This window comes from Colius striatus, chromosome 6, assembly GCF_028858725.1.
Source record: "Colius striatus isolate bColStr4 chromosome 6, bColStr4.1.hap1, whole genome shotgun sequence".
NCBI lineage: Eukaryota > Metazoa > Chordata > Aves > Coliiformes > Coliidae > Colius > Colius striatus.
In genome coordinates, this window is record NC_084764.1 from 45,662,563 (window position 1) to 45,790,000 (window position 127,438).

At 44.3% G+C, this 127,438-nt stretch overlaps 1 protein-coding gene across 2 annotated transcripts; it reads left to right on the forward strand.

Moving 5' to 3' along the window:
- Positions 1-858: 858 nt before the first annotated feature.
- Positions 859-91,977, forward strand: BCL11B (BCL11 transcription factor B). 2 transcript variants are annotated; one of them, XM_061997997.1, is made up of 3 exons: positions 859-1,000; positions 14,592-14,960; positions 89,638-91,977. In XM_061997997.1, the coding sequence occupies exons 1-3, from the start codon at positions 943-945 to the stop codon at positions 91,647-91,649; spliced, it is 2,439 nt and encodes an 812-aa protein (XP_061853981.1). In that variant the 5' UTR covers positions 859-942; the 3' UTR covers positions 91,650-91,977. The 2 variants fall into 2 exon arrangements, with proteins under 2 accessions (XP_061853981.1, XP_061853982.1); XM_061997998.1 differs by having other exon boundaries at positions 14,595-14,960.
- Positions 91,978-127,438: the final 35,461 nt, after the last annotated feature.

Below are 127,438 nucleotides of genomic sequence, written 5' to 3' on the forward strand. Positions count from 1 at the left end.
TCCTACTCTCTGGGTCTTTTTGTCTCTAGTGCAGATTAAACGTCACGTCCGCACTTGAACTTGAATTTTATCCCATTGTACAGAGGCAGCCCCAGCCATAGAGAGACAGAGCGCTCCCAGAGAACCAGGACTCCGCCATCTTCACATTGCAATATATAATAGTAATAGCCAGCACCAGCCCAGCTGCACTGGGGGCTTCCTTCCTTCCAGTCCCGGTGCCAGGCGAGGGGGGAAGAGTGCAAAGTGGTGCAGGAGCACTGGCAATCCAAAAGCACCAGGGCAGAGCAGTGCCACTTGAACTGGGAAAGAGGAGACACAGTTTTGGCTACCCCTTTTCAAAAAATTTCTCTCTATAGAGCTACCCAGCAAGGGTCAATCTCTGAAAACCTTTTTTTTTGGCTTTTTTTTTTTTGGCGTGTGTGGGCAATCCCAATTCTAATACCTTTTTTTTAATATATATTCCTGCATTTTTTCCTTTTTTTTTTTTTCCTTTTTTGCCTTTTTTTTACCCTCCTGGTGGAAAAGCGCACTTGCCAATTTGCCAAGCACTCTGGAAAGAGGGAAAGAGAAAAGTGTCACTGGTGGTGCATATCCTCCTAAGTTCAAGAAGAGCTCTGGAAGTCCAAGTGGCTGAAGCAGTGGAGAAAAGACAGAGTGTGTGAAAGAGAGAGGAAAAAAAAAGAGCGAGAAAGAGCTTCTCCCGATGATGATGATGATGATTTTTAATTGAGAGGGGATCCCATCCAGTGCACCACAGCAGCAACAGAAAGGAGGCTTTTTTCTTTTCTTTTTTTTTCCCTTTTTTTTGAAAGAAGAAGAACTCGATAAAGAAGAAGAAGAAGAAAGAGGGGGAAAAAAAAAAGAGGAGGAGGATCGTCCCCCCAACTCATCCCCCCAAACCAGTGCAGCTCTCCAGGCGATGCCAGTGTAAATGCCAGGGCAATGTCCCGTCGCAAGCAGGGAAACCCGCAGCACTTGTCACAAAGAGAGATTATCACACGTAAGTTTGAACTTGGAACCAGACCGAGCCGAAATCGAGGAGCGAAATTAGGGAAGGGGAGGAAGCGGTTGGGGTGTACGTTGGGGGGTGAGACTCCAGGAGCAACCAAAGCTGGTAAATGACTTCAGAGAGAGGGAGAGGAGAAGGGAATTAAAGAGGGGAGGGGGGTGTGTGGCTAGGGGGGATGGGCTGGGGGTGGAGGGGGGGAGAAGCCCGAAGTTTGCCGTGCGTTTTTGCAGCGGTGCGGAGGTGAGGCGGGCGGGCAGGCAGCGCGGCGCGGGGAAGGCGCTGCCGGCGGGGACAGCGCGGCGCGGAGCTCCCCGGGGAGCGGGTGCGTGTGCGGGGGGCGGCGGAGCGGGCCGCGCCGCTCCGGGCCGGGCAGCCCCGGGGCTCCGCCGCTCGCCCCCGGCCCTGCTCTTCCTTCCCCGGAGCGATGCGAAAAGTTGGCCGAGCGCCTTTACCTCGGCGTGACAGCCGGGCCGGAGCGGGGTGAGGGAGGTGGACCAAGGTGGGCGGCGAGGGAGGAAGAAGCGGAGCGGCCGGGGGGACACTGAACGGGAAGCACATGGAGGCGATGGGCCGGCCGGGGCAGCGCGGGCCGAGCCTCCCGGCAAGGGGACGCGGGGCAGGTAGATGGGCAGGCTGCACCCTGCCCGCCCCAGGTGCATCGCCGCCGGGGGGGGAGAGAACTCTCCTCCAAAGTGGGGAGGGAAGGCGGGATCAGCTCGGTCGGGGCTGGAGGCAGAGCAGCAGCTGCAGAGGGGCCGGGGGCGGGCGGAGGTGTCCGTCGGTGGCGTGGGGCGCGGGGAGAGCCGAGGCGGGGGACGGGGCTGGAGGGCACGACATGCGGGCCGGGCAGAGCGGCACCGGCTCGAGGGACAGGGCGGGAGAGGAGGCTGCACTTTACCGAGCTTCCATTGTGAAATGAAAACACATATAGATCCTCTCACCCCCCACCCCCCAAAAAAAAAGGAAGGAAAAGATAAAGCGGGAGGAGGGAAGGAGGCGGCCCCCCCGCCCTCCCAGCTTCATCATCCCCCCTCCTCCCCGTTCCCACCCCCAAAGCCCCGGGAGAGGGGCGAGAGCCTGCAGGCAGAGTCGGGGGCAGATCCCCGCGCCGGGAGCCCCGCTCCGCCGCTCCCGTCCCCGCCGGGCTTGTACCGCGGGGGAGGAGGTGGGGGGCTCGTCCCGAGGCGCGGGGCCCCCGCTGCTCCTCCGCCACCGGGCCGCGGCGGGGAAGGGGGGGTGAGGGGGTCAGAGGGGTCCCTATTTCCCTCTTATAGCATCAGAACCGTTTGGGGGGGGGTTGGACTGGTAGAAAATGTCCGGCGCGCCGTGGGGAGGTTTTGGGGGGCGGAGGCCGGGGTGAGGTTCTGTACCCCGCCGGAGACGGCCGGCCAGACCCCCCCCCGCACTCCTCCCCGCAGGAGTCCGCAAGTTGCTGTGCTGCGGGGGGCGGCGGCGCGCTCGGAGCCAGCCCGGAGCTGAGCCCGAGCCGCGGCGGATCCGAATATTTATGTTGAGATTTTAAAGAATTTAAATAAATAAATAAAATATTCCCCCGGCTTCTCTCCCCTCCCCTGAAAGCCAAGAATAGGAGCCATCTGCCAGGAGCATTTGGTGCTTGCGAGCTCCTCTCTTTGTTACCGGTGATAAATTTCTGTTTGTAAGATTTCCTCGGGAATCGATAGATATATGTACATGGAATTTTTCCACCTCTCGTGAGATTTTTTTTCTCTTCTGCTAGCGGAGGGTTGTGGGGGTTTGAGTCCCGAAATTACAATTTCTTTCGCTCCGTCTTTCTCCCTTTTTAAATTTTTTGAGGCTTTTTTTTTTGTGTGTGTGCCTTTATTTTTTAACCCGTTCCTTCCCCCCTTCCCCCCCCCCCCCCCCAAGCCCCATCAGCTGGTGGAACACAAATGAAGATGCATCTGGTGTTCAGCTCTTTCTGAGGGGTTTGTTTTTAATTCATTGTTATTTTGGAGTCAGATTGGCATCACCATAAAAGGTGGATTGCCCCCCTCCTCAGCTCCCTCCCTTCCCTAATTGCATTTTTGTTTTTAACCATCCGGTTTGGGAAATGCATTTTCCTTTCTTGCTTGTGGCTTCTCTATTGCCCCTCTTTTATTTATTTTGGGTTTTTTTTTTTTCTTTTTAAAGAAAATACATCAACCTACCCCCTCTAAATCTCCCTGTGCAATTTCTCCCACTTCTGTCTCAGTTGCGAGGAGATGCGGAGTATTGAAAGGGGGTGTGTGGAAAATCTGGTTTGTTGCGCACGTCTGAATTTGTTTAAAGGGGCGAAACATTTCTTTTCCCGCTGCTGTTGGTGCTGGGAGGGGAGGGGGAGGTGGGGTGGAGAGAAGAGCCAGGTAGATTTGTTCTTCCAATTTGATCTCCCTTTTCTGATCGCTTTGCTTGAAAGTAAATAATGAGGCAGGAGAGCATTAAAAGGTGCCGAGGAGCTGCGTGTACAATGGGTTTAGCGGAGAGGCTTAGGAGAAATGGAGAGCAGAGAGGTCCGCAGCTTCCCTCCCTCTCCTCTTGTATTTATCTGTCTCTCCATCCTGAGGAAGCTGGCGGAGAAGTCAGGCTGCATACTGAACAGTGGCAGAAAAAAATGAAGGTATCCAGGGGAGGAGGGGGTGGGAGCCAGAGGGGCTGGGGGTGCAGAAAGCACAGGCATCTCAGCACAGAGACGCTGAGCCTCAACTGCAGGCTGGCAAGAGGGGTGTTTGCAATCCCCACACTCCTCGGGAAGGTGTCATTCATCAGGGGAAAAGCAGCCAGGGAGACTGTCCTCTAAGGGGGAGTTTGAAAAGTAGTGGGCAATGGAATGAGAAACCAAAACACTTACGACAGAATAAAGCCAACCCCAAAGCTGGGATGAATTGATACTGTTTTGAGAAATCTTGCTTTTATATCATGTTTAACTTGGGCTTTTTTTTTTTGCCCCCTCTCTGCATCCTTTTTGGCACGTGTCAGGAGAGTTGCATTTCAGGATGGGCTGCAGGTCTGTGCCAGGCATGGGAAGAGAGATTGGGAGAGGGGTGGGGGAAAGAGAGAGAGAGAGAGAAGGGATTTCTGACACTGCTCAGCTGGAGTTTATTTGGTTTCATGCTCTTCGCGTTCAGAGAAAGGTTTAGATCCTGATTGTAAGACAAACAAACAAACACAAAACGCAGAGAGGCTACAATGTAGTTGTGCTCCAGAGCTGCAGCGTCTCATTAGCCCGGTGGTCTTTAAGACTGCAAAGTGAAGTGGCCTGTTGGTCCTTGCCAGGCTCGTGCAGGATGCATCTTACTGTGGATGCATCTGCAGGGCAAAACAGGGGGAAACACATGGAGAGAAAAAAGCGGCTCTGCACCTTTCTTCAGTGGTGTTGGTCAGAACAAACTTGGTAGCCGAGCTCACTTCAATGGGTGGACAAAGCAAGAGAGGCTATTATGCAGAGAGGAGAAGGCTGAGCTGTTGAGCTGCTCCGTGCAAAGAAATGTTCTTTTGCTTCGATTAAAATTGCTGATTTCCCAGCTTAAGATCATCTTCTTTTTTTAACTTGAGAAATCTGTTTTCAAACTGGCCCTGCATTTTGCATTTGAAGGAAATGTGAAAGGCAAAAAGCATGTGAAAAGCTCGCTGGTAGCAGTTTCGCAGAAGGCGGCAAAGCAAGAACATTTCTGTAGATAGAGCAGCAGCAAAGATTATGAGGGGAAGGCACAGCAGAGTCTTACAATTCCAGGTAGAGAACCAGGTTTCCCAAGGAGACTCTTCAGTACCTGGTCAACAGGTTCTCTAGGAAGAGTAATAATTTCCTTTATCGTTTTGTATTTGTATGCAGTCATTAAGAATAAGAATCAAAACCCCTCTATGATTTTTTGCATGTCAAACTTTTGCAAATTGCTTCCAGGAGCTTCTCTAAAAATGCATTTAGATTTAGTGAAATTAGTGTGCTTTTACAACAGAAAAAAAAAAGACCAAGCCCCACACCAATGTAATTAACGCTAAAGAGGATGTAAGCTGTGACTGAAGAATTACAGAGGAAATTATTATTGTTAGTATTTTGGAGATGCCTTGACTTTTTCATAATGCCTGCATAGCTGTGCACAGAAAAGATGGATGTGCTGTTAAAACATGTTACATGTGTTGGCTTTAAATAGGACAGTGTGCTGCCGACTTCCACATTGCCTTTAATTTGAATATATCTGTATTGGACTTACAAGGTGAAAATAAAACCCCATTCTCATAGTTTCTGATCTTTTCAAATATTATACTCCCCCCCCCCCCCCCCCCTCCAAAATTGGTGCAGAGCTACTAGGTTGTGGATCTAGGTTGTTCCGTCCTTTGTGGTTGATGTGCTCAGTGGCCTTAATAGACGTACAGTGGGTGAGAAATCATTTTGCATTCCTTTGCTGGCCGGCAGATGCAGAGCATATTTTGTCAGGCATGTTTAAATATTGAGAAATAAAAGTCTTCAAGATTTTACAACCTGGCTGCCTTTAATAGGAATGGTTGGAGCCCTTGTCTTGCGCAAACGTATGCTTTTTCTGCAGAACAAAGGGTTGTCTTGTGGCATATTTGACAATAATTACGACTTAGAGGAGTGTGTGCTCGTAGAAGTAGTGCAAATTATTGATATCGGTTACCGGCTGCAGCTGACGCCTCTGCAGTGGCTCTTCCCAGGGCTCACCGCTCGCATCTCTCCGCGCTTCAAAACTGCCTCGCACAAGACGCTCGCTTCTCCTCCTCACTTCCTACCTGCGCGGCTTTGCGCTCTGCCTTCTTCGCTGGTGAAAAAAATACTTTCCAAAAGAAACTTCACTGGCTTTCTTTCAGTCGCCCAGCCAGCCTGCCTTGTGGCCCCGGCTGCCAGTGGCGGCTCACGGCGACTAGGGGGAGCTCATAGCCTGCATCATGGCCCGCCGGGCTCCCGGCAGCCTGGGAATCGCAGCCCCAGCTCCGGCACTTCACCTTCCTGCGAAATGTTTTCAGTGTAAAGTTGTAGTATCGATTTTCATCCCCATAGCGCTAGCTGAGAGGGACTGCGAGCCACGCAAATCTATTTTTAGCTAAATCGCGGCTGATTAATTGACTCGGGAGGACGGGCGTCTTGAATTAAAATTCAGTTTTAAACGGCGCCTTTTATTGTGGACGGACAGTGTTTAAATCCCCGATTTTGTTGTTGTCTGATAGGGATCAGGGCAACGATACCTGTACATGAGCGAGTCTCCGTGCGCGGGGGTTGGAAAAAAACTCCACGGAGATCCGTTTGTTTGTTCCCGTGGCTGTAAAACCACAGGGGGAGGAAGCCGGGCTTCTAGGAGAAGGTGTGTACGGCAGTAAGGCAGACATACATGTGCGTAATTTGGCCTTGATTACATGTCAGAAAGCCACATGTACCCCCGCTGAGAGGATCTGATATTAGATACTTGACTGTATTTTGATTCTCAGGTCCCTACAGCAAAAAATCGGCACTTCCTGCAAAGGAAAATAAGCTTTTTTTTTTTTTTTTTAAGAGAAATAAACACCAAATCACATCTGTCATGGAGAAGTTGCTGCTGAGCAGCTCACAGGCTGCTTGTGCTGTTCTCTGCTGCAGTCGGTTAGTGCATCGTGGATGGACTTTAGCGGGACGCTTTCTTGCCCAAACGTGTAATTCCGTGGCATACACAAGGGAAGCTTTGATCGGTGTGTGTTTATTTCGCCCAACCTGAGAAATTCATCAGGTTATGGTATTGTTCACATAGCAGAAGCATCTTTATTTTTCGGGTGCAATGTGTGGATGGAGGTTATCCCGTGACAGGAAAGCAGGCTTGATTCTAACCTGAGAGACAAGTAAATTAGGTCAGACAAAAGATCAGCGCTGTCATCAGCTGTACAAAAAGCCTTCACTCTTGGGTAGAGAGGGCCAGCAATTTATCTGATGATTTCTCTACTTCATTTAATGTTTGAATCGAGCTAGTTGGAAGCATATAGACAGCAGCCAGCTCATTTGACAGACTGGTAAGCTGAAGAGCTGGGCCGCTGCTGAGGCTGGTGTTCCCCACCCATGGGGAAAACCTTCCCTTCTTTCCTCCTGAAACCGAGTGTGGCTTTCGCTCCATTCCAGGACTGCTATTTTTTAGCAGGAGAAACAACAATCCCCTTCTCCTCCTCATCCTCACCTCTGCCCACCCAGTGCAAGCACACACACACTCGCTCCCCTTCCTTCCTCTTCCTCCTCTGCTTCCCACCCGTTCCACTCCCTGAGGTCGAAACCTGGTGGAAAAGTCTCCCTGCAGAGACCTGCTATCCCAAAATATGTCTCTGCCTCCTTGATGGAACATTTCCTTCTTTTTGGTTGCAGTTTGGTTTCTCCATGGTTGCGTTGCAGTTGTCGGTTGCATTTGGTCTCCCCTCGGTAGTGTCCAGAGAAAGCACGCAGGGAAATAGCCAGGAGCTGGGGGATTCCTGCCTGCTTCCAAGTTAGTGATACCCTAAAAGTGCCTGCTGAGGCACCAGCATTGGCTGTAGATGGATTTATATATACGTATCTTTTTAACGAGGGAGGGAAAAAGGCATCAATAACTTCATGCATTCATAAACGTGTGATTCATTCAGCTGCTCTTACTACAGCACCTTCCTCTTTCGTGTTTATTTACTTTCTTAAAATGTATCTGGGCAGGCTGCACACCGTTCCTCAGCACCCACGGTTACAGCCTCAGAGGCAACTGTGTGTTCAGCTCCCGAACATCAGTTAAATTTGCTCGCTGCCTGCTCTCCCTCCTGAAAAGCTGTTGCTTGCTCGGTACTGTAGACCCTTGCTGGAGCTTTAAGTAGCAGCACTTTCCTTTTTTTTTTCCCCTTCCCTTTTTTTTTTTTTTCCAAAGGATATATAAAAAATGCCTAAAGCAGGCTATTCGAAAACAAATTAAAGCAGAGGGACACACTTCATGCGTTGCAGGCACGCGCCAGTAGAAGGGGGTTAGAAGAATATCATCATTTTACTGGCAAAAGTGACACCAGATCGGGGATTTGATTAATGGTGCAGCATTCACAGGGACTTAGTTCTGTATTTTTGACATATGCAAGTCTTTTGTGTAGTTGCCTCAGTGCAAGAAATTCCCCTCTTTTTTTTTTCCTTTCCCTTTCTTTTTAATTTTTTTTCCTGGAGCAGCTGATAATTCGTGTGTGTTTGTGTGTGTGTGTGTGTGTCTGTGTGTGTGTGTGTGTGCGCTGGTTATGCCCAAGGTACTTTCCAAAGACTAAGCACTAGACAGCACAGCATAAAAAAGGAATCCAAAGTTAAGGGAGAGGAAAAAAAAAACACATTGGTTTACTTAACTTTTTTATGACCCCTTTTACTAAGCCACTGGAAGAAGCCATAAATTCACTGAATGTTATAATGAATATGCTTCAATGAAAGTAAAAGAAAAGTCTTGAGAAAATTGTATATGAGCAACAGCGTGCCATACACAATTGAGAAACAGTCTCCTTTCAGCCTGATATTTAAGAAAAGAACAGAGCTGTTGTGTTTAATACATGCTCAAAACTAATGACTTAATTTTGATCGAGCCTTTTAAATCCTTGGGTAAGAATCTGTGCTTCCAACACCCTTTTCTACGCCGGTTAAAAGCCTGCACCCAAATACTGCTCCTTCTCCCTTTGTGGCACCGAGCGCTCCTCTCTCGCCTTGCTTGTCGTTTAGTTTTAAATAAAACAAATGTATTCACTGGGGAACAAAGAATGCTTTTCTATCACATCATCGCATCCCATTTTATCTGCGGAGATTTACAGCTTCTGCAGTCTATAGAAGAGCCTATGCATTTGCCGCTCTCAAAAGCAGTAAATATTTTTTTTATGAAGGTATAGTTTACTTAGGAGGAGACACGCCACTCCCTGCTCTAACACTGTGCATAGTTGCTGAGGAAATAACATCTGACAAGTGCTGGGGATTCGCATGGATCCCAGGGTATTCTTGTCTTTTGTTCCATTTGGGTCCGGCACGGTTACCGTGTTATTTTTCTTCCTCCTTTTCCATGAACCCCGCCGTGTCACCCAGTTCTTTGTGGCGGCGCTCGGGCTTGCTCCGTCTCAGATGCGTATAGGGGGTTAAACTGCTTTCTGAGACATTCGGGCAACTTTTGCAAAGGTCGGGCTTGCAGGAGAGTCCTTTAACTCGCGGCTGCGTGCGCGGCTTGTGAAGGCGTTAAGAGTGAAGGATTATTTCCCCGACCCTCCCTGCACCGCTGGGTGCCGATCTCCTCGGTGCCGGTCCCCTGGCTGCCGGTGCCCAGCTGCGCCGGGGCGGTGGGCTCCGTCCCGTCACCCTGGCCAGCCCCGCTCCTCGCCGCGCCGCGCCGTGCCGTGCCGTGCCGCGCCGTGCCGTGCGGCTGTCCGGTCCGTCAGGACGCGGGCACGGTGGGCTGGCGCGGGTGGTGCAGCAGCTGCAGGCTCCCGCTGCCTTTGTGCACTTTGCACATGCCCGAGAGTCGCTGGGAAGGTGAGGCAGAGGTACGGGCCCTTGTTTTTCTAGGGCTTCCCCATCAAGGCACCTCTTTTGGCCAACTCAGTCTCAGACTTTTATTTGGGGAAAAAACCGAAAATATTGCAAACAAGTGGTTTTTTGGTCCTCAGAAAAATGAAAACCTGGTGGCTGGTAAGTGGTGCCCAGTAGTGCTGATGCAATACGTGGGCATATGCTCAGCTCTGCACCTCGCAGCTGCAGGGAGCTGTGGGGAGACTCTGGAAACAGGTTATTGATAAAGTTGGCCGTGGAGGAGCCGTGTTGCCCGCTTTGAACAGCGTTAGTCTTTGTGCAGCGAGGATCCTGACACCGATCTCGGCGATAACCCAGCCAGAGAGCGTGTGATCCGAGCTGTTTCCGTTAAGCATGTTGATGTTACAGTAAATGTGACATGTGGGTGTTGATTGAAGGGACATCATTTTCAGGCCTGCTTTGGGCCAACACCCTGAAGAGCGAGTCACTTCTTTGTGCTTGCTTCCCAAGCAGGATGAACTCTTTCTGCATGTGCCTTCAAGACAGCAGCGACTGTGTGCACAGAACAGCACTCTGCGGCACACTTGTGTGCCAGGGTGCCAGGAGCTGTGCCACAGTGACAGACCCTGGGCAGCGCCAGCTTGTCCCAGAAATGGGTGGCCTCTGGGATACCCCATGCTTTGTCCTTCGGGTGGGCACAAGGGCAGAGGGTGGCTCTGGTGGGGTGCTGGGGCAGACAAGGCACCCAGCAGCACCTCTGTGGTGAAGGCAGTGTCAGCACTTGCCTTAACCACCCCACGATCGATTTGTGCAGAAATCAACCGCGGAGGGGAGGTTTCACACGCAAGGCTTTGGCCCGACACCAAGTGGTTCACTCTTCCCCCTTTCTCTGCCTCCTTTCCATTCTGCGGGGCAGGAAAAAGAAGGAACAGGGTGGCAACTTTTAGATCAGTTCTTACCTTGGCTCTGTAGTGCAATAAAAAGGCAAGAAAAGGAATTACTGCTGCCTGGACCCAGTCTGCCCCAAACCCCGAGAACAAGCGTCCACGGTTCCTTCCTTTGAGGCTTTGGAAATGGTTTTTAGTAACACACTGTTTTCTCGCTGTTAATGGGTACGATTTTGAGCCATCTGACAGGCAGAAAGTAGTTAGCATGTGCATTCGCTTTAATACTGGGCATAAGAGTATTGTTTGCATGGGGCACATATGCTGTAATGATGTCACCACACTGGAGTAGGAGCACTGGTGGTTTTGAGACAGTGCCTTTATGGAATTAAGGAGGTTGTCCACCGTATTTTGGCGTGGTCGGCAGCCACAGAGCTTGGAGATGCTGCTTAGAGTCCAGCCAGCAAGTGCAATGCTTTTCAAAGTAAAGCAAATGATTTCGATTATCCAGTTGCATTAACTTCACGAAGCCATTGGGTAACAACAGCGTCGCTCGCATCCCCGTAGGTCGCCCGTGCCTGTCTCACTGCGCTCCCTAGGCAGGCACTGCCAAGGCAATGCTCTCTGGAGGAATCTCTGGGTGCAGGGAAAATGCCGGGCACACCTTAACGCACCTGGGAGAACCAGGGCACGAGTCCCGGCTGGAAATAGCTTGTTTGCATTTTTTCCCTTTTCCCACGTAAGGGAGAAGAGATGTTTTCCATTCTACTTTTTTCTTTTTTTTTTGTGTGTGTGTGTTGCTTGATTTCTCCTGCTTAAAAAAAAAAAAAACAGAATAAACAACTGCTGAGGAAACACCCTCCTCCCCTCAAACCCAGCTACCAACAAACAGCAATAAAACCACAGAGTTAAAATCAAATAACGTGAAGCGACTCATTGGAAACCCACAGACACAAGTGGAGTCAGAACTTTAGATTGAGACTGGCCTAAATTGCCCCATTGGTATTAAAGGACTCCTTAAACAGCCTAAGATCTTGGCTGTTGCATTAACCAGGCCTGACCCGATGCGCTATGGGCTGGACTTGCAGGCTTTTTTCTCTTTTCCTTTGTGGGTTTTAAATCTCTCCTGTAATGTTACTTGAACGTAGGTTTTTAATAGCTTAATTGAGTTGTCAATAGGAAGCTTTTTCTTTTGCTTTTTTTTTTTTCCCTCCATTCTGAGTTAAGAAAAAAAGGCAAATTGACGTGGATAAAGTGCATGTGAAGGTCTATTCAGGATTTTGCTTTTCATTCTTCTGTGTTTTCCGTATCCCAAATAAGGGGACGTAATATAGGTTCTGCATTGTTGGGTGTGCGGCTCGCCTCGTGCTCGATGATTTATTAAGCTCAAATCAGAAATAGAGTGGAGTAAAAAAAAAAATCTTTTTGATAGCTTGAAACCCAATTACTAGTGATCACGAGGGCTTGGTGTACCAAGAAAACGAAGAGCTGGTTTTCGGCGACGTGACAACTGCCAAAATGTGAAGGAATACCAGATGTTAGTTTAAAAAAGTGCCATTGCAGAGTCCTTGGAAAGAGAGAGTGAGCAAGTGTAAGTGAATAGGCATATGTGGATCTAGCTAATATCCGAATGAAGTGTAGAACTGAAAAGAAAGAATTCACAACAGTTTGGCTGCTCTGTCGTGTTTCCAGAAACGCCTGGTCAGGACCCTCATCGACTGGAGCAGTTTTGCTATGTTATCTAAAGAGCACAATTCAAATTGCAGGCAAAAAACCCCACCCCAATAACCCTCACATCAGAAAGCTAATGAAGTCGGGAGCCACACTTTGTTTTTATGGGTTCCATACATAGAAATGCCCGTATTCAGCCTTTGCAAAGTAGGAGACAGACTTCAGGCTGAAGGCTTTACAGCAGCCTTAGGTGAAACTGGTAACGAGCATCTCCCCCCTCTGCCACCTTTTCTCCTTACGGCCTTTGGTTCAGTCCCTGTTTTTGTGTTGTCTTTTCCAGCTCTTTGTCCCATCTCCCGTGTGTGTCTCTGCCTGCCTGTGTGTGCCTCTCTGGATGGATTGGTCGGGGCTTTTTTTGCTATTTTGACACAGTGCTCCCCGTGAATGGGGATCCTTCCTCGAAACGGTGCGCACGTTTCCAAAGGGCCCTTTTCACACTCCTTTTCTTTTGGCTGTAAAATGATGTATATGTAATTGGTAATTAAAGGTGCAAGCTCTCTTCAATATAAACAATATTGCTCAATGTTAGATCATTAAAGGGAACTGCAGCACTAAATAATTACCTTTTGCATCGTGACACACTGTTCTCGGGCATCCGCTCCCTTCCCAGCAGTCCTCCTTCAGCACAGGGTTATGGTTACGTTTTCACTAAGGCAAGGAGGTATTTTCCTGACATAAATTGGTGAATTAATTACCTAGTATTGTCTTCAAACTCCTTTTAGACTTAGATTAAGGAGAAAAGGGTAATTAACGGTTTTGAGAGTGAGCGTTGTGCTGTGTATTTGGTAAGCTTGGTGGGAGTCAGGAAACCGAAGCGCTCCCGTGCCCATCGTCTGCTCCAGCAGGATGGTCCGTGCTCGGGCACTTCTCTGGGGTCCCTCTCCTTTTCCTGCTGCTGCTGCCGCTCTCTGCTTTGCTGCTGGTGAGCTCTGATGCAACTTGTCATACAGCTGGTAGATACACTGACCAAGTATTTATTCTGGAAGGTGAAAATGGGGGTGATTCTTTTTCTGAACGGCCTTTTTCAAGGCTCAAATGTTTTTGTTGCCAGGTAATCACCTTCTACCTCTGGTCCTTTTCCTATGGGGCTTGTTTTGTTGTTTCTGTTTTTTGTTCAATTTGGTGAAGAGTGAGATAAAACTCCTTTTGTTTTTGGCCACGGGGAGAATCCAGACCTGGATTATAACATCTGTTTGTTTCAGTGTCACTTTGGTGAGGTATTTGTGTGACCCGCCTTCCCCAGGAAGCCCATAAGCAAACCGCTCGGGCTCATAGACAGCGTTATTCCTCCTGTTCCTTTAATTCTGATTCGATTAAAGGTCTCACTCGCTGATTTACATACTGCTCCTTCCTCTGTTTTGTTCAGTCCAAATCCTATAGCCCTTGCAGAGGCAAAACAGCCTTAGGCAAAAGTCAGTGGAAATTTTGCCCGAATAAAGACCAAGGTTTGTATGATTTGGCAGTTACACGGCAGAACAAGAGAAAACAAACCCAAAACCACGTTTTGCCCCAGAAATTGATTGTGATCCTTAATTATTTTATAATGTAAGAATTATCTTCTAAATACTTATTAAAAATGCACTGTATTTTATTAATTGCAAAATGAGAAGTTACTCCTTTCTTAGAAACTAATGCAGGTCGTTCAGAAATGCTTTCCAAGTCTTCAGGGTAATGGTATGAAATCCATCAGATCTGTGGGCAGGATTTAAACAAAAAAGCTTTTATTAACCTATATAGCAACTGCAGGGTTCCTTGACATCAGGAAAGTAGAGTGGAAGATTCCAGGCTCAGGCAATATTCCCATATGTTCAGTGCGTGCTTCACTCTCTTTCCCACTGTACACACTACTGAAACCCCTCAGCTTCTCATGAGGCCTCATCCTGCTTACTTTGCTCTCGCCAATAGTTTGCTGTAATTCATGCTAAACGAGTGGTCATTTAACCTTGCCGGTATCTTTGTAATGAGACAAGGTGGTACTAATTTTGTATGCCACAGGGAGCCTGATCCTGCTTGCTTGGAGCACACAAGCTTTCCTCCTCTCTCTCTGAAATAGGAGGAGAGGTCTGGGTGCAGGAGCTTTGCTGGATGGGGCCTTGGCCAGATGGCTGGGAGATGTGGTGGGAATGAGAGGGTGGGCTAAAAAGAGAGGAACTATTTTGGAAAGTGACTTGGGGTTTGAACGTCTGCAAAATGGCTCTTTGCTGATATCCTTGCAGCGCTGGCAGCAGTGGGAAGGAGCTGTCAGGAAAGCTATGCCAGGTCAGCCTTCCCATTCTGTTTCAGGCAGGCTGGGTTGCAAAATACATTGAAATCGTCCTGTGAGAGAGGAAAAGATGAAAAAAAAGAGAGAAAAGTCTAACCAGGCTCGGCTCCTTTGGTGGGGTAGCGGGAAGGCTGGGCCTCTTGTGATGAATCCTTCAGAGTCTGTGAACATTCAAAGCAATCTCTTTCTCTTCTCCCCTCATCCCTTTCCTCCCTCTTTCTCCTTGTCCATGTAAAGCAGAGGCTGACCATGTGGAACCGGCACTCGCCGACGAGGATGAGAGCCTGGCAATAGCAGAGCCAGGCGGCATCAGCATCGCCGCAGGCGGGACAGACCCCGACTTGTTAACCTGTGGACAGTGTCAGATGAACTTCCCGCTGGGAGACATCTTGGTTTTTATAGAGCACAAGAGAAAACAGTGCAATGGCACTGGTGGTGTCTGCTATGAAAAGAGCATGGATAAGAGCAGCCCTCCCCCCTCCTCACGTGCCGAGCTCAGGAAAGTGTCAGAGCCAGTGGAAATCGGGATCCAAGTCACACCCGATGAAGAAGACCGTCTTCTCACGCCTACAAAAGGAATTTGCCCCAAGCAGGAGAACATTGCAGGTACAGCATGTTTTACACTCAATCAACTGCCTAGGTAATCTTTTAACGAGAGCCCTCTAGAAAGTGCCATGAAACAGAGGCTTCGGTAACAGGTCTTTATAGGACCCATCGGTCTGGAGTGTCCCCAGGGGTCAGCAGGGCTGGCCACCCCGTGTTCCATTCAGTGTACCTATCTGTGCAAGGCCAGCTCCCGGAGAGAGAGGATGCTTGGTCCCCCGGGAGAGCCCAGGGACAGCCTGTACACATAGGAAAAAGCAAAAGGTCCGTGTCAGAAACCATTTCAGGAGCATCTTTAAGCAGGTAACAGTAGTGGAGGGATAGGAGATGTTGGTGAGATGCACAGCTTGGATACCCTCTGTCACATGCAGACCTACCGGGAAGGACCAAATCCTGACTCCACTCAAGTCAGTGAAAAAAAATCTTCTTCCCACTGACTGCAGCAGGAAGAAGGTTTGGTTGTGATGGCTAAAGCAGGGGTTCATTAAGTCCTTCCTTGTTCCTCCTGCTGGGGTGGTGTCAGCTCTGCATTGCTGCCTGTGCAATGCCTCTCTGCAGGTGCCTGGAGTCAGGTGGGCAATATCTCCGTTCATATGCGCACCTCAAATGGGGTTTTTCAATGACAGGCTGTCCCAGGTTGAGCAAATTGCAGACATTTCTTCTTCTCAAACTCTCATATGCGGTGCAGTTACTATCTACTCAGCAGACCTTCCCTGCTCAGAGGTGGGCAGGTGGGTGATGACATCCACCTGGGCAGAGCTGGCGAGCTGGAATGTTCCTGCAGAGCACACAGCTTGAGGCTGCTTCTGTCATGCAGGACTTTTCTCTCCTCTGCAGCAATGTGTTCCTCTGCAGTGGTGAAAGGAAGGCTCTGCTCCCTGTGAGTGAGTGGGGGTTTTTATGTTACGCAGCAGGATCTCCTCTCCAAAGGGCCTTTTCTGCTCAAATCAACTGTATCCTATGCACAAGACCAGTGGCAATTTGTCTTTGCTGCCTCTATCTTGATTTCCCTAGGAATTGTCCTACGGGATTAGCTCTGGTGGTGCAGGATCCTGCCTGCAGTTGAGATGTTCCCATGGGGGGGATGCCCAGAAGACTTGTGAGAGGCTCCTATCTTTATGATTGAAGCTTAAGAGCTTCCTGTCCTTAGCATCGGAGGTGTCTGAGGCAGTCCCCAGCGTCTCTGACAGACTTGGACATTGTATTAGATGAGGATGTGGGCTTTGAACTGCTGCAGTCTTCAGATCTCCAGATACTTTGCCTCTTAGGGGAGGGCATGTGCCACCCATTGACTACCTTTTTGTCTTCTAGGAATCTTTTTTTGGGTGCTGTCACCATCTGGGCATGGGGCAGTTGGTAGCTTTGGGGGCATCGGTGGTGGCAGCCTGTGCTGTAGCATTGTAAGCCAACCCTACTGTAAGACCTGATCCCGTCCTTTCTTCATCCTTTTTCAGCTTTCCCAGTCGTTTTTCACCTTTTCACATCCTTTTGCGGTTGTGAATTCATCTCTTGGCAGAGATGATTGCTTCACAGTATAGCAGCTTTGAGGGCTGCATTTCCTTCCCATTTGATGGGGGCAGAAGTTTTCAAGACCTTCTCCTCCAGTCTGCTGAAGGTCTCCCAAATGGTGCTGAGCACTCTCAATAGCTATTGCTCTCTGTGTGAGCTGATGGCACTCAGCTCTTTGCAAAAGATGCCCAGTGTTTAGTTAGGTTGGTCCAGGACACTTGTAGTTGCCATCCAGATCTCATCTCTTACTAATTTTTGCCCAAGTTCAGTTCATCACGAAGTACTTAAATGTCTGTGTCCAGCCAGGGGTTGCCATCCCACCCCCCCCCCATGCCATCCCATCCCATCCCATGCCATCCCATCCCATGCCATCCCATCCCATCCCATCCCATCCCATCCCATCCCATCCCATCCCATCCCATCCCATCCCATCCCATCCCACCTTCTGGGAGTCAGCACCAGCAGAACTTAACGCTTTTGCCATGCAGAAAATCTGCCAGAGGAGGGGGTGAAGGGGATGTTCACATGTGGAAAAGGCACAGAAAAAATTGTAAAAAGTCAATCTGGAGCAGCTAATCTGTTTCGGACTAAACTGAATATCAAATGAAAATATGTAGGAAAGATTTTGAACTGAGAAAAATAAAAGGGTTTATCATTTGATGGGCATTTTCTCAGCGGTGCACAGAGATAGGGACATCCACTAAACAGAGCAGTAATAATGCTTTCTCAATTAGGAGCCCGGCTCCGAGATAAAAAGGTGCAGTGTCCTTCCATATTTTTTTTAATAGCAGCGGATAGTTTTCAATAGTAGGATAAAAGCCTCACATTACAGCCATGGAGGGTAGCCATGAAAAACCCACAGAAGTCATTCACTGGAAAGGCTTTAGTGGGATATACCAAACCCCTTATTTATATTTCAATAGAAAGGCTTTCTGCATTAGCCAAGAAAATCAGAATCTGCATTTAACATTAAAGGTATTTCCCAGTGAGCGGCTGTAGAGCATTGTTGTTAGATTTGTTAAAAAAAGAGACTAAATACGATTTCATAAAAGGGAAACTTAATCTCTAAGGCAGCTTTCTCCCACCCCACCACCCCCTCCCTTTACTTTTTTATTTTTTTGGTAATAATGCAACAGCCCACAGTATTTTTACTTTCTATGTGACGAAAGATATTCTTAGCCTTTCTGTACTGCGACAGGAAGAATGAATTTCTTTATTCCACCAAGAAATATGTAAAATAATCCCTTAGAAGTATGGGGAGATATGTTTGTTCAAAGCATTTAAAATGTTATTTTAATCAAAGGCACAAAACACTCTACATGCTGTGTCAGCTAAAGGAGACCATTACATTTTAACAGCAAATCGTGCTCCTTTCCCCCCTCCCAGCCAGGCCCCCCCCCTTTGAAAATAACTTTTTTTTTATTAAATAAAAAGGCGAAAAAGATTAAAGAATGAAAAAAAAAAACCTTCAGTAGCTCAAATGTATAAAGTAATTTAATATGGTGGAAGCATTAATTATTTTAGCTTAATTGAATTCTGAGGACTGCAGTAGTTGCAGTTTTGTAGACAAGCTCTGTTTATTATTTCTTTGTGTAGATTAACAGTAAAGGAAACATAGATAACTTTCAGTTATTTATTGTAAAATAAATGTGTCAATTCAAGTGTAAAGCAAGCTGTTCAAAGATAATTGAGTCTTTATATTTGAAGAGGGAAACCAGAAATCACCCACTCGCCACTCCGACTCCCTGAAACACGCTGCCACCGCTGCTGCCCTCGAATAGGTTTCAGCTCCTCTCCTTGATCTTGCGTTATTTTTTTGTAGACCTTCTTATTTGGTCAAAAGGATTTGTGTGGCCTTCTGTGGTGTGACTGAGCAGCCAAACCTTGCAGCTTCCAGTGGCTGAGCCCAGCGAAGGTACGCCAGGAGCTGTGCTGCCGTTGCACCTCTCTTCCCTCTGGGCCTGAGGGTGTTGGGATACAGCCCCGCGCCGAGCGTTCACCCTGGCACAGGGCACGCAGCAGTCTCGAGGTCTTTCCTCTGCTCGCTCTTTTTTTGCCTTTCTTTCCTTCTTTCTGCCTCGGTAACTGTGCTTGCTCTAGCCACCGAATGCCTCTTGACTACACAACGGACCCTGTGCCGCTTTGGGGGAGGCAGGTAGATCTCGGGAGCCTGCAAGAATCTGCATGCACACAAGGCAAATCTCCAACTGACATTTCTAGATATGAGGAGAGACAAAGGCGACTTTATCTCTGCAATCAGCTTTTAAAGACCTTCGGATAATGAAGTCTGTCGTCTTTTCCTGGCTTGTGGCTTGCGAATCCAAGCTTTTCAAAGCACTTTCATTGTTACCACTGTCTGTACGGTGTGTGGTGGCGTGTTAGCTGGCACTGTGAGGACGTGACTTGCTTAGGAGCAACTCTGTCCTGTAGAGTTGTTGGTTTTTTTTTACAGATGGGCTGACCTGTTTGAAAATCAGTTCTGCCTCTGGTACAGAGGGTGTGATAGTATCGAGCAGATGTACTAGATTGTGGTGCAGCAAAACACGGGCAGGCCAATGAGTTGGCTGGGAGTTATCAGTCACTGCTTCTTTCACTTCACCCCTGGCAGGTATTTTGGAAAAAAATTAGGCCGCTGCTATATTTGATATCTCTTTTTATCTTTCATATTTATCCAATCTTGGGCATAACCAGGTGACCAGTCCTGGCTGAAGAAGGCCCCAGGGAGGTGGCTTCCGCTATTCTTTAACTGATGGTATCTCCTGTCCTCGTCATAGCATTGCTGGGCTCGTGGGCCGCCAGGCTGTTTGTTACAGGGCTCTCTGAAACGATCCAGATTAAAGAAAGAGGACCATCCATCTTGTTTTTACTGCTGGATTATTTCAGAGAACCCCAGCAGAGAGGAAGGAACCACCATAGGACAGCCAGCACTTGGACCAGACCTTCTGCGGCTTCACTGGCCGGTCTGCATGGCTGGGGCAGGGTACTCTGGCAGATAGATAACACACCAGCAGCAGAGATTCGTCAAGACAGCGTAGTTAATTTCTGCAAAGATGGTACTGGGAAAGGGGAGGAGGTTGATTGGAATTCCTCATTCATCCCATCCCGGCCACCCGTGCTGCGCTCCATACATTGTGTACTTGAACTAGATGTGCATCGTGAAAAAAGGCTCCCTGTCAGAAGCAGGATTTAACTGCAACTCCTGCTCCATGAATGTTCATTTCAGGCTTTTGAATGGTAAAACTGCCAGTGAGAGAAACTAAATAACTCGCATGTGCTGGAAGCCAGAGATAAACACCGCTGCAGGTTGCCATGAAATAGGCTATTTGATATATTTAGAATTGTTATTTTTCTCCAAATTAAGATTAGTTAAATCCATGTGTGTTGTGTGAGTGATTGTTAACTCAATGGCATGGATTATCCTTTTTTCAAATCATGACAGCTAATTATTATTGCTGTCTACCCTGAGACATTCGCTTACAATGTACCATTATGGACCCGCGCACCCACATTAACTGTAGGACTCAGACAGCCATCGTGATGCCTCCACACGTGAGGGGAGGAAAGCACGAGCTGGAACGACGGGCAGCAATGTCAGGCAGGTTGCAAAGAGGCATCGAAACTGTTCTGAACAGCACCGAGCCAGCATGGGGCCTGGGGACTGCACCCTTCCTGAGGCTGCCATGGCACCGGCCCCTGCTGTCAGCACCTCCCCAGGGCAGTGGGTCTTGCAGGAGAGACTTGTGAAAGCCAGGCCAGGGAAAACATTATGTGAAGAAGAAGAGGCTTCCAGAAGTGTGTGGTAACAGTGACTGAGCAACTCGGGTTGTAGCTGCAATCTTTGTCGTGAGGCTTTTCCAAACTTGTTTCTTCCCCCGTGTCTGCCAGGCTTTCCCTGAACACAGAGGAGTTACCCGGCCTCCTCCTCTGCTGCTTCACCAGGTATTTAGCAACATGTTTTGCTAATCAGTGTTGCTGGGACAACACAGGGAAGGTATCAGCTCCTCTGAGAGTGGGGTTAACGAGCCAGCCTTCTGCCCTGGGGACCTGGGGACCTTGGCTGAGGTCCTGACTTGGGTCGAAGGGAGAAAAACAAGCTGAGTGATCTCACCCAGAGCCCTGCTTGCGCCTGGGGCAGGGCAGGGGGCACGTTGTCAGGGCAGCCTGACTCTCCTCTGCAGCTCACTGTGGCTTCAAGCATGATGAGAGGCTGCTGAAATATCGATGGCTTTAAGTTTTAAGGCTGCCGGTGAGGCCAGGACGAGATCAGCATGGGGCTCCTCAAGGGATGTGATTTTGCCTGTGGGGGATTTTAAGGGGCTGATGTGAAGGGTGCCTAGGAGTGCCTTCGCAGCCCGCTGTCACCAGCGTGCCTCCCGCAGGCTGGCAGGGAGGGATGGCAGGGCCACGGCCGCTGTGTGCCCTGCCAAGGCAGCCATAAGCACTCTGCTAATGCCTGCAAGAGCTAAAGGTGGCAAACGTGCACATTACAAAACCTTTTCTTCCCCTTGCTTGAGCTCCACTGCACTCATGTGGCCAGGCTGCAGCACCCTCTGCTCAGCCTTGGCCCAGGGGATGACCGGCCACTGTCTCCCCACTGCCAACTCAACCTGCCCCAGCCGTGCCCTGCCTGGGGTTCAGCCCCACCAGGTACCGATGCTTTCCCAGCATCTGCGACAGTCAAGTGTGAAATTAATTGCATCAAGTTTTAAAAGCACACTAAAAAATCCTGCTGAGGAATATTATGCCCTTCATCCTCCCTGTTGGTTTTAGCTTTCTGTTTTGCCCCTCTCACCATCCTGTTTTTCAGAGTGGCTTTGTGTGCCCCGCGTGCGGTTAGCAGGACCAGCGGGTGCTGCTGCTGGAGGAGCGGAGGGGCTCGCCCCAGTCTGCCCTGCTTTCACCTGGGGTCACTCCCCTGAAACCGGTGGTGCTGAGGCACAGGCTGCCGAACTGCCAAACCAGAGCCGGCTGCTGTTATTTTCTCTCTCTTTAATCTTCTGTTTTACATGTGACAATACTAGGTGAGACCTCTTCGACACAAGTGCCGTTTCGCAGGCTGGGGAGAGGGAGTTTGAGAAGGTCACTCAGTACATGTGGCCAGAGTGTTCTCACTCTCGGGGGAAAGCCTGTCAGGAGTCACTCTGTAAGAGCAAAACTTCCTAGTTTACACCAGCTTGGTACTGATGTTACCCTCTTTAAATTCAGTGGAAGGACTCTGGACTTACTCAGAGGTAGAGCCCAGTCAAAATATGGCCCAACAAAGTGGTTTTTGTCTTTATTTGGGCCCTTTTGTGCAATTACTAGGGCCATGTGTGGGAAGACCAGAAACCATGTGTATGTCTCTATTATTAGCATGGAAAGACTGGTAAATTTTTTAGACTAATGGAAAATGATGAAAAGCAACTGGTCATCCAGTCATTACTCATTTTTCTTGACATCTTTGTGAGCAACTGTTAGGAGCAAAGTAAAAGTAGTGCCAAACCATCCTATAGAATGCTTCGACATCTGTGTGGCTGTGACTAATATCAATAGGCTCGTGCTCAGTGACTTCAGGAAAGGAGTTTGTGTCCCTTTGCAGGACAATTTTGCACTGGGATGTAGTCGGAGGAAAGTCAGTTGCATGGAAGCGCTATAAACCAGAAAAGCTCCCACATAGGTAGAAAAAGTTGCTCCTCTCCGACACTGAAAAAATATATAAAGGCACAGAAAGAGTTCCTTTGCTTCAGCAGGACAGAAGTGCCGCTGTAGCAGGAGGCTGCCTCCCTCCCTTCATGTCTTTTCTGTAGATTGTTATTCTTTCTCAGCCCATGTTTGAACTGTGCTGCCTATACACACAGTGACCAAATCGTCTGTGACATAAAGGTTGAACTTTTCTAGGGTTTTTTTCGAGATTGGAACATTTTTCTATCCTAACTGGAGAAAAAAAAGAACCCCAACCCTGTGAAGTAATCATGCTTTTTGTACAAGAAAGGCTTGGATTTCTATGTCATGTCACATAACTTCAAAGGGCATAGATTTAGGGCTGAGTTTCAGTGCTGGCTTCGGTGGCCGAGTGGGAAGATGGGAGCCTGGAGGGTGAGAAATAGAGGAGGAAAGCCAGGTATAGAAATAAAACCATGTTTCTCAGTGCACAGCCCTAGAAACCCGGAAAAACTGGGTAGCTCTTGGTTTGGGAGGTGCATGTGCTCCTTCCGACAAGAGCATCCTTTTCAGCACCGTTCCTTCTCCCTGTTCCCTCCCACCTTCCAAATGGTAATTGGTGGGCTGTGCAGGAGAAATGTTATTAAAAAAAAAAGAAAGAAAGAAAGGGAAAAGAAGAGAAGAAAAAGTGGGTGGGTGGGGTATCTAGGGATTTGGTGTCTAAGCTCAGGAGTTAAGCCGGAAATCCCAGAGATGTAATGAAAACAAAACGGACTTTTCACTCGCGCTGTGGCATTCTGGCAGTGAGAACGCTTTCGTGAGCCAATGTTTTCATTGTAGGTTTTCTCGAGAGAAGTAGTGGAAACGAGTCGTTAACCCCTTAACAGGAACGAGCGGTTGCTGCAGCAGGGAGAGGAGAGCCGCCTTGGCAGCTGGTGTCCGTGTTGCAGAGCTCGGGGGTGTGTGTGTGTTTGTGTGCAGTGGGGAAGGTGGGGTAGATACCGTTTGTAAGGAGTTTAATAATCTTAATGGCAGACGTGAAGTGGTTACTTAGCGGTTGTTGTTTTTTCCTCTTTGCACGTATGCCTTTGCAGAAGGGTTCGAGTGCCATCAGCACAAACCGCCGTTAAGCCCGACAGCTCTTAAACTTGCTCTAGCTTGAGGCGTTTGGTAGCGTAGTTCTTGAGTGAGAAAAGGGGGACGTTGCTCGCCGGTCCCTTGGCAGGGTCATAAAAGCTGCAGATGGAAAAGACCTACCAAATAGCAGATCCCAGTTTTCCTGGAAAGTGGAAGCACAGGATGCGTGTGTGTTGCAGGCACGTTACATATGTAGCTTTAAATGTCCGGCGCCCTTGGAAGGTGTTCAGCCTTACAGCAGTAACCCCCATCATTAAAAACAAGGGAGTTTGGGAAGGAAGGGAGGTGGGAGTGATTACTCTAATTTACCTTAACAGCCACTTTTGGTGAAGAGATTGTGTATCCCTGTACTCCATGCTCTGATTAGGCTGCATTTTATTTCGATATCTTATTTCACCTTTTGATCACAGCTGGCACTTACCGGATTTCTCTCTCCACTCTCTCATTAGGATATTTTATCTGCATGTATTCTTGCAAGCAGTATAGAGCATCAGTCCCCTGTTCTAGCTAAAGAGCATCTCATCTACCCTTTAGCATCTCGGAAGAGCAATTAAAATCATTATACACCTTCTCCCAGCTGCCCTAGGTCCTCTGGTCTAGCCCTTGCATGCAGGTTGCGGGACTCTCGGTGCTGTGCAGGCTTTGGACGTAATTGCATAGCTGCTGCAAGGGGCTGTGTCTCTGCAGCTGACCTTGCTCAGCACGTCTGGCCCCTGAATAGATGTTTGCCTTCTTTCTTCCCACTTTGACAGCTCCCCCCTCTCCGCACTCCAGCCCCTCATTCTGCCCCAGCCCACTCCTTGCCTGCTCGTGCTGGGAAAGCACCGCAAGCAGCAAGGTATCTTGTGGCTGAAACTGCCTTGGCAATGAGCAGAGGCTGAGGAGAGCATCGGTTCTCCCGCACGCTCCCATTTGAAGAGGGGAAAAATAAGAACAGAAGGAGATATTGCTGAATAAATGATGGTTCTACATGTTTTTTGTCCCATGCTGCTTTCGTAATGGTCATTTAAGCAAGGTGGAGTGGTGGGGGAGGAAAGCACAAGAGACTGCAGACAGGGATTAAACAGATCTCTTCTTCTGTTAAGATATTTATTATTTTCAGAGTCAAACCTGTAGCCAGCTAATGCAACTGTAAAAGTCTCCTTTGAATTATTGGCGAGGCGCTCTGAAGTCGTCTATTATAGCTGATGTTCTTGCCCTCAGACAAAATCCACAGCAGAATTTAGCACCTACTTGTTTTATTTTCTTTATCAAACCAACTCCCGGATCATTTCTTTTCACTTCCAATGCTGGCTTTTCCTTTCCCATTTTCTAGAGCGCCCTATTACTAGCTCATAAAACAAGAGTTAGGAACTGAAGGGAAGTTTCCTGAGCAAGAGGGAATTTTTTTTAATTCCCCTTCTTACCCCTATGTCTTGGCCTGGAGCCAACCTGTCTTTCAACAAGTAGAGAGCCATTCCAAGTTGAAATTTATAGAGCATAGTCCAGGTTCAAGGGCTGAAGCCCGCCAACAGCTCCAGCCCTCTTTGTTACTGATTAATTCTGCAAGCAGTTCAGCTGGTTTGCTCACTTCTGCCTGCTCTTCACAGCACTGCAGTGCTTCCCAGCCGCCTGCCCTGCTTCCCCCTCCCCTGCTTTTCAGCGGCGCTTTGCCCCTTCTCTGTAGAGCAGACTCCCAAATCCACGTTAACTCCATGCAGCCCAAGCTGCACCACAGCGGCTCTATGGCAAAAACAACAAAAAAATCCTTTCCCTCCACCTTTTTTTTTTTCCCCTTTTCCTTTTCTCTACAGCTAATTTTAAACATCTGGAGCTTCCCCTTTCGCTTCAGCTCATATTAACGATTGCTTCTTGGCATCCTTTGGAACCCAAGTTCCCAGGTTTTAATTAGTTTACTTAAATGCATGCAGTGGGGCAAAATAGTTTCTTTGAGCTTTACCTGCAAAGGATGTTTCCTGTCTTGGTGAGGGGGTTTCCCTCGCTCAGGGATTCGGAAGGCAGGAGTTTTCAAAGTGGTCTCAATGTGGGGCCTCACAAGAGTGAATGTGGGAGGTGAGGAGGAGAGGCAGCAGGGAGAATGAAAAGGGAGCAAAAACCACCCCGAACCAAAACCCACAAAGAGTTTGGGAAAGTACCTTGAAACGAGGATGGTCCCAATCCTGCGACAAACTGGGTGTGAAAGCATAACCTGATGGAGGTCAGCGAGGGCTTTGGCAAAGGCGGGATTGGAGCCGTGGCCTTTGCCGAGCCGCAGGGATGCCAGCGGCCCCTCGCAGGCAGCGGCACTGCTGATGTGCAGAAAGTTCAGCACGCCTGTAAGCGTTGGCAGGATTCAGATCCGTGCTGGTATTTTCAGACCAAGTGAAATGCATGTGGGAGGTTTCTCGAGAGGAAAGTGCATGGGAGTTTTTAAAAAAGGAGAGTATAGCCGAGCCTGCCATTTCTAAGCGCCTTGGGGAAAAACCTGCCTCACTATTAAAAATATTGGAGGACTAATGTGTTGCTAATTGTGACACAATTAACTCCTTAAAAGTATTTGATTGTGAGTCCTGAGAAGAAGATGGGGATGAATAGCTGGAAATTCAGGCCTGCGTTTCAGTTGAAACGTTTCCTTTTTATTAACTAGAAATAACAGCCAGCCTAGAGGTCCACTTTACTGTTCACCTTGGTTACTCCAGTAACTCCTAGAAGCCTACTTTTGAGCAGGTTATTTAAAGAATTGAAAAAGGACAACAACAAAGAAGCTGAGCTCAAACCCAGTAGCTGCCTGAGACCCCTATATGTGGCTTTACTACAAAGCTCTTAAAGTCTTGTTTAAACATTTCTCTAGAGCTGTTACTCAGGAAATAAAACTGTGTGCTGTTTGACTGTAGCAGATTGAGAGTTTACCTTTAATGTGACAGCTTCTCAAATCTAGTGTCGGAAACATGCCTCTTTTTTTATGGTATTATGAAACAGGTCTGGTGCAGAAACAATGTATTTAACTAAGAGAGAACTAGGTAGAAATTGTGGGTTTCTTTCTTTCATGGTTTAGAACCAGAGAAGCTTTCCGTGTCTCTCTCTCAAACTGTTGTGCATCCAAGTGGGCAGCATAAATAAACGACACTGAAATTTAACACTTAACCTTAAAAGAATCTTAAGATCAGCAAAAAATAATGTTTTTTGTAATGATCTGTCAGAGGAATCTGAAGTTGTTCCTTTTCTCCAAAACATTCCTAATTTCAGCAGTAGAAAACTGAAACCCACCCGAGCTCTGAGAAGGCTCTCTCACATCTGCCTCCGCCTGTGTGCCGATTCCCTGGGGTCCCATTTATAACAATCTAACAAGCTCGAATCTGCCTTTGAGTATCAGTAAATATGGCTAAAGATCACAAAACTGTGCTCATAATTGTTCAAGACTAAAAAGCAGAATATAGTGTTTGATTAACGTTTATGGTGCAGGGCCCTTTCGGGGAAGGAAGCGAAGACAGTAACCCCTCAATACCCCCAAAAAAGCCCCATAGCCCCTACACTGGCCGGCTCAGGCTCCACTGAAGGATGCTACCCTCACTCTGCAAGGTTCATCACTTCAGATGATGCACTTTATTTTTTTATTCTGAAACTGATTGAGAATACCTGACTGGACTTGTTCCTTGAAAAGGATGTAGAAGGGAAGTTCTCTGTTAGAAGCACTTACACAAGAGAAAAGAACGTCTTTGCTGTCACCAGAAGCACCCATCCCTCTGGTCAGGGTGCTTTTGACTGTGTATTGTCTTGGACTGGTCTCATCCTTACCACACCTGCTCTGTGGGTGAGGAGAAACACCCTCAATCCTCAACCCTCTCCAATTGACAATTAACATTCATTAGTACTTAAGCAGGAGGAGGTTGTGGATGCAGCAGTGGCTGTCAGAGACCCCTAGCAAAGGCACCTGCTTGTTTTGGAAGGACTGATGAGCTGGATTGATAAGATCTCTGTTAGTGTTGGAGCCTTTGGGCTACCTGGGGCTGTGATTTGTTCTGGGCAGCTTGCAGCAAGCATTACTTAGGTGAGGGGATGCACTGGCTGTCCTCCCTGTCCTTCTGTGGGAAGCCTGGGAACTCCTGTTGTCTTTGCTGCTGGGAGATTTCCCTGCTGTCTGGAAAGGTTTATTTTTTCGAGAGATAGTGGGTTGAGCATACAATACAGATGGATCTATTTCTCTTTCATTAGCTCTTTCAAGACGGTTGTTTAAATGTTAATGTCAGTGTTTCAAATATGTCTGTTAGAAAAACAAACCAAACCAAAAGAGAGTGTTTTAAAAAGCCCAGGCCAGGGCTTTGTTATAGAGCTGGCCTAGGAATGACAAAGGTGACTTGGACGTGCACAAAGGGGGAAAGATGAGGGAAGAGTCAGTTCTAATTTACATTCAGCAGGTCCCTCCCGTAGGCTCCTGCCAGGGCAGAGCCCAGAGCTCTGGTGAGAGGGAAGAGCTGTGGCCAGCAAGTGGGGCTGGGTGCTGGTGAGGGTGCCCAGGGGATGTGCTGAGCAATGACTGTGACTTTTGCAGTTATACTCCTCTGTTTTGGGGAACAGGGTAAGGGTCCAGAGAGAAAACATGGAAGAGCTGATGTGCATATGCATCAGCAGAGGGGTGAGATGCTAAATGGGGTTAGGGAGCACTGTGCTAGCAGAAATACCAGCCCAGCAACCCATCACAGAGGAGCCTTGGCACTGCAAAAGTCCTACTTTAATACTTCTGTTTCTCACTCTCCTGTCCCTGCAGTTCACCCAGCCCTGGCTGTGTGACAGCAGAGCTGAGCAGAGCCTAAACTCTGTCCCCAGCAACCCTTCTCTAGGACAGGTCTATATGGCTTGATGGGTAAAGCGCAGGATGCCATCGTCCCTTTCTCCAACCCTGCAATCCCACCTTTGTTCCAGACAGCAGAGCAGGTCTGGGAATTTTTAGTGCTGCTGGTTTTCACCCTCCCATGTCTTTGCCAGTACCAGCTTTAAACCGCCCACAGGAGATACACAGCTAAGCACTCTCATTTCTCAGACGAGGCAGCAAAGATGTGAATGGCTTGATTTTGCAGAGTGCCTGGCTGTGTCCGGCGGGGGCTCGGGGCAGCCTGCCGTGCTCAGCACCCCTCTGGATGAGGCTGCAAGCGCTGCTGTCCAAAACGACAGCGGGTGAGCGCAGTGGCGCCGTGGCCAAGGGAGCCAGCCCTGGTTCACTGCTCTCAGCTCTACCCTTTTGTGCGTGCACTGATGTTTTTGAACAAGCTCGAATCCCTCCAGGTCTCTGTGCTGTTAGCATATTCCCCTGCTCCCCAAACTCTTTGGCAAAAGTGTTGGATTAAACAAATGCAACAGGAGAGGCAGTGTAGCCGGGAGGGTGATGCTCTCACCCACTGCCGTGTGCCGCCGGGGAGGATGGATGGACGGAGGATGGGAGGCTTCGTGCCACTTCCCAGAGCCTCGGCCACCGTGGGCATGGTGCCAGAAGATGGCTTCTGCCTCATAATTGGATAAGGATCTAAGGAAATCTCACTTGTGAGCATGTGATAGGACCCTTCCCTGTGTGGGGAGATAGGAGTCCCAGGGCTGGGTACGTTGGGTGAAATCCTGTCTGAGTTTGGCCGGGTTGGGATGGGGCTGAGTGCCCTCACTTCCACTGTGGCTGCCAGTCCCAAGAGGGGCTGGCACTCCTTCACGCTGCATCCCTATAACTGGGTGCTGAGGAAGAGGAGGAGGCAGAGGGAAAGGAGTGGGAAGGGGGGTTGGGGGGAAGAAAAAAGATCTGTGACAAAATCATGCGACACCCACGTAAATATTGTTTGTATGAATTGGGTCCTTCATCTTTTGTTAGCGGCAGCTTGTTAATTAACAGCAGATTAGTGCTGCTTTCTTCTGACACATGAATATATTTTGGGCTAGAAAATACTTGTACTCAATAAAACTGTGTGACTGAACAATTCAGAAAGTACCAGCGGAGCGCCGTAATGGATTCCCTTTTCATCCCCTCCCCCTCGCCTCCTCCTCCTCCTGCTCTAAATGCAAGCAGATTTCTGCAGTCTAGTGCAGAAGAGACATGTTAAACACAGCTAAATAAATCATGTTTACTCTTGGCGTTCTTGGTAGTGAAAAATATGTTGGCTGTTTTTACTTCCTTATTTCTACAGCATTTGCTTCCTACCTGTTTTTGAGCCTGTGCCCAGAAATAGTAGTTTTGTCAAATGAGTGGATTATGCCAACCAGCAGTTCCCTCTGCCAAGGAAGCTGCTGGATCGCAAAACCTGGTGACTTCTTTCTTACAGTGACACCGAGATTCTCCCCCTTCCTCCCTTCCATACTGGGATATAAAATAAAAGTATTAAAAATCAGGAGGAGGAGAAAACGTATCCAGTTTAAGAATCCAGTTTAAGGAAAGTTTAACTTCTCTTCCTAAAGCTCTCCTTTAAGCTGTTTGTGGAGGTGAAAGCAATGAAGATGCCAATTACAGGAACCAGGCATTCTCTTTTCCTTGTCATCGTTCCTTGTCCTGTTCCCCTCCACAAATGGATGTGGGTTTTGTTTCGGTGTAAATTTTTTCCCCTCCCTCTACAGAGAGCTTTACAGATGCCAGGGAGAGGTAACTAAGCCTTCATTTTAACCAAGTCGTCTCACAAGCTCTGCTGCTGCAGGGGGACAAAATCTGCTCCAGACCTTGTGTTCCTGGGCAGCCCCATAAGCCTCTGATGGGCAATGCACATCCTTACCTATGTGTGTGTATATATATATATATCTGTGTGTGTGTGTGTGTATGTGTTACACTTGCTTGTCAGCAGAGCTGTCGAGCAGAGGGGACTATGGCCCAATAGATAACTCTGTTTTGATGCAATCCTGCATGTTAAATGCTCCTCTTTGACTTCAGGTGGCAACTTTTCAGCCTGGACCCATCCTCCTCTCTGCTGTTATCCCAGATGTCAGTGATCCCAGATGTGACTGTAACATGGATTATGAGCCTGGTGGACTCTCCCTGTTTGGTTTTAAAATTAGAAAAAAGATCCTTTTTCCCATCAGAGCTTTGCATGTATTTACTCTTTGATCACATTGGAAGGGCCTTATCCTGTCTCCAGAGGAGCTTTAGTTCTGCCTTCAGTGGTAACAGGGATCTGGCCCGTGCTGCATATTAGCGTTTTAATGGCTTACTTAAAGCCCCAGTGCTGGTACACTCACAGGGCTCCCTGCAGAAGGAGAGTCCAGCTCTGGGGTTTTGCAAAGCCATGTTGCAGGCTGCGACGCCTGCTGAATGAGAGGAGCGGGGACGGCCCGTCTGTCATAGATTATTAGTATTGTCAATGGTAACGTGTCTACAGAAGCCAAATTAATTCCTTCTTCCACTTTACTAAGTCCAAGAAATGCCAGATCAGCTTCAGAACGGGAGCAAAAAAAAAAGAGAAACAGAACCAAAGTTTGTATGTTAGGATTCCTCTGAGTTTCTGGTGGGAATACTCTGCGATAGAAATGATATTTCCACGGAGGCATTGGCTGCCAGTTTGCTTAATTACATTAAATAGTGGTATAAACCTCAGCAGAACATAAACCTCTGTTACAGCCAGTCATTAGAATATTGAATCATAAGGAATAATGATACCAGTGCTAACGTGTTGCAACGGTCTTTATTATATTAGTGATTGAAGTGTTATTTAAAAACGAAGGTTTGTTGTAGCGGTTTGGGTGTGCATGCATATTTTCTCTGATCACTTATTAAGAGACCGAAGACTGGATTTGAATTTATTACAGGGAAATGAAAGGCTTGCTTAGGGGAAGAACTACTAGATCGCTGCTTGTGATTTCACAATTTGATTCCGCTTGTCCTTAAGGAAGGTTCGCAACGCTCCCTTCAGAAATGCCGCCTGCGTCCAGACGTTAGGGTTAAAAGGAGCGCTTTGTTGGAATTAATTACAGGCTAGTTCGGTTTTCTAGTTGGTGACATTTCAGAGATATTCGCTTGTATTGCAAGAGGTTACAGAAAGATTTGCTTAGGCTGTGATATCCAGCTGTAAGCTGTCATTTGAGTATATTGACATTTCCATCAGAAACAAAACGAAACCCCGCTAGCCTTAATTTTACTGGGGTGAGAGATACGAGTTTAATGGTCCTTCCCCGTGCTGAACATGTGTGTTGGATGGAATTATTTTGCTCCACCTCGCTTTGTACAGTGTCTCTGTTTTGTCATGCTTTTTGTTTCTCTTCTTCTTAGTGCACTTTTCCTGGGTAATCAGCTTTCATTTCAAGCAGACCTGATAACAAAAGGCCTTTTTGTATCTCACCCTTTTACCTTCTGGAGGAAGATGCTACTCAGTAAGGAGAAATGGCTGATCTGGGAGTTAGGGGGAAATTTGGTCCAGAAAAAATAAGCCTCAGAAAAAAAGAGTCCTGTATGCAGAACGGTTCTTGGTTTCTGGTAGTTGGCTTTGCTCTTACTTCTGTGTCATTCTGAAAGGAGCAAGGGGTTCTTTCTATATCCTACTTGTGTTTTACCTCCCCTGGTGCAGAGTTCAGTTATCCTGTCTAATTAGCACTTGTGACTGGCCAGATTCTGCTTGGATCCAAGTCTTGGGGTGCAGCTTGTCGCTGTGCTGTTTAGCAGCAGGCCTGGGCGCAGGCTCGCCTTTGCTGTGCAAGTGAAACGGCCGTTTATTAGTTCCCTTTTTCAACTTAGGCTGCAGCCTGAGCTGGATTCCTGGTCGCTGGTTTATTTGTCTGCTTTCTTTCATTATTTAAAAGCTAGTTAATTTTCTAGCCTCTTTCCCATTCAGAGAGCATTATTTACTCGGTTGTGCTGACGTCCAGTAAATTGAGGGCTGAAGCTTTAGATCCTCGGGGCTCCCCTCATTTGGTGGATTGCTTTACCATCTCCATTCAGTTGCTCCGCTCATTTAATTTGACAGGCTCGGTTATCAGGCTTGGGCCCTCTTGTACACACACAGCTGGATTGGTTTTCCTCCCCCCCCCCGAGAGATCCAAAACTCAAAGGGAATCCTAATTTTACAAACCTCTGTTGCTTCCAGCCACCCCCACGATGGATTGCCCTGCTTTCCTTGTTGAAGTTTGCCTGCTGTTGGTGGAACGCTGTGCTGGGTGTGAGCATCCCCTGTGCCCAAGGGACAATCTGCACGTTGTAAAGGTGTACGTTACTGGGCCCCCCCCAGACGCCGTCATATTTGTTAAAGTGTAATGTGTACATTCACACTGGGCAGGGAGACTGTTTGTCACATTCCATTTCTGCACTTACAGAGTCGCTACACTTGCATTGCTTTTAGCAAAGGGGGAGCCAAAGAAAAAACTCAGGGAGCTGTGATTCCCTTCCAAAGGGAAGGGTGTGTGTGTGAAGTTTGTCCAGCTGTGCTTTGCAGGGACATTGGCATCACCCGATGGTCCTCCTTCGTTATTAACAGCAGCGAAAGAGTTAACCGTGCTGCTGCTTAACATGTTGCTGTTACAGAGTCCTTTTAGTTTCCAGGACATTCAATGAAATGGGGTGGATGTCATTAGCTGATTTTCACAGGTGGGAGGCTGAGGCACAGAGAGGCAGGGTGACTTTATCTGAGTCCACAGCTTCTCTCCCCTTCCAGGAACTGTTTTTGCTACGGAATAGTTGAAGAGCTGATGAAGCCTCATTCTGCCTAATTTCTCCAGTCCTTTACATTTTCTTTCCATTTTATACTTGTTAATTATTTTACTGTGGGGCACAGGAAAAAAAAATACTGTTAGAAGACAAACTTTAGAGCAAAGAAGAGATACTTACCCGAGCAGCAGGACCTGCTGCTGTCTTTTCCACGGGCCATATCCCACCTGAGGATATGTGTGTGTGGAGTGCAGCGGCTGCCAGTGTGAGCAGGGCTCGGTCCTGAATGGCCAAGGCAGAGAAGTCCATCAGTGCTGCTGACTTCTGCCCATCTGGGGCTCTTCCCTGGCCTCTCCCCTTCCATCATTTTAGCCTCTTGTGGTCAAGCCCTGAGATTATTTGTAGTGATATTCCTCTCTCTAGGTGCCCATATAGACACACACACATATATATAAACCCAAATAAGTATGTCTATAATATAAAAGTATCGTTATATTATTTCCCCTTTGGAAACAGCTCTTTCCTTCCACTGAGTTCCTTTATTAGTTCCAGGGCCTGTTAGATTGCTGCAGTCATCTGTTGGAGCTATTATACGTTCCAATTGCATCAGGAATATTTGCTGGTGTATAGAAAGTTTCATGGTATAATCAGGGCTAAAAATTTTAATCCCCACAAGGATTTTTACAATTATTGAAACTCCCCAGGACTTAATTACAAGATTTGGGGAACAAAGTTGGGAAAATTGATGAACTGTTTATTGTCAACCCTTTATGCCTTTTGGAAAACAAACTCCACAGATCAGGGTGATTATTGTTATTTGTTGGTTTATTGCGGTAGCTTCTGGACATTGCAGCTCGGATCACGGCACCGTTGTGTTAGGCTCCCTGCTCCCCCGGAGTGAGGGCAGGGGATGTACTTGGAAGCAATTTGAGGCTGGACAGAGCAGACAAGAAGAGGGTGGGAAAAGGAAAGCAGAGCTCCAGGAGGGGACATGCCCAGGTGGCTCATGCCCTGAGGTGTGTGCCCTGCCTCTTTCCCAGCTCAGAGACTTGTCTGCAAGCTCACCTGCTTGAGATGAGGAAATGTCCCAGTTTACTATGATATATTTAAGTTCCATCTGTTGATATGTGGTATCTAGTTATGCCTTATGATGGTTTGGGCCCGATCCTGCCCCTGTTCCCCCTGCTCTCGCTGCTGGTTGCACTCGTAGCAGAGGGATACAGCCCTCCTGGGGCAAAGCCTTGCGTCAGTGGGGTGGGCAGATGGCATGAGGTGGGAGGAAGCCATGAATGCAGCCTTGGAGTGGGTGAGAGTTCTTGTGTGTTTAATTGGGGTGAACCAAAGAATTTTGTGTTCAAAGCACAGGCGAGGGGCTGGGAACAGGTTTGAATGAGCATCAGGTGGGAGGGGGTACCCAGCTTGTAGGGATGCTCCCAGTGCTGACATGCAGCACCTGGATGCCCCCCATGGGCCTCCCACCTCAGCCCCTGAGCAGAGCCTGTGACAACTCACCCCCCAGTTTCCTAAAAGACAGGTTTTGGCACTGCATGAACAATCTCACAGGCATAGTGTGGGCTACTTCTGAGAATCTACATGGTCTCTTAGGTAAGTAAAAACCTCCACAGCCTGCCCTCGATGCCCGAGCCTCTAAAATGCCATGCACAAACACGTGGACAAGCTGAAATGCGGAGTTTTTTACACGCAGCGAGAAGAGTTGCATGCTCAAACCAGGATATTTAGATATATTAGGATATTTATTAACCACACGGGGTGTTCCAGGCTCCGTTTATTTATCTTTGTAAAGTGCTTCCAGATCTTTGTGTGGAAGGCACTAGAGAAATGAAAGGCGTGTTATTATTATTATTGTTGTTATTGTTGTTGTTATTATTATTATTATTATTACAGCATCTAACTACTGACAGGCAACCCCAGCTGCACGCTCCATTCAAGCCACTTACATTTAGGGACCGATTTGTACAATATTGACTCTCAATACTTTTTTCCCATTGACTCCATATGCTGCAATGTGTGTTCACCTGCCCTGCTGAAGTGTCATTATTCTCCAGAAATATGTAAATGGGGCGCTTTCAGAGGAAGGGAGAAAATGTGGCATAAATATGAAGTGCTCACATTTATGTGGTAGAACTCAACTGCCATTTAAGAAGGGCTTCAAAGCAACTAACTGTATGGGCTGGTAGTTGCCTCTCTGTCGTGAAGAAAGAAAATGTATTGGTTAAAACAAAGCCAAGGAGCCTGACAGACAAAGGGTAACGTTCACTGTGCTGAAGGGTGTGACAGGAGCTATGGCCAGCCCAGGAAGTGGAGAGCTGGGGTTTCAGAGTCAGGCGATGCAATCGGTGCGGTTGTGCACAGCCGCTGCCGGCTGTGTGTTATGTAATGTCACACTTCGCCCGCCCACGCACACCTAGAGACAACAGGCATCTTCCAAAGGTCTTGGCATTATTCAGAGGAAAGACTCCCAGCAATACCCCTGCATGGTATTTAACCTTATCTTGGCTTACGCTCAAGCATTTCTTTTTTTTTTTGCTCCTTCCCACCTCCATTTGTTTTTGTGCCTTTTCTTTCCTGTGGAACATCAATAGTGAGTACTTTTGTGTCTCCAAAAATGGAGAAGGTAGAGGGGGAAAAAATCCCATTATCTCTCACGGCAGCTCTGAAGGTCCCGGCCATGGCCGTGTTGTGCATTTCGTACCATTGTCCTTACGCTGGTATTTTATTCTTTTCTCTTTATTTTAAGTGGAATTGAGCTGCTACACTCTGAGGACACCAGCTAATTATTAAATGCTACCTCGCCTATGCTTTCTTTAGATTTTAAAATAGGAAATAATTAACCAGGGGTTTTAAAGATCTACAGAAAAGCCAAACAGGCCTGGGAAACCCCGGGATCTAATCACAAAGAAGGTGAGTCGGTTTTCCGGAGCCCTAAGAGTTTGAAGACATCCTTACTGTGGCCTTTCTGAGTAACAGAAAGAGCTTGACCACGTTTCACACTGGTGCAAGGTGGCCCTGAAGTTAATTGTTTTTCCAAAAAAAGACAAAAAATGAAAAGGAAGGGAAAAGTGACTGGCTGCTAATTAGATGTGTTTTAACTGCAGAGTCATTTTAGCAGCTAATATTGTTATGATGTGCTTCAGTGTGAATCCTTAGTGAAGCTATTAAACTGTGAGAGCCTGACTTATCAGACATTTTGTAATGTGGCTGGATTTTTGTATCCTTGTTCAGAAACCTGTGGGGAGTGGAAGACCTTTCTGACTCGGAGATGGAAAACACATTTCTTACCAAGTGATTACCAGGGCGGGCAGCTGAGACCTCTTTGCACCTTCCTCTTGCAGTTGTGTTGGGGTGGTTTTTTTTTTTTTTGCTTCTTTTTTTTCTCCTGGCAATATTCCTTCTCCCTGTTGCACTCCCTTCCTTCTCTCCCAGACAGTCGTCAAGCTCCACGTTGCACCTCTAGCCAAGGAAAAGGGTTTAAGGGCAGGGACTGCTCTCGTTCTTTTCGGGATACCTTCGACTCCTGCCTGTTGTGTACAACAAGTTGATGCTTTCAGTAGCCGGTAGGCTCTCAGCATCTGGCAGGCTCCTGCTTTTGAAAAGCAGTAGCCCACAGCAGACGGTGGACTTAGCCATCATTTTCCTATCGCTTCCTCACCCAGGATTCTTACTTTGTAATTGCTGGGTTGGGTTTCTCAGGGTTTGTGTTTTTCCTCCCATCTTCTTGCATCGGTTGCTGTTATTCACCTTCGCACTCTAAAACAAAGTGACTGATACAATATCTAAACTGATGAAAAAGAATGGGATTTTTCCCTCCTTTATTTGCTCGGATTTGAATTGGGTTATCTGCCTATCTTGTTTATGAAATTTTGTGCTGTCTTTTCTGCACAGACTGTGACTCCCAAATCTTCCACAGCTCCATTTCCATATTCCTGCGTGCTTGTTCTTTGTTAATCACTTGGCAAGCGCTTATTTGAATATTAAAAATTTCTTTAATCATCAAAGGCAGGAGCACAGCTTCATGAATATTCATATTTTTTTTTCCTCCTCAGACTGGATTCTAGTTCATTACCCTGCAGTAAAGCCAAACAGTCATCAATCGCGCTCATTACAGCCGCTGGCGTTTTGATTGGCTGCCTGCTGCTGGTAGCCCGCGTCCCCCATCCTCCCGCTCTCCTCCATGAGCTGTCGTGTACCTGCCAACAACAACAACAAAAAATATATCAACAATGCAAGAATAAATTTCTCTGGTTGAAAAACAATTTTGTAAACTTGTCAAACAGTCCCTCTTCACTTTTTTTTCCCCTTAATTTTTTTTTGGTTTTACACCAAAAAATTGGGGGAAAAAAAAGAGAAGGGAGAAACTTGAGCTTTAGAGATGAATATTTGTCAAGAGAGTTGACGTAAGTTTCATTTGCATAATGACTTTGTACTTCTGCATTAATAAAATTTGCATATGAAGCCATGTTAATTACTCCTGATCATGCTTTTTGCATTCATGCATAGTAATTTTCTCCGACTTGTGAGAATTAATGTCTTGGCATGGGGGGAGGAAGGGGGGGGGGAGTTGGGGTACTGTCAAATTTCTGTGCCAGTGCCCCTCACTCACACTCTTTCTCTTTCTTGCTCACCATGTCGCTCTTCTTGATCTATGACTCATTTATGCATTATCATTCAAAATTCTTGGGAGAAAGAAATGTATCAATTGAAAGGGAATCCTTGTCTGCCAAAAACCAAAAAATCCCTCAGCAAAATGTAACAAGAAATCCCTTCCGTGCCCTCCTTCTTTCCCCAGTGCAGCCTTTCCCTTTCCAGCTCCAGCAAAGTTTTAGTCTCAGCGTTACAAGTTGGTGCAGGGGAAATGCTCCGAAGGGCTGTGTGTGTGTGCTGGGGCAGAGGTAAAGGCTGGCATGCAGATGTGCCTGGCTGAGCGCCGGGCTCTGTGCGTGCGTGTGTCTAACAGCCTGTGCCACCGAGTCCTTCTGCCTTTCCTGGGGGATGCTCTGTGAGTCTGCCACTTGCAGGGTGTGCATGCCTTGCTCTGATAGTCGCCGCTGCAAAGGTTTGTGCCTCAGTATCTCTGCACACCCTGCGTACACGTGTGTGCTTGTGCGTGTTTGCTCCGTTGGTGTCTGTGTTAAAAAGACATGGCAGACAGATAAGAATGTCAGGTGGGAGCAGTCTGTTTGAGAGGATGTGATACAGATGAGCTAACTTCTTTTAGGAAAATCTTGTGAAAAAAAAATCTACTGGAAAGATTGGTGGGTCGATCTGTCTCTTTCACTTTTGGATGTGCCTGTTCAAGGTTGCTGCAATGGCACATCTCAAAACATCTGCAGCACTGTCCCTGAACACGATGAGCACAGGGCAGGGATGATGCTGCAGCCTGCACTCTGAATTTACAGCAGAACACTGTTTGAACAGATGTTTTTCTTTTTATTAAAAGAGATTTTTTTTGTTGATAATGAAACTGAGCTTTAGTCTCTAACCAGCTATTGATTGATTTTCCACCCCTACACAGGCACAGAGAGACACACAGGAAAGACTTGGTTTGTGCCCTGTGAAGTGGCTTACACGTCTGCCTGTGCACCTGCCTGTGGAGCTGTGCACAAATACACACCCAGGCGAGCACACAACACCCCCAGGGACCCACCAGCCACACTGTGACGTGTAAGCGTCTGCACTTACACATCACACAAGATGTGAAGCAAGCTCTCTTAAGTCAAGATGGGGTCCCCTGCTCTGAACCACACTAAGGTGGGACATTGTGAATGCTGCCTGTGGCCCCATCTCTGTGCTTTACTCTGGGACTTTTCTGCAGATGTGCCAGAGGAGTGTGGTGTTTTACATATATCATACGGCCAGTCGTGCCTAGGCTCAGGGAGAGGGACAACAAAAGGATGCAATTTCTGTCTTGATTGTGGCTTTTGTCATGTTCATCCAGGCTCTTACGCTCATTTCTGCCTTATGGGGTCATGTCCAATTTATCTTATCTTCTTCTTTGCAAGTTTAAAAATAGCAGAGAACAAAAAAATTACTCTTAGCAGTGGCTGGGAGTCAGCATAACCTGTGAGCTACTGTCATGTGCAGGCGCTGAGCACACGCCGAGCCCCTCCAGAGAATGAGGACAAGATCCTCCTTCCCCATCGGCAATGCAGATCTTCTGTTTACCTGGTGACAGCCCCTGTGCATGTTTCACACTCATGCTATGGTGCAAAACTCCCCTTCGCATCCGTGCAGAATGAATGCAGAATGTATAATTGAGGTCTGCAGTGCAGGTGAGTGATTTCCCAGTGCTGACCCAAGAGTAAAGCCGAGCCTCATACATCATGTCAGCGATGTCTGAGAAACACGGAGCTGCATGTGTGTGCCCACTCACCCCAGCTGGGTCAGGATTTTGCCTCTGAAGATTGCAGCACAGTTCCTGCAGTCTGCTTTTGCTTAGTGCCAGTTGTGGCTGTGCCCTTTGTGGCAGGCAGGGGCTCATAGGAGTGTTTTCTTTTTGAAACCTGTGTGCAACATGATGTGGTCAATCCAGAGACTAGAATTCCAGAGACTAGCTCCCCTCCCTCTCCTGGTGCTGCGTGGGCTGAGCACAAAACTCTCAGCATCACCTTAGGATACTGTCTGTCTGTCTACCTGTATCTGTTTACCATGTTATCTGTTTGTTCGTTTAGCGTTTGTCCATCACCGGTGGCAGTTAGGTTTAAGACTGGTAGATAACTCGTCTTCATTTTCAACTTCAAATAGAGCCTTTAGGGGGAAAAAAATCCCACAGAAGAGGAACGGAAGAGGTAGAACAGGGGCATGTTCCTAGCAAACACAAGCTGAGCATTTCTGAGCACCACTGTTATCCTTTCCATGGCTGTGAAGAGGTATCACGTACCTAACAGTGGAGCTCTCCTTTTCTCCATGCCTTTCCTTGAGACCAGTGGATACAATTTCCCTTTTCATGATTTGCCACTTGGTCTGACTCTATAGGACTGTTTTGGTTTGTGAAAAGAAGCAAACCCTAAAGTGGTAGCAAAGAAGAGGAGGAATTGCCTGATTTGCCTTTGCTTGTAGGAACAGACTCAGCCTCCTGATCCGGCAGCCTCACAGTCTTTGTCCCTCATTGCTAGACTCGTGAGTGGTGATGGGACTCCCTGAGCATTTGCCAGAATCTGTCTTTGTCCATTCTTCTTCTCCTTTACCAACCCTTTCCTTTCTGATGCTAGTTTAGCCCTTTTACATTTCCTCCTATATATATCAAAGGAAAAAAAAGACCTGACTGACACGTTCAGTTCCATCCATTCACTGGCAATAGGCTCATGTAGTTCTTCCCATAAATTTCTTAGATAGCCTGTTAAAGAGGATTGCTTGCCCCAGTGTCTCTGTTGGAAGCATCTCACAGTATCTATTTTCCCACATGGTTAGAAACCTTCTATTTGAAACCTTAATTTTCTGTCCACACTCCAGGAGATGTACTGGATAAGAGCAAGAAGAGCCTCCCTCCATAACTTCTTTGTAAGCTCTTAGCACCTTCTTGGACATCTCAGGTGTGTGCAGATTGTTTCAAACTCATTGCCAGTGGACAGATGGGCCCCATCAGGACTAGAGGAGAAGCCGTTGCTCTTAGAGTAGTATTGTGTACTAGGACCCATGTACCTCCACATTAAAACCCCATGCAGTTGTGGTTGATGGTGCACTCAGTGTGCTTCATATAGTTCCTCTCTGTGATGGGAATCCTTCAAAACCTCTAGTATGGCAGCACAATGTGCAGAGGGCTGAGTGCCCTTAGTCATGGTGGGGCAAGAGACTTGTCTAGGTGTGACCTGGGATGTAGCTGCCCCCTGGTCCTATGCTAAATCCCAATTTCAAGCTGACAACTTTCCCAGCAAGGATGAATGCCCAGGCAGCTCAGCATAGCCTATGCTAGCCTAGTTATTTCTATAATGTTAGGAAGATAAGATACAATTGTTCAGCCATCAGAGGGAACCTTTGTTACTTTTTGCTTGTTTAGTCCAAGACCCAAACTTATTATTTGTACTTGTTAGAGTGGCGATGTCTGGTTCACACACACGCAGAAATGCGTGTCTGACGGTAGTTTCCACCTGCCCAAAATGCAGCATGGGTGTGATCTGGACAGTGCTTATCATTATCTGCTTGTGTAGCACTTCCAGGGAGATGAAACCATTACAAAAGCCAAGCAACTCAGGGCCCAGAATAAAAAGTCCTTCCTTGTCCCACGAGCCACAGAGATGGCTTCTATTTAAAACCCGTCCTCACAAAAGAGCATGAATTTTATCCTTGATGCTTGAAGCTCAAGTATTTACACAGGGAATTTAGTCTCTTCACTTGTGGTTTTGGCAAAAGCTTCACACAAAATGTTTTGCACTGGTGGTCTCTCAGCCATTTAAGATAAACGACAAAATCAAATGCAGTCCTTGCAGGCTGGAGCGCTGGATGCTGTGCCAAAGACCAAGTATCCCCGTTTGCCTCACACGTGTAGCTGTCAGATCAGCAAGCAGGCCTGGTTTCTGAATCGGGACTTTCCAGGTGAAGATGCTCCCTTGGAAAACGCTGCTTTTTTAATTCTTCCTTTTTTTAATAAACGGAGAATGTTTGCCAGGAGACAGCCCAGAATTAACACACACGTTTCCTGATCTAAATACAAGGGGAAACTGTGGTTTCTGATCTGCCACTGTGCAGTAAAGGCTGGCAAAGCTTTTTAATGGCGACCACTCCACTGTGTATCTTCATTTAGAAGCAGCCCTTGATTAGTAGCTACCCTTTATTTAATGATTAAGTGACAAGTATAGTTTTAAAGGAAAAGAGTGGGATTCTCAGTGGATGCGAAGCAGTGCTGTTCATCCCGCTTGCCTTTAAACTCTGCTAACTCGTGCCAGAGGAAAATGCGACTCCTACCTGATTCTCTGTGTGTGTGTGTGTCTGTGCATATCTGTATTTGTGCAGGTGTGTATCGAGATTTAAGACTTGTATCTTAGCTTTCCAAAGCCACGGAGCTCAGTCTGGAGTAGTGCCAGGAGGAGCGAGCGTTTCCAGCGGAGCGGGAGGAAACTCTTAAATACAGCTTTTAAATGGCAGGTGATTCCTAGAGAGGTTAAAAAGAAGTAATATGGTTGGAGGTTACAAGATCATCTTTTAGCTACCAGGAAAAAGGTTGCTCCCTTCGTTGCAGGCTCGATAGGGAAGCAGCCTGCATAATCAGGGCATGCAAAATGCACAACTGGCCGCAGCTCAAGCGGGAAGGCAGCACAGCGGCCGCCAATGCTTCCTCCTGGGAGCTCGGCTCCTGGCACCTCGCTGAAGCCGTTTGAGCTCTAAGTCACCACACTTTGTCCAGGCTGGTGTGTGGAGGCCGCTTCGGCGTTGGCTCGGCAGAAAGCCTGCCCAGTTTTGTGTCAGCTCAGTGCATTAATGCAGCCGTAAAACAGTAATCCCCCTTTTGATTCCATCCCTGAGCAAGTGCCGATGGCGATGGTCGCTGCCTTGGGCTCTGCTCCGTGCCAGGGCTGGCCATCCCCCCACCTTTACCCCTCTCTCTGCCCCTTCTGCAGGCCCCCAGCCTGGGCTCTGGAGTCCCCTGGGGCTCTTCTTGCTCTTCCCCCCTGGCTTGAGCCCTCCAGCCTCAGCCGGACCCCGAGAGAGCTTCAGACCAAGCGTGTCGTGTCGTGCAGCCAGCCCCCGCCTCGCCTGTTTCTCCTGATGATGCCTCCTCTGTCCCTTCAAACTTAGATCCGACTGACAGTTTTTTCTATTGTTTTTTCTCCAGGGCCGTCCAGGCCTGCAAACCTGCCGGGGGCTCCCATAGCTGCCTCCTCCCACCCTCACACATCCGTGATCACGTCACCTCTCCGCGCACTGGCCTCCCTCCCGCCCTGCCTTAGCCTGCCCTGCTGTGGTGCACGTGCAGTCTCAGTTGGCGGGACTCAGACTGAGATTCAGACTGAGACGTCAGGCACATTTGGATGTCATTGTCAGTTGTCAGGTAATAGAAACATTTTTTTGTTGTTGCTATCTGAAGGTCAGTAGTGCTGCCAAGTGATGTCGTCTTTGCTGTGGGAGAGCTGCCTTCACTGGGTTGCGTGGGGAAGGCAGACAAAACGCCCAAAACCACCCCTCTTCCCTTCCTCCTTCCCCCTCCAGCCCGGCAGAGGATGGGGAGCAGGAAAGGGCTTGCGACTCCCTCTGTTTCCCCATCCCTCCCCTCCTGCTTGCCCACCTTCAGCTGTCACCAGTGGCCATGTTGTGAACAAATGTCTGAGATTCCTCACAGAATGTGATACCCCAGTATCAAGATTTCATCTCTCTGGGCTGTTTATTTTAAGCTTAATTGGATAACATTTAACATCTGAGGGCTTTTTCTTTCCCCTCCCTCCCCGGTCGTTCATATTAAAGGCTCTCCTCCGCATCCACGTGCACACAGGATGTGTGTGCTCCATGCCATTTTGCCCCTTGCTTCGAGGAAATGCTCCTTGGTAACTTGCCATCCATCCCTTGCCTCTCTCCCATCAGCTTTTCTTTTCCTTCATTCCTTTTGGATGCCTGACTTTTGTCACCGCAAGGAGGGGAAAGTGATTTGGAAATGAGGGTGCACGGAGCTAGACAAATAAGGACACGGACATGTTGTCTCCAGACCCCATCATTTCAGACCCAGCGATCTCTTTGAAATCAGTGGGTGTTTCTGAGCAGGGCTCAGTTGCGAGATTGGGTCTATGGTGAACTGCAGGCTCGAGAAGTGAAAATGGGAAGGGCTTAGAAGAAAATACAGCTGTGGCAAAATCCTCAAGCGCTTATGGAGTCTCACTGTGGTGGGCCAAACCCACCCTCATTCCTGCTAACGTGCACCGGGTTTTAATAGGGACTGGATTGGTAATATGTGGGGACCAGAAGATTGAGAGAGACAGGATTGACTGTGAGGAGTAAAGCCTTTGGGAAATGGCTCCTCACGTCCCCCTGAAGTTGGCAAAGCTTTGTCCTTACACAAGCAGTGGTACCACCTGGCTGCAGTAAGCTATACCTAGTGGGGATGTCCCAGTACATCTCTCGTTGTAGTAATAAAGACAGACAAAAAGTTTGGCAAGGAATCTTAGATTAGCATCCTGGAAACCTTCAGTCTTTAAAGACAGAATGTTCTCGGGAGGAGGCTGAGAGCATTTGTCGGGGTCCTGTTCTGACCCTGCGCGATGCTCGGGACAAGGCTCGAGGAAGGCTCCCGTGCTGCCTGGGAGAGGCTCAGCCTGCACCCAGCGCCTGTGCTGGCACACAGGCACTGGCCTCGCAGCAACGTGCAGTGTTGGGTGGTGGCATCAGTGTGTTCAGGGGAATTGGTCAGATTTCCTACCTGAGCTGCCACACGCTGCCTTGGGGAGGGGTGCTGTTTCAATCAGGCTCTGCTTCATCAGCCTCAGCACGTTGATCAACTGGCCTGAGACGGATGTAGAGGTGGGCTCTTCCGAATTGTGTGCGCTGGGTCAGAAGCTCAGATACCTCCCTTGCCTCCCCCCTTCCCTCCTCCCTGTAATGAGCAAACCAATCCAGAACTGCTCTCACGTTTTGCTGTTCTCTGTCTTCACTGGTGCAGTGTGCAGGCAGGTACTTTGGTAGGCAGGTAGTTGTAGCAGTGGACTGGAAGCCCTGGCTCCCCGTTGCTTCTGCTGCCAGCAGCTAGCGTGGAGGGAAGCGAGCGTGACTAAAAATAGAAAAGGAAGGAAGGAATAACTTACTGAAGGACGTGGGAAGGCGAGGCTTGTGTACTTTGCCTACTTTGGGTTCTCACTTTGGAGTTGTGCGCTGTGAGTTTTCAGAATCGCCTGTTTGCTGGGAGAGCGGTGCCAGCTCTGTGGGGAGAGAGACCTGTTATCATGGCTTCCTGTAATTACTGCTGCAGCCTGCGCCACTTCGAGAGTCGGTTCTATCAAAGTGCATGCTACATGGTTATGACAGTAGTTGGTCAAGTTCTGCTTGAAAGAAACGTTTTCTTCTTTAGAAAAGGGAGATTATGTCTGCTTAACCCTTTCTTAGCTCCGGTAGCATTCCCTGTCTGTGAGCCTGGGCATGGTTTAAACCCCATGGCAAGGGTTACAGGATCTTTTTAGCCCCCAGAACGTTGAAATGAAAGAAAAGTGAGTTCTTTGTGTTGACTAATAATCTAGTGATGATCCCTGCATTGTGCCCTCTTTTAATATAGACATTTCCAACAGTCACTTGCTCCAGCTTTAGAGACCTGCTTGTCTCTCTAACTTGATTAGCCTTTCATTCTGTCAGCCCTGCTCTTGCTTCTGAGGAATTGTTTCGTTCTTTGAACAAAAGCCATCAACAGTTCTCACCTCTCCTCCTTCTTCATCATTTCTTACCTTTCCTGTTTTTCAGCATTCATTTAATTCAAGACCTGGAGTTTTTCTGTGCAGTTCTTAAGCAGGCTGCAACTCTGAAGACTTGAAGTGGCAGGTACATCCAAATCTCTGCTGGGCATTCACAAATTGGGCCCTCAGCAGTTTTGTGCTGGAGAACCTAAACTTCTAGATGCCCATGGGGTTTAGGGTACGCACGTGTGAAAGCTGCATTTGTAAATCTTCACCATCGTCTGGGATGCTGAATTCAGCCATGCACAAGGGAAATCGTGCTGCCTCATCCAGAGCTGTCTGTGATCTTTAGAAAACGTGCTGCTGCTAGTAGTTTCAGCCACAGTAAACAGTGCTGGGAAGTCTGTTTGTGTGTCTACTGTGTCACTCGTCCAGTGCTGGTCATGGTCCCCTCTGTTTGTTTTTTTGTGCTCAGGACACAACAGGATGAGGAATTTCCAAGCAAAGGTCTATGTTTTTTTCCATGGGATTTACATACAAAGAAAAAAAAAATCAGCCACTGGAACAATCTCTCTCTATTTATTTATTTATTTGTTGCCTCACAGGCTTCTGTCTGTCCAACTGGGTTTTCCCATTTAAATGTTTTTAGTGCCTGTTTAATTAGAAGTTGGAATAGAGTCATGAAATTCACAGGGTTGTGTGGCTCGGTTCTAAAATATAAATGGGCAAAGCATTGGCTTTGCTTTACCCCTTGCCAGATCAGGGTGCTTTTCTGAGCCTGCCTTTTTATTGCGTTTCAATGGATTGCAACCTCTCGGAGTAACTGTCACACACACACACAGGTTGTTTCGCATAACAGAGACACGCAAATGATTGTTGGGAGACGTAATTATGGAAAGGAAAGTGTGTGCATGCACACATACACTGCAGCGCTTTTCGTGGGGCTATTTTTTCACAATACATCTTCATAAGGCTCCTTTTATGATGCTGATTTATTAATATTGTACATTAAGTCTTAAATTGTCAAAGCTGCCTAAGAGATTTGGATGCTCATTTCCCATTAAAGTTAACGAGAAATGAGCTTTGAAAAATCTCAGTGCAGAAGTGCATGGCACTTTACAGTGTGCTCTCCAAAGAAAAAAGTCCCTGCCCTGAAGATCCTACAGTGCAAAAGCCCCAGAAATTGAATTATAATCGGCATAAGACAAAAGGGGATGGTAATGGCACAGAAAATAATTTCTCCTCCTATGCCTGCATTCAGATATATACCTGATCCAAAATCTTTGGACCTGGGCCCACGAGTGAGGGTTTTATATACCTCTGTAAAGATAATTAAATCTGTCCAACACACATATATTCTGCTAACCAGGGAAACTGCTTCCTTCCCACATGTAGGCCGATGGAAGGAGGTGGAAAGCAATTATGATACTTAGTTGCATGTATAAAAACAGCAAGTGGGCACGGACAGCAGTGATTAATGGACGGGGCTGTGAAGTTTAAGGTCTAAAATAGAGGAAGGCATGGGGCCGTAGCTCAGGAGAGAGGAACAAGCTCCTGTTAATTCAAGGAATCAGCTGTACTTGTCGTTAGGACAGTCTGAAAATCACACAGTCATTTGGTAAAGTTAATATCGATTTGCTTGGTTACTGAAAATCTACTTATTGCATCATTTAACTACTCTGGTGTTTTCTTGGCAAAAGTTGAAGCGACAGTAAAGATAAAAGAAGTCATACCTGTGAGCAAATAATAGGTTTTAAAATAATACTTTCCCCTCCTTCAGATATATCGCTGTATTAATTTTGTGTTGGCTTTACGACTGGAGTCAGCCAATAAGAACAGCTTCATTCGACCACCCTGCTGTAAAAAGCTTGATGCAATTAATACAGTCTGTCTAGAAAGCAGTATTATTTCAAAAACTTTTATGTTAATGATATGGTATGCACTCAGCACATTTCTTACTAGAACAAGAAGCAAGCTTTTATTCGCTCCAGACTGGGTTTTATTAACACAGGAGGATCAATGGAAAACAAAACAGTAATCAGAGCGGAGAATGCAAACTCATCCAGCAAAAACCTCCTAACTCATCAAGTCCCAGGACGATGGCTGATACTCTACTCTTCATTTTTTGTTGAGTGGAACCTCAAGGGGAAAAAAAAAAAATCCCCATCCACTAAAACTTGATTTCTGATCAGCACTGTATGCTTTTTCAGGAGCAGAAAGAGGAATTTGGTATATGCGTCTGGAGGCAGACAAAGACCTATGGATTCCCCCCCAGGCCCTTTGTAAATATATCTTTGGCTGCATAAAGAAGAGGTTTGCATAAAGTACTGCCTAACATTCAGGAGAGATGTCCCTGTTAGTCATGGTTGCATGTATTTATTTATTTCAGTGAAAAATTTAATGTGTGCTTATGGTAGAAGAGACTTTGTGGACAGTACTTAGAGAGTGCAGGGATGTGTGAGAGATGTATACGCTAAAAAGGGTAATGCATCAGTCTGGGTGTACGCATCCATCTTTTCATCTATCTATCAATCTATGTGTTCATCCATCTATCCAAGTATTAAAATCATATGTGACCTGTCTGTCTGCGCAGCTCTCTGTCTCACCAGATATTAAAATCAGATCCAAACCCAAAATAGATGGATCTAATCACAAACTGATTTTTTTGACTGGATGGTGTGTTTGTCAAGAGGCGGCGAAGAGACCTTAAGACAGCAAAGAGACAACTAAAATTAGGGTGCTGCATGTGGCAGCAGCACTGGCAACTTGAGCACGGCTGAGGCTTTGTTCTAGACAGATGCCCAATCACTATAACTTTGTAAGTCCTAATTATGTCAAGTTAAGAACCAGCAGGAGCAATAGTGATATTTAAAGGTGCTTTAAAGTGGATGCCTGCCATTTCCAGACATCCCAGGAAAAAAAAAGAGAAAAGCCCTTAATTGCAATATTAACCGGTGGGACGGATTCTGGTAGTCTCTGGGACAAAAAGGGTTCAAGGCAACGTTGCCTGCACTAAAGACAATGGCTCCAACATTGAGAGAGTTAACTCGATCGCATACCACTATGCTGAGCCCGAGAGTCTGAACTCTTCAAACGCTCCAAATGGAGAGCTAAATCAAAGAATCCTGTTTCAAATCCATCCAAGATGTTGCTGTTTTTCTCCTCTGACAGGAGAAGCATTTGGAAGTGCAGTTTCTTTCTTTTTTTATAGCTGTCTTAAAAAGGAGTTTGGATGTTTAGCACAGCTGGTGCTCATTACATTATGCACTATCAATAAAATAGCATGTGTAATTAATTTTTAATGCAGTGCTGTATGCAGCGCTTTAAAGCAGTTACTGTATGGGGAGAGCCGACACCGGTCACTGACATCAGAAATATTGAAATAGAGGGCTAGATTTTTGCATTTTTAAAGGGTGTATGAGCAAGTGGGGGAAGGGTAATTCCCAGCCAGCAATTCTCTGGCCACAATCAAATGTAAAACTATGGGAACAAGATGGATGAAGGTGATTTCATAATTTGCATACTGGAACGGACGAATGGATTTGCTTTTAGAGTTCACTGAGCGACGGCTGGGATGGGAGTAGGTGACTACAGAGTATATAGGTAAGCACCACTTGGACCACACAGCAGCTGATCCGTCTTTGTTAAAGAGTGAACAGGCTTTGGTGGTATCAGGTGGAAGATGAAGCAAAAAGGCAGATTCTGGGAAAGCAAAGGAAGGACATTTCTATCTCATTGAGTAAGTCTGGGTGTTTTTTTTAATGACAGGGCTCCTTTCTTGTGCCTTGCTGTTGCCCTTTGGTAGTAACTCCCACTCTTCCCCCTTGATTCGTTAAGTCTTTGAGAGTATCAGTAGTTTGGAAAGGGAGAGAGTAGCTTGGTTACAAAGAGGCACCACTGATGGCAGGATGCCTGGGGCTCTGACAGAAGACCCAAACAAATCACAGTCTTCTTTTTTCTTGGCGCTCGTGCAGTACTTTCCAGAAGACAGCAGCATAAATAAGGCAGCTTTAATGGGGCATAGTAAGTAAGAGCTGGGCACCGCCGTAGCTGTCGGCAGCTGTGATGTCCAGAAACACCTCGGCTGTCTGAAGGAGGAGCAGACCTGGTTTTGCTTGTAGCATGGTGCGTGCCTGTGTTCAGCAATGGGACAGGAATGGCTTTCATGCTCCTGCAGCAGAGTAACCGGCAAAGACGGTTTGCAGGATAGAAGCAGCTTCTCCCTGTTGCCATCTCCTTCCCACCCTTTTCAGGGAGTTGAATGCCTCCTGGTGAACACTTCCTAAAAAGAGAAGAAATCAACTGCAGGAAGAGAAGGAAGGAAGCAATCACCTACAAAGCGACAAAATGAGGGGTAGTGTTTGTCAGGTGCTTTGCCTTTTGGTTGGGCAACGCACCAGCTTTAGAAGAGCTCTTTTTTCCTTTTTCCATACCCACATGCACAAGGCATAAATGTTTGCAATTATTCTTTCTTTTTTTTCCCAGTAAATTGCTATTCATTTGTACATAGCATATGCTAAACAGTTCACTTGTACAGCCTCACCTGGCATATTCAGGATGGAGTCTTCTCCTGCCCCTTCAGCGGGAGCTTTTTGTCATCACTTTCCTTCTCACTTTCTGTCAGATATGTGCGGATGTGTTCGTGTGTCTGAGCCAGGAAGTGAGCTGAGTTGTTCAGTTTGTGAGAGCAGAGATAAATCTCTCGTGCACAAACATAATGCCCAGCGTCAAAGGAAGTAGGGTGAGCCATGGTGTATGGTGTAGGTAGTTGTAATGAGAACTGCTCGTTAGCTCACAAGGCAGAGAGGGGAAGGTGGAAGCAATAGTGAGGCATTATGTATTCTATAATGAAATAGCTTTCTTTTCTCTTTTTTTTTTGATGGAGAAACTGGATCACATATTTCTGGGGTGGCTCAGGTTTAGGCCAGAGAACTGCAAACAAATGACCCCACGTTCCTTCAGAGCTGCCTAATTTGGAGGACCTGGGTTCTTTTTCCTTTTCTGAGTGCTTCATAAAAATAGATGAAAGGAAGGGTTCCGTGTTCAAATGGGATGCTTTGTGTTCAGAAAAGGATTTGAGTCAAAGAAGCCATGCTGGTGCACCTCATGTGTGCCCCATTGGGCTCCTGTGTTCTGTATGTTGGTCCTTCTTTCTGCAGAGCAGTAAACAGCTGAGCAACTGCTAGCAACATACGTTTTTGTTTGCTTTCTTTTGGACAGGCTTTTCCCAAGCATTTTTGCAGTACATGCAGAAATCTGGTTAGGTGGAGTATAATACCTGCCTTTTCTGTCTTTATTTCCCCTCTTGATTTTGTCTTACTCAGACCATTTCTATGGGTCTCTGTTCCAGCCAGCACAACCTGCCACAGCACAAGCTGAGGAAGCCGGGTCCAGTGAGTCAGTAAAACGTGCACTTGGAAGGAAGCAGGCAAAAACCCCACACAGCAAGGGCCTACATTTGTTATGAGTTCAGCTGTAGGAGTCAGAGGTCCTGAGACTTGTGGAATGAGGTTAATGCAGGCACTGAGTGGGGTGGTGGGGAGACACGGGAACTGGAATCGTGCCATGAAATGGTGCTTTTTTAATTACTGTCTTTGCTGTTAACATGGAGATTCTCTGGTTAGAGAGAGGCCAGTTTGCACAACATACCTGCAGCTTGCTTAAATGTAACTTGGCTACTTGAAGCCAGCTGTAAATGTATTATTTTCAGTACATCCCCTGGCAATGTGAGAGGACCATCCTATCCTATCCTTTCTGTATATGAGGCTGCCTCCTTACCTGTCCTGTATTGACCTAGATTACTTCATGTGAGACCTGATCCTTACCTCTCTTCCATGGCTGCATGACAAGTGTGGTGCTGCCGGGAAGTGCCATAAAGATGCCAGCAGTCTGCTGAGGGATGGATTAGGGACTGCCTAGGGATGCTTATCTGAGCATCTTTTCTGACTTCAGTGGCACTGTACTGTTTTGTCAGCTGTGAACATGGAGTTTGGGGATGTACTGAGATTTAAACAAGAATCAGAGTATTTTTTGGGAAATAAGTACATTTAATACTGTCCTTGGCCATCAGGGTGAAACCCAAAATTCCATGGAACCTTGTGAGACCTCAGCATAACACCAGCACCTTTTGTCTGTAGGGATACTGGGTTTTTTTTCCATTTTGGATCTTCTAACAGAGATTTGGGTGTTTTCTCCCCTTCTGTGCTTGAACAAGGAGGGAGTAAGTTCATTTGTTACAGTGCAGACAGGCTTATAATGCAAAGTCTGCCCAAAAGTCAAGTCTGAGTGTTCATAGATTGATTAATCCAAATCCTTTATAAAAGTGTGCCAACTATTAGTTACACTGGGAACAGCATCATTGTAGTTTTGCCTATGGTGAGGACAAGGCTAGTGAGTAACTTTACCTTTCTGCAAAACCTTAGAAATAACGACAATAATGATGACACTAGTTGTTTTTTTCTGGTTTTAGACTGAACTAACAGGTAGAACCTTAAAAACTCTGTAGCCCATTAATGCCAAACACTCGACTGTAGTTATCAATAGGTGCATAGAATAGCTGTAAAATAATCCCGTGAAATTGCTGTAATCTCACTGCCAGCTCCCTTCCTACGTTCTGGGCACGTTTTGCACGGGGAGTGGTGTGAAAGCTGCAGCGGTGCTAGCCCCTGCCTCCATCACTGCTGTCGGCGGTCATTAGTGCAGCTGAGCACACTCATAAACGACTGAGATCTCCCCATGTTCAGAGCCTTTCTAGCCAGCAAATCCTCCCTCCTGCTCCCCTCTTTTTGAGGAAAAACCCAGCTGTCAGGGTTTGAGGTGGGCACTTGAGGTATGATTGTAATTCTGTAGCCTGGTGTCATCCAGAGCTGTAAGGGAGTGAGAGTGTGTGGGAGACAGTACCATCACTGCCTTAAATAACGTGTACCTTGCCCCTTCCTGCTAAGTTTGCCAGACCGTGTCTTGCGATTATAAACTGAGATTTCTTAAATTTGTTTTCTCCTTAATAGGTAAAGATGAGTGAATGCTGTTTCTCCCTCCTCTCTCTTTCCTCACAGATGTCTTTGCTCTCTGGGGCCAGCTGGGACTGCCGGGGAGGTGTTACCCCGGGGGATTTCATTGCCCCAGGGTTAGCTTTGCCCTCTGCATGGCAGCATGGGGCTGGATTGCCTATAGCTCCCTCCCAGCAGGTCCCACTGAGTCACCGTCCGGCTTGCTGGGCTGTTGGATGGGAACAGGCTGCTCTGTCTGTGACCACCCTGGCCACGGAGCTTCTCCCCATCCACACCTTTCCCTTCCCCTGCTCTGCCCCAAGCATTCCTACTTCTTTCTTTTTCAAACACACCATTTCACCATAGCTGCCAGGTAGGTCCTTCACTCACTGCTGTCACTGCCAGTGGTCCCTGCAGTAATAATTACACTTTTTTTTTGGGGGAGTAAAAATCAACTCCAAAGTGCCTTTGCTGGCTTTTGTGCTGTTTTTCTTTTTTCTTCACATTTTTTTAAATGGAAATGACTGCTGAAAGTAAACACAGCTTGCAACGTACAGACTTGTTGGGCCAGCATGAATTTCCTTAATAAGCTGGGGTATGCATGTGTGTGTGTGTGTGTGTGTGTGTACTTTGTGTGTGTGTGTGTGGGGGGGGGGGGTTCCCTCCCCTTAAACCTTGGAATAAGAGTGCTGTCTCTTTAAATCCTAACTCAAACTTTACTGGCGATTTTACAGAGCCTGGTTTCATTTATAGTGGAGCCAGACTTGCTGTGTGAGAGCCGTCCGCATGCTGGAATTAGTCTTAAGCTCGCTTCTGTGGCGTTGCCAAATTCCATGTTTGTGTTTTATTTAGGATTCTTTTCACGGCCAGTCGAATCTGTTCAGGCACACATAGGCAGTGTTGCGCCCCACCGAGAAAATAAGCAAGTTTGCGTTTTCTTTGGCATAGGCCGTGGCCACAAAAGGCTGCGGTCTAAAAAAACATTTTTTAAAAGCTATTTTAACCCATAGCAGATGTAGAAAGCAGGCACACGCACGCCAGCTTCCTTAGCTTTAATTAAAAAATAATTACGGCTTTAATGGGATGCTGGTGACAAATTTGGATGAATGGTGGGTGACATTATCTCAAGGCTCGCTCCGACTTATAAATGAGCGCGTTCCTCTTGGCCGGTGGGACGGATGAAATTAAACCAAAGAGCAGATTGATATTTCTTAAAGTTGCATCGGACCGGATGAAAAACCCAAACCGAATGAAAAGCCAAGGCCTCTTCCTCCCTCTCCTGCTCCCGTTCCTGCTCGCCTGAGACCACAGAGCATGGAGGGAAGGTTGCTTTCCCTGGCTGGTAGATGACCTGGCCAATGAGAAACTGGCCCTATGTTTGCAAAGTTCTGGTCCCTTTTTTAACTTCACATCGGTAGCCACATTACCACCTTATTGCAACTAATGCCAGCAGGTGCTTCTATTTGTAACCACACCTAAGGAGCTACCATGGTACCTCTGAGCCAGGAAACCTTCCGTACCAAAGCATCCCTACGTGCTGCATGTTGCAGTGGTTCTGTCTCCAGACCTGGGCCAACTGGCTGACTTTTGGGCAGCGATGCCAGCCGTGATCCTTCACGTCTTTAGGCTGTTTTCAATTTGAGGCTTTTAAGGCTCACCAGAACTAGGCAAGGTGCACAGGCTTGCACAGGTAACAACGGTTTGTATTTATGAAGAAATAAACAAAGGAGTAATAAACATGTAATGAGCTAACCCCAGATGGTATCTCTGCTGTTATTACAATCAGGTGTGTGTGGAGCTGGGGAAGCGAGAGGGAAAGATCAGCACAGGAGGATGTGGATATAAAAGAGGGAAGAGGAGAGTTCTTATCAGTTCACTGGAAAAAGTATTGTCCTCCTTTTTATGCAAGCCTCCATCCTATCCATGGATACCTCGAAGAGGTGCTGAGAGGAGATAAAAGCAGCCTAACCTTTTCAGGCCATCCTCTGGACCTGCTCGTCCCACCCTGGTGCTTTCCATCAGCAAAGGCAGCCTGGTGTGGGATGCTGCTTTCTGGCTGGGAGCAGTCCATCGGCTTCGTGATCTCTGGCACAGGCAGGCAAGGTTCATTTTGTGCATGGATGGCCAAACCATGCTTGCTTTTCATATTCTTTCATGAAACTTCTCATCTACTTAACGTTTAGCCCTCCTTATTAAAAAAACCCCTAACCTGAAATGCTGCTGTTGCAGGTAATCTAGATGGGGAGAACTCGTCTCCTCTTAGGCACTGCCAGTTTGCTCTAACAAACCTGTTAGATCCTTTCCTCCTTAAAAACTGAAAGCAATCTTTAGAAAAAGACAATTGAAGGAAAAATAGAGTAGGAAGTGTTCAGTGGATTGCTGTGCACCTTCCCCTAGACCAGTCCACGTTTGCCTTGTGATCTACAGGTACTTTGCTTCTACATTCCATGCAAATGTGGCCCACCTTGCTGGCTTAAAGCTGTCTGCCATGTTAAGCCAGGGAAACCCAGCAAGGGAAAGCTGCTATGCTCGGTTTGAGCTGCTCTGGAGAATTTGTGCTCCTCGGGGTGATGTGCCTGGTCTCCTGGGGACAGCAGCGTCTCTCCTCAGCGTGCAGGATGTCCATTGCCTGAAGCTGAATCAAGCCAGACTCTCTGAAGGTACGATTCTCAGGCTTTGTTTAACTGCAGCAAAAGAGAGATGTTTTTTTTTTTTTTCCTTTGTTGACTGAATGAGGATTTCTGTGGTAACATTTCCCTGAGCTTGAATTCCTCATGAGTGAAAATGAAGTTCCAGCATTAAAAACATGAGTCACGCAGTGCAGATGAGAGTCATTTTTGCATTCCTGGAATTTTTGGAAGGGAAACATTACATTCATGGTAATCCTTTCAATTATACCTTATTGCTAAAATAATCCATGAGGCACTCTGCAGCAGAGGCCTCTGCTATTTGGTTACAGTTGGGGCTTTGAAAATAACACCTGAAAGCTTTTAGACTCCTGTGTGCCAGTATCTTAATTTTCTTTTCATGTTGCTGCATTCAGGATGTTCTGGTGTAGTTTTTATTTGCTCCTTAGGGTTTGGGGTTGTTTCTGTTTAATAAATAAGGCTAATTTGATTCGTTCTGATCTATCTCAAGTATCTAATTGCTGCTATAGAGGATGATTAATGTCCAGTTGAAAAGATTCCACATCTATAAATGAGAATTGAAAGCAGATGTTAGTTTGATGAACGTGTGCTGCCCATTCCTTGTCTGCACCGGCTCAGAGAGCAGGCTGCTGAGATATTGCTATCTATCAAAAGCGAGACATCACATGCCAAATGCAGTTCAGAGTCACACACCTATCATGAGAGGAGTGAACAGTTAACTAATAATGTATCCCAGGTAGTGGTGGCGGTTTTTTTTCTGCTTGTGAAATATCTGTACACATGACAGTGTTATCCTTACGCTGTCAGAAGCACTTGACAAACTCCAGTTCAGGAGAATTCACTGAGGTTTTTTACAACCAAGACTTTGTCTCTCAGTTTTTACTCAGGGAGTAGTGTTGGTATGTTGTCCAAGGGCAGGTAAGTTCACTTTCCACTACTGTTGCATGTGCAGTGATCATTCTAAAGGCAGCTGATACTGTTCTCCTTTCTATTTGTGGACTGGCTAGGTGCTTGTGTGTTTCTGGCAAGCCAGGCCAAATGCTTTTCAGAGTTCACTAGCTTGGGTTCGTGCAGATCTGTGGAGAGCAGACAGTAAAAGGAGCAAATCACTCAAGTGCCTGAGCATGAGATCAGGTTTTGTAGTGTCCAGCCAACTTTGACCTACGCCTGCACACAACAAGTGCAAACAGCCTTTTAGATGAAAGCAGGAGCAAACAGGATCTTCTTGTGCAGCCTCTACAGTTTAGTAATGCATGATGCTCTGCAGTCCTCTCACAAGTGGTGCTCTCTAGGCTGCTGGAGTAGTCCTTCCCCACCAGTGTGTAACAGCAGGTTAGCAGCTAGTGGGAGTCACAGAGAGGAGGAGAAATTTTGGCCGAGGGCAGGAATTTCTGCTAAAAGTAGTAGGATTGTCAGTGTTTCCAAAATACAGAGAATATTTGCTTTTTAAAGCCTCTTTTAAACACCTTTCCTGTACTTTAAAAGCATTTGCCAGTATTACTGTGAACAGAGGAAAAATAACTAGCTTAACAGATGTAGTTACTTGGGTTTTTGTTTTTCCTTTTTGTGAAAGAACCCACGTGTGTTTGGTTTTTTGTGAGACTGTTATTCAGGTAATGTCTGTGACTAGAGAACTGTTTCACAGATGGACAAACAAATCTTCCTTGCTGTCTGTAATCAGGCTGACTTGGGAATGTGTGTATGGCAGGAGAGAGAAGGAAAGAGAGACAGAAGGGGAGATGAAGGGTAAGAAGGACAGAGAAAAGACTTGGAGACGTAAAGAAGTTTAGATACTGTCATCCCAGAGCTCTGACTATGCCAGCTCCTGTACTGTACTGTCATGTCAAAATCACAGCAGAGAGGAGTACTTCCAGTGGGACCTTCTGTGCCCTTGGTATCTGAATGGGACTCTACATACAGCAGGCAGGTGAGAATAGGAAAGAGACTGGTTTTACATTTAGTGGGCTTTTCCATGTGGGATGTAACCATAACAACACTAATTTCAAATATAATTATTCCTTAAAATCCTTGGGTTCTGTTTCATAGAACTGAACTGAGCAGTGAGACTTTTTCAGTTAAAGTAGCTGCACTTTGCTGGGGTGAAACTTGGCCTTTTAGATTGTTTCTGATGATTTTTCCTGACCTATATCTACCTGACTGTGCTGTAATGTCAACAGTTCCCAACTGGTATGCCTTAGAAAGTGACTGGAAATCTGAAAATGGACCTAAATAAAATAAATGATAGCTCTCTCCCTGTCAGGTCACACTTTCAAAGAATCACAGAATGGTAGGGGTTGGCAGCAGCCTCTAGTCAAAAACCAAAGCCTGCTTTATGTCTTCCTTTACTTATCTTTTTTTTTTTTTCCTCTGCTTTTCTTAACTTTCTCTTCTCATAGGGGAAAAAATGTAATTGGTGCAAATGCAGCTATCTTAAGTTCAGCTGGTGAGATATACGTGTGGCTGATACCATTGCTGGTCAGTCTACAGTGCATGGTAAACTTATCTCTGTAGAGGAGAGCCAGGACTGAAATCAAGAGATGAGGCACAGCTTACAGCAATGTCCAGTGGTTCCTACATCATTATGTGGGGTAGGAGGGAACATCCTTGAGAAAATGTGTAAAGAAAGCTATCCTTTGTAACATGGTGGCTTTCCTCATTGCAATGAACTGGGCCTGCCAAACGAGCTGTGAATGTGTAATTTTTACAGGACAGGGCTTGTCTACAGCATTTTATTGTTTCTGGAAGTGGTCACTTGAGCAAGCACACATGTGCTATGAGTCAGTATTGGTTTGCTCTGGCTGCTCCTTAGCAGGTTTTCATATGAATAAAGGTGTGCCTGGCCCTGAGCAAATTGTGGAACTCCCTTGTGTTGGCAGCAGGAAGGTATAAAGGGGTTGGGAACTGCACGTGGAGCACATAGCTCAACGCACATCAGAGGCTCAGCATCAGGAATCTCATGTTTGTTCTGCAGGGGCAGATACTCTGTTGGCCTTACACAATTGAGGGCATGGCTGTAAGTTTTAATCATGCATCTAAAACCAAAGGAGAGCGCTGCACAGGGAGTGTTCCTTGGAAAAAGTAGCACTGAGAGACCAATAACAGGCTCTTCTTACCAGTGGGAGAAAATAAAGCATTCCTGCCTAGGGGTCCCCAATGGTATCAATGAAAGGACCCTATATCTGGGCAAAAGAGGAAAATCCAGATTGAAAAGTATTGCACTGGGATTTGAGAAATTGCTGTATACATTTATTGTTATCTGGTGAAAAGTATTGATAGGACCAGGAGATTCTTGTGTGGCATGTCCTACTCCCTACAGACTGGCAAATCTAAATCCAAGCCTCTGCTGAATTTTCCCAGTGATCTGAGGAAAATCCCTTAATTTCGCCAAGGAAAGTCTTTCACCAGTTCAGTAAAGAATCCCAACTCTTCCCCCTCTGAAAGGAGTATTGTGAGGATAAAGATGTGGAAGTCTCTGAGGTGCTCAGATACTAAGATAATAAAAAGGTGCAGGACACGAAATGAATGAGAATAATTTAGGCTAATTTTTGAGGAACTGCTTGTCTTGGGTTTTATTGGATGTGATAGAAACGAGACTGAGGGCCAATGATGGTGATTGATGTTCATCCAACTGTTACTGTGTTTAAAACGCTCACGAATGTATGAGAGGTACTGCTGTTACTCCTCTCTGTGAGAACGGGGGATCAAATTGTCCTTTCAGGTACAGCAGCTCCAGACCATTGCAAATTAAGCCATTGGAAATCAATGGGGTTGCACATTTGTAACTGAGATCAGAATTTGGCATGGCCTTGTGCGGTGCTATGTGTGTTAATTCTTGCATGTAAACCTGGAAGAAATGGCTTTTTTTATTACAGCAGCACTTGAAGAGACCCCAGGAAAGTAAGGTGTAAATATTAGAGGCTGCCAACAGCTAGTGGCAGTTTCGGCCTAATAAACTGGAAGTAAATAACTTGGTGATTAGCTGGAATTGGCAGGCCATTTAAACACAGCACTGACTGGGTACATGGTTTTCCCTGTTCACACCTTAATACTATACAACAGCGTGGATAGATGCCTGCAAGATATATGAGCCTCAGCAGAACTTGTTCTGAATCTACCTTGACACTTCTAGTTGTGAATAATCTTAATGATAATAACAACAACAATATATACTTAGAACCTTTCATCCCAAGGACCCCAGAGCACTTCTACAAACAATAAACAATAAAATTCAAGTCGTTACAGCAAGACTGGTTTTCAGCTCAAATGCTGAACGGGGAAGCCGGTGCAAATTGGGATTTCTTGCTGCTGCTCCCAGCACACAGTGCCTCTGTGAACCCGCCCAGCTCCCTTTTCCTGCAGTGTGTCGCTGTAGCAGGGAGGTGTGAGGCTTGCATGATTCTGTTATTCATCTCAGGCAAACTGGTATGTAGATAAAGCAAGCAGCACAAGAATCCAAACGGGATGATTGTGAATAGACTTGTATGTTCAGAGAAATTCAACCCTTGGAGATCCACTCTAGGAAGAAATATGTTCAAGTAGCAAGGAAACAAATGAACTCTTTCAGGATAGAATATAGACAAAGTCCATGGGAAAAATCAATTGCTATTGATTCAGTGAGCATGAGATCAGGCTTCTTGCTCCCTGGCTACCATTAAATTGTATTTCAGGAGACAGCAGGGCATTTTGGCAAGGGGAGTAACAGAAAGTTTGGCGCAGTTCACTCATTTTTGCCATTGCCATGTTCCTGTCTCACTTCTCTCTCTTCTTATGTCTATGTACCGTAAGTGCCATGAGAAGATTCGGGTTCAGTTGTCATTTGCTGCCTTTCTGAGCCCCGCTTTAAGCTTCAATACACAGGCTTGCTTTACAATTTTGCTGTTCCTCTGGACGACTGGACTTTTTCCTTTGCAGCAATGAGGTTCCTGCTGCAAGGAGGAATTCCCCTTTCCTATGTAATAAAATGACCAGACTAGGTTGGCATTCTGTTCCCAAAGAGAAAAGGTTATAAAATACTGAAACAGTTCCAGACTCCTGACAGAATTAATACTTCACAGTGTTGTGTCACTCCTGAAGCCTCTGCTTTTCAGTTACCCATCCCTCTTAGTCATTTCATTAGTCATTATTTTTGGCAATAAGCGTGGCGATCTGCTTTGATTGGAAAGCACCAGGGTACAGTGTCCAGGTTTGTTAACTTATGAATAGTGGCCATCATGCTGACACGAAGATTCTTACGGATTTAAGTTGTGTAGGGGTCAGAGTGTAGTGTTTCTCGGCTCCTCTGCTCTCTCAAGTGTAGTTGAGAGGTGATTTGGAAATGGAACGGTAATCCTTACAAACGCTGCAGCTTGCCTGAGATTGTGTAGCATAGTTCATCCTTGTGGTTTCTTTTAATCAGCCCTCACAGGTGAGTATGACCATTTTACATGCAGGGGAAAAAAAAAAGGGCTTGGGTACAGACTTGGTTAGTAAGTTCCTGGCCTCTAAAAATGTGGTTTGGTCATGTCACTACATGAACTACAGATGTAAAACGAATGTACGGTTGAAACTGATTTGCTTCAGGTTTGGATTAGGCCCATAATCCAGGTCAGCAGTTCTCAAATTATCTTGCAGAAGGCAAGAGTGTTTTGGCCCAAGGTAGTCTGAATTGAAATGCATGACAAAAGTACATCTGAAATCCCTGCCACTTTGGAGAGCTAAGACTTAGGCATGGAGATACTTGGAGCGTTTCTGATCAAGGGATGGGATCTGCTTGGCTTTTAATTTGTACCGTAACTGGGAACACACAAAATACATTAAGGGAGGAAAAAAAAGAGTGGACCTGAAAGATTTAAATATAACTAATTTGGTTTTGTTGAGATAAAGTACTTAACACTTGGAACCTGCTGGGAAAGGAAACCAGGGCTGGCTCTGCAGTGTGAATCTCTGGGTTTTGAAGAAGCCAAGAATCCAGCATGGCTGCTTCACGTGGGATTTCTTCAAGCTCTCGGGTGAAAGTCAGAGCTGTGTGAAGGTAGGTGTGCGTGATATTTTGCAAGCAGACATGAGCTCGTTCTGCCCATGCTTCGAGCCAAGTGGACACAAGCCAGACCTGCACCGGAAGCTGTACAGCTGTGTGAGGGAGGATGCTGAGCCCCAGCCCTGTCTCTCTGAAGGCCTTGTTAGCTCGGGTTTGGGGTTGTACTAACCACAGCTACGTGTCCTCTGCATTGGTACTGGCTTGCATCTGGCCGGGCTGGAGTGCAGGCAAGGTGAGCCTTTGTCAGCCTGCCAAATACCATGCAGACATACCCTTCCTCACCCTAGGTAGCAGTTTCTCAGGCGCTTCATTTTCATTGAAATCAGCATGAGCAAACGTTAGTCATCTTGAGAAGCGGTTGCCAAAGGAGGTCCTTTGTGCAACGCATGGATTTAGCAATCTAGGCATTGACTTCGCATTACTAATGTTTGGTCTGCTTTCTCCCAGGCCTTTCCACTCTCTTGGTCAATGTTAATCCCTTTTCCTGCCAGCTACTCCAGCCCATGATTGCATCTGACTGCAGTGATACAGTTGTCAGCCCTGGAGAGGTCTATAGACTTTATCGCTCCCCTCCCTCAGGCACCGCAGTTCGCCACCAGCCCTGAGAGGCTGGTTTGGAGCGTGCTGAAATTGGTGAGATCTCGATAGTGCATTATGGTGATATTGCCCTTTCTCCTCACCTGGAAGAAGGGAGTGGCAATTCAGCCATAAGAGAATAATTGACTTCAGCAAGCTGGTGTTTCTTCCCTAGGGAGTATAACAAAGACTTCACCCTAGAGGGTACAAACTATGCTTCACAGAGTAAAACAAAAGAAGAGGAGAAGAAGTTAGTGTTGGCTCATGATTCCAAGTTGTCTGAGCTTTGATTGTTTTTTATAATTCAAGGAGTTATAGAAATACATTTTAAGTTTCCTTTTATTGTCTGCTAATAATGCACTAGTATTCCTATGAGGCTTCTAGTGGAGGAACCTTAAACTTTATAGTGATATAAAAGCTTGAAAGTGCTCAGAAAAATTCAACTTCCTTCACTTTTCCAGGTTCTAGTACTGGTGTTCTGACTCCCCCTGCCCCCCATATGATCCACGTGTGAAACTGTGGTCTGCTCAACCCCCTAGAAACTTCACAATGACTCCTGTCAGGATTATCTCATAAGCATTTGTGTCCTAAGAATTAAGAAGAATGAGAAATATTCACTTTGCGTCAATTCTTAAAGTCTCAAATTGTGTCATTCTTCCTACTCGAATGACACACAAACTTAAAGGTTTCTGAGAAATGGAATTTAGTTTTCAGTTTTTTAGACAAAATCATGGCATTTTCATTCAAACCCAATGGCTTCTGGGTCAGTATCAAAGTTGTTTCAGCATCTTTCTCCCAGATCATTTGCAGCCTGACAAAAAGAGTTGAATAAGGCTCTCCTGACTACCAGGGTGGGTGTCTGATCACTAGGTAACTCTCTCTGTCTTGCACAGTCTTTCTGATGAAACATCAGCTCTTAATAAAGATGACCTTGGCTGTCAAGAGTCTTTGGTAAAAGTGGTCTGAGCAACTCTAGTCTACGTTCCTCAAACTTGTTTCAACTTTAGGCACGTAAGTCAAATCTGTGTGATAGGACCTGTGGTGTGCTATGAAAAGGAAGGGGCTTTATCTATTGGCTACATTGCTTGGCTAGTACAGTCATCCTCCAAGAGCTTTTTAATGTGACAGACATAAGAAAAGCTTTCCAATTGTCTCTTCCACGCCACGTGCATCTCAGCTAGATTCCAAACAGGATCTGAAAGTCCAGACATGGGTCACCCAGCCCTGGGGTGTTACAGATGCCCTCTTAGACCTGAGAGGAAAGCAGTGGAAACATACTTTGTAGAGTAGATGCACTTCACAGTCAGAGAGATGTAACCTAATTTGTCAGCTATCACAAAACACTCATTTCATTTCCATTGCTACAGTTTTGGCTAGAACTGTTCAAGCCCCGCAGGGTTCAGTTCACAAGGTTTTATGAGAACTGAACCCTGCTCTCAGGTTGAGGAAGGGTGGGTGGAGAATCAAACCTTTCAAGTTTGCTTAGAGGGATGAGTCTGAGAAATTCACACCTTCAGAACTCCTCATCTTTGTCCTCCACTCACACACGCACTGAGACCTTTAGTACTCTTTCTTCTGAACTTCATAGTGATCCTGGTAATGCTTTCTCTCTATTTGTATTTCTGGCTTTCTCTGCTGAGTCATCCAAAGCTCTATACAGCTCTTTCCTCTCCTTCAGGGCTTTAGGTGCTGCCACTAATTAGTCCTTGCTTTGTTTTAAAGAACATTCAGGATGTACTTTAAAGCAACGCAAGTACGTTCAGGATCTGCCCTGCACTGTAGGTTACCTCACTGCAGATTTCATCTTCTCTTGGTAATTCACATGTGGAATCTGTCTCTCTACCCAAGTTCATGAGAAGTGCAGTTTATTATTTGTAGAAAATACAATAATGATGCAGTTCTGCCTAAGCTACTGAGAACAAGTGCCAATGCAATATTGTGGCTCATTGAGGCTGTTTGCAGCAGGTTCCAAATGCAAAAATCCCCAAATCCATTGGATGAAATCATATTTGCCTTCCACAGCCTTGATGTGGCATGTGCAAGGACTCAGTGGCAATTTTAGTTCACAGTTGTGTTTCTACCAGTGTCCCCTTCTCAAACATTCATACTAACCTCAACTCCATTTTGGTGTGCTGGCCATATTCTGTTCTTGCTTACACCTGGCTGATTACCAGGAATTACATACTTGCAGTGGCAAAATGTATCAAAAATGAGATTCAAGAGGAACAGGATTTGGTATATGCTCCCAATTACCTTAATGAGTTTATATATTTTTACTGTGGCTGCAGAGATGTTTTAATGTGGCTCCTCAGCTTGGCAGAAGGTAACTCCCTTCCTTGCTACTTCCCGTAGTTGTCCTAAGACAGAATAATCCAAGCCTGGGAGTGAGTTAGCTGCATGGTCCACCTCATTTTCCTCAATGGCAGTATCATTTCTCTGTTTTCAGTGCAGTACAGAACGTGTGGCTTTGAACATGTGGATTTGGGTAGAAGACAAACAGATTCCTTCTCCCCTTGACGCTAGAAATAGCAATAGTGCTGAGCAGTCAAAATGTTTCAGTCTCTCACTCTAACTGCATTCGAGTGTGCCCATGTTTCATGTCCTGTTATCATTGCAAGAAAGAATCCCCCATCCTTGACGGCTTTTTTTTTGGTGCCTTTTGCAAACATGAGAGTGAAGAAGTAAGGGGGAGCTCTTCCACAACAAATATCGCTGCGTGCTCTGGGATCTTTTGGAAACAAACCTTTTCTTTTTCAGAATTTATCTTCCAACAGTCCTTATTATTAAGATATTCATTCTTATAAAAGGATGTTAAATAATTAAGCCCGTGGAAGGGGCAACATCAACAAATGCTGGAATATATTTAAATAATGAAGAACGTCTTTAATTTGTACATGTAAAATAATTGTGGGCCGATGGCAAGTTGAGCATTCATATTTATGAAAGTGCACTTGCCTCTCCTTTAGAGGAAGAAGGTTGTCGTTTCCTATAGTCTCCCTCAGCCCGAGCCACTTCAAGGCTTCCTTCTCTTCAGTCAAAAAGAATCAATTATGCATTGCGGTTGCTTTCCCCCAAAATACTTTGATTGCCTCATTTTGTTTTAGCTGAGAGCACTCAAGTCATTTCTCTTTATATCGGAGGGAAGACGGGTGTAGAAATTACCCAGTCTGTAACCAAATAACCTGGCCTTTAGTGCAGATTCCTAGTGATTCAGAATATTGACAGCAATCAGGAGTCTCAGGCTGTTGAAACTTCCCCTCTAATTGAACTGGGAAAGGTAAACCAGTTTCAGTGCTCCGCACGCTGTAATTGCAATAATTTAATTTAGCTATTTAACCTGTAATTCAGTGGTATTTATTAAAGAGCATAGGAGAAAATGAGGCCATTAGGAGCCAGAGATGAATACATTGAAATGAAAATGAACACTTCTAACTGCTAGTTGACCTTCGTTTTGTAGCAGTTTTTATTAGGCTGGTCACGGTAATTACCGGGACGTGAATCATGGAGAAAAGTGAATAATTCTGTAGTGAACATTTTTATTCATTATCTCACATTTTCAGGAACCAGAAAAGTATCATGTAAAAGTATCTCCAATGTTCTCCTTTTGTTTGTTTTTTTCGACAAATAATGGTTTGTGGACAATAGCCCAGTGCCAAACGTCACTCCACCGTGAGAACTCGTGTCACGCTGCATTGATGAGCCCACGGTGCTCCACACTCAGTGTGTGGGGCTGGGGGCACACTCGGAGAGAGCGAGCAGTTTGGAAATCAAGCAGGAATTGTAATAGTAGATATGGGACATGCTGGTCACCTGTGTTAAAACTTAGGAGGGCATGTTTTGGAACAAAAGCTGAGATATTAGTATTTTACAGTGACTTCTGCTGGGCTCTCTGGGCTTGAGCCCTTTTACCTGGGCTCCTGACAAGGGACAGTTTGTTTGGGAATAAGGCTTCTTGATGACCAGCCAGCTGTTTTGGTGAGCAAAGTCTCTCTCAGCACCTGTGGAGGCTCCTGAATGCTGCAAGACTGAGACCTCTCCCAATACCACTGTGCAAGCAGTAGAGTGTCCTCCATTCCTCTCCAAGGCCAGACTAGCTTTGGAGCACATGAGCTGCATCCCCAGGGTGGATTTGTGGTTCTGCCTCTTGCATGGCTGCTCTGGGACTGCTGTCTTGCTGGGAGCAGGGGAGGAGGAGATTGGCACCCTTCGAGGGGGTGGGAGCCCACACGCTGCCCCGTGCCGGTGCCTGTGTGCCTGCTGTGTAGCATGGTCTGCAAGGCGCCCTGCCACTGCAACCCTTCTGGCCATGTTGTTTCATTAAATCTGCTCCTTTGCTGCAGCAAATTGTTTGGAGTTTGTCTCAGCAAGGAGGAGAGCGGGCAGCGTTTTGGCAGTTGCGCTGTGATTGATATTCTGTTCGCTGCTCTTGAACACTCTGATCGTTCTTTTTACCACTCATGTTTTCTTACCAGTGTTATTAAACCAGCCAGACTCTACAGGGACCTGGCCTCCTGCACTCCCATAGTTCACAAGATCTGGAGGGATTTTTCTTTTAGGTTTCTCGTGTCTTTTTTCTTTTTTTTTGGTATTTTTTTAAATGGTTCCTTTTTAATAGTCCTTTTGATTTTGTTAATTGCTGCTCGATCCGGTGAGATACAAGTTCAGTGAGAGCAATGCAGTGAGGATCATTACTCTGCAAATCCCTCCAGCATATCTGCTCCATCCACAGCCACAGCGATTCTAGAGAGGATGAGGAGGGTGAATTTATCGATTGTAATCATTCACCCTGAAGAGGATGCTAACGGTTCCAGGTTGGACACTCTGCAAACTGGAGCTGATCTTTGCTAGGCATTCTCTTCTCTACTGAAAAGTGGCCAATAAACCTACCCTAAGCAGCAATGATGAGAAACTCCATCTGCACTAACCACTTAATTTCCCAAAGTGTGTGTTTTCTTACTTGAAGCTCTTTGATTGTCGGCCTGACTTTGAAAAGGAACATAGGTCTCATTTAGCTTTAAAGTGTCCCAGTGATGCACGTTCCCAAGATAACTTTCCTAATTTCTTTCGCTGTCTTCACTTTAAGGCACTTCTCACAGCCCCTCTGGCGAATCTTTTACGGGAACTGGCATTGACTTGAGGCTTGATATTCAAATGGCTGAGGCTATATTCTGTGAGTTTAAGGTGGTAGAACCCAAATGGAGTTGTAAGTGGTAAGGTGTGGTTACTTTCACCATTCACCTGGGATCAGAAATTTGATCTAACTTAAAGAAATCTGTTTGGAAGGGTGTGCTTATGAGCAGCAGCTAGGCTGAGGAAAGGGTATGTGGTATTTTCCTATTGATTGCCATATCCTCTTACCTGCAAGCTACCTCTTACTGTGCAGGCTAGAATCCCAGCCTGGTACAGATGCCACCGTTTGCACCAATTTTCTCTACCTGATACTGATTTAACCTCTACCTCACCAAAGAATCGAACCTGAATACTTGCTGGGGATTGGAAAGCATTCACTTTGGAATTTCCCCTTTGGAATTTGGCAGTGTGATCTCAGGATGACTTGCCAAGTCTTTTGTGGGGGGTTTAGTTTCCTATGACTAGTTTTCTTTAGAATACTTCCACATCCTTTGGGGCCCTTGCTGCTAAATGGAGATGTACAAATGCACGTCTGACCACCCCCATTGAGTGATGAGATAGAAAACTTAATCTTGGGTCAACCTACTAGGGACAAGTTTTATTGCTGATAGTTTTCATCTGCAGTGGCCAGTTGACAATTACAGATGATACGTCGATGCTGATTCAGTATTGCTAGGATATTCAAGGGTTTGAGATGGCTTCACACAGCTCAGAGTTTAAAAACAGCCTGTTCTGGACTGTATTTCTTTTAAAGACATTCATTTGCCTTGTCTATTCAAATAGCACTCAGTGTCCTTACTAGAGACATTCTCTTTGCAACGCAAGAGTTAAAAATGCTTGTTGTACATTTTGCAACATCTACTTCAAATATAACATAGTGGTGAGAGTTACAGACGTACCTGTACAAATAGATACACATTCAAAGTATTCCCTTTCTATTCAATATATAGCTTATACACACACGTGTGTCTGCACATATATGTGGGTAGGCAATAGCCATTTTTGTTTGGAAATAAAAGCCAATCTGTGATAATGGTATACTTTTTCTAGCATAGGATCTTTTTAAGCCATAGATTCTGCCACTGGGGACTGTACTATGAGATAATTGACCTCCACGTGAGTTGTGTCCTGAGTCTAAAGCAAGGGCGCATGTGGTGGCATCAAAATCAATTGTCTCACAACCCATCCTCCAGTGGAAAGGGCTACTGCAGTTAGAATAGATCCATGAAAATGATTTAAATATTTTGAAATGTTTTCAGTGGCTTAATTCTTACAAATAATGTTATTACATTATGCAAAGGAATAGAGAAATGGTGGTGGATAGAACTGTGCTAAGTGTACATATCGAGGGACTGTGTCTCAGCACTCACTAGCTGGGGATAAAACCTCACCAAGGTGTCACTGATGGAGTATCACCAAGGCTGTATTAGCTGGGTTGCCTCCATTGCTGCCAAGCTGGTGACTGTCAAGTAGATACATCTTCATTTTCTCCGTGGTCACCATCCCCTTGTGTGTGTCAGGGAGCAGCAGAAGTAACAAACAGAGCTGCTAAACTCTGAAGACAAAGTTCTACTGCCAACCTTTGCAAACCCTTGCCAGGGTAAAATTATTTGGAGAGAGTAGAGGTATTTAACTCAGGGATGGCATCTCCAGTCAGAGCCTGATCACCCAAATGATCATCGCTAAACTATCGTGTACCGGAACTTTGAAACTCTTCAATTGCCCAGTTGCTTGGTTACCGGATCATTTGTCATCTATTCTGGTAGCAGGGTGAGAGGCAGGGGAACTGGAGGGAAGGGAGGAGAAGATTACTGTTTCAACTGTGCTGTTGAAAATGCAATGAGCACATTGGATCATATCTAATTCCCATTTATATTACTGTGGACATCCCTACTGCCCAGCTGCCCTCTCAAAGACACAGAGCTATGGGATTTTTTGATGCATGAATGAAGACTGGGAAGAGGGCCAGCATGCTGTTCATAGGCTTCTTCATCATTTATTACCTTCTAGTTTTAATTGTTTTCCTGCTTCTCTCGAGATATCTATCTAGGAGGAACTGCACTATGCATGGCAGACACGCGAGGTGGCAACTGAAGATTGCTTGTTAGCTCAGTGCACCGTGCAGTAGATGGATCTTAATAAAATAGAGAAGACTATTTACATTAATAGAAGGAGCCCATTTATAAACCTTTTATTCCTTCAGTGCACAAAGTTTGACTCCTGTTTGCCCATTACAGAGATGTGGGTTATATAATAATCACCATATAACTGCTATTTGTATCCTTATAGTAACGAAAATCAGATGTCCCTGAGTGCCATTCTGTGGCCCCCTGTTGTGTCAGCAGGGCTACATTTATCTCTAGTAAAAGGCTTCAGTAGATTTACAGTAGGGCAAAATTAGGTCTGCTTAGTTTCTGACTGGTACTCCAGCACCGAAAAAACTAAGCAGAAGCCACCAGAAGACAGTTGGGTGATAGGAGGTAAAACAAAGGAGAAGCTGGCAAAGGAAGGAAGGAAGGCTAATTAGTGAGGAAAGGATGCAGTGTGTGTAGCACAGAGTAAGATCCGAAGGGAAGAATTCAGATCTTTAGTTCCCTGTAGCTTCAATGGAATTTCACAGCCTTTTTTTGTGGGCAGTCTTCAGGTGTTACCCTCGTGTCCAATTTGATTCCCTTGCCAAAGCCTGATAGCTCTAGTAACCTTCCACAGCCCCCATGTTACTTCCCAGCACTGCCCCAGCCTGATGAAACTGTGCATGCCATGACCACAGCCTTTCCTCCTTGCAGAGCTGGGGAGGGCTATGAAGGGAGCAACACATGGCAGGGGTGCAAAGGAACTTGATCTACATTCAGTCACACTCCATCTCCAAAGCCTGACACAAACACACTGGTGTACTCAGGGGAGGGAGAGCTGGCAGTATGGAGCCATGTGAAAAACAGCTCCAGCCTTTGCCAGTTGGTGCTTTGTGTTTTCAGAGCACCCCACACTGTGCAGGGGATGTGACAAATCGCTCTGAATCTCTAAGGAAGGTCAGGACCGCAGGCTGAAGCAGGAGTGACCACTTTGATTTAAGTCCCCTTTGATTTCAAGAATAAAAAAGATGCAAGTCCCTTTTCATGCTTTCAGGGCTAGAGAATTAGGGGAGCTTTCATGCCTCTGTCCCATTTTAGTCTTCAGGAAGGCAAGGCTGATGCATTACTCCAATTTCTTTTTTCAAACACGAGAGTGCAGTTGGGAACAATTGTGCATGCGTTGGGGTTTAGAATTGAAGGCCACTAAATGTAAGGGAGCTTCCTAGGTGGAGAAAGCGGCTTTAAAACCAGATGTTTTTGAATCAATACAATTATTTCGTGATTTCTCCCAGCACTTTGGTGGCTGTGTTTGTCTCACCTCTTCGGGGAGTGGGTATGGCTAGTCGTTTTGTTGTCGTGAAAGTTCACGTTATTCACTGAAGCAGTCAGGACTTCTCTGTGTGTCTGGTACCTAGCATTCACTGTTATTTAATTGGGAGAGTATTTGTTGACTTTGATGGGTCTGCTGAGCAGAGCCCATGTTGCCAAGTTCAGTAGACGAAGCATATACACCAGATTTATCCATTCCTTATCCATCTTGACAAAGGGATAAATATTGACTCAAGTGTTCAATCTTGTTTCCCTCCCATCCCCCCTCCTAGCAAAACCGAAAGAACATGTTTTATGGATAGAGCCAAATGACCAAGCTTTAGATAAAAATACCTTGTGCTTGTAGACAGCAAATAGAATCAATTAGTCTGAGTAACAGGTCATCTTGCCTGAGACAGCACACATCATTAGGTCTAAAAAGAGGATAATATGCAATTTTAGAAATATGTATCATATATATTTCCCAAGGAGTTAGGAAACAACCTTTTATCAGCATGCATTTTTAATTGCATAATGGACTCTCAAGCAGGTGAATCAGCTTGATTTAAACACACAGAAGAGCTGAAGCACCCCAATAATAAATCTGTAGGTGTGTGTTTGAGAAAGAGATACAGTTTGTGTGACTGATGAGGTATGAACAGTTTTGACCTGATCTCTCCGTGACTGATATTGATAACACTCATTTCTGGAGCTCATGGAGGTTTCCACGCGGCACGGCCTCTGGTGAGGTTGGAGTCCGGCGTTTCTAAATGGGGTGCTGGGAGCAACCCCATTCGTTGTTGTCAATCACAGCTGTAAATTTAGAAAGCAGAAAATGCCTGTTTCATTATAATGACCTGACTCTGCCAATGTGACGTTATTTTTATTGTGCACTCCCAAGTGCTCTGCCTCACGTGAGACGCTGCTGGCCAGGAGCTTCTATTAAGGATTTGCCAGCCTCAGAGTTAGGAAGCATTTTCCAGATAATCTGCCTACCCTGTCACTGACCCAATTAAATCCCATTACTTCTTGTTATACCCCAGTGGGATCCCCCAAACAATTCCTTGGCATCCTCACTATCCGTCCCCCGTCAGACGCTTCTGGATATTACCTGGAGCCCATCATCAAATTCTGACTCTAAGCCTGATTGCTGTCTGCTCTGTGTGTGATGTCCAGTGCCCTTCTTGCTGGTTTGCATCCCATATCCCTCAATTGCATTTTTTTTGTAAATCATAGAATCATATAGGTTGGAAAAGACCCTTAAGATCATCGAGGCAGCTTTCCAGCCCCTCTGCCCCAAGCCTGTAGCGTTGCATGGGGTTGTTGTGGCCCAATTGCAGGATCCAGCACTTGACCTCATTGAGTCTCATACTCTTGGCCTCAGCCCATCGCTCCTGCCTGTCCAGGTCCCTCTGTAGAACATTCCTGCCCTCCCGCCCAACTTGGTGTCATTTGCCAACTTACTGAGGGTGCACTCGATCCCCTCATCCAGATCATTGATAAAGATGTTAAATAGGACAGGATCCAACACCAAGCCACTGGTGACCAGCCAACAACTGGATTTAATTCCATTGACCACTGCTCTCTGGGCCAGGCCATCAGACACCCATTGCAGAATACGTCCATCCAAGCCATGGGCAACCAGTGTCTCCAAGAGAACGCTGTGGGAAACTGTGTCAAAGACTTTAATAAAGTCTAGGTAGACCACATCCACAGCCTTTCCCTCATCCACTAAGCAGGTCACCTTGTCAGAGAAGTAGATCTGGTTAGTTGAGCAGGACTTGCCTTTCTTAAACTTGTGCTGACTGGGGCCTGATCACCTGTCTGTCCTGTACATGCTGTGTGATGGCACTTAGGATGGTCTGCTCCATAACTGTCTACAGCTCTGAGGTCAGGCTGACAGGCCTGTAGTTCTCTGGATCCTCCTTTGAACCTTTCTTCTAGATCCCTGCTTATTCTCTCTCCCATCTCTTTATCCACTCCTAGCCTGCTTGCTGGCAGGGCAGGGTGAGAAGCAGAAAAAGCCTTGACAGTGTGTAAGCCCTGCTCAGCAATAACGAAAACACCCCTGTGTTACCAGCAGCGTTTTCAGCACAAATCCAAAACGTATCCCTATATCAGCTACTAGGCAGAAAATTGACCCTGTCCCAAGTGAAACCAGGACAAAGCATTTGTCTGATATTGATTTAAGCAAATTGTCCAGACTGAAGGTTGTCAATTAATCCTTCTGTTACCCAGCTCTGGTACAACCCATGGGTTGTAGAGGGAAGGCTCTTGATCACTGCTTGATCCAGGGATCAGGGACAATGACACCAAACGGTACAAAATATGCTTCTCCATTTGTACACTTCAGTCAGCCTTTGTTATGCACATGAGCCAAATTCAGTTCTTGCTGGCAGCATCCAAGGGTGTCCTTGAAGTCAGAGTCTGGTCCACAGCAAGGTTACATGAGAAATTATTTTTCCCACAGAACAATGACCCAAGACTGTGTATACTTCTGTGCACCTTTCTAATTGCAGAGTGTTGTCAAATTGGAGGTAATTCAGACAAGAACAACAAAAGCAATTAAAATGTTGACAGGATTGTTGCATAGGGAAAGATGAAAAGAACTAGAAATATATGAGCACGTTAAATAAGAAGGAGGTAGAGACAATATGAATCACGTAACAAGGAACACTGAGGGCGATTCAGTAGAGTGACACCCCCTCCAAGCTCCGTTTCCAGAAGGTTTGGAGGGAGGCTACAGAACATGAAGCCAATGGTCCTTCAGTATCAGCTTGATGCTGTGCATCAGTTGCATTTTCAGAATGAGAACTACAGCCATGAATAGTAGGTAAACTGAACTACATGTGATATGAGCATTAGGAAAAACTTCCAGACCAGGACTGATTTTCAGGTTGCAGGATATTCCTAAGAGGTGGAAAAATGCCAAATGTCAGCAAAGTACTTACAAAGCCATCTCCTAGCATTTGGTGAATACATCTCCTTTGTCTGAGGCATGTAAACCTAGATGGGATGTTAAACTCAGGCTGGGAACAGAACAAGAAACTGTTCAGCTAATCAGAAATCAAAAGCAAATAAACTAAAGGAAGGATGGTTTGGGAAGGGGCTGCCATAACTGGATTGTGCCCAGTCCTGAAGTTTTCCGTCTGCTGTTAGTTAGAAGTCAGTCTCCTGTGGAATCAGTAAGGATTTGGCTGAAGTAAGAATTGTGTAAAAGCAGAGAGTGTGATTTCACTGTCCTCATTGCTGAGATGTGTTTTGCAGTTGTCTGCTGCTGTGACACACTCAGGTTGCACTTGGCAGTGCAAGTGTCCCTGTTAAATGCCCCGTGAGCCAGGTAGAAGACCTAAAGCTGATGCTCACACTGAATGTAAGCATGGACTCATTGCTGCATGGTGTCTCAGGGCTGGAAGCAACAAGAGGTTCAGAAATGCACTAGGCAGAATCAGAAAGCTCTGATGAGTGATTAATAAAAATGCTTATCTGGTCAGGATCAACCCCTGGCCCTGAAAGACTCTAAATCACTCATTTCTGGGAGTAAGGACGTTCAAATAGGGTCTAGCTGTGAACCTTTTTTCACTTATTCACTTAGTCTTTTCCTAAGCTTCTGCTGGTGGCCGTGGTTGAAAACAGGGAACTGTCTGTGGCCATGACCCAGGGGTTTTATGTTCTTATAAGAGCAAGAGCAGCAGTGTCTGGATGATGGGATTTCACTGATTTCGCTCTGTCTTGAAAGAGATCTCGAGGTTCCAGCCCAGGATGCCATCATTTGTCTTACAGGTTTCCTGTGTGAAGCCAATGCATCATTTGGGTCTGGCCTGAACATCCTCTTAATCAAGAATACTTTAGGGTACAGATTGTTTTAACTGATTGTCAGCCCAGTTTAGCTGGCCTGTTTTAGCATATCTATCTAAATTTACAGAGAGAAATTTCCTGATATAGACAGTTTTAAGCTGACAGAAATAGAGGCTACGCTGGGGTTTGCACTGGTTGAAGTGAGTCCTTTTGATTAAACTGGTGCCAAATTCTGTGTGGACAAATCCTCATATTGTAACAAACCCACACATGCTCCCTTTCCTCTGACAATCATATCAGGCTGGTGAGTCCTATGGACCCAATCTAATAGAAATGGAATTTTTACCATGCAAATCTTATTACCTAAAGTGCCAATGAAACTAATGGGATTTTGGATAGTAAAAAATACTCTCTATGTGATACATAGTTTGGAATATAAATTCATTGGTGGGGGGTGCAAGGAGAGGATGTAGGGAAAGCGAGCTGTTATTGCATGTGGCCCTTGGTGACTTTGGAGGACCTGTTCCTCCCAGTACCCCTTGGCTCCCTCTTGATTTCAGTGGCACCAAAGTGGTGTTTAGCATCTTGCTGAAAACACCGAGCTCCTTGCAGAATTGGGTTTTCAAAACAGACGACTAAATGTTTGTCTGTTTTAGAAGCCATATGAGGGAGGGGAACTGAAACGAAATAAACATCCCAAACGCTCCTTTCCAAGGACAGACATCTAGAGGAGTGTGTGCTTTTTGAAAAGGAGGTTGGCTGAATGCAGCAAGAACACAGGGAGCACTTGGGTATGTTTTGAGAGTCTATGGATTTAAAAGGCTGAACCTATTAAGGTAATATTTTAATTGTTCTCTGCCCTCTCCCCACCCTCCCCAAAGCACACACTTATATGTGGTGTATGTTGTATATGCTGGTGTCCTCAGGCTGCCAGCCTGTGCGGCAGCTCCCCGGCTGAGGACGGTGTCAGCAGGTAGATCCAAAGTTAATAACTGAAGTGCTGCAAACGATACAACCTTTAAAACTGTCTCCCGTAGTTCCCACGTGTTGTGGTAACACAGCACAACTCGCAGAGGGTTCAAACACCCCCTTGTTGTTGCTTGGGCTGAATTCCTACCGACTTCTCTGGAAGCTCAGTTTGTGTGTACGCTCGGGCCTAAAATATTTTAGAGGAAAACCTGTTCAGTAGCCTCCAGGGCCATGTCGTTCTGACGGTGATGCTGATGGCTTCGTTCCCTGTCACCTTGGAAGCAAAGATGTAATAAGCGATACCTTTATTTTTGTATTTATTTTAATGAAACACACAGCAAAGGCACTTTAGAAAAGTGGAGGAAAGAGGGGGAGGTCAGATAACAACAACTACAGTCTGATGTTCGTTTTTGTGGCGTTATTATTCCCGAAGAAAATAATGTCCTTTTTTATTTGCTTTTAACATTTCGCCCTTGGCATCTGTTCCATCCATTGTGGACTAACCTAGACTCTGTTCTCTGGCGATGGGTTAAAGCGAGCACTTACTGAAAAGCATTCTCTACTTAATTACTTTTCCTTCTTCTGGAAGCTATTTTTTTTATAGTCACATGTTAATTGTGTATTAGTGGGGCTTTCTGATTAGTTGAAAACATAATGAAACCTTTGTAAACAACAGGGAGAAAGAGGGAGAGGGAGGGAGGGAGCTGGAAAGGGGGGGGAAAAAGGGACAGGGAGAAAGAGAGGTGTGAAGTGGGGGCCGGACCGGTGGAGGGGGGGAGGATGGTGAATTTTGAAAGGCAGAAATAATGCCGGTGGAAATTTGTGGTTTTTTGAATGACAACTTCCCTCGCCCAAATTAATCAACTTACTTAACGAGAAATGAGATGCATGGAGATGCAAATCGCTGTCGATCTCCAAAAGCAGGGTGGCAAAGGCAGCAAGTTGGAATGGCGTGGAGGGGGGCTAAGCCGCAGCTGTCCACTAACAAGTCAGTCCTATTTGTAAAGGGCACGGAGCTGAATAACGGTTTTGTTATTGGCTTTCTCTCTCTCTCTCTCTCAGCCGTAGGTAGAAACGCTGCATTTGTTTCCTGCCACTATTTCAGCGAGATAGATGTCCTCCTCTTTCATCTCGCCTGCCCGTTTGATTCCCACAGTGGAGCCCTGTGCTCCCCGTGTACCCCAGCATCCCCCTGATGGGGAGAGGAAATTTGGGCGCACGAGGAACACGGGCTCAGGTGCGGGGTCTCAAACGCTCAGAGTAATGGTGGGAATTGTTAAGTTACCTGTGTGCCCCTCAGGAGGGCAGGAATTAGTTCTTTTCTTAAAAAAGAAAGTAACCAGTACTCAGGACCCAGCTCAGTGATGCTCAGAGCCCAGCCAGCGCAGAGCAGATTCAGTGAATCAGCTGAATCAGGCCCTTTTCTCGGAGATGCTTTCCCCCCTCCCCACCCCTCCTTTTCCTGGAAAGCTGCTCCTTAAACACAATTTACATTGGTTGTTTTTAAAAGGACTATCCTCTGTTTGCAGCGCTGGATTTTGAACAGGCAGAGCCTCCCCACCCCGGTCCTCCGCCCCCACCCCCTTCTGTCGCTGCTTTAAAGAGCTGTGCTTATAGGGATTTTGCAGCTCTCCGTGTGTTATTAGAAAACGTGTGGCTGGGACGGTTAAAATGGGAGTGCTACTGTATGCAAGAGCAATGTTCACTGTAAGCAATCCAAGGAAATCCTGCCAAGGCAGTATATGAACAGCAGCCAAACAAAACACAGGCGCCTTTCCAGTGAAAACCAGCACACTTCTGCAAATAGAGGAAAAATTGACTTTCTGATTTGGAGTGTTTCTACAACTAAGAAGAATTACTACAGCGATTGTGCTAAAAATATTTTTCAGCAGCACATTCTCCGAGGGATTGGGATGCTTAGCATTGTTTAATTACGTTTCTCTCAGGTGATCAATCTGGATCGTATAGAAATAAACCAGGACGTTTTTAGGCTCTCTTAAGGCAGCGTTGGCATTATTTTCTGCAGCGTTAGAGCGGCATAAAGCGACACCTATTTAAGGAGCAAAAATGCTATTTTTATCTTTGCACTTCAGGAAGTATGACTGGAGAGTCCTCTCTCTCAACTTCGTAGCCAAAGACTGCAATTTAACTGCTTAATCTAGAGGAACCCCCGAGATCCCTGCTTCTGTAACTGATGAGTTTTCTTTTTCATCTGAATTATTTTATACCTTCCTCCTTCCCTCCTTCTCGCCTCGCCCTCCCCCCATATTTAGCCTTTTAAAGCTTCTGCTCGTTTTTCTTCTTTGTTCACCCAGTCTGGGATTTTCCTTTACAGGACTTTGGAGTCCTGTAGAAATCCTCTAGTGTAAGATGTGTCTGCAGACATTCTGGCATTCCAAAAATTTCCGTAATGATGGAAATTGAACAGGATTCCACAAATTTGTTTATTGCCAAGAATAAATATGTTATAAAAAAACTGTTTTGCTAGTCTCAGCTACAGTTTTTTCAAAGAATTCTTAATAGCAGAGTCTAAGAATGCAGTCAGTGGATCTAAAGTGAGCTAAAGAAATAAGATAGATCTATGGAGAATTGTTATTCTTTTTAACTTCCAAAGCCCAACATTACATCAGCATTAGAAAAAGCAACAGAATTGTCAAGGATTAATTTCAATCTCTGTGTTTCTCCTACTTCAACTGCTTTTTCTTTTAGCTAAAGATACAAAGGATACTTTACTGGATGTGTCTTCGTTTTCCCCTCTCAAGTATTTGCAGCTGAGTTTTTTAGGCTTATAGCTGCTATGAACTCAGTTCTCTTAACTACCCATCACAAAGCAGATTTATCCATACAGTGTCTTGAGACTAACAAATCACAATGTGAAAGAAGACCTTCCTCCAGAGCTCACTGAAGCTGGTAGAAAGATTCACACTGGCTTCGGTGGGCTTTGTATTGGGGTATTAAACATTTACTTCTTCCTCTTCTTTTGAATTCAACTGCTCATTTTCAGGGTGAGATATCATTTTAAACAAATATTAAAGTTGCCCTAGTTTACTAAATTAACTGGTACTGTATTTACCGTTCAGGAATAACTTCTGGTAGGGTGAAACTGTTAAATCCATTTCTCCCAAGATAAGATTTTGTTGTTGAAGGTCTGGTTGGAATAGCTGGGGAAGGATACACTCCTACCTTGTACTCAGCCCCATTTCTTCATTGTGCATATTGTTATACCCACAGCCAGTCTTACAGAGAGCAAATCACATGTACACACACACACACATGTATATGTATAAAATAAAGCTTGAAAATGTAAGCATTTCTGCCTTCAATGTTGAGGGATATCATCTACTGTGTTCAAATTAGGACATGGAAGTTGGAGCATATGCCACGTCAAGGCACAGCAGGGCAGTTCTGTATCTTTAAATGTTGATGCGTAGCAGTGAAACCAGGTGAGGTCTGGCCCCAGGTGCTGGCTGCTGCATGCATTGCTGAACAATTTTTAAAGGATGCAGATTGAGTGGTTGGAGGAAGGAAAAGTAGGTCTTTTTCTAAACAGATTTTTTTTATGTGTGTGTGTGTGAAGTGTGTTGTAGGTTTAATGAAATGATTTAAAAAGTGATCAACTTCAGCTTTGTGCGTTCCTCTAGTAGCAGCTCGGTATAATCCAGTCCTGAGATGGCTTCCCCTGATGTACAGTAGGGGTTGTCATGGAGCTCCAGTTATACCAAACTGGGGGAAGATTTTGCTGAGACCGTGATACTCATTTCACTGGTGACTGTACACAAATGCTGCATTAAGAGTCCTTCACAGAATTGCTCTGAAAGGAAAGCTTGGATGATGAAGAGGTGCTCCAAGGATTGCTTCTGCTTTCCTTGTCTGCACAGCAAGAGCCTACATGGTCTGAAATACAGCCCCAGAGTGAAGTTATTTGACTCCTTTCAACGTGGATCCAGTTTTGAATCGTTTTACCTTCCAGCCCGTAGGTTCAAATTCTGTGGTCACCAGAGATGAGGCATCAAGGTAAATGTGCAGATAGTGGCCCATGCTGAAAGTGTGAGGCTTCTAAACAGAATTAGAGGTGTCGTCTGTGGCAGGCAAAAATTATTGATACACAAGGAAGGTTTTATTCAGAGACATCTGTAGGTTGGCAGCTGTGCCAGCCATGTCTGTTCCTCTAAGTAACGGAAGCCATGCAGCCAGGAATAGCACTGTTGTGGTGACAAGTGTGGAGGACATTGGTTGAATTGCACTGTGAAAAGATGATTTTTATTATTTCTGTTCAGCAGGAGGATTTGAGATCCGTGCCTGCCTGTGTCTGTGTGCAGAGTGCATGAGGTAGAGAGGGAGGGCTGTGATTTTTCTGGGTTTTTTCCGTCTCACCTCCTTAGCATTTTGCACATATCAGCATTCTAGCCCAGCGATTTGCTAATTGCACTGGAAGACTCACTTTAAATTCAGGAATACTGAAACTTTGAAACTGTAACATTTTGACTGGCGAGAATGACCAGTCTTCTTTTCTCTTTCTCAGCGAGCCAGTTGAAGGAAGCTGGCATTGTCGCAGAGTGAAAGCTCTGCAGAAGTGCCGCAGGTTTTTCATATGGAAATGTGAAATAATGGGGTGATTAAATAGAGCTGTATATTAAAGTACATCTGACATTAGAATTAGCATAATGTGCTCTAGCCCTAGGCTGAGTACTTTATTTGCCATCTGCGTCGGACCAAAATCCCCTGGGGAAGCGCTAAAATATTCTGAATAAACTCAGCCCCAGTTCTTATTGAGAGTAAAATACCATTTGTGGCACGTCGTATTGATTCGTCTTAATTGCGGTGCAGAAAAGAACATTCAGTTGCTGATGACTTTTGTACTCTGTGACAAGTCGGCTGGAGTTATTCTAACACTGCAGTTGGTTAACCTGAACAGACTGTCGTGTTCAGAGAAGGAGAAAACCTTATCTTCAGCAGCATGAACTACAGTACCATCTCCCGGCTTCACTCCTTCCTAGCTGCATCCAGCATCCTTTTTTTTTCCCCCCCCTTAATATTATTCCCTGAAAACAGCAGCCAATGAACAGAAGGGGAAATGGGGCTTCATTGAATCAGCCCGAGAAAATTCACATTCTTACCTAGTTATTCTCCCCAGTCTCCCTCCCCACACTTCCACCCCCACATCTTCTTAAAAAGCCCCAGAAACATCTGACCAGCTTTCATCTAAGGGAGTGAAAAATCAGTGGAACTTGTCCTTGAGGATCCATCTCCGGAACCATTAGTTCAAGAGATTTATTATGTATATTCTGTAAAAAGCTGTGGCTTCTCCTGTGCATAAGCCCACAGTCTTAGTCAGTTGTAATGGTTTGATTTTTGTCAACTCTCCACTCAAATAGGTTGCTGAAACCTTTGAAAAAGTGCTTATAACATGCATAAAAGATAAATATTTCATCTGAAGGAAAATACTTTGATGCTCCGTGCAATTCTGTAACATTCATAAGGTCCAGTTTTTACCCTATAATTGCCTATCATTATACACAATTTACATATTCAAACATTCTCTACAAACCTTATTCTAGCATGTTTTTATTACAAATTCAGATCAAGGGAATAACCTTTAACTTCAGAGACAAATGAGACAAATTTACAAGTGCATGTCTGCTGTTTTCCTGTGTTTTATAAATCCCTGCAGACCCGAACACTTTTGCTATAACGCCACTCAGAACAATATACATATATTACTACTTGTTTGTAGTGCTTCGGTAATGAGTCCCCTTTGTATTAGATAACCTATATAATTCAGCATCTAGGCCCTCCATAACGTCAATTATCTCCTCATAGCTAAATGTACATTCCATTAAAACAAGATTTACAGCCTTTATAATACTTCTTAGGAGTGAACGTGGAGATTTTGTGGATTTAAAGAAGCAGAGATGGGAGTTTGCGTTTGTTAAAGAAGCAATGAATTAAAACAAAAATGCTATTTCATTTACCAGCTATGAATAGGCACCTAATACCCTTAAGAAATAGTTGTAGTAAACCAGGCTGAAGCACTCCTGGGGCAAAGAAAAAAAATACAAGGGAAATTTGTTTTCACCCTTCGGCTTTTTTTATTGTTTCCTAATTTCCTCTTTATTTTTTCCATTATATGACACGAACAATCTCCTTTATGTACCCTCCTCTAAGTTCCTATTCGGATTACTAAGAATTCCTGCTTGTAAGATGGGAAAATGGCACCTTAGAGAAGTCTGTGGGGAAAAAAAAAAATCCCAGCACTTGCCAGTTTTCAAACAAAACTACTTACAGGAAAGCGATTTAAAGGGAAGCTGCTGGCATATTTCATATGGTGTAGAAAAGACTGACATTATTTCAGATGCATTTGAATACCTTATGCAAAGAAAAGGCCTAAAAGTGTCCTTGAGCAGTACAAGGGTTTTTTCATGAATGCTGTAAATCGGATCCTGTATATTAAACCAGCAGCCATGGGTAGTCCTACGGTCTTTTCACCTCACAAGTGGGTACGTTTCCCCCATATCACATTCCCCATTTTCACTGATAGTTTTCACTGTTTTATACTAGGGTGGGTTTTTTTTTTGTACAGCATCCTTTCAGTCTGCTAGCTGTTGTCTTAGGTTCAGAGAAACTAAGGGACATGAAGCTGTTTAGATGCTAAAGGTGGAGCCAGTTGAAACTGTTGTATCACAAAGGGCTAATTTAAAAGTTAACTCATTCACCATTGATCTTTTAATATTGATTTTCCTGTTTGCTCCTTACTTTTCACACTTCTCTCTTTCTCTGCTTTATAAATTGCCTTTGTATTTTAGAATTTAACACCAGTTGGAAGAAGGTGTTGAGACATGACAAACATGGGCTTTATCTGCCATTTTACTAATGTCTCTGGGTCAAAATCCCCGAGTTCCAATTTTTGGTGTGCATTTTTCTTTCTTTTTCTGCACTAACTAAAAGCACTTCTGATACTTCTGTAGGCTGAACATTAACTTCCAGTAAGCCACAAGCTCTTTTAAGGCATGAGAAATTGGACATCGAGAAGGAAGTTGCCCAAAATGACTATTGACATTTTATACCTAAAAATATAATATTGCCATTTTGTAATGCACTGGAAATTAAACTCAACTGTGCACTTGGCTCGTTTATGTGAATCTGGCACTACAGATCTGAGGTATGATTAAGTCTTATAGAAAATGGGACTATTGAACACAAGCTGCATCTTCAGCCAAAGGTCACCTGTGTCCATTAAGAAGCAGGAAGCATCTGTTTGTCTTGTTGCATGGCTGTAGACTGCCTGCAGTCTCCTTTTTTTTTGTTTCTGTCTAAGTATAAATGCCAGAGAGGATGTAGAAAATTCTTCTGAGGAAATTTTGAGGGGAAAAAAACCCCAAATCACAACTTGGTGTATCCATCTGAGCCTAGTTAAGATTCTTGTTTGTGATAACATGGTATAGTTTATCTGGAAAAATGTGAAGTCTGCAGCGGTGGTCATGAGAGATACCTCGAATTCATAGCAGAGTAAATCAAATCAGAGTTTGGCTGAGAGTATGATTTAAGGTATCATGTTGATGTTTCTAAGTCTTTCAAGGATTCCTGCCGTTTTTTCTTAGCATTGTGAAAGGATTGGCTGTAGACAGACAGTGTGACAGTCTGACGTCTTGACTATGTGATTGGGGATTAATCTGCCTGGTTTTCCACTCGTATGATAAAATAGCTCATTTGACGAAAAAATACATTTATCATTACAAGAATGATAAACAAACAATTTGCTGTCCTGCCTAACAGAAAAGGAACAGCACTGAAAAGCACAAAAATAAAGCAGGTGCCCAAAAGTGGGGCAGCATCTAATCCACCAAAGTTTGGCAGTTGTCTTTAGCGTGGAAAGAATTAATAGTACCTTACTAATGTCCCTTAATATTGCCTCAACCAGTGCTATTGTAGGTCTTTTTCAACAGGTAGAAAATGCTCTCAAGAATATTTGCATCGATAATTAAAATCAGTGCAGGGAATGAGAGGGTTTTGAGGGCTTTGCAGGTTCTCTTGGCAGAAAGTTTCTCTTATAATCTCTGTAGACAGCTTGCAGTCTCGCTGCTCAAGGTAGAAACAGGATGGGGAAAGCTGTAAAACACGCAGGCAGTGTGTGGGAGAAGAGTATTGCATGAAGTCATGATTTTTCTTTTGTTTGAAGATGGTACTGAAGGAGACAGGTTATTCAAGAGGCAAGGTAGAAAAAGAGGATGGAATGGGTCCTAGTATGGGTGGAAACACGATTCTGTTACTGAGAAGTAACACTTCTCAGTTACTTTTCCTCCTTTTTTAACACACTCTTGTTTTTCCATCTACCTCTTAAAACCATTCCATTTTTGTATCCCTGTCACATTCTTTCCTTTCACTGACCTGATCCTGATACACCCCGTTTCCAGATGATGACGTGCTCTGTGGCCCCTCCTGCTTCGGCTCTTGTACCTAAACCTTCATCTCATCTTCTTGACTGAGATGCACTTCAGGTCAGTTGAGCTTTACAAGAGAAGAATGGCTGTTAATCTGAGTGGAGAACTGGAGGCACTCAGGTTCTGAGACTGCAGGCATCTTGCTAAGTCATAGAATAACATCTTTAATAGCCAGTTCATGCTTATTTTGTGAATTGTTGGTGCTAGTCCACGTCATCTGCAGCATGACATGCTGCAAGACTCTCTTGATCCTCTTCTTTAGACAAGGCAGTGTAGGGGTGTATGCACAGTGTTAGCTCTGGGGATAGATAGAGGAGCTGTGCTTGTTTTATGTCTTCAGCTTGTGTTCCCATCAAAACAAAATCAAAATGAAGAGAGGTCTAGAGAGAAACAGTTCCTTTGCAATTGATGTTCAAAACTAGTGGCTGGCATTGGACTGGCAGTGCTGATCCTAACCCAGGCCTCTACACTCCTTCACACACTTCTGTCTTTTTTACTGAGACCTCTGAAATGGAGGCAGCACTTCCAAACACCCCAGGAAGGTGTTTTACCCAAGGAGGGTAAAACTCTCAATATTGGATGTGCTCAGCACATTTAGTCATAAACACAAGTAAGTAAATGCTTTTGCTAACTTGGATAATTTAAAGTGGTAATATGGTTTATAAAATCTCTTCAGCAGAAACACCTGTACTGGAGATATTTTTGCATCCCTAGTCAAGCATTGGTATGAACTGATATAGTTCACACTGCAGATCCACGCTGCAGACACCTGGAAAGTATTTGACCCCTGTTTGAGTGACCTGTCAAACAATGTGTAGCCATATATTTTCTTCACTGTGAAACACTAAATCTTTCCAGTATTAATGCCTTTCTCTTTAATGTCAGCTAGTCTTATAAGGAGACTTGTTAAACTAGTGTTCTCAATTATGGCATTTTAATTTAATAATAATTCAATTAAAGGTGTGTTTTTTATGGAGCATCCACGCTACCTTTATTGGTGTTATTAGAGTAACCATCATAATAACAAGAAGTAATTATTTAAATGCTCATTAAAAAACAGAGTGGTGAGGAAGAGAGTAGCATTGGTGGAAAGACTGAAGGAACGTGATACATGTCTGTTCCTGAGTGCTACAATAAAAGGTGTCCATTCTGTAAAGCTCGCAAGGTTCTGCTTTTCCCGAACTTCTGAAGGTGTAGTAAAGCAGCATTAAAATTCCTTAACACTTTTATGGATGCTGTTGTGACTTTGTAAAGGGAGCTGGACACGTTATCTGGAAAGTATTGCTAGAGGTAAAGAATGGCAGCAGTTCCGTGGACCTGACTGCAGGCCCTCACCGCAGTCCTGGCAGGGGTTATTGGGTGGGTGATTGAAAGGAGAGAGAGTTAGTTCTCTGTTACAGCTAATGGAATTATTAAGTATGCTGAGGGGAGGATTCGTAAGGCACTGGATGTCACTGTAGCCCAGCAGAAAATAATGAATTCTCAACAGTTCTTATCTAACACTGATTATTGCTTGATGGTATCCAGAATAACTGAGGATATTTGGAGGAAAATTTATCTGCGGGGCAAAGATGCTCAGCATTCAGGGCGTTTAGAAAGTCGTGTTCCAACTGGGCGAGAAAGATCTGCGTATCGGTAGGTGATATAAGTCAGACTGCAGAGGACAGATAAGTCAGGGGATTCAGGCTGCCTGGTGCAGAGGGATGAACGTCCACAGACTCAGGCTGTTCTTGTTCCGGGCTGGGCAAACTGACCCGCCTTTTCTCACTGCTCCCTGTAAGGGCAGAATTTGGGAGGCAAGCTCTTTAATTTGGCTTTGTTTTGTGCTGTTCATGAAAGAGAAAAAAGGCTCATTATTGCTCTGACATTTTGAACAGAGCATAATCTGTCATGCAGTAATGGAGGGAACACAATTTAATATTTCTGGAAAAGACCATCTTTTGTCATAATACGCAGAAGAGGCAAGAGTGTTTAATAAGTTCCTAGTTTCTAATTACCTGCTGAGGGAGAAGATACTAGATTTTTAATCTGCCAGGTAAAAACGTAACAGGACCTAATGTCTGGGAGTTGAACTCAGCAATTGGAACTGGAAAGAAGACAGGTTTTTTTAATACTGAAGATAGTCAGACGTTGCCACAGACTATGCTGATACCTAGTGAGTTCTCACTCACTTGGCATTTCCAATTCAAGTTGGGACACGGGAGTGTTAAAAGACGTGAGGTGGTTCAGCCTTAAATCACTGGGCTGGATGATATCAGTATGTGAGGTGCTGACTAAATTGCTTCCTATGTTTTTCATGCACATGATCTGAAATTACAGGAAGAAAGATTTAGATTAGGCACTTGGAGAACCTTCATGACAATAGAAGAGAGAAGGAATGAGGTAGACTTTGAGGAGGCTGTAGACTCTCCATTCGGGTGGCCTTTGGAGGAGGATATTTGAGCAGATATCCTTGGCTCAGGCATTGGACAAGGGCAAGCCTCGAGGTTTGTCCCAGCCCTCTTTCTTATTCTTTAATTTCACAGTCCTTCCTAGCCTTCCAATCAATATTTCTGAGCCTCTACACCTGTGTCTCAGCAGGGTCCAGCTTTACAGACCCACCTCATGTCTGAGCTCCGGTGGCCGTGTTTGTTTGTCTTTCGTGCAGCCTTGAAGTACTGTTGACTGCTCAGGACTTGTGGCCTGGCTGTCTCATCTCAGTATATGTACACCATACTTGTCAACTACTGTAAAGACAAAAAATGATACCTGAGCCATTGGTGCTGAAAATCACACCTGGATACCGACTGTAGGGTTGAATCCATGTGCAACTCATTGAAGAGCATTAATGAAGTCTTGGCTTGTGCTTAACTCTAAGCACATGAATAATTTCATCACTATCCAACAGAGCACTTCAGCCTATGCTTAAGTTTCACTGATGTTGATTACTCACATGCTCAAAGTCAAGCACATGCTAAAGTGATAAAGATTGCATATGGCAAAGCCTATATAACTCGTTGTCATAAAGTGGGTATTTAGTCAGACTTCAGTGCAGGTGGCAAGGGATTAAGATAGCCATATATCAAAAGTAGCCTTATAACAAAGAGTTTTATAGTGTAGGTGCACTGCATTATTAAATGTAAGGATAATTCTTGAGCAATATGTGGCTGTTTCTGGGCATGTTTAAAATATTTAGCAAGTTTTTGAATATAAAAATGTTTGGAGTGGATCTTCAAAGACTTTTTGACATTGTTCTGTTCTTAAAAGTGAGCATCTACACTGCTCAGGGCAACTTCTAGGCAAGATAACCATGAACTGATAATATGGAAATGAACATTTTATTGTATTTTTTCCCTTTTTTTTTTTAAACAGGGAGTCTGGGGAGAGTCTTTGAGGGTTGTGAAAGTTAAAATATATATATACACAGGGGCATGCACACATGAACACTCACGAAGCAGTCAGAGATTGGTAGCCAAGTAGCCTGCAGTCAATTTTGCCATTGTGTCAGGGTCTCCTGAAGAGGAGTGTTAAGGAGCATAAAAGCTAAACAAAACAAAAAGGAAGAGAAGACTGTTTTATGACTGCTAGCTTGTAAATCTTAGATCCCTAATAGCACTAATTTGCTCTGTTAGAACAAAAACTAAAAAGGAAGGGGATTTACTTTCCTCACTTGAATTTCACGGAGGTGAAGTTTTGGAGAACAAAACAAAACAAAACAAAACATCTCTGTTCCATGTAACATGTAGTAGCAAGCACCCAGCCAGCTGCCATTTTGAGGGTAATTTTTTTAATCAGCCATTTCAGTTTTAGATTGGCCTTGATCCTCAGCCTACTCGGCGATTTTTCTCCTTACGTATGTGCCTTTGCTGAAGTAAACGTGTTGCTGCTGTTGTCGTCGTGGCCGTGTAATACACAGCTGCTTTCTTCCTCCCGTCAGGCTCCTGAGCTAAGCAAGGGGAAGGCACACACACACACACTCACACTCACTCACACACTCACATACACTTAATGTTTTTGAAGAAAAAGCCCCAACAACAGGAAAGAATGCATGCTGCGACTTTAAAAATGAAAGAATCGAACAGCTGTGGGTAATAAATCGATTAGTTAGAGTGGATAAAACGAAGGTGAAGGGTGCAGAGCACTCTTTAATTTGAAGATATATGACCTTGTGAGATGCTGCACTTCATTTGCTATTAGATCACACTTCGGAAGGGGCTTTATTAAAATCTATTCTAGGGTGAGCTGAGGTAAAACATATTGTTAAAAAAAGCTTTTGACAGAGTGTGTTATATACTTTAGTCTGCTTCAGTGATTTCTGTCACTTTTTATACTACACACGTTGCCGTGCAGGAAAAGTTAAAGGTCTAGACATTTTCATCATATTTCTGTAAGAAACAGAAATTTAAATATTTGCAGTAATAATGGAAGCATTTACTGTTGCTTTGCCTGCAGAGCTGACATAAAACTCCCTAACTGCCTCAGTGCTGAGCAGATTCTTAAGGGATAATGTATCAGTTCCTCTCCGTGTTTGTATGTGGCTTTCATTAATGTCAATAGCAGTTATGGGCACTTTTTCCAAGCCGAGCGCAGTTCCCAAACTCGTGGGGTTTTTTCCCAATAGCAGTTGCTAGGGATTAATCAAAGTGACCGAGGTCTGTCCCAAAGGCTGCTGCTTGCAGGGCCAGGGCACGGGGGCTCCGTCAGCCAGGCAGAAACTCCCGTCGTGTTGCCTACGCTTTTTCCTGCCTCTGAAGTGCCAGCTTCTCCGAAATCGAGGTCTGAGGCTGCTATCCACAGCAACAGCCCCACTAAATCAATAGCAGCGTGAGGAGCTGCACCACATTCATCACCTACCTTTGTAAATAAGTCTCAATCTGATAGATGCTTTTTCCTTTACGCCTTTATGGATGTTCATTGGGTGATAAGATTAGATAGACCGACAGGCTGATAGGTAGGCAGATAATCTTCTAGCCTCCTTGTCTAAGGTTTTGTAGGTTTTGTTAGCAGCAGCTGTTCCTGCAACAGCCAGAAGAGGGGAATTCAGTCAGCAGCAACCCTGCTTCGCCTGCTGTGCCTGAGTTTGATTTTTTTTTCCCCTGCTATGAGTCACTCCTTTTCACAAAGGTAGTTTCAATAATACGATTCTGTTCACCTTATAAACTCTTTCGTTTTCAAGCTCGAGCAACAGGCTTTTGTGGATCGCAGTCCCTCCCCCGTCTAGAAAAGGGCTGCGCAGTTCAGTTTCGGATCCGAGCTCCTACGGAGGGGCAGGGGTTGGGCTTCCTTCGGATCGTCAGGCAGATGTGGGTCAGGCAGGAAGCTTGGTTCAGGCTTTGAACTTTGAGGAAGTTTAGTGCCTGTAGGTGCAGCCGGACAATCGCTAGCCAAAAATACGTGCTTTCATAAACAAACAAACAAACAGGCATGAAATGAATTTCAGCTCTTCCAAAGTGGGTAGTTGTTTATTTCAGGAAACCTCCCCCTCATTTAAAAAGAACCCACCCACCCAAGGACAAAACAAATCCTGGATCATGATTTTCAAGTTGACACGTATTTATGGATTTATCAGAGCCTTGCAGAGGCATTGAAAGAAGGAGGGGGGAAGAAGTGCTTTTTGAAGATAGCACATAGTTTATATTGTGCCCAGGACTGGAATTTTCTAGTTAGCAAAATTATGACTGTAGTGCAGACTTGTCCACACCTGTCCTTTATGTAAAGCTGAATCAAGGTTAAAGGAATGCTTTCCACCTTTATGCAGTCGTTCAAAGAGCCTAGAAAGGCAAACAGAACAATGTTTTTGGCTCTGGTGAGTGTTTCTGCATTGGAGGGCAGGCTCGGGCTCACAAATTCTTGGGACGCGGTTCAAGCACGGCCCAACATTTGTTACTGTTAATTGCAACTGTGCTGTCGGCTTTGATTACCGGATGTTTCGTTTGAGTGGCTTCTTGGTGTTTTGGCAAAAAAGAATGTCAGAGTGGTTTATGCAAGGGTACGTTTTCCAAGCTCCTGTTGACTTGAATTGGACCTGTGCAGCTAAATACCTACATGGTGTTTTAAACATGGAAGTGCTGGCCTGACTGAAGCATGTATAAATTAAATTCAGCAAGGTCCCAGGAGACTGCTGCGTGAAGTATGTAAAAATATAAAATGAAAGGCTGAAAATGACACCCAAGCTCCTCGCAGGTGCCTTGTAAAACCTACCACCCTGCCTTTCCCTTGGTTTTTGTCTGCGGTCGTAAATCCCTTGAAAGAAAAATTCCTTTTCGCGGGATAAACACGTGAAAGGATTTGGGCCTTTCCACGTCACAAAGGAAGGTTTTATTTGCAAGGTAGAGGATATAAACGTACACAGCACCAATGCGTATGTGTGATATTTGTCATACATGTTAAGCGAATAAGTGTGGTGAGTTAACGTGCTGTTCAGCGATTTACATCAGTCAATACATTGCAATTAAGTCTTCCTTTCTGAAATGCCAAGGAGGAAATGTGTTAGCAAAATAAATCGTATGCCAGCTGTATTTCAATGTTCTCCCCTGTATTATTTTTTTTGAGCATTCTTTCTGTTTTTCTTTTATAGGTAAAGATGAGCCTTCAAGCTATATTTGCACAACATGCAAGCAGCCTTTTAATAGCGCTTGGTTCTTGCTTCAGCATGCCCAGAACACACATGGATTCCGCATCTACCTGGAAACAAGCCCTTCAAACAGTTCCCTTACTCCACGCATCACCATCCCTCCTCCTCTGGGACCGGAGACTGTTGCACAGTCCCCGCTGATGAATTTCCTTGGAGACAACAACCCTTTCAATCTTTTGCGGATGACAGGACCCATCTTGCGTGAACACCCTGGCTTTGGTGAGGGTCGGCTCCCAAACACGCCTCCGCTGTTCAGCCCACCGCCTCGTCATCATCTGGATCCGCATCGCCTTAGTGCCGAAGAAATGGGGTTAGTTGCCCAGCATCCCAGTGCCTTTGACAGAGTTATGCGTTTAAACCCCATGGCAATTGAGTCCCCAGCGATGGATTTCTCCAGAAGGCTTCGAGAGCTGGCGGGAAACAGTTCCACCCCTCCGCCAGTCTCGCCCAGTCGCACCAACCCTATGCATCGCCTGTTGAATCCTTTCCAGCCGAGCCCTAAGTCACCTTTTTTGAGCACCCCGCCACTGCCCCCCATGCCCCCCAGCAGCACTACTCCTCCCCAGCCTCAGGCCAAGAGCAAGTCCTGTGAATTTTGTGGGAAAACATTCAAGTTCCAGAGTAACCTTATTGTGCACCGGCGCAGTCACACAGGAGAAAAGCCCTACAAGTGTCAGCTCTGTGACCACGCTTGCTCCCAGGCCAGCAAGCTAAAACGCCACATGAAAACGCATATGCATAAAGCTGGCTCCATGATGGGCAGGTCGGACGACGGGCTGTCCACCACTAGTTCCCCTGAGCCGGGTACGAGCGAGCTCACTGGAGAGGGACTGAAATCCAGTGAGGCAGATTTCAGGAACGAGAGCGATCCTTCCCTGGGCCATGACAATGAAGAAGAGGAAGAGGAGGAGGAGGAGGAAGAGGAGCTCGAAAACGAAAGCCGGCCAGAGTCAAGCTTCAGCATGGACTCGGAACTGAGTCGTAACCGAGAAAACGGCTCCAAGTCGCTGCCGGACGAGAAATCCCTCGTCCTGGGAAAAGTCATCGAGAATGTAAGTCTAGGTGCCATCCAGCAATACAACGACATGCTAGCTGAAAAACAGAAGAGGGGTAGCTTCATGAAAAGGTCTTCTGACCAGCGAGACTTGTGTCCCCGAGACCTCTGTCCCAGAGATCCAGGCGATGAAGACTCAGTGGTAGGAGAGCTGGACCGCACCGAGGAAGGGACGGTCAACGGAAGAAGCTTTGGCCCAGGCGAACCCTTCCCAAACTTGTTCCCCCGCAAGCCGACGCCCATCACGAGTCCCAGTTTAAACAATTCTTCTAAAAGAATAAAGGTAGAGAAAGATTTGGACTTGCCACCAGCGACGATAATACCTTCGGAAAACGTTTACTCTCAGTGGCTGGTGGGGTACGCGGCATCGCGGCACTTCATGAAGGATCCGTTCCTCGGATTCACAGACTCCCGACAATCCCCCTTCGCGACCTCTTCCGAGCACTCGTCGGAGAACGGGAGCTTGCGTTTCTCCACCCCGCCGGGGGACATGCTGGACGGGGGGCTCTCAGGGCGCAGCGGCACGGCGAGCGGAGGCAGCACCCCCCACATCAGCGGTCCCGGCCCCGGCCGACCCAGCTCAAAGGAAGGACGCAGGAGCGATACATGTGAGTACTGTGGCAAGGTCTTTAAGAACTGCAGCAATTTGACGGTGCATCGTCGGAGCCACACTGGAGAGCGGCCTTACAAATGCGAGCTCTGCAACTATGCATGTGCCCAGAGCAGTAAGCTGACGCGCCATATGAAAACACATGGCCAGATAGGGAAGGAGGTCTACCGCTGCGACATTTGCCAGATGCCCTTTAGTGTTTACAGCACCCTGGAGAAACACATGAAAAAGTGGCACGGAGAACATTTGCTGACAAATGACGTCAAAATTGAGCAGGCAGAAAGAAGTTAAGGCCCCCCCTGCCCTCACCTCCCCCGCTGCCCCTCCTCCCTCCCCCCCAATCACCCCCATCACCCCCGCTAGGTTAAATTTCAGGGGTCTAGGTAACATTTTATTTGTACAGTTTAACTATTGCCAACTGAGAAAAGATGACCTAACTTGCCTCCGTAAACATAACTTAGCATAACTATGGTAGGTGCCAGACTTTGGCACTTAAATATAACCTGTGTCTACAAAGTTCTATTAAACCCGAGGGTTGATTAAGGCAGTAAAAATTGTGGAGCCTTTTAACTGTGCAATAATTTCTGTATTTATTGGGTTTTTGTAATTTTTTGGCATGTGCAGGTACTTTTTTTTATTCTTTCTGTTTAAATTTCTTTAAAAATTTTGTTGGGTATCCCTTTTTAATTTTACCCAGTCGTAGCCTGAGATTACTTGCATTGTAGAGGAGAAACATATCTTTTAAAAGTATAATTTTTGGGCCGCTGCTTTGTAGAAATTTAAGCTAAGCGTGTGTAATTTCTTGTGAAGAAGCCAGCATTTGACAGAAGCCTTTCCTTCTTTTCTTTTTTTTCCCCTTCTTTCCTTTTAGTCCCTTTTCCTCTTCTCAAATAACCTTGAAGATTAGGGAAAATAAAATCGTGCAGCGGATAACAATCTTTAAAATTAGCACTTTGTTTTGGAATTGGATCGAAGATGTAGCACTGACAACGTCGCTGACGACAGAGGCCTTTTCTGTACGGATTTCGTCACTAAAGTTATGTCTTTTTTAGACATAGATGCAGAAGGCAGCTACATTCAAACCCCAGAAACATTCTTAATTATTTATTACTATCAGATAGTTTATTCTTGTTGAGAGCTATGGCAACATAATGCTGCCATTTTGTCACTTTTTTGGAGTGTGTCTTTTTTTCCCCCCCTCTTCTCCCTGCCACTACTCTTTCCAGAGATAGTAAAAGTACATCTTGACTATTGTAATATCCTTTTCAAACCCTGAAGGAGCCAAATGCCATAATTTGTGGGTTGTTGTTTCGTTGTTTTTTTTTTTTTCCCCCCCAACTGCAAAAATCGTAAATTTGAGTTCAGGACAAGTACTTAGTTCAGGTTTGTTGCAGATAAAATAATTACTAGAAGGACAGCAAAGTGGGAATTTCTCAATGAAAAGCCTCAACTCACAGGTCTTTGGTTTATGAAAGGAAACATTGGAACTATCTTATATAATGTACAATGACGTTATTATGAGGAAGGGAAAAAAACTGTTCCAGTTGATTTACCTGTCTTGGCAAGATTCTGCTCTTACTGAAGCCGGTAAGGGTTCTCCCTTTGATTTAATTAGAAACAGAATGGAATCGTGTACAGGGAAAAGCATTATGACAGGAAAAAAAAGCCAAGAAAATGAAAATGCACCTGCTCTGCTTTCAAATTCTAAATTTTTTAAAGCCTTTTAAGACTAATGTTAGCAAACAGTGGACAATTATGGTTAGAGATTTTAATTACGTTGACCCGCACTTTAAAGCTTTTCTTTGTGGTTAAGGAAAAAATAAATGGCTTCTCAACAAGAAATTGCATCATATTCTTCTACTTGGCCCAAAGGTGGGTTAAACTGTAAGGGAACAGCTGAGATTAAGTGTCAGTGTTGCTAAGCATGGCATTCACAATACTGGCACTATAAAGAAAAATAAATAAAAGTAATTTATTGGACAGTTTTTCTACTGCCATTCAATTTGACATGAGTGCCTTGAAAACTGATCTTCCTATTTGAGTCTCTTGAGACAAATGCAAAACGTTTTTGTGAAGTGAAAAGACTTTTAAAATGAAAAAAAAAGTAAAACAAGAAAAGTACATTCTTTAGAAAAAAAAGAGCCACATTTACTTAAAAAAAAAAAAAAGATAAAAATTACTGGTTGAAGATAGTGGACACGAAAATGCCATAAGACCCAATCAGATGAAGATGTATACCCAGCACAACTTCGGACATCCATTAGCTGAATTATTCTCAGCCTTTTTTTTTTTCAGGACAACGCTGCTTAGGAAATGGAATGGAAAATGATTTACTGCTGAATTAAAACTCAGATGACACAAATTACAAGTTGTTATATCATTGAATGAGGAGAAAAAAAAAAAACAAAAACACAATTCAGGAACAACGGCTAATTTTTTTTTTTGTTGAGAGTTAAATTTAGTGCACTCTGTCTTAAAATACGTTTACAGTATTGAATACATACAAGGGTAAAAAAGAAATTGTGTGTATGTGTGTTTGAGCAATCTTTTTTTTTTTGTTTTTTCAAAGTTTGCTTAATAGGTTATTAAAAAAAAAAAAGAAACGCCATAATGGCCATGTGTATATTGTTTTCTTTTGGTGACGGGGTTTTAGTATATATTATATATATTAAAATTTCTTGATTACTGTAAAAGTGGACCAGTATTTGTAATAATGGAGAATGCCTGGGCATTTTACAAAACCAGAAAGAAAAAAAAAAAAAACCAACAAAAAAAAAAAACCCAACTTTTCTTTTTTTCCTTGAAAATGTTGCAGTAAAATTTAAATGGTGGGTCTATAAATTTGTTCTTGTCACTGTAACTGTAAAGTCTTGAGTTTTAGTAAATTTTTTTCTGCCTTGGGTGTTGAATTTTTATTTCAAAAAATGTATAGAATCCTGTATTTGGGGATTACCAGGTGATTGCTACACCATGTAGAAAAAGTATGTAGAAAAAAGTGCTTAATATTGTTATTGCTTTGCAGAAAAAAAAAATCACGTTTCTGACCTGTACCTATTTTTCTCTTTTTTTTTCTCCCCTTCTCCCCTTCCCTTCCCCTTCTGGAATGGATATTGATATTGGTTGATTCATATGATGTAGGCACTTGCTGTATTTTTACTGAAGCTTGTAATTTTTTAACTGTACGCTTGTCCTTTTAAAGGGATTTAATGTACCTTTTTGTTAGTGAATTTGGAAATAAAAATAAAAACAAACAAACAGGCTGCCATAATATATTTTTTTAATTTGGCAGGATAAAATATTGCAAAAAGAAAAAAAAATTTGTATGTGAAGTCCTTATTGTACAGGAAAAAAAGGGGGTTGTGAGACGACCTTTGAGTAAAAGAAACAAAACAGAATAATTAAGTGCTTTTTTATTTTTGACTTTTGTTGTTGTTGTTGTTCACAAAGAATTTCAGTTGTATATTTTTTTTTCTTTTTTTTTTTTTTGTCCGAAATGGCCTACAAAAAAAGTGCTGTTCCCACAGGGCTATAGTTAACTTCAAAGTTGCCTGGACCCCTTGCATCAAGGTTTTACCAGGTATGGTTGAACCAGGCTGGATGGTTATTGCCTCTTTGTGTGAAATGAAATTCCGTTCCCATAAAGGTGTCTGGGGTGACGTCCCACAGCTTCCCCACAGATCTGAGGGAGAGATGGGAGATTTTGTTTTTCCCTCCCCCCCCTGCTCCCCAGACAACAAGATGCCCAAGGCATCTTCTCCCTCCTGGCCACCCCCAATCACTGCTCCCCGCACCCTGCCAGCACCCTCTGGAAGAAAGTCGTTTTATAGCAAAAAAAAAGTGAGAGCTGTTGCATCCACTTTGACATAAAATGGTAAAATGGTCTGCTGTTGGTACAGCTGTAACTGGGTTGAAGTAAAATTGGTCCAGGCACAGCCCTCCTCTTCCCTGTCAGAACAGGACCTACTCCGTGTACAGGTCTTGCCAGTCCATGTTATTAGCTGCTTTGCTGCTGTTCACTCCTAATTGTACATTCCATAAATTTCTGAATGTTTGAGGGACTGGGATGAAATCCTGTGCCTTTTGATCTCTCTTGCTATTCTTTCTCTTTCCCTCATGCTCTCTCCCCTTTGGGTCAAGGGGAAGACCAGTGGCAGAAGAGGCACTGATGCTCTAGTGAAGGGGAGAAGGAGAAAGTGCTCACCGCTCTGGCAGGAAGTGACGGTAAAACTTCAAACGGAACCAAACAAAATATTGCCGTTGCCGTGCCAAATCCTTCTGCTGCTTTCATCGGTACAGAACTGCTGGAGCAATTGGAGAGGCATGGGTGTGACAGCAGGGAGGATTTGGTCCAGCTACCTAACATAGATATATGTCTTCCTGGCTCGAACAACGTACCCTTAAGACTTCTGGACAAATTCTGGATCTAATTAACCTGATATAAATCAGGAATTATTCATCACTCCTAGTCCTGGATTACTCCGGCGTAGCTGAGGCTGGAATGTAGTCCCTTAAAGGCACATTTTCACTTTTTGGTGAAAATTCAGACCTCTGGCATTTGTATAAATCCGGAGTCATGTCACAGAACCCAGCAGAACCCCTTGGACACGTTATCAGTGTGACAAAGATCAGAAGGGAACCGCGTATTTTCAGTCCACAGTTCATTGATTTAGGACAGAACGCCGCCTTTCATTTTTTAGTGTGAGTTACTTAGGAGCTCCAGTCTCCCTGTTGTTTTTAAATACCCAGGATAGCTAACACCAGCAGTTGTCTAATTTTGTGACTTACATCACTGAAACTAACAATAAGTCACCCAAAAGCACAAGTGTTGTGTTTCTGCAGACTGTAGTGGTAATTAAATGGCCCTCCTTTTCTTCCTGCTTAGAAGAACTGTAGTTTACTAGGCCATAAGCACAATATAACATAGACAGGAAATAGCTAGAATGCTGCCATAGTTCTTTTCACAGTTTAGATAGGTTTTTAATGATTATTTTAAGGTTGGATTTATTACTTTCATTGTGTCTAGTCCTGCTGCCTTGGAAATCCGCAGCAAAACTCCAGTCAAGTCCCCCGGCAACAGGACAGGTACCACAACCCGATTTTAAGAAGACAAGTACCGATTTTTAAGGAAAGGCTCAAAAATTCAGCATTTCATCCCAGTCCTACGTAAAAGACAGTCCAAGGTTTTGTTTATCACAGGCAAACTCATTTTTATGGTGCTCTTTGTATTTTAGAACTGCAAAGCAAAGTAACGTTGATTTAAGTTGTTTGCATTTGTACCGGCAAGGCGAAATATTTTTATTACCTTTTTCTATTACTTATTGTATGAGCTTTTGTTGTTTACTTGGAGGTTTTGTCTTTTACTACAAGTTTGGAACTATTTATTATTGCTTGGTATTTGTGCTCCGTTTAAAAAATGAGAGCACTTTTTTTTTTTATTATGGATAAAATGTTGAGATGGCTGGAGGTCATTTCAATATGGCTTAGTGAAATATTTATTGTTCCTTTTATTCTCTGTACAAGATTTTTGGCCTCTTTTATTTTTTTTTCCCTTATTGTCACAATGTTGAGTTCAGCATGTGTCTACCATTTCATTTGTACGCTCGTTCAAAACAACGTTTGTTCCAGTTTCAAGTTATAAAAATAAATTGGACATTTGACTTGATCTCCAAATCTTGTCTTTCCTGGTTTTTTTTTTGAAACTGAGGGGTGGGAAGGGGGAAAAAAAAAGAAGCGAGGGAGAAGCTGAAGCTTCAGTGCAGATGACAAGAGCTCATGACGTATGTTCTGCCAGTTCTCGTGGCAGTCGATCGGGAGGGAGTTGTTGTTTGGGGAGAACACGTGAGTACCTGCATAATGCTAAGCAGATGCTCAATTCCTGCTCACATCCCTCGGACTTAATTAGAGTGTAATATATTTCCTGAGTAGAGGCCTTGAGAGAAAATAGTAGAATAAGGCCTGAAACAGTCAGATTTCTCATATGAAGTTGTGTTATGTTTGGAGCAATTAGCGCAGTTTCCTGAAGACAGAAGAGCTTTGCTCCTGTGTTTCTTTCCATCTTCATAAACTTAGCCGTGTGCTGTATGCACCTAAGTTTGCTAATGCGTTTTTCTTCTTGGATGCCAACATAAATAAGGAGAGCACTTACCAATTTAACTAGGAGCTGAATTTGGGCCACAGACTATGTATTACCATGTGAGAGGCACAAAAATGTAACTGCAGCTGAACATCTCCTCCTCCTCCTCAGCTAGGGACGAAGGCTTGAACAGTTAAAGGCAGAGTTTTGCACGACTTGTATTTTGAGGATAAGAGCTCAGAGCTACAGGCAGTTCACTGTCCTGATGCTCTTTATCAAGCCAACCTGTTAGCAAATGCATGGAAATCTTAAATGAGGGAATTGTTATTCAAGCCATTATTGGAAAGCTCAGGAAAGATTTGGAGTGTTGGAGACCAGATTCTGATTTCCTGGAGGCCCTGGTCCAACAAACCATGTAACAGGCTTGTGATTCAAAGCAGGTGGGTAATTGAAATTCATTTCAAAGGAACTGCTCCTGGACTTTAAAGTATTTGGCTCAACTTGGAAGTCAGGAGGGGAAGCTAAGTGGTTTGTGCTACAGAAGAGTTCCTACAGATGGTCCCTTCCCTGATCTCAGGCTCCCTGAATCTACAATCTAAATTTAGATATGTGTGTAAGTGCTTTTCTGGCTCAAGGCTTTGCAGTGATATAAAAGTTACAGGCTTTGAAAAGTTGCACTTGTGAAAACCCAGTGAAAATGAAATCAGAATCTGATGCTGACAATTATATTGGGCAATAGCTCACCCTGTGATTCCCCAAATGCTACACTCTGCAGTGAGCTCTAAAGGCTGTTACATTTCACTTCTGAACTTCGTACAGTTTGCTTTTGAATGGGGTGTTTTGGCACCCCGTAAACATGACTTCACTCCAGTGGAGCTTTACGCCCTGGTGTCATTTTTGTTAGCTTTAAAGGCATTGCAGGCCTTGCAGATATTGATGTGGTGTTTGAAGATTTAGTGGCAGCAGCTGCTGCTGTGTATCCTGGCCTGTGGCCGGGAGGGTTTGGAAGAGTCAGGGAACTTTCCATCCATTGCCTCTGCCAGGGAAGGTGATATCTGCCTGTCAAGGAGAAGCACGGACCTCCTGGAAGTAGTAGTGCCATAACTTATTACTGTTGGATCCTCTGGAGCTTGTCTGTCAGAGCCTTGATTACTCTCACACATTGACATGAGGGAAAAAGTGGGATAATGTCCCACTAATGTGAGAAATCACACAAACAAGGCTGCAAACAACCAATTCCAAATGAGTCTCTTTGCAGCACCCTTGAGTTGGATGCTCCTGTTTCACACGTGCTGGTGTAACCCAGGAAGAACTGTTTTATGATCAGTAAAGGAAAAAGGTTTAGAAAAAAAAACTTTGCAAAGTCCAAATTAAACCACTGGAGTTAAAACTTTGCTTTGAAAGGAGAGGTGCTTTTTAGTCAGCACTGTAGTTATCATAATGAAGAAAATTGTTATAGAAATGATTTAACTTCTCAAGGGCCTTATTCCTCACATTGATTCTACTCCTAATTTACACAAGTATCCTGTGGAATTGACTCTGGCTTAGTGGTTTTACAGACAAAAATATTCTGGGCATGTTCCTGTGTGACCTGATCTAGGTGACCCTGCTTCTGCAGAGGGGTTGGACTAGATGATCCCTAAAGGTCCCTTCCAACCCCTACCATTCCATGATTCTATGAACATGTAACAGAGTAACAGTGGCCATTGAACCCTTAAGTCCATAATTGAGATGTTTCCACCGAGAAGTGGAGCCAAAGAGTTAGATTTACCCCATCAAAGGGCAGAAAGATACCATATGATCTCTACATCCATTTAAAACAGCTTGAAAACTGAGCACTCAAAAGGAAAGGCTTGTGAACAGACTGATAATTGTACATCAAAATCAGTCAGGAAATAATTCAGAATAATGAATATATTTGAGAAAATTGTGATCTATTTGCAGACAACTTGTAAGCAAAAAAGAGGCAACATTACCTAATAGTTGATTTGCTCTGAACTATTCTCCTAGCTCAGCTAAACACTGACCTTTAGTTACTCAATGACAACATGTGTTCCACTGCCTGACCGACGACAGACAGTTCTATGGGAGCACACATTAGAGATGGAATAGGACTGTTCACTTCTTTTGCCCATCTTCTACCAATATCTTTCACTACATTTCCTAAACAGGATGTTGTGCAGAACAGAATTGGACGTAATTTTCTGCCTACTCATTATAGAAATTAACTAAATTGTCTGGTAAGAAAAGATTCTCCATCCAGTTTTGTCACTGTCCATTTCCCCATGGGGTCTAATCACAGAGTATTACAATATAGTTCATTGAGAGTAGACATATGCTTCAGGGTTTGGTTGGGCTGTAGTTTAAAGGTGAAGCTAGCTCCAAAACACGTTCTAATTCTTCTGTTTCACACACTAATCAGGATCTCATTGCATTCTACAGACAATGTACTGATTAACAGGTTACTATTTTCTGTACAAACATTAGATGCAGGTTTCCTTTTATGTCTATGTACTTATTTCATCAGGATATCTGTGAAATACCTCCTGTGAAAGTGAAGACCACATATATTTTCATGTTGAATTGACAAGTGTCAGTGCTGATGATGGCAGAAGTCACAGGTATCATCAGAGAACAACAAAGCTAACGAAATTGTGAAGGAAAGCAACTAGATCATAATGATTTCTGTAAACTGACTGGGCATTACAATAATGTGAAGAACACACATTGCCCTTCAAAACTGTTTTAAGCATAAAGAATGGATGTTCAATGACTAATAAGTTTGTGTGCAAAAACTATGTGTCCATCCCTGAGTACATAACTTAGATTCAGATTTCGGGGGTACTTGTAGGAAGCTAGAGTATAATGTTGATTTAATTTGAATCTCTGCTAGTTAACAGACAGTGTAACTGAGTTCCTTTTAGTCCACAGTGTTGTACCCTTAAGATTGCCAGTTACTTTAGCAGAGATGTTTTAAAATGGATGTTACAGTGACTAAAGAAGACTCTTTGCTATTAAAATCTCTAAGATGCTGGTTTTCATTAGAAACCAACAGATCATAAAGCACAGTTCAGTGACCACCCAGGCTAATCTGAGGCATGCAAAGTTTCCACACTGTCAAAGTATCACTAGGAGATGAGTTTATAATAATTTTTCTCACTATATTTATTAATTTATATGAGAAGATGGATGTAACTACCTTTGTATTTGGAGGATGTGGGGATTCACACATCATGATGCGTGGGGTCTTCCCACTGGTGTGACATGTGGAAAGATGAGTGAAATAGATAAATTACAAAAGCCAAACAGACATGGGAACACTCCAGAACAAACTCTCACCGTTTAATGCTCTGTGACGTGACAATAAGAAGGTTTTTTTTGAGTGAAGAAGGAGGCCAAAGAAGTAAAGTCTTCATATGACATATTCCCAGTGTGAACCATCAGCAAAACCAGGGAAAAATGATATTGATAGCAATAGTAGTTTCTGTTCAGGATTTGGCTGCAGCAATCTAATAAGAAACCAGGCACTTGTCACAGAATACTTTGAATCCTTAGCAATGATGTAACATAATGCAGCTTCACTGAGAAAAGCACTGTTCCTGCAAAATACCCTCAATGACTGACAGAATGAAATGATACGATTACAGAATTAGAAGAGGAGAGGGAAGGAGATGTTAAGAGATATAAACAAGGGAGAAAATCATGTTTCACTTGGTAATAGTGTTCAGATGAAAGGAATGTGTTGGAGGATCATTGATGAATCAGGCCTGTTAGACATTTCAAAATACCTAAGTGAAATGGGAGTTTAAATCCCATTTTAGAGGTAACTTGAGTTCTAAGACCCACTGATTGTTAACAAGCCTTGCATTTCCTAATGACTTTTGAAAATAGGGCAGTGGTCCAAATAATTTAGGAGAAAAATATCCTGTCTTAGATCTTATTCTTCTCATATTCCAGTGGCTTAAGTTATTACTTGTAATGTCTGAGCATTTTTGAACATAGAGAAATTGGAATGCCAGACTCATCCTAACTCAGTTTGGGGGTAAGCCTCACCTTTACTACAGAGAGACATAACTCCTAACTCCCCATATTTTAGCTGTGGAAATTCATCCCTGTACCCAACAGACAGCACAAATTCAGGCTAAACAGCTCACAATCAGGAAAGTGGTCTAAACCTTTCACTAGGTATGAAAGACGGCAGTGCAATTTCCAGATCAATATGGCTCATAAGTGTTGTAGTAGTCCTATGCAGAAATTCTCAGAATGGTACCCTGGGCAAAACCTCTCTACCTGTAGGAGGTTCAAATTCAGATCTGTAGTTTGGCTCATTGCAAAAGGTATTGAAGTAGTAGCAGTATGAACTCATAGCTACTTAAAATTCCCAAACTACCAGTGACTAACAAGGTGAACTTTCTCGTTGAGGGAAACATGTTTTGAGTCAAAAGTAATATCTCTGTATGAAAAATTTTCACTGATGAAAATGTTTCTAAGTATGTGCTAGTTTTGAAGTTTCATATGTGAAGTATTTGCAGTTTACCCCTCTGCCACAGTTTATCTTTTCTATAAAAGAGTAGAAGGAGAGCTTGCATATGTGCTCCTCATCCACTCTAGTGCAAAGTCAGGTAGACTAACCAGTTCTCTGTTGACAAATCAAGCTAGTCTGAGGAGAGGACTTCAGCAGTAAAAATTGGTACATCTTGTTCTGCAATGGATGCTTGACCATAGCTGTAGAGTGCCTTGTCCATCCATGTTGCTAAGGGACTTCGCTACAGATGGATGCAGAACAGGGGTAGTGACCAACAGAGATGAGGATATGTCTATGAGGACGGATTCTCTCCCCAGATGGGGATCTCAAGGCAGATTTTTTTTTTTAAGAAATGCATTTTCTAATTCTACTTTTTGGGGGACCAAACCAAAACAGGACACTGCTTGGTCTAAACCAGCAGTGCTGTGTTGTGCCAAGGCAGCTAGGCTTACTTACTTGCGAGTTACTTTCAGATCTGTGCTATCAACCTATTTGGTAAATGGTTTTAAATATCTGATAGATTTTTCAGGAAGACTGAGAGGTTCTTCAGATTTGTTAAATCAAGAAGTGTTTTAAACCAAATTACCTTGATTGCTTTGTGATCCTAGGTGTGACTTCCCCACTAAGGCAAACCTCAAAAAGAGCAGTAGGAATCAGTGTCTCTTGGTGAATTAAGTGGACTGTGCATGTCAATAGGAACTTGTATCACGTACGTGAATGATCAGACAGCAGAATTAAGCAGATTTTTGTCTCTTTAGTCTGACATAACCTCTAAAGCAATTTTTTCCCCAGCTGTATGTGCTTGTCTTGATGTGCAGAAACTCTGGCCACAGGGTTCACATGATCTTCCACACTCAGAGATTATTTCTTTTGTTAGCTGTTATTCAGATGTGATTTCATGTTACCACTTTAATCCTGGTGATGAGTGATTCCTCAATACAGAAGCAGAATGTTTCTCTTCACTGTGCTGTTTTCCCACAGATGAGGTTTTGGTCATTTTTCCTCTGGCCAGGCAAGACTGGACATTGACTTCTCCCTAATTGGTTAATGTGAACTAATTTCTCCAGGTAATTGTGCCTCAAGGGGTGTTTCTAGAATCCTGTGAAACTCTCCTGGCTCAGAAGACTGGTGATGTGCTTCTGCAGTTCTCCCACACTATAACTGCTGAAGCAAAATAGGAGCTTAAGCAAAAACGAATTCAGATCCTCTCAACACAAAGGACACTGAAACAGGTTTGGTTTGGCTCTGTGTCTGCCAGTCCCACACCATATATCAGTTTGTTTTAATTCCTCCAGTCTCCTGATTACCTCTTCAGGATACCTGTTTGGGAAGAGAGATATACAGTCTGAAGGGAATGAAGACATCTTGGAGGCCCCACTCTCAAAGTGGAGTGGGTTTCAGGGAGTCAGTACTGGGAGCAGTTCTGTGCAATGTTTCTTTAAAACCTTAAATATTAGGCTAGAGATGTTTATTATGTTTGCACATCAAACTGAGAGAGACCAAAATTGCGTTGAAGGATGTTGTTGGTGTCTAAAGTGATTTTAATATCTCACTAAGTTGACTCAACAGCTGTTGGTCAGAAAAACAGGGCATGAAGGATCACAAGCCATGAGACAGCAACATGCTGTTGCAAAAAAAAAGCAGGAACCACTATGGGATGTATCAACAAGAGAGGAGCCTGTAAATGACATGATGTACTCTGTCCAATCTGGCCAGCATTGGTGAGGACTTTTGATATCCAGTTATGTGTCTAGTTCTTACAGTTCAGGAAAAATATAGGCAGGTTTGAAGGGTTGTCCTGAAGGGAGAAAAGTAGATGCTCGGAAGTCTACAGTGTATGCTTGATGATGACATACTGGAATCATTTGGATTGTTTCTGCAAAAAAAGAGCAGAAGAAGGAGACAAAGTGAAGGAGGGAGATAATTTTTCACAAGTAGAGGCAAACTTGTGTTGTAAAGATATTCTCCCTCTCCTTGGTTTCTTATGCCTCCATGATACATGGAAGAAGAAACATATCCACCACACCTTCACAAGAAATTTCACCTTATGCAACTCTCAAATCCTTTCCTTGACAAACCTTTCATAGAATCACAGAATTGTAGAATGGTTTCAGCTGGAAGAGAGCTTTAAGCTCATGGAGCGCAGCCTTTGTCCCAGCCCTATCAACCAGCAGCCCATTGCCCTCAGTGCAACACCCACCCAGCTCTGAAACCCCTCCAGGGTTGGTAACTCCAGCATCTCCCTGGGCAGCCCGTTCCTCAGAACCCTTGCAGCAAAGAAATTCCTCCTCATACTCAGAGTAGCATCTTAAAAGAGCAAAGATTTAAAAAAATGTTTTCTAAATAAGGGAGTTCAATGTCAACACTTGCCTTTACCCAGGATTTACCCACCTAGAGACATGTGGACCAGATTAAGATCTGATGTAAGCTAGTGCAACATAACCTTTGAAAGAATTCCTCCTTCTTCCACCAGACCTGAATTTAGCCCTTAATTTAACTCAGAGAAAAATGCAAATTAGTCTAATTAAACATACAGTTCAAGCAATCAAGATACTGGTTTTATACTATATTGATCTATTTTAAAATATCAACCTAGGACAGCTAAAAGCAAAGGGGGCAATTAATGTCTTTCCCTGGGAAGGTGTGAAAGGTACCTGTCAGGTTTCATTAAGTGTATTTATTCTTTCCTATTCTGTCTCTCATTTGAGCAGGCCACTCTTCCTGGGTTAATGGTGACAGACGACAGCAGTACTGCTGTAAGCATTCTACACAGTAAATGTAGCCTATTAGTAAAAGATGAGGAATCCTGAAAATGAAATACTTTATTGTTGATGCCTCTGAAATAGTCCATATGTCTATGACCATCTCAGAAAAGCAACACTGGACCTTGCTACCTCTGGCTTTGTGGGACTCAAAGTATCTTTGGGCAGCAAATATAAGCTGTATGAGAAAAAAAATGTTATTATAGCAGCTCTGTGAAAGGGGGTCTGAAGCACAGAAAGGCTAAATTATTTGTTCAAGGTCATACCAAAAATTCTGTGAAGTAACCAGTAGTTTTCTGCAGATGTCCTGAGTTTTGATCCTGTTCCTCAGTCCTGAAGCAATATCCATCCTTTGGTAAATGTGTTGTTATGGCAAGTGACATCTGAAGGTGTAAGAAAAGATGTTTTTCATGTGAGCTTCACCCAAAACTTATTCAAGTCAGTGAAGAATCTCCCATTCCTTTTGATGGATCAGCTAAAAACTGCAAGGGGCAAGGCCATCCTTTGCTTTCGTGGGGAGCACAGCACAACTGTGCTGGACCACAAGGGATCAGTGCCTGACCTCGGCTAACCAAACCACCTGCCCGTCATGGAGAGAGTCTGCCCTGCCATGGAGAGCGAAGAAGCTGGGGGAAATTTTCCTACCGGAAGGGATGGAGATAAACAAAGGGCAAAGAGGCAGTGGGCGAGGTGGAGGGTCTTTGTGTATTTCCTGGCAAAACCTGCACTGTGTGTATTTGTGTGAGTTCCTCTGGAGCGAATACTGCAGGGCCGTGATCACAGCCGTACAGTTTGCAAATAACCTACAAATGTGAGCAGTCATAAGTCTCTGAGTTGTGACCTTTGATGGTGAAATAGATTTCCCTCGTGATGCTGAAATTCTTTGACAGCTGTGCCTGACTCCGAGTTTACATGTTTTGTCAGGCCAGCATCTCTCAGGGTTTGTGGTTAGAGTGGCCTTGGTGACAGTCACTGTTTTCAGCTCAGGCTGTGAAAGTGATGCTGGGCCGCAGCAGCAATCCTTTGGATATTTCTCCAGCTGAAAACCTGCACATGACTGAGCCTGACATTTTCTTCTCAGTAGTTTTTAATGTTATATGGATTTTAAAGAAGTATAATTTATGCCAGTGCCATTTAATGATGCACCTTTAACCAAAGATAAAACACTACCCGTGTTGCTTCTGATTCAGCCTTTTTGGCCCCATTGCTGTAGATCATTTTAGCAAGGGAAAGGTTGTCTGCAGTATGAATCCCCCAACCAGTGAAACTACTTTGTCTTAATTACCTCAGGACGAGAGAGTGCCCCTGAAGCAATCATCTTTGTTTGTTAACACACCCTATCTGCTGCACTACTCCCCATAAATAAAACATGACCAAGATTACAATGTCATGTTCCCGTGGACTCCAGACCCTGGTAACTGCTCAAGTAGAATGCACAAAAACATCCCACAGCAACCCGGTGCATATTGGAGGGCATATCGAAGGGATGTTTCTCATTCCTAAGCAACCACATGCATACCAGCTTCTAATATTAAACACGATGTTTGCTCGGATGCTAACAGGACATATCAGACATATTCTTTCTCGCCTTTGTCGTGGCTAAACAGCAGATCCCAGGCCAGATCAGTAACTGCTAAAAATCAGCAGAAGCTCCAAGATCTGGCCCAAGTGTTTAGCTTCTGCAGATTGCCTAATTGGAGCCCATACCCACAGTGTTAGCAGTTACCATGGCATTTATGGGAGAGGGTTATGAGGGTAATGTTCGAGAAGATTTAAGGATTTGCAAGTGTTTTGTCTTATCTTCTCTTGTTTTTCTCTGTGTTTGTCCGTTAGGGCTCTGCTAACGTTGCTGTGCTACTCAGGCAGGATAGCACTTAATTGCTTAGGCAAGAACACCTGAATACTATAAACAAACTGACCTCTTAAATGTCTGGGAAGGGGAGGTAACAGATATCAGCTGTGGAATAGTTTCCCAGGCTTTGGTTCTTAAAGGCAAAAATGGAAGGTAGGGTCACTCCTTTGCTGAATAGTGTCTTAATCTGTGGTTGATCCCACTAAAATTAAGGAGCATTGGAGAGTTAAGAATGGTTTAATGGAGGTTAAGATGAAAGCAGTGCAAATTCACCTTCTCTGAGAATAGTTTAGGGTTAGAGTAAGGAGTGGAATGAAGCTGCCCAGGTAGCTCAGAAATGCCCTCCTGCTCAGTGAGAGGAAGGCATGTTTTGCTGCCGTCCTTAAGGGGCTTTGGCTTTTGTTGCAGTGGCAAGACAGTAGGGCAAGAGGGCTGCTCTGAGGTCTGTCACTTCCTCCTGTTTCTGCTGGGCTGCTTCAGAGCCACGTGGCTTCAAAAAGGTCAAAGAGGACTCTTCTCACCTTCTGGTTGTCCAAGCCACTTCCCGTCCAGAAGTTCTCTTCAGACTGCAAAAGAGATATCTGAGGTATGTAAAACTGTGTGGGTGGAGAGGGATGGATGAAATTATGCTCGTGAGGGAAGGTCAGAAGTGTTTTCTCACCCTATGTGCAGGTAAGCTGCAGAACTCCTTGCTGTATGTTTCTAAATGTGTCTTAAAGGGGAGGCTTTGCAAGGTCCCAGGGAAAAAAACCCTCTGAGGATTCCTGAACACACAGAAACCATCTCTGACCTAGGAAGTTGCTGAGCCACAGTGGTTTGGAGGCTGGCAGGCTCTTCAGAGAAATGTTGTTCATGTTGCCTTGAACTTAGATGCTTCACATGCACCAGCATTTGGGCATCATTGGAGAAAGAAGATGCAGACTTTTGTTCTGTTCCCACTCATTGACACTAAGGTCATCCTCATGGGCTGACAGGCAAATCTTCTGGCTCGTGTTATAGACTGAATGGCATGTGTCTCAAATCTCCTGACACAATCTTCAAAGACCCTCCTCTTTGGGGCCATTGTGTTTGTTTGCAACGGTGGTGCTGTGTTTTTATTCATTCGGAATGTCTGTGCTTCTGTGGCCCATGTTACAAAAAGCAGCATTCCCCTATGTCCAGCCAGCTCTCAGCCTCTCTGTTCAGAGAATCAGTTGTGCCAGTTGCCTTGGTGGGGTTTTTTTTTATTGTGAGAGAGACACAAGCATTTCCTGCAAGGGAAACCAACAGCTCTTTTTATGCAGGACACCAAACACACATCAGAAAGGGCATACTGCTGTCTGACAGGCTGCTCCATGGATTATCAAAGGCAACTGCCTGCCAGTGCCTTGACCTACTGTACGCTTTGGTCAGGCCACGCGTTTCATTCATTTGTGATTTCGGAGGGGCTTTTTGAAGGCAAAAACTCTTTTCTCAGCTAGCTGCTCTAAACGGAGGACTCCAAGTCTCTGTAGAATACTCCAGTCCTTTTAATGATTTGTGCCCTGTCACTTATGGAGTTCTGTCTTTTTCCTAGTGCTGCAATAAAATGATATTCCCCTCTCTTATGCTTTCTTCCTACTACTGTACTTTCAAGTTTTGTTTGGTTTGTTCTTTGTTGTCTTGATAAATTCAATATTGTTCTTCCTGGTTTCCTCTCTCATCTTTGTCTTTGTATTATTGTCCTGATTTACAAAAACCTGCTTTATTTCTTTAGCTGAAGTCTCTGTATCTGCTTTCTCATCTCTTGCAGTTGCCTTGTTTCCTCAGATACATCTCTGACTTTTATCTGGCATCTCACAGCCTCTCTTGGCAACTTTCTGCTAAGTGTCTTCTGTTTCTTCATTTGTAGCACCATTATTCAGGCAGGTTTTACTGTGAGATTTGCTGGCTTTCATCAGCAGGATGGCACCCTGGCAGTTATGTAAGCACTGAGTTCTTTATTTTAGTTTATTTAAAATCTATTAGGTTAAAATGTGTGGAGAAGAAGGATGGCTGAAGCCATAGAGTAATCTCTAGTCAAACTTTTCTGCAAGAGGAAACTGCTGGACAGTAACTGTGGCTTGCAGGGAGATACAGGAGGGGGAGTGGGAAAAGCAGCACAATTCTCCATATTGCATTGAATTAGTGTGGCTCTAAATCTCTCTGGCTGAGGGTTTGGCCCTGGCTGTTAATTCATTTATCTTGCTCAGAGACCTATCATCCGCAGACTATTTGAGTAATTTTGCAGCTGGGGAGCGAAACTTGTTGGGGCAGATTTATGTGTCCGTGCAGAGGAGTGAGGATGTTGTGAACCTGCCTGTGCCCAGGTGTGCGGTGCTGCGGGTGCAGCTCCTCAGGTGCTTCCCTCTCCCACGGGCAGGTGTGTGGGCAGTGGCTGGGAGGGATGGCTGAGCTGTCACGAGGAGGGCTACAGGCTGCTGCTGGAACAGGCTGGTGGTAGTGCTTTCTGCCCCGAGGAGTGGGCAGGAGGGGAGCTGTGTGCCGCCGGGGCTGTCTCTGAGCTGCTCAGACTCCCAGGGTTGCTCCTGGGCTGACTCCCCAGTCATCACCTACTGCTGTCCCGGGGCTGTGCCTGGAGGTGTGATCTGAGCCGTAATTTGCTGATGAAAGGATCTCATAATGCAGAAAGTCTGAGTTTACTGACCTCTGAGTCCTGTTAATTAAAGGTTGGTAGTCCAGGAGGGAGCAGGTCCTGAAAAATCCTCTTCTGTGCTACTGAACCGCTGGTTCCTGGAGGCCACTGCTTTCACATGCTGACACTAGGGGAGACTCCAGACAGAGACAGAAACCGGCCCTGTAAATCTCAACTGCCAGTGCCTGCGACAATGAACAAAAATGTAATTGTTTAACCAAATGTATGTGTCATAACTTGGTGACCTCAGTGAATACGCTTTAATTGGGCCCTTTTGTTGCTTTTCACCCCTTTCCCCTCAAGCAATTCCAAGTTTTTGAAAACATCCAAACAAAGCCTGTTGTGATGATTGTGTATCCGACAGAACTGTGAATGACCCACAACTATAAAAACACAATATACCGGCTCCCGACTTTGGCTTTTAGGATGGACTAGCTCTAGCCATTACTGGGGTAATGAGAACGTCTCAGTGTGATGTGCTTCAGTCATCCCCTAGGGCGAAGCTGCATATGAGCTGCTCTGAGCTTGCACCCTTTCCCTAAAATCAGGGGAGCCAAGCTGATGCATATCAGCTCGGGATTTGGCCCAAAGACGTTTGCTTTTGTCTTGGGAAAAGGACAGACTGTAACTGTATCACTCAAGCAGGAAACCTGGCCTAAAGGCATGAAGCGCAAGAGATTATAGGAGCTGCAGGTGGGATGGGGCTATGGAAGCCCTTCAAAGAGGATTAGAGAAAAAGTTCAGAAAGCCTGAGCGATGTGGAACATGCAAAATAAGACATAGACCAAAAGAAGCAAGGAGAGAACAAGGAATGCACAGGAATGAAATGCAGGCCAGGGAAATGAGAAGATGGTGAGAAAGGGCAGGGCTTGTGCTCTGTCAGGAGGTGAAGGTCAGTAGAGCAGTTAGGTGGGTTTCAGCGTTGGGCACCTGAGCAGGAAGTGGGAGAAGGGGGGAAAGGTTTGGAGATTAGGAGCACTAGTTTCCTAGTTGGGATAATAAAGCACAAGAAGGTCCCAGCAAGGTGGGAAGCGGTGTGATCTGACACAAAGGACTACGAGTGGGGCTGGTGAAGTGTGTTTGAGCTTTCATTGCAGATGCAGGTAAAGGAAGGGGCTCTACTGAACAGGTAGCTATTCTTCTTTTGTAGACCTTTGGAGAATTTTCTAAACCCAAAAGAGGATCACAGAGAGGCAGACCATTCAAAATAACTAAGTGGATGATCTCATTCCATTATTTTTAACTCTGTATAACATTGATAATTAATTTGTCTGACATCACATTGATTTTCTGTCTCTTGTTTTATTGTCAGTGTTTTGTTGGCAATATATAACCGCTACAGTTAAAATTAACCCGTGTTGCCCTGTCCAAACACATCTGTGCATGTTTAGAAGCACAACGTGAATATGGTGCCTTGAAACAACGCTTGCAATGTACAGTAAAATGCACCAATGAAATAAATTACGAGAGGTGCCTTCATGGATGAAGGTGGAGCTAGAGCTGATGCTACACTGAACCCTGTTTGGGGAATACAGGAGATACCTCATCATGAAATTATTCCCGTTTCACCCACGTCGAGGAGAAAAGACCAGCACAAAATACTCTGCAGATTTTTACCTGACCGATTAGCATTTCTAAGGGAATAGTTGTGTTGGAGCCAAATCAAGATACTTTGCATTTCTTGAAAGCAGTTCCCTTCAGATAACATTAAGAATCTTGATATGCATATGCTAAACATGTGATGCTCTGTTTGTCTTGGTGGCCTGACATTGCGTTCATTGTCTTCAATATAAGCTTTCCTGCTTCTAGAACAATTAATTCTGTTTCGAATCTTATGGGTAGCTAATATGTGTGTTTACACACCCACTTGTTCTCCCTTTTTCTTTGGCTTAGTTTTTCAGTCCCATCCTGTGAACCTCAGCCACCAGGAACAGCAGCAGTTCCTTTGGGTAATTTGCAGCAGAAAACCCAAAAGGCTAAAACTAAACAAGTAGCAATGTCCTCCTGTGTGCCTTGGCTTCTGTGCCATCATCAAAACACAAAGGTCAACAGGAGACAGTCCCAGAGAGGCCCCTCCCAGCCTCCATGAGACTGCTCACAGTCCCCTTCTCCCCCCAGCTGTTCATCCTCTTGCCACTGAGATACCCAGACCCTCCAAAATGTTTAATCCATCTGCAATTTCCCTGACAACTTCCCAAAACTGTCCTTCCCAGCTGCCAACAGCTCTCAATACATCCCAGACAAGCTGACTAAACATCCTCCTTCCTCCGCCGGTACATGCCAGCAATCATGGCCATGCAGTGTTGTCACATCTTGCAACTGCTCCTCCTGGATTTTGTGTAACAGTATGGTCTGGAGGGAGCTGAGTGCTCAGGATCATTCATCTTTGTGAGTAGGTCTGTGGTTAGTGTTGGTGGGATTTATGTTCCTGCTGGCATGAGGAAAGCAGCATAAGAGCCTGGGCATCTGGAAGAATGAGTAGGCTCCTAGTTTTGAACCCCCAGCCTCTGAACACATGGGAGTTCAGTCTTAGTCACCAAAGATCTCTCCTGAAGTTACATGGTGTGAACATTTGTTGCAGAGGTTGTTTTGGGTGTTAAATAAAGCTGGAGTACCTATATTTTCTCTTGTTGTGATGGTTCATGGTATGAAGATCATTAGACTTAGTCATTTCTGATCAGAAATGGGCCCAAGCCACAACTCCTCACTTAAATTCTCTAGGAGATACTTGGGATTTATCCACTAAAGCTTGTAGAAAGCTGCATGACTGGCATTTTGGTGGTGGACACTGATAATTTCGCTCTTCTGGCTTCTCTTCTATTTGAGTAAAGCCTGTCTGAAGAAAACTGGCTTAGGAAAGCTTACCATCAATTAGAACAAAGGCTTAAGGAAACTAAGGACCATCACAAACCTCATAGTCTTCCACTCCAAGTGTGAGACATGCTTTATGACCTTGCTTTATCCAGTATGCAGCAACATGTGCAGACAAAACCAGAAAAAAAACCCAACCCCTAGGAAAACAAGAAGCCTGGCACATGTCCTCCTCCTCCATGGGGAGACGACGAGAGAACAAAGAACATGTGATGGATGTGAGACACATCATATAATGTGATGTCCTCAGATACTCAGATGAGCAAGTATCCAAGTTTCCACGAGCCAGGAAGACACCTGAATTTCTGCAGCAGGCTCCAATGGCAAGTGAAGACACTGGGGTGAGTGTTTCGGTGCCACAGCGCTCTTCTTGCAGTGAACGTTCATGGATCACCAAATTCAGTGGTTAGTATAGACATGTTTTCTTCTGGACATTTCATGGCATTCCTGACTTTATTAAAATCATGTGTTGTACTGCTGTGCTTTTTTTTTCCTCCTTTTTGAATTTCATTCTTCCTTGTATGTAGAATGTCCTGGTTTGACTGCTGGTCCGGTGGCTATTTTCCAGGAAAACTGTTTTGTAACAGCTGGCGCACATTCCTTGACTTGAGCTCATAGACTATCAGAGTTGAAAGTCTGCCTGTAATCATGTAACGGAGAGACAGGGCATGTTTTTAACTTACACACTGAGGCTGAAGCTATGACAGCAAATATCACTTTCCTTACAGAGAAAGATATAGGTAGGCAGAGGGGAAAAAAGTAATTGTGACCGACGGAAGGAATCCTTCATTTCTGTTTCCACGTTGGGTGACTGGAAGCCCATAGGTGCATAGTGTTGGTATTTGCTGTGACTACTTGTCTGTGGGAGATGATTTTCACACAGAAAGATTAATAATAATCAATTCCAATAATTCCCCACATCAGGAGCTGTTCTCAGTGCAGAAAACAGAGTTTTTATCTTTTTAGAAGCAGAGTTTTGAACAGAATCCTTCTGGAACTTCAGACTATCAACAGGTATCACTCAATGCAGTCTCATGTAAATCACACAGGGAGAAGTGAAATGATGAAGGCTTTTTGGAATTTGCTGCCACTCGCATCAGACATGTTTAATCCTCATCCATTGTGGTGTTGTAGAGGTTGTTAAATGTGGTGCTTTTTTACAAGTTCGGATAATCGGATTTTTTGAGGTGTACCAGAGAGAGTAGTTCACTGGGAAACAGGTGTTTGTGACATATTTGGAGAAAACAATTAGATTTCTTTGTCCCTTTGCCTCAGTGGGTGGGATCTGGGGAGACATGTAATGGGAAGGCCTGACAGGGTTGTTGGTTAGCACTGAAGATGCCTATCTCCTTCACTCCCTCAGCCGATCTCTCTCACGTGATTTACATTCTTCTAAAATGACAGGTCAACAATTCAGGATATCTGCAGCAGCTTCCTTGCCTCTCTTCCTGAATTTGAGCTGAGATAGGGCAAATTCTGGCCTCAGAAGGCTTAGCCTGGCTCCTGTTACAGGCTGTCCTTGCTGCATGAGGCTGAGAATCAGAGGTTCTGCTTGCACATGGGCTGGGCAGGCATGCTATGCATCTCCAGGTCTTGCTCTGTTTACTCATACTGGGGTCCTCAGTTTTGTTAGCTTGTGTTTCATCCTCCCCTAAAGAAGACAGTTGGCCTTTTGGGGGACATCTTCAACTAGATACCTGCTGAAACAAAACATGCCATTCTAGCATACATCCAGCCTGCCTAACGTAAAGTTGCAATCGGGAAAGTGGGGCCTAAGACACATCAATGAAAAGGCAGTTGAATGTTACTTAAACATGACTCTTAGGAGGAGAAAATTGTAATCTCTGTGTGTGTGTTCTAGCTTACTGCAAATACTCTGTGGCTATAGATAGACAAAACCAATCCATCAACTCAGCTTCCTCTTGGAGGTGAGTGCCTAGGTATGAAGCGGGATCTGCATGCTCATTTGATGGGTAGGAGGACATAACACCACTGAGCTGCAAAACATGGGACATTGTAAGCAGTGAGAGTCATCTGCCTTCTTACAATGAGCATATTTGGGTTCATTATCAGCTGGACTTATGATATCAGGCTTAATGCTTTGCTAACTGTGGTTGAGTGGAGTGTGTGTGGTTGGCTTAGCACGCTGGCAGATCGTTCGTGCCTCCCCATAATACAGCATATAGACCTGTGATTGTTCCTACACTGGGTGGAGCTTGGTCTCAACAGAAAAGTTAATTCAGAATATTGGAATTTTCTATTGTAGATAATAAGAAATGGAAACGTTAGATTTTGGGTCACAGTGTACAAAAACACTGTGAGAAAACCAGTATGCATTGTTCCTGTGGATAAAACCAAAATAAACAACAAGACAAAGGCCTGTAGAAGCCAAAGGATCTGCTAGAGAAAAATGTGAAATCCACTTGAAAGAGAAAAAAAAGCAATAAGTCAGCACAGCGCTAACAGGTAATGCAGAAGGTGACAAGTAACATGTCTCTTCAGAACCCCAGACAATGCCTTCTCTTTTACAGCTGTTGTCATTTCATTTGAAGGACAGTAGTGACTTCGTTTTTACTGCACTCATGGGAAGAAAGGAGAAGAGACAGCACCTAGAAGTTATACTTCCCTGAAAGGAAGTGTTAAGGGTTATCGGGTAAGCTAAAAAGATGAACTAAAAGTGAAGTGATGTCCTTGGTGTTTGATGTTCAAGCACAAAAAGAGACAGAGCCGAAGTGTTGCATAGTTCAGGTTTTAGTCCTTCCCACACGTGTCCTCTCCCATGAGGTGCCTCTTGAGAGCAGAGGTTTTTGAAGACATCAGACATAGATGTATCACATAAGCAGTCTATCAAAACACAATATCCCTTCTTGGGAAGCCACCTTTCCTAATGTGCTTTTTACAGTACTTAAAATAGCAACACCAAGTGTGGTTAGCACAACTTTCCTATACACTTAAAATTCTCACCAGTTTTATATAACTTAACGCTGCTTCGCACCGAGTTCTTTCTTTTATAATCTTTGTGAGCTTCCAGCTTACTTGGAGAATTAAGATGTTTTCTTCTGGGTTTAAGAGAGTTACTTTTTTTCGTGCCAGTATTGTACAAAGTCTTGTGTTTACCTTGCAGGCATCTTGATGTTGGTGCCAATGCAATTTATTCTTGTGATGATAAGAGACTGGCTTGTACTCGGTTCTTCTGTTAGCAGGGTGTTTTGAAAGTCTGTTCTGATGTTTACTGGTTGTTTATCTGCCGTGTTCCTTACCACATCCTGCTGACTGAGCCTCAGTACCACCTTCATGTTAATGTCCCGAGTTTGTAATAAATGTGTACCTGTGATATTTGTAAATACTATGCCCAGCCACTGCTGTGTTACACGACTGAAGCTTTATCTGATCAACACACCTATCTTCCTCACAGATATATTATTTCTCCTGAGATTGTTTGATCCCAACAGGGTCTCCTGATGGTAGTTTTGAGATGTCGCAAGTTCATCAGCTATCGTATACTTTGGGAGATCCAGTTTTTGTCCTACTTGTCCTTTCTCTGTTGTCTCTAATAAAGCTCTAACAACACAGATTCTATTGCCATGCATCTAGATATCAACCTAGTAAGGTCTTGTGTGGGAGAGATCCTCTCCCTCTCTCTTGTTTTCCTCACTGAGGTTTTCTGTAATAGGCTGGAATTATTTCCCTTTCTCTACTTGACCAGCTTTCACATTTCCTGGTAAATTGCTCAAACTCACTGCGAACAAACTAGCGTCTATTGTTCGAAATGACAGTGTGGGATAGCATTCGTGATGAAATGCTTTACTGCTTTGTTTGGGATGGTCACTGTGGTAGTGTCTGACAGTTCGTCTCGTTTCCAGGAGGAGGGTTTCGTATTAAACAGTTTAGCATGAGCGTATCCCTTGTTTTGACCAGATTGCTTTTTCTCAAGATGCTGTTCTCTGCAGTGCCCTGGCCAGACTCCAAGTCAAAGAATAATGTTCTGTCTATGAAAATCCTTCTCGAAGTTACAAACAGGCAAGTCCTAAAGACTCTTGAATTGTATTTGTCAAGTTAAGGAAATGTCAGCTCAAGATAATGAGGACAAAGGCTGAGATTTTAATTCCTTTTCCTTGTTGCTCTAAATTTTGAGGAAATGGACTTTCTGTTTGTATTAAAAATCAGCAAAATGAGTTGGAATGGTGAACATATTTATCCACTTTTTTGAAATCTCCTCTGTCTCAGGCAGCTGTTGGGGTGTGTTTCTCACAAATCCATCCATACTTCTGTCATGAAAAAGAGATACGGTATTGAACTCTTACATCATCCTGTAAACCGTGTTTTCCAGTGTAATGGTTTGTCTGTTTGAAATAGACAATTTGTTTAATAGACATTTGGATAAAAAGTTCAACTTTAGAAAAAACAAAAGGTTTGTCACAAAAAGGAAGATTTCACTTCTCATTTCCTCAGGTTTTTCACCAACTCTATTGAGATTTTTATTTCCTTGCAAATCCATTCCAAATAAGATTTTATCAGTTTTGTCATTACATAACTAAAGTTGCCCAACCATCTCCAATATTTGAGTAAAAGGTTTGCAAAATGTCTGCAATGAAGGAGGAAGCGATGATTTATGAGGAAAATTTGGTTTTTATTTGAGCAAAGATGCCTTATTATCAAGGCTACATGGACTCTCATCACTGGGAAAAAAAACCACCCCAAATAAATGCACTTTGGCAGTTTCATGAGAATGAAAGGGAAGTAGGAAATTTAAATGTGTATTGTACTGTATGGAACAAAACAGTTAAAAGTTGACATGTTATTTTTTGGAACGAGAAAAATGGAATTAGTGACAAGTCCCTTTGAGATCCTTTGGGATGGAAGATGGCACATAGTGGCAGGATGCACAGTATTTGCTGTATTATTATAATCTTTCTAATTGTTCAGAGAAATAAAATGTACTTTGCTTGCCATCCTGTCCCTCAAATTTCCATCCCCTCTTAGAATATGCATTTGAACAGTATAAAATGATGTTTTGGCAAGCCCTGTTGAAGATAATTACACAGACACTTTATTTAGGTCAAAGCAACTGGGACTACAGTTTCTTCTTCCAAGTTCCTAGAGATTGTTATTTTTGTGGAGGGGTCATCTGCATAACTTAGAAATGAAGAGGCCCTTGCATTGTATATAAGGCATCATTTTGTGGTTGTTTTTTGTGTTTTTTTCCCCTCGTTTGCCTTTGATCTGCACAGAATGAGGAAAACCTCCTCCAGTTTGAATTTCAGAATTACATGAATGTGGAGTTTGGAGAATCACAGTGTGCTGGGAAGAATAGGGAGAGCTAGTTTATCTCTGATGCTTTCTATACGAAGGGAAGGAAATATCTTAATAGCATGTTGCAACAACAAGTGCATTGTGTGTGTGCGTGTGCACACGTGTGTATGAGTGCACGCATGCCCAAGCCTCCAACTCTGTGGTTGGAGTTGGCACAGAGAGTCCAACTAATAAATAAAGCTCTGACGGGTTGTGTTAATCATTGCTACTCTCTCGGAAAACCACTTTTGTAGGCTTTAGTTTGTAAATCTCATCCATTACTCAGATGTTTAGCACTCTCCTTCTGGGGAAACATTTTGTAAACCACATGTGTCATTTCTTCTCCCGTAAACAGAGGAGGAGAGTCTAATTTTGGGGTTCTCCGGATTTACAAGGTAAATTTGCAGGTTTGCAAAAGCCGGTCCCAGGCCACGCACTAAAAGTTGCAATTACTGAGCCATCCTAAATAGAACATGAGGCTTGTTTTAAAAGAAAATTGCAAGTAAACTATGAACCTTGTGTGGTGTGTAAGCACAGCAAAAGACACGGCAATTCACCCATCGTTCAGTTCAGTGGTGTTCTAGAAGAGGTGAATTTGGTTCACTCTTTTTTTTCATGCTAAAGTAACAGCCCAAGAGAGGTGGGATGTCATACACGTCAATAGTTTCCTAATAAATCGACAACTATGATCTGTCCATGCTTTTTTACTAGCTGTATGTCTGATGTGATCCATATAAAGTTATTAAATAACAGGACATCATGGGCAAAACTCCTCTAGTCCTTGACAGTGCAGTAGATAATTTCCCTACCTTTTATTTAGGTCCTATAGACTATCTATATATTTATTCATGTCTAGAAAAGCATAGGCCTGTATCTACTGAGTACATTATTACATCTGTATTTGTAAAAAAGAATGTGTTTATATGTTAGTTTAGGACACTTCTTTAGAATCATAGAGTCGTAGAATGGTAGGGTTGTGACAATAAGAAAAGCTCTTGCTGTCTTGAGAGTAAAAATGGAAAACAGGATTTTTTTGTATATTGACACAGAACTCCAAACATCCTTCTGTAAAACTGCAGCTGTGTGGTGCTCTTTGGCTGATAGCCTGTGCAGTGGAGGGATGACATCAGGCTCCTGTTGTCACTTACCGACTGATTCCGTTCTTGGCTCAGTGCTGGGATAATATTCTCCTTCCATTGTCCTACATATTTTTCATATATATACATATAAATAATAATTTTTGGAAAATAATGGAAAGTTTCTTTAATCAGGAGCAGGAGAAAACTAGCATATCATGAGCTATAGTATATCTTGAGGTGCTTTTTAAAAAAGTAACTATGTGCCACAGGGATGCTGAGTTCCATAACATGTTACTTATTCTTCAGAATGTTTCCCATTCATGTTTTTCCGAGCAGAGGGTTCATCTAGGACCAAAAGGAAAAGAAGAAAAGGAAAAAAACTTTGCAAAGATGATGGAAGTTTGCAGAGTCCTTTATTTACTCAATCAGAGGCCTATATGGCTGTCCTGTGAAGTGGAATCATTTAATTAGGAGATGGTACAAGTATTCAACCAAAGTGCTACAGCTAAATTCTGTAATTGCCACATGGAGCATCAACTGTTTCTTCTTGTATGCTGTCTGCTCCTATAAGGTTGCATCAGTATGATCTATCGTGCCATCAATATTACGTCTCGTTTTCAATGGGAAATCCGGTGAGACTCTGTAACCTTGTCAGACTCCTGAATAACTTCAATTGGTTACAACTCTTACAAAGGAAAATTATTAAAAGTTTCATCTACCAAAATTAAGTGTCAACTAGCATTCATTTTAGTAGATCTGATTGAAGTATCTCATGATCCAGAAAGACTGTGTTTTCAGATGACAGACGAAATTCAGTGGTAGCAACTTCAAAATATAGAGGGAGGAATCATCCCTAAAATCCTTGTCTATTCATGTCTATAGATCTATGGACAGAAGAGTATAGGTACACAGAGATGCTAAAGGAATTTTGGAGAGTTATTAAAAAGGATTGACTCAAGAAAGAGAAAGGGAACACCAGGTAAAGAATAGAGGGGAAAAATTGAAAGCATAATTATGTTATTAGGCATGTTTGTGACATCTGTATCTTAAATACTGAATGTAGTTATAGTTATCCTATCTCAAAAGAGACAGAGGTAACCTGAAAGTGGTACAGAGAGATGTGATGTGTTTTACCAGATGGAGAATGCCTTCCATACTCTATGGAACGGAAAGAGTCAGACTTTTTAGCTTGGAAACGATCTTCTGAGGGGACATGGCAGAAGTCAATAATATAACTAACACTGAGAATGTGACCGGGGCTCTGTTTTTCACAATCCAGTGAAATGATGATGTTTTTAATTACTATTTACTGTTACTACAAACAAAACCTTCGTTTTGTGCAGTGCATAATAAAAATGGAGACTAGTCTAGAGTGGAAGTGAAAAGTAAAAATGAATTAGAAAAAGAATTAGACATATGCATTGCAGTCCAGCCACGGTTGTTAAACCACATGTTTTAAAAGTAAACTCTAATTCATAGGGTCTTTAAAAGTGATTGAGAGACTCCAGGTAAACTGGAGACAAGACCCAGCCTGGAGCTCCGTCTCCACTGCTTCCCTGAGCATCTATCACCAGGCACAAGCTTGGCAGATTGCCATCTGATTGAGAATGGGTTGTATGTTCTTACATACCTGCTGCTTGGAAATCTTGTTTTATGTTAGGTTTATTTTATTAGCTTTTTTCTTTTGCCACTTTGAGACCTGCTGTATGCTGTACTTCCCACCCTCTTGGGTCCAGTCAAAAAAATCGGTGAGACGGTCCCTGTGCTAATGGGCTTGAGTATAAAAACAAGCTGTGGGAGAGACCACAGGAGCCTGGAGAAGTGACTTGCTCCTGCTAACACAAGCACTGAGTGCTTGTCAGGAATAACTTTATCTATCTGTGGTGAATCCTTGACCTTGCTAAAATCAATGGCATAACTACCTTTGGCTCCAAAAGAGTTAGCTCTTTGCCTTTTGTAATGAAAATTCTGTAGACATTAGTTAGTATACTGTATCCTGAATTATGATATATATTAGAATAGGCTAGTCCAGGCTAGAAAAGTAATTAAAGAGTGCTCTTTCCAATTAATGGGAGCCTATTTACCTTACCTTCAGAAACTCTGAACTGCTTCCATCACTGTGTGATACTTATCACAAATCTGCCTTGGTGATTATCCAGTAAGGAGCTGCAACTCTGAACTCACAGAGAGCTCTGAGAACCCAGGAGAGCCAACAGACAGCCCTTAAGAGACAGTATGTATCTAACAGAATAAGCTTTGAAATTAGTTCATCCATTTTTCCAGGTACACAGATTCCCTGGCCTGCATGCTGGTGCTCCACTTCTCACTCTGCCTAAGTTTTCTACCTGCATAAGTTAACCTCAGCATGGAAAACCCCTGGGGAATACAGCAGTGCCTGTGAAAGGGGGACCTGGATGCTCTTGATTATGAGATGTATATCTCAAATAGAGTAGGAATGATTTAAATCCAGATTATGACATTTGTATTCTTTTCAAGTTAGTCTACATAAGAGAGGACTTATTAACATCTCAAATCTAAGGTAGAAAAGTGATTTTCCATATTAAGATAAACATCTTCAGGTTCATTTTAAATGTTTTGTGTTTGTTTTTTTCCTTTTTCCTTGGTTTGTTTTCTCTTTATGAGATTTCTCTTGTCCCAGTGCATTTCATGAATAATAATCTTAAGTCGTCGAAATAACAATAGCACTTGGATTTTCTTCCACATTAACTGGACTACATTTTTTGAACATATGCTAGAGATTTGGAGCCACATCCTTGTGAAAACTGAATCAAAGGAGCTTTGTTGATTTACACAGTCTGAAGATTTTTCTCTGTGTTCTGGGCTTTGCCGCTAGCCTCAGATTTCATGCTACAAGAAACCATGAGAGTTTCCATCATCGCTGCGTAACTGGCTCTATGCTTCCAAAAAAGCTGGGAGAAAGAGAAATACAAATGGTCTGGAGAATATTAGTACTAGAAATTGGTTTAAATTTAATAGTACAAAGTGCAAAATACTTCACTTAGGAAAGAGTAACAAGAATTTCTGCTAGAAAAAGGAAACCCATTTAACAGAAGACAAATGTCTGCATCTGAAACATTGCAGGCTAATACATAAAGATGTGCCTAAGCCACCAGCAATGATGTGGCTGTGAAAAAGGCAAATGAAATCCCAGGTAAGACATATTTAGTGGAAATATCAAAGTACAGACAATGTAGCATATGGCATGAGAAGGATCTCCCCTGGAAGAGGGTGTACAATGCAATTCTATTCATTCTCTTTGAGTAAAGATTAATTTAAATACGGGAAAAATGTATACGTGAATGTACTGAGAAGAAGACAGGGAGGCAATCTGCCTCAGGAAAAGAGACAGAAAGAGCTCGACAAGGGAAGCTGGTGTCCTGCATTGGCCCTTCTGCCTGAGAGCATTATTTCTAGTTTCACAAGCAAAAATGGTACAAAAATCACCCAGGCCACCATTCCGTGGTCAAACAATGGCTGAGAGCTACAGTTAGACCCTAAAAACAATTGCTTCAGTCCTTTGAGATTTCACAGCTTGCTTTCTCACAGATGAATTTCAATATATCTGTCAGTCTTCTTTAGGTAGGAAAAGTAGCATACAGTATGCAACACTGAAAGCATTTCCTATCCGCTCTCCATATGGATTCCATCAGAGTGAGCTGCTTCACATAAAGATATTCTTAGTGGGAACACAACAGCATGCGTGTGAGGATCGAACAGGGGATTAATTTTCCTTAACTGTAGGTGCCTAAGGTGCTTCACATAGAAGCCTGGTTGTATCCAGAGGGCAATCAGATCTCAGGTGGGTTGAAACACCCTGGGGAGATGTCTCTCTCTTGACTAGGCAGTGCGACTTGGCAGTTGCTGTCTCAGACAGTGTCTCTGTAACATCTCACAGGTGAACCTGCCCTTCGTGCAGAATTGCTCGTGTGCTGCAAATTCTCACCTCAATGTGAATCGACTTCAAGATGGAGATGAAGTCAGCATCAAAGAACAAAACCAGCGGTTGCTTTATCACTGATTTGAAGGAAAGAGGGTTGGGTTTAAATTAACATTCCTACCCAGAATATAGCTTCTTGGAATGTACACTTTGCCATGAATCCCTTCCTCTCAGGGCAAGAAAATGGTAGTTAAGTCATTCTAAGTTTCTTTGCTGGTTGCTTCTGCGTGATTAATTCAAGTGTTTCGGGAAAAATTACTTCCAGGTTGATTTTTCCAATGGTTGGAATCTCTCCTGTCAGGATTATGAAGCTATCTCCCACACAATTTAACAGTCTCTTTGATGTAGCCTCTATCTTGCCCGAGCTGCACTGTAAATATCTGGGAAAATAAACTATGAGGAGGGTGTCCTGTGGTTACAAGCATCTTGAGAGTTGGTCCAAGAATTATTATTCCTGCTTTCCTCCAGTCTTGGTGATCTATAGCATTTACCTCCTGTAGGTTGCCCTTTGATTTTCATTTCTTTTGTCTTTATCCAAGAATTTCACTACCCCATTCTCCATTTTCATATTGTCGTCTGCTGGCATTGGAGATGTTTTTCACATACAGAACCATCACCTCTCCGTCTCCTCCTGTTGTAGCTCTTCTATATAAATTGAACCTGTCCGTACTGATATTCTGGTTATGAGAATTGCTTTACAAGGTTTCATTTGCACTCATACTTTCCATTATTTAGTGATACTTCTAGTTCTTCTTGCTTGTTTCCCATACAGGATTTCCATTCCCATAAAGCCACTTTATGACTTTGGTACTTTTGTTATTCGTCTTCTATTTCAGAGCCTCAACTTCTGTCTTATTTTGTATGTTAAAAGCACACGTTTGATTCTTTGGATTAAGTGAAAGCTTCTCCTTTCAGCTTGTTTTAAAGCCCACATAACAAGCCAATTTTGTACCTGGGAAGTTGTCACTCTCTCTGTTTTAGTGGAAACCATCTAAGCAAAGCAGCCATCTCTCCTCACAGAAGATCTCGGCACGCTCTCTGATTCTAAAATAATTTTCTCTGTTCTGTGGGAGAATGTAGTGAAGGATGTCTCATACCTGCCTTTGCTTTTCTTCACCAGTGCATTGTATTGGGAGGCTATGTGAAAAAAAAATCACCTGGGCTGATTCCGGCTTCGTTTCGTTCCCTGTGTCTTTTCCTTGATCTCTGAGGAGGTCTTTCATCTTCCCTAAACAAATTTATAGCTGTTCCTTCAGTCAGAGATTGCTTATCAGAATAAAAAGCCCTTCCTTTAAAATAAATAAATAAATAAAGCAAAACTAGATGAATATGAAACAAATGTTTCCCTTTGCTGCAGTTATCAGTATGCTAACGTCCGTGCTGTGCAGTATTCCTGTGGAAATACTGCGGTATTACTGTGGAAACAGTGATGTGGGTTACTAAAAGCGCGATGATCTACTGTCAAATGGCTGCCAAAAAGAAAGAGGGGTCAACTTCTTTATGAGGCTTCCTATTAAAAAAGAACAGCAGAAAACTGGAAGTCCAATCCCATTCATGTTGCTGCAGATCTTGAAGGCTGAGCTCGAGGCATGGAGACAAAATCGCAGCCCCAGCACTCCAGGAGATGTTCCTGGGCTGTGCAGGACCGCTGAAGGGATCTGCAGAAATATTGTTTGTATTTTAAGAGATAAATGCTAGTTGTCTGTTTTCCTGTTTTAAAAGGGAATTTGAATGATGATTCCCGAGTTTCTCTGAGGTTGGTTCACTTAGCAGCACTCTTTGATATTTGTGAAATGCCAGCTTTCTATGAATATAAGAGTTTGGCAAAGAACGAGAGAACTATTCATTAAAATTCAAAAGTACATAAATGACAAATAAGGAAGTAATTTAGAGGATGTGTTTGGCATGTGGGGTGTGGAAACCAACCAAGTAGCCTACTGCAACTTTGACTATATTTGAAGTTATGTATGTAGCTCATCTTTCTGATCCCAGGCTAACTGGAGTCTGCAGAGGAAGCATTGCGAGTCGTGTGAGAGGCACCAGATGTGCTTTGGACTGAGGTCAAGTGATGGCCTTTAGACATAGTGAGGGCAGGTAAAGGCTGAAGAGCTGGTGCATCTGCTGCCAGTGTTCCAGGGGGCTGATGTAAAGTGACAACACGAATGTAACCAAATAACAAAGAAGGTAAATGCAGTGATGTAACCAAGAGCTTAGGTTTTTTATATCTATTGTCACATGAGGCCAGGAATGGGTGCTGTCCAATTGATGGCAATTTTTTCCTCAAGAAGAGGAAAGGCAGCACATTGTTTCCTTTCCATAAGGAAGAAGAACTGGCTTTGTCTCTGCTTTGCTTAAAGCTGGCTTTGGGTGGCATCTTGAGCAGGGAAGCTCGAGGAGAGTTTTTGCCTCGTCTGAGCTAGAAGCCTGAGATGCTGAATACTTGTTGCTTTTTGTACTTTGAATAGATGGATGAAATCTATACTGGGGTCACCTGTACATGTCCACTGCACTCTCAGCATATAGAAACAGAGACATTTTGACTCAAACTCACATTGTCTACCAGGCAAAAGACATCTCAGGGATGTCAAAGCTTCCTTTGCACGAGCAATTGTCTGCATGCCACAATGATTGTGCAGACTGCATTACAGTTCTGTGTTGCTGGCTGGAGTTTGCAAACATGCCTTAGCTCCCTTTTCACAGGCAGTCGCTTGCATGGGAAAAAGCTAATGAGTTCAGAGGCAAGGGTTGAAAATAAGCAGTGCCATGAAAAAATACTGCAGAAGCTATCAACCCTGCTCACAAAGAAAAAGAAATATCAATCTATTATTCCCTCTAATAGGCTCATTGGTACACACTAAAGCCAGGAATTACTTTTACTGGCTTGTATGCCATTTTAAGCTACACAAACTGCACGGTAACTTCATTGTTCACAATGGTAATTAAGTCACTACATTATCTCATCACAGTGAGTCACTTAACTGGCATCACTGTTGCAAGATGGGAAAATTTACCAAGCTGGAAAATTATGGGTCAGATTAACTCCTAGTGTAACATTCAGAAGTATTATGCCCTGAATACATTTGGCCCACCCTTTATAAATGAGATTGTGTTTAATGTGCTTCGGAGAGGAGATGAATCAGACCTGCTCTTTGAAAAGAAGAAAAAACCTGTCTCATGCTTTTAGTTTGCCCATTCCTTAGGGCAAGTGGCTGTTGAACTTGTGGAAATAATCCCTTGTTTTTCCAGAAAAGGCCTACCTGCAGCTTCAGCAGCAGATCACCAAGAGAATGTATCTTCTGTACCCAGGTCATGGGAGTTCAGAGCGGAGTTGTACAGTAGAAAGAGCATGCCTACAGTCTCTTTAAGACATCAGACCACTCTAAGTCAGCCATGCACATGGCCCTGAAGGGATATCTGCGAGGTACTTAAAGTTATAACATCACACACAAAGGGCTGAGGTAGGAACTGAGTCTAAAATATACAATTAAGTTTGAAACGTGTTTCAAGCCAGTCCCTGAATACCTGCCTTTGAAAAGCCCCCGTAGCTGAATTTTCCTTTTGACCGTTAATTTTCTTTTGTTTTTTAAAGAAAGAACACAGAAACTGTTGATACTGTCATATTTTTTACTGATGACTCGCATTATCCCCTGAGTGACAGCTCCTGAAATCAATGGCAGCAAAACATGGCCAGCACGCCCAGGTAAACACTCATTAACTGTTCTTGACAGCCCTTTTTAAATTAAAGGGGGGGGGGGAAAAACCCAACTCCAAGTTGCTGCCAAATTTGGCAGCTCTGATCTTGTCCTGACTCTAAGCCCAAGGAGCATTTCCCAGGTTTCTTTTCTGAGGCCACTGGTGGGCTCAGAGCAAAGCGTGTGCCCCTGCAGGCTCGAGGCTCTGGCAGCCGCCGCCACGGCTGAGTTCCCAGCTGGGGAGCAAAAACCCTCGGTGGGTGCATCGTGGTGCTCTTGGGGTTAGGTTATGTGGAGAGAGTTAAAGCCGAGGGTTCAGGGAAGGAGAGTCTGAGCCTGTTGAACTTGTTTTTCTCTCCCCCAGAGCCGCCCAAGTTTACAGTCTGTGGCGCTATCTGTAGGGCTTCAGACGGCAATAAAAGGGAGGCAGAGAGGTTCCCCGACAAAAGCCTGAAACCCCTGGTATCTCTTTTGTTTTCACCCTAGTCTATGGCCACTGACATTACTCCCTTACACCATGGATGGATAATAAGCCCCCTTCTCAGGAATAGAAAAGCTCTTATACATTTTAATGTGACCTTAGACAGTGCTTTTCAGAAATCACAGGCACATCTGACTACACTTGAGGTTGAATTGAGCTAATGGCATTCACCTCATCTTTAGATGCAAAATTGGAAGATAAAAAGACCTTGATGTGAAAAGGAAAGGGGGGGTTGTGGGGAGCGGGGGTGGGGGGAAAGAGAAGCAGATTAGAGATATTGCTTAAAAATCTTATGATTGCTAGTTGATAACGAAATGTCTCCTTCTCTTTCTAAAAACCCTATGGGCTTGCAAGATGTCCTTGCGCTTTTATTTTTAATGATAGAATCTTTTTATTCCCTGGCCAAGGAAATTTCAATGTTGCTGCATATGTGGCCAGGAGATACGTTGACCTTTAGCAAATCTTATTTTTAAAATCAGATGGAACAGTTATTGCAATATTCCAGCCCTGTAAGATTAAAAAGGAGCTTTCTTCCTCTGTAATCAGACGTGGATTAAATTTATTAAAGGTGCAGTATCTCTTTTTTAAATGACACTTGCTAGTCATACAGAATTCTAATCAGCCATTTGAAGATTTTGTATCCTCCTGCTTTTATTTTTTTTTTTAAAGAAAAGCTGAAACCAAGGCATGATAAAAGGAGTGGGATAACTTATTTGGCTAGCAAAGAAACTTGATGTTAACAGGAGAAGGGCAGCAGACAAAAGCAAGCAGCTGAAACATTAATGAATCATAATGCTGAGCAATGAAACATGCAAAGGGGCATGCAAAGAGGAAATTCAATG

What these genes read in the sequence shown, in the direction of transcription:
- BCL11B (XM_061997997.1), top strand. Translation starts at nt 943, where the DNA reads ATGTCCCGTCGCAAGCAGGGAAACCCGCAGCACTTGTCACAAAGAGAG. An exon ending in ACAAAGAGAGATTATCACAC is followed by an intron (nt 1,001 to 14,591) that starts GTAAGTTTGAAC and finishes GTCCATGTAAAG; the next exon opens with CAGAGGCTGACCATGTGGAA. An exon ending in CAAGCAGGAGAACATTGCAG is followed by an intron (nt 14,961 to 89,637) that starts GTACAGCATGTT and finishes TTTCTTTTATAG; the next exon opens with GTAAAGATGAGCCTTCAAGC.